Genomic DNA, 144,179 nt, shown 5'->3' on the forward strand with positions numbered 1-144,179 from the left:
CTTCAACTGACTGAAAAAGGAACTCCCTGTCAGCATCACCAATTCACCTTCTCTTGTTTTGCCCTTGACCTGAGCTGGCAACAAGAGGGAATATATGAGGATTATTTTGCAGTTTCTTACTCCCTCTCCATTATGTAAAGGTAAAACTCCCACTCATATCATCCTGGTCAGAATTGGTTCCCCAGAATGCAGGTTTCACTGCAAGGTTAAGGTACTAATATCAATATACTAATTTTTCTCATCCATCTCAGTATGAAGTTACGTGGGATATCAACTCCTCAGTGTTATTCCAAGCCATAGTATAACTTGGTGAGGAGGGAGTTAGGAGTTTGCTTGAGGGTTTTAGGTTTGCTTTAGGTCTTTTTTGGTGGGTTTTTTTGGTGGGCTGTTGTTTTTTTCACTATAGAAAACATTCTCTATTGTGAAAGGTGGAGATTGGTGACTTCTGTAATATTGTTTTAACCCAGCTAATGTAAAAACAACATTAATTCTTCATCAAATCAACAATAATTCATTTAACTCTGCTGAGATATTTGCCCAGTTTACTTACACTGGAGTGATACATTATAGTGTGATGTGATATGTAAAGAAATATTTCACATCGCTCTTTTAAATTAATTGCTTAAATTTAATAGTTTTCCATTAAGCAAAATAGGAGTTCATGACTCATTTTTTTGATATCATCCTTTAGTTTATATTTCTCCTCCTCTCCGAACATAATTAATATTAATATTTTAAATTGCTTCTAACATAGAAGACCCCTGTGTCTTTAATCATGCTCATTTCTCATCTGTTTAAAATTCTTCTCTCTTTTCTTCAGTCACAGGACATGACTGAAATTTTAATGCTGTCTGCAAAATGGTTGTGTGCCACTGCTTTATGACGTGTAATGACATTCTGCTCTCATATATTCCATTTGACTTAGTCGTCTGTTGTTATGCATCCAGAAAAGGTGTCTATATATACCCAAAATAGCACAATAAATAAAAAACTCCACCCAGAAATTGGGAAAATGTTAGTAATGAACTTTTCCAGGGGAGAAATAAAGGGCAGACGCTAACCAGTTTCCTCACCCTGAAGATGCCTGTTTGGTTCAGGATTGAGGTGCAGTGCTGAAGGAATTGCTCAGTCTGTACTAATTTTATAGAGTCATATAGATTACATTTTATCAGCCTGGCACTTTTCACAAAGACTATATACACCAATGGATTTTAAAGATACTGTTCCAATATATCGAAAGAGCACTAGCTCTCCTATCAAAGACCTTTGCCTCTGGGTCTCTAAAGAAGCTTATGACAAAACAAGCCTTTCCATGAAACATTTTACTAAATGTCTGCTTCTTTTGAGAGGAATGAATTGCTGGCTGCTGCATTAGGAATTCCACAGAGCATCACGCTGAGTAAGATCATACTTTAGGCAGGTCTATCCATTGGCAGCCAGTGGGACAAAGCTGCTCTATAAACAGCACTCCCTCTGATTTGATGCCAGCCACAGTCCTTGTATTAAAGGGGGATTTTAAGAATGAACATGTCTTTTGTCCCTAGCTGAAATCTATAGACAGCTTGTATTTTGGCATTAGAGACTGTGGAAGAGGGAAGACCCAGCACTTCACAATCCTGGAGGGACAAATGCTCAAGCTACAGACGATTCAATGAGTCCAAATTAATTTGTCCATCCCAGGAGTCTCAGAATTGCCTTGCTGTCTCTCATTCCAGGAGACATTTTGGGGTGTCTGGCAGCAGAGCAACCACTGGACATCAATCCAGTACATGCTGGGGAAACTGCAAAAGGGACGCTAGGAGAAAGATGCTCTTCTCTATGTCTGATATAGTGTCACAGAATCATTTAGATTGGAAAAGACCTCTAGGACTGAGTCCAACTGTTAACCCAGCCCTGCCAAGTCTACCACTAAACCACGTCCCCAGGTGCCACATCCACACAGATCCAGCACGTCGGCAAGGACTTTCATTTCAGGCTGATGTTCTGAAATTACAAACAAGTCAGTCTAAACCTGCTCTTTTAGATGCTTTTTGTTTCTGCTTGATTCAATTAGGAGAGCCAGATCCATAAGCTCATACAGCAACAAATCCTATTTGGTTTTACAGTCAAGGGCATTTTTTAACTTCTAAAATATGATAAAACAAATCTCCCAGTAATATCTGTTCTCTGCTAATTTCTTACCCAGATTGGAGTGATAAGAATATGCTTGTCATTAGTTTTATCTCTTTGACAAACTAATGAAACTATGGAGGCTTCAGACTTCACCTGGTATGAGATCAAAAGTATAGTTCTCCTGTGGTAGCAGTGAGTCCACCTTAAAGCAGAGTGTTTTAAAACCAATTTGTATGGAAGTAACTGCAGCAATAACTGCATAATCACAATTGTTCAATTAACAGTACAACAATTAATAGCGCTATTGATTTACTAACAAAAAATTGATACGGTTTTCTGTAATTCCAACAGAATGAGCAGTTTTTATTGGTGTGGGAACTCTTGTCTTGTTCTGAGCTAATTATCTCTGTCTTGAGACTCTCCCATCAGTCTCTTTCTGGCACTCCATTTCAGGCAATTACGATGTCTGTAGCAAAAAAACAGGCTGCCAAAAATAACAATTGAAAAAATCTACCCCTTTTAGAGAAAATTACTCAGCAAATTCTGCTCTTTTGAGCATTAAAAATCCTAATTTTTCAGAAACCACTTCTGCACAGTAACTTTAGACTACCTGACAAGAATTTTTTACAAGCTTGGTGTTTGGGAACAGCTCAAAGAATGACATTTTGTGTGACACAGCTGAATATTTTTGCATGTGATTATGGGAATTTTGTCTTATTTGTCATCTTAATTTTGACATGAGCATCAAAAGTAACAGTAAGTGCCAAAAGTAGCAGTCTCCTGTTGGACATCCATAGCTTGGCTTTCCACATCATGTGGAGGTGACTGAATCTACTATATACCAGTTTTCACAGTTACTTAACAATAAAGGATTAGAATATAGAATAGACAATGTAGAATAAAGAATATATAATTCTTTCTATGGCAAAGTTTCATTTATTGAGGCCAGCAAGACATTTAAGCAAAGGGGAAACACCAATGGCTACACTAAAGCGATGAGTAAGATACAGTTCATTGCCTGGTTCAGAAATTAAAAGTTGGTTTATTCTGGAAGTTTGCTCAAGTAAGAGCTTATATCCATATAACAGATGGATATAAGGCACATTTTAACCTGTACATCAGGGTCATTCAGGTCCACCTTGTGCTCTCTGGATTTTAAACTACTCAGCAAATCTTTTGCAATGCATAAAACCCTTGAGACATTATATAAAAACACTCATTATTTAACAATTCCTCGAAAAGAATCGCAGTCACCTGCATTATACAGCTTGTCTGCCATTTGATAGATCACATGCTAATATGAAATATATACTTGTCCATGTAATTCTGTAACTTGAGCAATGATTATGATATGCAGTGCATCTTAAATAATCTTCCATTATGTTTCGTGTGCTGTACAGATTTCAGTTGGCATTTGCAAGGCAGCCAGAAAATTACAGCAATTACTGAAAATTATTGTGATATAAAAGTAATGCTTCCCCCTCCTCCTATCAATTTGCTTTGTATTGGTATATAAAACAGACTGCTGCTTCAGCACTTAGGGAGATAAACTATATTTTTCCTTCTTAACTATGCAAAGAGAATTAATTCCACTCTAGTTTTAGTGTTTTGATAGCAGATATATAGTCAATAATAATTCTGAGCTTTTTTTAGGATTATGCTTTTTACCATATAGTCATTTACTTGACTTAGGCTAGAATTATATCTATCTATATATATAGATATATACATGTACTCACATACATTTTGATGAGTATAACAGTCAATTCTTTGTTCTTCTTCAAAAACATCATCTATTTTTAATTTCATTCCTGCTGCCTTGGTTAAGATTGAGGAGATTTTAACAAGAACTTCTTTGACCAATCTGTTTTATTACTTAATTTATCTTAATGGCAAGGACCTGTCCTACAAACTCATCTATCCATGGCTAGTTTTACATTCATGAGTGCTTTCTTCAGACCTTATGGGTATGATCATGTACATGAAGTTAAACATTCATGAGTTTATAAGAACAAGGTCTTATTTTGCCTGGGCTTTCTTAAATCCAGAGCACTAAGACTTCATTGTGTTCCTTTAAGGGCAGAAACAATTCAAAAGTGTTTGAAAAGGAGGATTACTGTTTTTCATAGCATATATAAACAAGAGTAATAATTTTTGTTGTTTGTGTTTAACTATAAAGAAGAATTTTTAATGCAAATGTCTATACTACAGCATAACAAACTTGTATTTTGTCTGTACCTCTGAGTTTAATTGAATCTGACATCGGAAATGGCAGGAATTTTAATTACTTAAAATAATATCTGTATTATGACCTAACATGCTAAATAAAAGGATGTTGTTTGATTATAATTCAATTCTACACATTTCTTTTTTTTTTTTTTTTATGCTTAGAAAAGCAAATACATTCAATTTCTTTATTGTGACATGAAGGTGTTTCATGTTAATTAATGGAAAAACAAAAAAGAAAAAAGTCTAAGCAGGAAAACTACATTAAAATCAATATAATTTCAAAATAATTTAAAAAAAAAGAAGAAGAAGAAATAATTGCTGTTTAAAATCTTACTTTGGCTCCATGTTATATCCACTGGAACAGCTACCTCAAAAGATGCACAAGAAAGTTCTCTGATGTGAAATACTGGGTGTGTTATGTCACAATATTACAAAGTCAGGGCCTTAAATATAAGCAGGACTCTTATTTATTTACCTTTTCCCTCTGTTGTGGTTTTTCTCTGTGAGCTCCCTTTATTTTATTTTTTTTTAACTCTTGAGTTTTAACTTTCAAAAAAAAAAAAAAAGGCCACCAAGAACACAAACACAGCATAGCTTATCCATGAAGATAATTAGAAAAAAACAAGCACCTCTGTTGTTTGCTTACTATCAGTAAAGGGATTGACTCTTGTCCAGCATCCTGACATGGAAAAAGGGTGCTGTGACAGCAGAAAGCAATGCCGTGAGCTGGGGGGGTTAAATGGAAGCTACAGACAAATCATATCAAACATTTCTGAACATTTTACCCTTCACTAATTCCAGCTGACTACTTTGACACAATTTGTGGCAGTAATTACAGCAGTGAGTTAGTGGCTTCCTCCCACACACATTTCAATGTTTCTAGAGATTTACTTTCCCTTTATCCTTGGCTCCTCCCACAGTATGATGCTCTTGGAGTTGAACATGTATCTTGTACAATACAGTGTCAGTTGTTGCTTGTCACGGGGAGTGGTGACCACTGTCAAGGCAATTTTTAGCACTATATTCCACTTTCTCATTGCTTCTGGAGAATGTTGGGACACCAAGTTACAGGAAGATAAAGTCTCCAGAGGAACAAGTTTAATCAGGCTCTTCTCTTTCCTTCATCCCTCCTCACCACGCAAAGAAACTTCAAACTTAGATATTGGCGCAGTTTTAAATGGCTATTTTTCCAAGAGCTCAGTGGTGTCCCAGTGGTGTCCTAGGCATTAGATGGAGCGTGTCAACCTAAAAATAGCAAAGAAATGAAACACTGCCTTTGAGAAACCACTGAAAGAAGTTAATGTAATGAAGGACTTATACCCACAGCACCTTTCCTCTCTCATGGATCATCTCTAAACTCCCCTTTTCAGTACTTCTTATTTAACATTTTGATGTTGGCTGTACTTAAGTCTGCGTGTGTTTCCTTGAGTTACCACTTGAGATGGACAGATGGACACAGAGGTGTCAATCTGGAGGGCCTGAGCAACCCTGGAGCTGAAACAGCTCCCACTCCTGTGGTGCCTCTTATTTATACAACCTCACCAGCAAAATTTACACCACCTCATGTCTTATTTGGTTAGAGAGGAGTTATGCCTGGATGGTCATCACTGAGTCTAACCAGATAAGCATATGCTGCAGAGCTGCATAGCACTATGAATTAAAAATAGACATATATTTATGCCACTTTTAGCTGCCATGGCTATTAACTGTATGATGGTTTGGGTTTTTTTAATCTTTAAGTTATGTGAATTAAAAAACAAAAAAAGAAAAAAAAGGAGAATCCAGTCACGTTACACTACAATATACATTCCTTAAATGCACATTGTGGCATATAGGCACAACCAGGCAGTGTGATGACAAAGGCTAAGCTACTACTGTCCTGCATCTGTCATTCATAAATGAAACTATCCATGCTTTTTTATCTCAATATAGGTTACTATAGTAACACAGAGCTTTTAGTTTTCTTCAGGTTTATTATGTAGAAGCCAAGGAGCATGTTCAGACACTGTGTGCATTCATAACCCCATAGAAATGTCTGTCGACTGCATTTTCCAAGGCACCTCTAATGGACTTGTTAACAGCTACCAACTGCAACCTGCACTGAACAAGCACAGGAACAAAAAGCCAACAACCCTCACAATAATAGCATACAGCCACCACCCAGGCTTGTATTCATAAGTTCGGCAAAACTAAATTTTTTTCTTTAACATGAATAAATTATATATCAAATAATTAATGTTTTATTGAATTAATTATTTAAATTGAATCATTTCTATTAAGTAAATTTAATAACAATTAAATAAAAGCTCTGGTTTCATTTTTACAGGGTAAACTCAAGGATCAAGCTCCTGCAGCCAGGACCTTTTCCTGTTTCCTTACTTGCTCTCCAATGGCAGCAATGGAGTAATCCCAAGGAGATTTGAAATATGGAACACCATCACTTTGCTACACACAGAGTTCTGACCTTGCTTCCTGTGACTTTGCTTTATAGCTCAGTGCCACAGCTTCATTGCAATAGTCCTAAACGGATTTTTGTCAAATCCCATGCAGAACTCCTCAGTCCATTGGATGCTGGGGAACCATTTGACAGAAATTATTGAATGCTCTGGAAAGACCCTTTTTCTTACAAACACATCCACCTTTTATGACTCATCTCCTTTCACGTCACTTTAAGCACCATTTAATTTTAAAACTGAAACTTTATAGGTAGCTCCAGGGCATCATAGACAAGGCAAACAGAAAGCAATAATGCTCCAAGATTCTGTTAGTTCTTACTAGGAGAGTTATGGAGACCCATCCCTAAAAATACAGGCACAATCTATTTAAAGCCTTCTTATATTTGCTCACTCTTTAGTTTCCACTATGTTGTGGCTGAGTTGAGAAGCAAGTCTTCAATCTTGTGGCTCTGTGGTTACAGAAAAAAGGCAGCCCAGGATCAAATTTAAGTTTTATACAGCTGTACAGCAACACTTTGGGCACTCTGGAATTACAGGGAAAAAAATTAACTCGACTTTGATTTCCTGCAGTGGACTGTTTTATGGTGGGGATGAAGGATAGTCCGTGGTTAAGAAACTGGCTGCACACTTACAGGATGAAAGTTCAGTTCCTGCATATTGCAAGGGGGGTTGTATTTCCATGAGCAAATTACTCAGGGTAAGGCTGTCAAGAGTAATGAATGATTTCAGCTTCCTGCAGAGGAGTTTGTTCAATTGGAGACAATTTAATGGACCTTGATTTTCTTGGAAACATGGAGAATCAGCATCCCCAAAAATAAGGTCCTTTTCTCTCCAGTTTGAGTAGTTCAGATTTCCCCCTCATATTGCTACATGGTTTCTGAAAAGCTTGGCCAATTTGTCTAGGGGTCAATTGTCTTTCTATATTGAGAGGAAATTCCTATTCTTTCCCCCATCTTTTTATCTACTTTTCATTTTTATTTTCTGTCTGCTTAGCTGCAGATCCCATTGAACATTCCAACATGTAGTGCTTGGTACTGAGCACTCAAATCCCATCTGGGGGATTTGCAATGTCACTACAGTGACACAAGTTTCTCAGTATCAAAATCATCCAGTTCGATGCTTATCTTTTTCAGAGTTCTGTGTTGAAAAATACTATACACCTGCATCCAGCTTGGGTATGGGATAGGTGGCATAAGTAAAGGAGTAAAGTGGTTTTCCAGGTTTCTTTCCTTACCCTTAGGGTTGGTGCTATTTGCTTGGGTTTGGAAAAAGGAAAAACAGCCCTATGGAGTGTTAGTCCCAACCCCAATACAGTACAGTCCTCATAGCTTGTTCCCCATAGCACACCCATGGAAAGCTCTGGTTTGGAAGACAGTTGCAGGACAAGAAGATATTTTTAATGCTCTGCTCACTGCAGTTTTCCCAGTAGGGGAATCACCTCCTGCCTGTTGCCGTCGCCATCACACAGCATCGCTGGCACTAGGAGGGAGTGCCCTGTGGCCAGATGTGGGGGCAGCTGCTGGTATCTCTGGACAGCAGCTTCTAGATAAGCCTTGTCCTTGTGAACTGCTGCCTAAAATAAATGGTGTTTCTCTGAAGACTTTTAATATTTCCAGCACAGGCTTCAGGGCTAGATGGGAAATGGCCCACACAACACTTTGCCTTGTGACCTGCCGTTCCCGTGGCAAAGGCAGAAACAAGATCTGCGGTCCCTCAAGAAGAGAGCCTACAATTTCAGGAAAGTGGGTGGGGGGAGGTCTTATGACTTACATAATCCAAGCTTTAGCAGAAATAAAGCCATTTACTTAGGGGTAATTTCTTTCAATCATTAATATCAGTTCTAATTCAGAGGAGGTAAAGACAGCAGATCTCCCTGCCTGTTTCAATTTGTTATCCATGATCTAGTCTCTTAGACTTCAGTGAAATACTCTAAACACTCCACAAGCTTTACTGCACAGAGTCAAAACCCTAAAGGTCCTCATCTACTAACTTTTGATTTCTGTTCTGAAATGCAGGGCTTTAGAGCAGCTTTGTTTAAATTATCTGAGTGTAGAGAGCACTTAAATTCAGCCTTGGACCGACCTTGTACAAACCATAATTTTTTTGGCACCAAGGCCTCAGGCTGCAGCCTGCTCCTCATTCCATCCTTCCAAATGCATCCCCTGAATGCATCCTATAGATAGTCTCAGCCAAAGACTGAAATTTCTAGCTCAAGTGCAGATGCTTGGCCAAAAATTCGTTCCCAAGTAACCAGTGCAATGGTTATTTGAGAATAAATCCTTTCTCCCAAAAGGGGTAGTAACCACACAATAATCCACAAGATAAATAATCTATGGGATAATCAAGGCCAGGTTGGATGGGGGTTTGAGCAACCTGGTCTAGTGGAAGGTTTCCCTGTCCATGGCAGGGGGTTTGGAACAAGATGGTCTTTAAGATCCACCCCCAATCCATGCCATTCTGTGATCCTACATTAAACTGGGAGCTCTTGGAGCTCTGTGGATGTATGAAAGACTTGGAAGTTTTGCCTTGAAAGCATGAGAAAAATGTGACTTTTTCATTACCACATGATCATACCATGCATGCCTGCAGACATCTGCTTGACCACATCTAACTGCTTCTTGTGAGAAAGGATGAAAATAAAACTTGTCAGCCTCAGGAAATCTTAATATTTCAATGTTTCATTTGTCCCAAAAGAGGAGGCAGCAGAAAAAATGATCTCTTTTTAATGCTGACCCCACTCAAAGGGAGTATCCAGACTCTTCCATATCATTTTTTTTTGAGAAGGAAATGGTAGTTTGACTGAAATAAAGGAAATTTCTAATGGAAATACCTTTTTCCACTAGGAAAAAAAAATCTGATGGAAAATTGCAGTCCACTAGTGTTCAAGAATTGCTTTTAATTTTTGAACTGCCTTGCACACAGTGTATCTTTATCAAAGAATCATAGAATGGTTTGGGTTGGAAGGGACCTTAAAGATCATCTCATTGCAACCCCTCTGCCACACTTTCCACTAGACCAGTTTGTTTAGAGCCCCATCCAACCTGGCCTTGAACATTTCCAGGGATGGGACACCCACAAGTTGCCTTTAGGCATTTCTGCATTCTGGAATGATTTTTCACTAATTTTTTTTTTTTCCATGAATGAGCTATTATTGTCTATTTTTTATTTATTTTTAAACACATGCTGCCAGTACTCTGATTCTTCATAGGCTTGCCCTCTAATATCCTCTTTCAGCTCTTCTGGGCTCCTGATATCATTTGGGCTCTCCTGGGAGCTTCAAAGCCCACCTAGGGAACCCTGAGCTGTACACAGAGATGAGAAACTACAATACTTGTAGGGCAAAAATGTCATGAGGGGCTCATTGAGGAAATGGCACTGTTACTCCTCGATGTGATTACGTCCTTATCCACCTTCCCCACTGTCATGGGAAGCTGTTGCCTCTCTCCCAATAGGAAGTACATAGTCATCCGTCATCCTGCAAAAAAACAGGAGGAGAAATTAGGTAAAAACAGCTTCAGCTATTAGAAACTGTATCATTGAATATAAGAAATCTTAGGGAAAGAAAAGCAATTACATCTATTTAATGAATGGGGAAAAATATCATACATTTTTGCTAACGTGCAAAACAAGGCACAGGGTACAGTTCTGTTTGTATTGTGATCTTATATCAACCTTCTATTTTAAAAATTATGTCTCTATACAGACAGATTCTCAAAGTGAGTATCTAGCATTACTCAAATCAGTGCTTTTTGACAGGGGAAGTTTTTTTTTTTTTTTTTTAACCTTGAAGAATAAAAGCTTCCTCCCAGAAACATGCAAAGCTAAAATTTTCATTTCCACTTCAGGGGTAAAAATGCTTATAATATCTCTCAGAAAAAAAAAAAAAAAAAACCAACAAAACAAAACTAAACCAAAACCACTGTTACAGAAATAGAGATGTAAAAATGAATAAAATATGTTTTGCTCCCTATTTCCTCTTCTTCTTTATATATATACCTATTCATGGATCTAAGTGATAATGAACATAACAATATAGTATAGTAATATTCATCTTACAGATTATGAGTTAGTATAAAGCCTGGTTTAGCACCTGGCACATGCTGGGGTAAGAAAAATTTGAACTACATGGTTTCTGAAAGCCTGGCTTCCAAGAACTACTGACATGGTGGCACCTTGCCAGACTGATTTACAGACAAGGCTCATTTTTATTTTTTCAGGCTGTCTCCTGCTATCACTTTGGATACCCAGATGTCATACATTTATGAGTCTTGAAGGAGCTCAGAAACAGAGATGGTGAACTGCTCACAAAGATATGCAATCTCTCATTAAAAACAACTACAGTTTCAGAGGACTGGTGGGTGACTGATGTTTAAAAAAAGAATTCAGGGGTCAGCAAAAGCGTTAGCATGGGTAACCCTTAGGGCTGCACATCTGAAAATCTGGTCAAAATGTTACTTTTAAACAGAATATTGAATTGTCTGGTATTGTAGTAGAAGTGAGTTAAACCAATGGTCTTTGCAAGGAAAAATCAGCTCACTTTTTATCAGAAGCTTTAAACTGGAAAAATCAAGTAATTCATAAAGGAGGACCTGGCTGACCCTGTCTGCACAGGTTTACCAAAAATTCCTATCCTGAAGAGTTTAAAACATAAAAAGCAAAATATTTTGATGAATCAGAAGCCCATTAAGAAACTGAGAAATGTTTTAGGTTTACTTCTTAAAGGTACTACAAGGCTCTCTGTTAGATTAAATGCTAAACATATTTACTAATCATGTGAATGGAAGGTGAGCAGCCAAGTCAGGCTGCTTGCTGATGATGGAAAGTTATTACATGAGAGGTGACAAAGTTCAGTGCCAGAGGGAAGTGTTTACTTTCCTAGCTCCAAAAGCCTCAGTTCAACAAAGACACCTGATAATCACCCTGCAGTGAGGTTAATGATGCAGAAGGATCCTTTTCCTCCTATATATGGCCATACCTATCCAAAAGTGAATTAATGTAACAAGTGGGTAAGATGAGGAAGTACACAGGGAAAAATAGTATCAGAATTCAGAGTATGGCTTCAGCTACAAAAGGTGTGTACAATACTCATTAGGACATTTTAGAAAAGATATTGCAGATTAAACATGAAAGACGTTGAGAGAAGGGCAATAAGAATGGTCAATGGGATGGAAAATCCTCTCATTTCAAATTACTTTAAAACACTGGGACTGTTTTCCTACAGAAGTTTCACAACACTGGGTACGATAATAGAAATATTTGGAGTAAAGGGTTGTAAGTGAAGAAGTATATGAGAAACTTGCACTTTTTCTATGATTATTCAATGTTAAGACAATTTATGAAAATGGAAAGCAGAAAGTTCAGATTACATAAATGAAGATATTGGAAAGTTGGATCTGGCAAGGTGGATTGATAGCAACATAAGTTAAACAAATACTGGAAATTTTACAGCAGAGCTGGTTTGGGGGTGTTTTTAAGCATAGGAAAAAATGCAGGCAACTTCAAAATTTATGACCATCTCCAAATAGTGGAATGATTAAGACAAGAACCTCCCAGACACTCATAATCCTTCTGAGATGTTTTCTACCTGTTCTCAAGTATCTGGCTGCAGTTTGATGTGCTGATTCAGCATGACAGTCTCATTGTTCCTAACTTATCTATTGCTATCAGTGAAAACAAACAAAAAACCTTCTCTCCCAAGACACTAAGTGTCAAATTAAAGCCCAACTACTATATTAAGATGACATCAGCTTTAATCAAAGGATATGGTGAGGAAACTTCTGATATACTCAACCGGTTCCTTACTCTTGATAAAGATAATTTTATAGATGTATATGTCATTTAGTTATGAGTATTTATTTTTTGTCTCTGCCAGGTGAAAATAGGATTAGAAATCAGGAGCCAACATGAAATGTTTGTGGCAGGCATCCAGATATGCACAGCATAACTGACAAGGAGAGCAGGAAATATTGCTCATTTGTTTTTCCTATGAAAGCTGGTCCTATATTTAGCTCTTGTTAGGATTTTTAGAACTGGGATGGGTGATCTCATCAAATCATTGGTTTCCTGATTGCTCTTTGGATCACCCTCACAAAGGATCGATGGATGGAAAGGTACAGCGTGCAACTCTGGAGGTATAATGTAACTTGAGGAGCAGGGTTCTTCTGGCATTCAGGCCTGAAAAAGTCCAGCATAATAAAAATAATATATGCAATGCAGGGGTATTATAAAACAAAGCCTATGCTTGGCAGTATTTTTGAACCTATTTTTCTGTTAACGCATTTAAATATCTGTCAGCTTGGGTTCTTATATACAGTGTCCCGAGGCATTAATCTCCTCAATAAAATGCTATGCATTCCCACAGAAGCCAGCAACATAAAAATAAAGGGAACCTATGCTCATATTTCACTATAAAAATGATCTTATAGAATTGCTGAGTGCAAGGTTTAAACTGTCTAAGTTTGCTGGCTAACCCCCTCTCTGGAGATAGGAGCTGTAGCCTGGATGTCCTACGAAAATAAGAGATGGCAAGAGCATGTGAGCTGAAAACATAACTAGAAGAGTTAATGCATGGGTTTCTGGAGTGTTTTTGTAGACTCTTAGCTGTTGCAACTTCCCATGTCTCTCTGCCATCAGTAAAGCCACTGTCACAGGATCTGCCCCTGTATGGTCACAAAAAGGGCTCCAGTGGTTGTACGAGCAATTTCGCCAGTACAAAAAATTGCACAAGCTCATGATGGTATGGCTGTGTGAGAAATTCAGTGTCACTGAATATCAAGGAGTCCTGGGGTCAATTGCAGAAACCTCTGTGCATGCAGCAAGTTCCCCAGACACACAGCCTGCCCCAAGGGACTTGTTACTCCCTGCACAACTCCCTTGTTTCACCCCTCACCTCACCACACCACCACCTCATTCCAATTAATACCAGCACAAAGCCCTTCCAGGCCCAGAAACACAACTGACATGGAGGGATGAAGGACCGCTCCCTGCCACCTGCCCTGGTACTGGACCACCTTCCCAAGCCATTGAGTCTTGCCCTGATACTGAGATCTGGCAGACAGAACACCTGGGTTACGTTATCATGATGAAGTGACACTGTAGGACCTGGTGTGGTAGAAGAGATCAAGAAGAAGGTGCAGAGCCCAAGGGTCCTTTATCCCTAAGGAACCCTCTTTTTCTCTTTCTGACCATGGCCCCGCTGTATCGCTTAACCGCTACCTCAGAAATCCCTTCTGGGGATTTATCTCAGACACTTCAGGGAGTAAAGAGAGGACTAGTGCTTTGCAAAGACTTTCTGATGGCTGGGGTGTGCTCCTGTTCAACACCAAGCGCAGTGAAGGCATCCTGACACGTCTGTCTGGTCCTTGATCCTTTTGAATACTGTGACAAAGAGAAGGAGTACAAATAATCATAAATTAGTCATTTCTGAGGTGGATGAACTCTTCAATACCATATATAAGACACTATAAAGCACAGCAGATTTGTTGTCCTTAATCTTATCATGCCACACAATCACATTCTTCTAGAGATACTCAGCGACCAGTAAGACATATAAAAATGGAATGAGACTATACGACCTAAACAAGACCAAAAAAATACATTTGGTTCATAATTTATATTAGATGATACACATTATGTTAGTTTTCCATCAAATAATTCATTCTTTTGCACCCTGAGAGAATGCTTGTTTATAGTAGCCTGTCTGTTCTTCCCATCTCTTTTATTGATGCAGCAGGAAACATGAGGAGATTTCCATGTGACCAATGTATTTACTGCATATGCAGTATGTGCAGGTCATACATAGTGCTGAATATATGGTAAAGTACCTTTCTGTAGAATTTAAGCAATGTGGAATTGCTTTTCAATTTCTTTTTCCTTTTTTTTTTTTGCTTCCAAATGCCTGGTGTTACTTTTCCAAGATTATTTCTGGGCACAGATAACGATGCTATAAGCATTTGAAAGCTGTCATTTCTGGTTAAATCTCCATGCTGGAAAGGATTATTGCATATCAGTATCTAGGTGGTTTTTGTCAGTATAATTCAGCTGATCAGGGACTGGATAGACTAAGTCTGCGAATTGTCATAGTCCCTGGACAAGCCACTCTGAGTTTAGAGCAGGGTGTTAACAGCTAGGGATGCTTGTTTTTAGCAGGTTTTTCCTTCCTCTATTTTCTTTCTTTCTTTATTTTTTTCCATTAGAGAACCCCTCCCAGGCCCCACTCCACAAAAAAAACCCATTACCTCCAAATTTCAGGGAGTAATTTCACAGCTATTTTCACAGTCGGTCCCCTTCTGACCAAAGGGACAAAATCATCTCAGAAGCTATCGTGTTAGCTTTGGAGGGAAAAAAGTGAAATATCTCTTGCCTCTCTCCTTCTCTCAGGAGAAATGGCAACTCATACACATCCTGTCCATCTAAGTAACAAGTCTATAAGGTGCAGGTTTGTTGGACACACAGAGTTGCCCAGCTGAGTAGTGAAGTGTGGTACTGACTGGAACCATGGGTCACATGCAATAGCAAAACCAGGATGAGTCCGTAAGGACTGTTGTCCAAGAGTGTTTCATGCCCACAGATATTTGGTGTGACACTTGTGTTTGAAGAATCAATAAACATGCATTGATTAGACTTCCCTTTTTATAAAGTCAGAATTATTAAAGCTGCTGTCATATTTTGAAGTCCAATTTTTCCTTTTAACATACCAAGACACTCATATTCCTCCACCAAGTAAAAACTGCATAATTCCCTAAATGGGTAAAAATTCCCCACAGTTATTGCTAAATTTTCTCATATAAAAAAATGAAATTATGTTTCCAAGTGCCTGGGGATTGAACACAATTTTCCAGAGTCATTCAGACAATCCCACTTTCCTATAAAGCTGTGCTTTTGAAATCAGCCACACAGCATGCTCTGCTCTGTGACAGTAGCCTGGATCTAATTATTTTCCCATTTATAAGAGGGTGTGAACCAAACCTACAATCTCTTTTATTGCACTTACACATCTAATTATATCTACAGCTTGTTATCAAAAGCACAATTAGGGGAGGTGCAGCAGGTCATGGAGCTCAGCTAGTAATTGTGGCGGGCTGGCAAACCACCTGCACTTCACTCCCAGGATGATGTGCTCACATCAGGATTGTTTTGGGAAATCCACAATGGATGGTTGCTGCTTCCACAGCAGTCTAACCTTCTGCTTGTTTTAGTCCAAGCTACCACTCTCCTTTGAAAGAGAATTAAATAACAGCTTATGGTAATAGTTACCTGCGCCATAGACCCCACAGTTTATTCATTAAAAAAAAAAATACCCAAAATCTTACTTGTTAACAAGTAGGGAGTTCTAGGAAGTTTGAAGTTAGCTACTGGGATGACTGGTCCTTCTGGAGCAAAGAAGCGGACATGATGCCTGAATGAAAATTTAGACACTTTTTAATGGGTTTCAACTCATTAATCACATGCATGTACATGAGTGTGGGGTTTCTGTCCATGAAAATGAAGTTAGGGAGCAGGATTATGCCACTGTTACTCTCTGCATGGACACTCTATACCAGTACTCCTGCTCAATCCAATGGGATTACTAGCTGAATGATGGGTTTGAGACCCAGATTTCTTTACAGTATACTTTGCAACAGGAGTTTACCCACTCATGTCACAAATCACCTGGTCTTTCCTTGCCTTTTTGCTTTGAACTGAATTCAAAGGTGCATGCAACCACACATATTTTGGCTAATTCTAAACTTTCCAGATGAGGACTCATATTTCATGTGTAAATTCAAAGCAATATGCACCTTTGATCAGTTCATTATACTAAGTAGAACAGAGAACCTCAAATGCAAACTAATTCAAGACAGCTTTAACCAACTTAATACACATATTCTTTTTTAATACTGAAACTGAGTCTACTGCTGGGCAGTCCAAGCCAGAGCTACCTCAGTTCTGTCTGTTACGTGGAAACTCCTGTCTTTACCTTGCCTAACATGATGTCTGAACATCTTTAAGCCACTGTGCAAGTCTGGATTCAGATCTGGAGATAAACATTATGGGTAGAGAGTAGCTCTGTAATTCCCCTACAATACCACCTTAGGAGTGAGAGATGTTTCAGAAGCCACCTTGTCCCTCTGAGGAAGGTTTATTAGGTTCATATTCACTACATTTGATGTTTATCCAACCTCTTCTTCAAGACATTGAGTGGTAAGAACTACAGCCCTGCTTGGTTGTCCTATTTCAGTGCTTCCAAAAGTTTACTATTGGTAAGCTTTTCCTACTATTGACTGTGACTCCTTTTTTTCCAGTTTCATCCCATTATTTCTTACCAGAGTGAATCAACCTAAAATTCTGAGATTTCTGAATTGATACCATGATTTCAAAAGTCAATAAATACTGTAACTGAGGACACCACTGTGACTTCTGTTTAAAAATACCAATTAATCCTTTGCAGTTATCTACTGAGACTGTGTATCCAATATATTTTCCTAGGAACTCCCTCTATCATCACTAAATTCTTCGTCTGATCTTGTCTCTGGGAATTTTGCATTCTTACATTATTGTATGTAAACCTAAGTCTTGCACTTACATAAGCACATGGAAATCTTTTAGTATTGCAGTTATTATTATTATTATTATTATTATTATTATTATTATTATTCACTCTTTTGCAATTAAGGGATCTTTTCCATTATAAACACATCCAGTTATACTATAATTGATTTGTTGTTCAGAGAATCGATTTGGGGTTTTTTTTCAGTTTTGGCAACTACTTTGTTTTAAAAGAATTTTCCAAGGCAGTAGAAACACATTGGAAGTACAGTGCCATGTTCAGAGGTATAGCCAAATACTGCAGCCAGTAAGTTGCTTACACATAACATACCTAACAGAGCATGTAGATGTAGCTTTTCACAGCTGACCTTGTTGGCCAGTTATAAGTGTCTGACTTAATGAACCTTTTGTTTCTGCACACAGCTGTGATTCTAATATTGATCAATGAATATCCGAAGGATGGTTTACTATATTTATTCAGAATTACAATTTTCACTGTAAGATGGGCAAAGTCACTCATAAAATGTCTCCAATCCCCAATTGGGTTGATCGAATTTCCTCCAGACTTGTTGTACGCAGAAGTTCAAGTTACGCCAAGCTTTTTAATTATTGAAATCATCTGAGTATACTTTGGAAAAATGAGATTCAAAGTGGACTTCTACTGGATAATGCTGCCAGTGTGAAGACATTGTTTCTAAATTGCATTTCTCATCAAAATATTTTTGAATAACCTCAGCTGAAAATAAACTTGCTTACCCAGACGTGAACAGCCAAATGAGCCACAAGAAGATAGATTTTTATAAAGAATGTCATTACCTAGGCCTAGTTGAAAATCCAGCTGAGATGTGTCAGCCTGCTCTGAACATAGAAGGAAACTGCTGAAGATCAGTGTGCATTCCATAAAGATGTCATGCTGCTAGGAAATTGCTTTGAAATATGTACTGAAAGGAAGAAAACTTGGAAAAAAAAAAAAAGACAAGAAAAGAAAAAAAAAACAAACTTGTAAAAAGGAAGTGCAGAGGAATAGCTGAGATTCCACCAGTCTCTAGGGAGGTGACCCATCAGATGATGACACCTCACTTCCCAGGCTCCTTCTCAGAGCAAACCCAAGGCCATGCAGAGAAGTGCCTCCAAAAATAATTGTCTACACTAAGTGAAATGCATGTCTCCTGGTCATTTCTCTTTACTGAGGGAGCTCAAACAGCTTTAGACAGGTCCTAAATGACTGGCTTAGCCGAGGGATGTGTCTTTCAAGTGGATGAAGATAAAGGGGAACAAATATCATTCTCAATGACAACCTATAAAAATGAAAAAATCTATGAGATAGGATATCTACCTGTCTATCCAAAAATATGAATCCCTATAAGTGGGGACTTTTTTTTTTTTTTTTCCTAATGCAAAAGGCATGAAAACATATTGGAAGCAGAGACCAGACTCCAGCCTTTTCCTCCTCCAGATGTGTGTGTGCCTTCAGCCTTGGTTCCCCTCATCTTCTACCCCACTAATCTCAAGTTCTTTTTCCCTACCTGAAGAATAGCTGAACAATAAAGAATGCTCCTCACCTCCTGTAGGACAGTCTAAGCTGTATCTCAGTGACCATGGCAGATACATATAATGCAAAATTATATATTTAATGCAAAATGTCCAGTGAAATGAAAATAGATTTGCCTTGGAAAGCAGAAGAAATTAGTTCATTAGCCAAAAGTAAAAGTTCTTTCTTGTAAATACAGTAAAGCATCCTCAGAGGACCTTGAGACGAAATGAATGGTCCCAGGTGCTCTTAAGAGTGTTGAGAATACTGAGAAACTTGAAAGACTTCACATTGCACAGTTGACATAAAAGAGTCCCTTTGTGCCCTCGTGCATCTGCACACAAATACACCTCACCACATTTAAGGGGATGGAAGATCCATGATGGGACTATTTGCAATATAATACTAGATTCAATAACTCAAATCTCCTTTTCCAGCTGCATACTATTTTATTCTGTGGTCCTTTCAAGCTGGAGAGGAAACTGAAGTGTGGAAATAAATTAACCCATTAACAAGTAAGAAAAGTAAAATGAAACTGCCAATTTTCCTCAATAAATTATCCCTTAAGATTTGTTTGATGATATATCATGAGTTAATTTTTAAGGTCTGTATCTTTTTTTTCTGTGGGAAGTTTATCTAAAAACAAAACACCAATAAATGTGGTGGGAAGTTCCTGAACTTCCAGAGCTACAGCAGGAAATATTTGACCTTAAGAGACCCCTAACTGTGATGTTTTCATCAGGGAGAAGTATCACTAAGCAGTGTCTACAGTAAAACTGTCTTACAACAGCAGTGTGGAATTTTAAACAAAATATGTCAGGAGTAATTAAAATCAGAAGAATGATCAAGTGTCAGTTAACGTTGCTACATAAACAGCCACTACCAAAACAAGAAGCAAAAACCCCCAAACATATAGAGACAGCAAGCATCTTGTTTAAGAAAATGTAGAAGTTTAGAGGGTTGTTTTGTGAATACATCCATCATTTATTCCACTTAAATTTAAGCTGTTAATATTCACCATTTTTTGTGTCTTTCGTGAAGTTTAATTACAATGCAGTAAATAGATGGAGATTGAGAGCATTTCTGCTGTGCAATAAAATTCAATTACTTACAGTTTTAAGAGGGATACTCAGACCTGTGGAAGGTTTGGAAGGCTATTTCCTTACTCATTTTGCCAAAAGCCTCTACTTAAGCCATGAGAGCCCAAAGTTGTTTTTCTAAAGGCTGACGATAAATAAACAAATAGTAAGTAGCATTAAATAAAGTAATCTCTTCCACTTCGAACTGCCTTGTACCTTTCAAGACCATGGCACACACCTTTATTACCTCTGGGTCAAGCCACTCTCTGAAAGAAAAAGGTCAGAAAAGTCCAGAATAGTTTGGAAGGGGCAAAAACAAATGCATTGAGATTGCTTTGGAGAAACTGCTTGACAGGGCTGGGACACCAAATTCATGTTACAGGTGCAGTTTGTGTATTACTCTCCTTTCTGTAGCTTCTGTACACCTAGGGCTGATGAGCAACTGACTGGAAATACATTTTCTCTCTTGTGATTGTCTCTGAGGTGGACCAGAGCAGACTCACAGAATGGAGCAAAACCCACATATAGTGAAGAATAGTCCCAAATTAAAAAAACAAAAACAAAAACAACCAAAAAAACCCAAACAAACAAACAAACAAAAACCAACAACAAAACAAAATATCAAAAACCAAACCAAACAAGCAAAAAAATTAGAACAGATCACTTCATCAAGTTCATATAATTAAAAGGCCACCTTCCTAACCCTGAGGTCACTAATAGCCAATAGTTGCTCAAACAACCTCACCTGGGAGCCCCACCTGCCCCTCATCCCTGAGGGTATTTTTAGCCCAGCCCTAGCCCAAGCTCTGGTTTGAGCAATGGCTGCTTCTAAGGCTCTTCTCAAATTATTACTTGATGCTCCTTGAGCAACATGCTGAACTTATTGTCTCTAGAAGCTCCTGGTTTTGCCCTCTGGATGTGAGAGCGGAACTTGCTGCTGTTGCTGTCCCTCATCTGGGTAAGTCCCAGCAGTTGAAGTTGGTGGAGGAGCTGGTGGTACCTCATGTTTTGGATCAAAGACCTACTATTCTACTAAAGCCAGTGGCAAACTGTATGTCCTGTTGCAATCCCTGTATGGTACTGAGAGGTCTTTCAGACTTCGAGGGGCAGTGCATCTCAAGTATCCTGAATTTCTTTAAACTTCTTCTGTTTGCATAAGGTCAGCTTGCAAGCCTTCACAGGGTGAAGATATAATAGAACTAAATGCTAATTAGATGGCAGAGGAGTGCTACATGCTGACTGTGAAAAGTTACTGTCTCTGAATGGGTTTAATATGGCTTTGGTTATACCATAGACAATTACAGCTTAAAGGGTACCATTACAACTCATTTTGTGAAGGTTTTATGAGGAACAAATGCCTGACTTACTAATTGTGGTGTCTGCTTAAAAAAGACCTCTTAAACAAGCTCCTATCAGACCAAAGTTTTCCTAATCTTCAAGGTGATAAATCCCACAGTCCAACTTTTCCCTTGAAATCATACAGGTCTTTCAAGGGAATAGCAACACGCCACTGCCTTCTTTGGAAAAATTACTTTTTTTTTTTAATGGCATGAGGAAGACCTTTTTGGAATCCATACATTGCTTGAACTCTGAAGTTCCCAGTAGTGACTCTTTGGATCTTGGAGTGTGCTGGAGGCAAATTCAAACCACATAAAGACTAATGTTGACAAGTACATGATCAAAATATTGTTGATATCATTACTTCTCTTACTCCAAAGCATCAAAGGAAAAGTTATTACTTTGTTGATTATTTTTAAATGCAAGACTGACTAATGAGAAAAATAATCACAACATACGAAATCGTGTTTGTTTGTGTTCTACAGGACAAAAGCCTCTTTAGATGTTTTTTCCAAGGTCAGGCTGAAGACTTTACTTTGTATGAAAGAGAGAAATAGCAACCCAAGTTCTGCAGTCTCCACTGCTTGAATTAAATCAAGATTTCACTGGAGATCTTCCAATCTTCTGTCTGGAAAATATGTAGCTTTAAGATCTTTTCATTCTGTGTGTGTTTTATTTTGTTTTCCTTTGACTTGTGTTTGCTAATGGAGAACATCTTATTGCCATAAATTGCTTTATGAAGTAATTATCTCTGGATGTCATGAACTCGTGAATCAAACCAATAATTATCTAAAACCTTATGTCGGTATAAAGCTTTGTTAGGTCTCGTTGAAAAGAACCAGGATTCAGAGGTGAATGTCATCATTTGCTTATCTGAATAAACCATAAGACACAACAAAAGAATTTGAGAGAGAAAATATCTAGATTGTGAGCGCAGATGGTTGATTAGTACAAAGACAAAAACATGCAGAAAGTGTATTGCAAATACTATTTCCTTTCAAGATGTTCCTAACACAAAACACTATCAATGGAGCATCATCAGGAACGCTTTCTGAAAAGGAGCCATGGAGATTTAGAAATTAAAATACTTTGTGGTTCTGAAAACATGAGTATTAAACCTGGAACTCTTAAAATTTTAGGATGTTTCTGTAAATAGAAGATGAACTCTTTCATGCAGAGGAGCTGACTCAGTGTTGTACAGGAGTAAGAGAGGGTGTATATGTGATAAGAAAGAGCTTTAGAATCTTGGTGGTTGTGTTACTGAATATTCTGCACTTCTTGAGGTGTGACACTTAGTCAGGTACCCATTTAACTCTCTTGGCACTGTTTGTCCTGTTGGAAGTAGACAAATGAGGAGGCCATGAATGTGACTGGGGAGCTGGAGCACCTCCCATACGAGAACAGGCTGAGAGAGCTAGGGTTGTTCAGCCTGGAGAGGAAAAGGCTTTGAGGTGAACTTAGAGCACCCTCCAGTACCTAAAGGGGCTCCAAGAGAGCTGGAAAGGGACTTTTCTCATGGGTGTGTAGTGATAGGACAAGGGGAAATGGCTTTAAGATGAAAGAGGGTAGGGTTAGATTAGAGATTAGGAAGGAATTCTTTCCTGTGAGGGTGGTGAGGCTCTTGGCACAGGTTTCTCAGAGAGGCTGTGGCTGCCCCATCCCTGGAAGTGTTCAAGGGGGCTCTGAGCACCCTGCTCTAGAGAAAGGTATCCCTGCCCATGGCAGGGGGGTAGGACTTTGAAAGTTGCTACATTGTTTGCTGCAAATGGTGAAGCACAGGGCCAAATGACTGTCTGGCATTGACCTGGATTCTCTATTAAGTGGAAGGTTAAAAGTGTGCAATTCCTGCCATGGCACTCCAGTCACGACTTGGCTCTTTCCCCATTCATTAGGAGGTGAACCAGTGAGTGTCAACTATACTTGCTTTCTTGTACACCCATACCTGTGGTAAATGATTGTATTCAACAGAGGGTAAAACTATATTAAAAAGAAATGTAACTAGTATCCCCCTCTGCATTTGTCAGGGAAAAATATCTGAGCTTATTTTGGTTGGGTGGCTCTAGGAAGAAAAGGCTGCCAAAAGAGCTTGGATTGGAGAGTGCTGAGGTTTGAAACAGGCTTTAATTCTTCTGTAAATGAATTTCCTACTCTTTGGAGTAGCTTCCAAGACGACTGCAGTTTGAGATCAATGGCTTCAGCTGGCTGCAGTTCTGATGAAATCCTGTGAGGAGTGGGAGGAATAGCCCCTATTACCTCATTCCTCACAGGTCCTGGATGGAATGACTGCAGTTTGCCTTTGCCACCAGACCTTCCCCTGGAAGATTGTCCCTTCCTGCGTGGTATGTCAGCATATGGAAAGCTGCTTCCAATTTGAATTTGAGGTAACCAAATCAAAGGAAGCTGGATGTCAACAGAGTAGTGGCTGGTAACTCCCGTGATGTAGGTGCAGATATGGGCCAGCTGTGCCTCCCACCAGGTCCCAGCCACCCAAATGTTGCCTCTGCACCCCTCTGCAGAAGGTCTGGGAAGACACCCAGCCACCACATCACCAAAAAATGCTGCAAGGGCACACGGGAAACCACAGGCTGGGGGAAACTGGGAGAGTGAGGAACGAGCACTGAGATGCCTATCTCAGTTACCTGAACCTGGAGGACCTACCAAACCAGCCTGTCTGCAGCTAATGGCATCTCTCCCTGCCTAGAATATCTCTGCTAGGAAAGAGATGACCTGATGCCTTTGGAGAACAACAGGGAAGGACTGGCTCTCCTTTGAGCATGCAGTCCAAGGGTTCATCCTTCCCAGGATCTGGCAGTGCACACAAGGGTATAAAGGAGTGCTTTGTGTCCTCCTTGTGTGCTCCCCTCACTTCTGCCACAGTCCTGCAAGCAGGGTCAGGCAAGGAGCACACCTTCTGCTGTCCTCTGAGGTGTTATTGTAGTAATTTTTGCTAATTTTCTGATTGCACAAGATGGGTTCAGGCAGCCAAAGAAGCAGAAGCAATGCCATATGACACATAATCTGTCCTCTTCAACCTGCCAGATAGGATATTTGAAAAAGTAATGTGGCTATTTTTCATGTGATTTTTTTTTTTAATCAAAAGGTAGTAATTTCAGTGAGGAATACCTCCTGTGTTCTGAATAATTGCTGAGGAGCAAATGCTCACTTAAAAAGAGCCTAATCATTGATATTTCAGCCAGGCAATTCTGAAAATGGAAGAGCACAAAGTGTCTCTCAGAAACACCAGAGCAAAGTAACTAAAAAGCAAAGGAAATTTTACCAGTTGTACTTGGGATTCTCTTGTATCTTTTAAATTCTACATAATATTTAGGAAATGTTAGATAAGACAAAAAGCCCAAATCTTTTGAAGTAAGTCAGTAATATACCTGCACCTGGTTTAATTCAAGTACAGGATGCAACTTCCATGAGTTAACCCTTCTAGGGATTGTTTGAAAATGGATTGAGAATGTGATTTGTTAGGCAGTTTGTCAATAGGATGTAAAAATACAAACCATTTAGATATTTCTTGAATATTTTTTGGTTTGCCCTCCCCCTTTTTCTTTTTTTTTGCCTCTTTTTTCTGTTGTTTAAAAAGAAACATTCAAGTATCCTCATTGCTTTTAATGTTCTCCTGCAAAGTACCACAACACAGCTTGAAACAGTTCATGTTCTTAATTTATTACCCAGGGCAAAATTCCATCTTGTAAAATAAGAACTTTTTTAAAATCCTAGGTTCAGAAACATGAACACAATTTTGTTTGACATATTGACTGACCAAAGGTGAGAAGTATATTGTAATAGATGTTTAATTTGGTCCTTTCCCATGGGCCATTCAGACAAGTACATCTGAAAATATAAATTACTTCTGTGTGCTGTCAGTGAAAAAGCCAAACTGATTAACTTGTGTTTTGTTGTGACTCTTCAAATTCTCATATTTAATATCCCCTTTCTTCATTTACTCTAAGGTCGAGGTAGGGGTAGGCCTGACAGCTCATTCTTGCAACTGCTTATATAATACTTTACTCCACTTTACTGGAACCACCTGTAGAATACAATACAATTTACTGACAGCAAGACTATTTAAATCAAACTTTAGGTACCTTAGTCACGTTTCCAGGCTTGCTTTTACAGATAGTGTAGAAAATCCATTCTCTGGTGGTTTGGGTTTTTTTTTTAATCCCAAAACACTTTTCCTGGATTACTTTTCCAGTGGGCCCTTTAGTATGCCCCAGGAAAATACAGAAGAGCTCAAATATTGGAAATACATAACTCCTAAAGAATATATGAGTGTGTAATGTTAATTAATTTCTTATGTGTTATAGGTATGTTCAGAGACACTTTTGAAAAGGGAAACTTTATCTTGGTGCAGGAACAGATGGGACAAATGGAAAGATGGAAGGGAATTTTCTGTATTCCTTGGGGATTCTTTTTATCCTGGAAAAGGGATTTGTACCATATAATAGTGTTAAAACACCTGTCCCTGCAAGCTAACTCATAAAACCCAGTCTATTAGAAATGAAGGTTGTAGACATTAAAATAAATTGAATGAAAAGGAGTTTTATAATTATTCAGTCATATGTAACAAAATTCCTCAAAAATATTATTTTGGCCCATGTTATGTGAGGGTCAAGGCAGAAAAGGGTAATTACATCTATGAATTCCTACTCATTTAGGGCTTTTCCTTGGCAGAAAGCAGTCTTTACCCATCTTTTACCCCTTAAAAACCTCAGGGTATAACCATGGTAGCAAACCCTGACTTATGACAGCTGACATATTTTAAATGATTTGGCAGCCTCATTTCACTGTTGCATTTCACATAATGTCATTAGATGATACCCTTATCAGAATTAAACTTTTGCAATTATTTTTAAAAAAATCTGCCATGTCTGATGATGGTATTTAGAAATCTAATAGTTATGAGAGGCTTAATTCAGATGCCACAGCATAGCAGGGATTCAATTCTTTGGGGGGGGGGTGGGGAAGTAATCAAAAGGTTTAAGTATGATCTTCAAGTTCTGGAAAGGCAAACATCCAAGGATATTTATCTCAGAAATCCCTTGACGAGCTAGTAAGTCACATTAACAAATTATTTCAGTGCAAATTAGTTACATTTTAATTTTTGAACTAATAGTCTTTTAAATGTTTGTATTGGCCTTCTATGGATGGTTGTTTGCTATTACAGAATTCAATGTTTCTTTAGCTTCAGGTACTTTATTTACAGTGAAACTGGGGGAGTGTGTTGTACTTTTTATTTACATTGGATTTGCTGTTTTTCTTGAACTATATTGAAGTATTAAACTCCACACTTGCTAAAGCAAGTAGCTCTGTGCTGCTTCACAGCAATCCAGTGCATCTCAGCTAATGCTCTGACCAGAGATGATAGCTTTGCATTCCAGCTCCACCCTTACGATGAAAACAGGTTTAAAACAAAAGCACTTTTTCCTAGAGAACAGAATATGTTTGTGGAAGATAGCAGGTACAATGATATCTGTGCCATCAGACAAGTAGAAATACAGATCTGAAAGACATATCACTGTAACTGAGATGTGATCTTATCTCTGGGGGATTCCTCAGTGTGGTTTACTCTCACTGTTGGTGCAGACCAAAACAACTGGGACAAATTAAATGCACGAGGTTTTGATGACTGGAAGATGGCAACTCCTTCTGAGGCTTCATTTTTCTCTCCTGCCTTCCATTCCAACTACGCATTTTGCTTCAAAGCTGCAGGAATGTTGTGACTGACTTGTTTCCAGATGTTTGATTGAAAGCCTTTTCCTCAGTAAAAAGACGACTTTATCATGTCCTAGAAGCAGTTGACTGGTTTCCCAATTATTTTTTTCCACAATTATATGGGTTATACCATGCTTTTTTGGAAAAAAAAAAAAAAGAGTCTTCTAACCTTAAATCTGTATCCAGTCAAATAACTCCTTCTTTCCAAGAACTAAATATACACTTGAGCACTGAGCAGCCAACCAGACATATGAGTCAACAAAGAAATTGTGAGCAAATATTGCCATACTGCTATCCTATGTCAGATACTACATACTATAAAACCTTAAATATAGAAGTTACCTTCTTACCTACAGATAAATAGATAGTGATTTTTTTTTTTTTCTTGGACACAGCTACTTGCATGGGACAGGACTCCTGTCAGTGAGAAACAAGTTCATTTTCCTAAAGACAGATGGATCTTTTAAGAATGTGTCTAAGCACTTTACATGCTTAGAATACTTCCTGTTCATGAATGACCATAAATTAGTGCAGAGCTAGTAAGATTTTAAATGTACATATTTTTGTAACCTTTCCTGACTGAAGGGTATGTGTGGATAAATAACTTTTATCCCTCTATCCCCTACAATCTGTTCAGAAAGCACCTAACAACTTTCATTGCATCCTAGAGGTACAGAGATAACTGTCTGAGAAAACTGATGCTGCTCAGAGGTGGAGCTGTTCTGTCACAAGACCTCAAAAGAGGTAATAAAGAGCTTTGTGTTCCAGTCATAGTGGATTTGAAATCTTGAGCACGTTGTTGTCCAACTTCTGTTGCTTTCACTGAATGTCTGTCATTCTCATTTCTGCAGCCTTAACCATCCGACTCTGATAGATTAAGGATTTGTGTATCTCACAGGATCTGTCCAGTCTCCTGCTGTCATCGCCAGAACTGTTTTGTCTTGTCTTAATCTCATCTGCTTCCCTCTCCAAAGCCTGCTTCTGTCATGGTTGGTCTCCTCAAGTCATGGACCACTGGCTACTTCTCATTGTGGTGGTGTCACATTATGCGAGGACAAGGCTCACGAAAAATACTGAAAAGAAATATAACCTGAAGAAACAGGGAGATGCAAAGCTTTGACTAGCAAACAACAAACCTTCAAGGTGTTCCCTTTCCCACTGTTTAAACGACAGGCATTTACAGATGTCACGGCCAAGAACTCTGTTGTTTCAGAGTTTAAAAATAAACGCTTTTTGTCAGCTTGCCTGGAAAGACCCAGTGATGTTTTATCACCAAGAACTCTGTTCAGATAGGATTTGATAGTGAGCATACTTTCTCATCCTCTGGCAGACTTCCATTTAAGACCACTTACCGCTAAAACGGACTAAGATCTTTGGCTAAAGTCCAGGAAGCATGTTCCTGCTCATGTTTATGGATGTAAACTGCATGAAGAGTGTCTCTGTGTGTGTTTTTAAACTGCATGAAGAGTTGGAAAAATGCTTTGGTTGTGGCTAAGCATGCAACAAGAGAATTAGTCTTTGCAGAGGAAAAAGACAGTCCTAAATTTCCCAAAGTGGTGTCTTGAATTTTACCTGAATTAGACTATTGGTCTGTTTTCCTTCCAACATCTCATTCCAGACCTGGGGAAAAAAATAAACTCATCCATATTTCTTTTAGACTTTTCTTGGATACCCTGAAGTAACTTTATTTTTTTTTTTGTTGCCTTTGGGTTCACCATAAGGAGAAGTAGTCCCACTCGGCATCTGTCAAAGCATTTTCCTCTGAGAAATCTACAGGGCTGTTACCCAAAATTCTCTTCACACATTTGCAGAGCTCTGTGCTTGTCCTTGCCTCCAAGAAATAATAATTGATTTAGAGGGCCAGCTCTACGCTCTGTGTTTAATTAAAGCTTACCCTGTCCTCCTTTTTGCTATACTGCCTTTCATATCCCAGAACTCTTTACAGAGCACGTAGTTGGTGTTGTAATTAAATTCCTCTGTTCTGGGACCTTATTTCTTACTACTAACCACTGTTTTTTCACCTTTAGAACGAAGTTTTGCTAATCCCCTCATGTCCTTTAGTATAGACTTCACATTTTCCTATAAAGGTTTCCTAACTTCTCTCCCCTGCCAGTTTTATGACTGCAAAGATCTTTGGCATATCAATAGTCTTGGTACACTGCTCTTGCTTGGACACCCTTGTAACATGTCTGCTTGTGGGTTTTAAGACCATAAAAAACAACTTTCTAAATATTCCTGTGTCTAGCATCTCCAGAACTCCTGAAAATGCTTGCCTAGATCCTTAATAGTTTCAGTATTTCTAGTCATGTTTCTTAAAGATGCCCTTGTTGTTGATGCTGCACTGCTACATCTTGCCTTACTGTAGGGTGTACCCATAGCATTTTCTACAGATAAATGTATTTATCAGCATCTATTTAACAAAAGTGTGTTGGTGTTCACTGAGTGCTGGTTGGGAAATATTTCTCAATTTCACTGAGACATGGATATGTGAAGGGGTACCCATTCCTAACCAAAGAATTGCTAGTTAATAATAATTTCTTCTTTACCAAGCAGTTTGTAAAGTTGCCCTCTTTGTGTTGTAAATAGGCCATGACAAACAAATTTGATATTAAGTGAAGTTTTAAAGGGATCTACATTTCAATGAAGACTCATAGTATTTTACAAATGAGCATATTTAATATGTGCAAATCTGAATAGATGCACATACTGAATACCAAAAGAAAAGTAATTTCAGAATCAAATTCTTAATAGGTGTCTAAGTCACCCGTGGTATCCTGTCTTGAATAACCTGGGTTCTCATTGGCAGACTGACGTGTGAGATAGATAAGCATGTGCTAAATGTCTGTATGCACACACCTTCCTCTGGCAAAAATGTACACCTACAATACATCAGTGGAAGTCTGAAACTTTGGTGAAGGTTACTTCAGGCTAATGTTGTCATTCTTGAAAATTAACTCCTCAAAGAGGGCTAAAAATGCTGACTTTATTATGAAGTCTTTACTAAAAAACAGTATTTATATTTATATATTATCAGACCCCCTCACTGAGCACAATATGTGTAGCTTAATCCATTTTTCATCCCCTTTTATCTTCATCCTCTGTAATCTGGCTTATTGCTTCAGTGTGGGGAAAAATACTGGGAGTTAGAACATTCCCTTTGCTTCACCTTCGCCTCCAAATATGGAATCCGTTTAATTCTGCAAAAAAGAGTAAAACTAATAATGGATGTAAATATTGACATGTTTGAAATGCATCAGAAATCCTTCCTCTCAAAATATCCTATAATTTTGAAAAACTAACTCTAAAAAAAATATACTGTGGGGATGACAATTTGGATTTTTCTCTCCTGACTTGCTAAATGGGAACTTTTCTAATTGCAATGAGCGTAGTTCAAATAATCTGAAAAAACAATTTGATTAAAACAAAAAATTGGTTTCATTTCACTAATTTAAATTAAGTATTTGAAGTACCAAAAGCTTAAACATGGAGAAAGACAATTTAAATTAGCATAGATGCTATTAGTAATAGAATATAAATTTGCAACTCACAGACAATGAGGATCATGCTTAATTATTAACTCAGCAGGACTTAGTCCAATGTTGAACAACATTATTTGATGTGTTTGCTCAATATACTGACAACTTCAAGGTGTGATTTGAATAAAGTGAATTGTCATAACATTTTTTAAAAGAAATGCTGTTTATAATTCTGACATAGAAGAATCTTCAGTGTCTCAGACTTTTTATATTAATGATGAGTGTTCCTCAAAAATAATGACTAAATGATTTTAAATTTTTTTTTCTGGGTAGAGTAATCCAAAAATACGTGGCAACTGTGAAGGATGATATGACTGAGATTCCAGCTTTCCTGGGATTTTGCTTCTGCAGTGACAGTAATTAATAATTATGCAGCCATTAGGATTAAATGAAAATGTCACATTGATGTTATTATTAATGAAATAGGTTTTCCTGAAGGTGACACTGTGCCTTGCTTACAAACCAGTGCGATGACAGCCATTATATATTTTTGTGGCAACTGGTGTGGTCCAAATTTTCTACGCTCCTAGGAACAGCAGCAACATGTGTTTGAGTCATCTGGCTATATAATCAGAACATGAATATAATTATATACACACACACTCTCCTCTGACTCCATACCCACAGGGGCTGCTGCTGCGCTCTCCCTGCGGCATCCAGGGCCATCTCCCTGCTCTCACTGCATGCTGCTTCCCAGGCAGGGAATGTTTTTATGCTGGTGTCTTGCCCCATTGTGGAGCTGGAAACAGTTCCAGCTCAGCCATAAGCTAAGGAAAATCTGGGTCTAGCTTCCCAAAGTACTTGTGTTGCATTTTCCTAACTCTAACTGTGCTCATTATTCCTGCTCCCTCCCACAGGCTGTGTATCAAAGCAGGCAGTGGATTCAGTGTATTTAGGAATCTGATCTCCTGAGTTGATTGCAATTCTGATATAGTTAATAATGCTCCTCAGAAAGCCAAATTACCCAACTAATTATTATACATTTCTAATGAGATAACATTGAAGCTGTCAGTCAGCAGCCAGTGATGCTGTGTTTATTAAAAATTAATGCTGTTTTTGCACTCTTCTGCTTGGCTTAAAGTGGTAGCTGGTTTAGTTTTGTTTTGTTTTAACTGCACAGCTTCTACTAATCTACTTCTCATTAAAAGCACCAAGGCAAATCCTTTCTTTCTGCTTTGGCTGGCAGTTTCAGAATTGTCTGTACATCCAGTGCAAACAAATTTTGCCTTATTAATACCAACCGCCCACCTCCTGAGCATCTGAATAATCCGCCTAATCTATGGCATTCAAAAAAATACCTATTGCCGTGGCATAATTAAATTTCCCGATTAAATATAATTTGATTTCATTTGGAGGGAATTTTCACGGTGTGGGTGGATCTCAAGGAAGGTTTAGAAAAATCACGCAAGCTACTTAACAAGCTAGTAGGGGATTTAGTGGTTGTAACCCTCTGCTGAGAATGCAAAAGACTAAAGAACATAACCAGCCCATGCACATGGTTAAGGTGTATGGCACAAACAAGTGAAAAATGTAAGTATGAAACTATTGACAAAAATATTTCTACATAAATGGGAGAATAGAGTCTTGCTTGGACAAGTGCTGTGGTCACCACCACACTCGTGCGTTGCTCATATCTGACTTTGGTTTCTGTCAATAGGATTATGAAGCTGTTGATACACATGAATGCTATTACCTCCAGTAATAAGACGCTGAATTAGTAGTAAAACACTTAATCCTCTTCCACTGAATTTAATGCTGTGAATAAAGTGCAAGAGAAAACACAGATGAGTCTAAAATTCCTTGAAACAACCATTTAACTATTGACTTTCCTTAGAAGCTGTTGTAAAGGAGAAAGCCTCTACATGGCTTTCAGTGATTTCTGAGATCTGGAACACTTGTCAAAAGAGGGAAAAGATTGTTTCTCTATTATGGCAATGACACTAATAAGTGTCTTAATATGGGGAGTTAATATAGTGGCTTCATACAGGGCCACAATTTATCATTCTTAATTAGAAAATCATTGAGTTTATTTCCTACTTTTTCTGACAAAACCTGACAGAACTTCTGATAGACCTGGCTTTAATCAGTTTGGTTTGATTTACTGTAAGGGTAATAGTGATTACCCTCTTGAAAGGGTAAGAAAAGAAAGAGTTGCTAAGAACTGCAGCAAAACACAGCAGATATGATAGTCCTAGCCACCAAATGGATTCTAAATGTTTGAGAAATACAGATTGATCTGCAAACAGTTGCAAAAGTATCTTAAAATGAGACTCTGAGCAATGAGGTTGAAAAGCTGTTGATGTCATGGATACACACTGATTTATAGTGTGTGCCTATTTGCTGCACAGGCAGCTTCCTCAGGTTTTTTTTTTCAGACCACTTTCAATCCTCTCCTTTATAGTAAGATTGTCTTTGCCATGGTGACTAATGACTTTTTCCTATGTGTGTCAAGGTTGATTTTTCTGCTGCCCTTCTGTCTCACTTCAGTGAGTCTCTAGTGAGACACTAAAGGTTCCCTCTCCTCACACTGAGAATTATTCCCTAGGCCTTAAATAATGTGTATATTGAGAGACAAAGCTCCAAGCATTTCTACCACTGACTGTGTCACCTGAAGGGTAATTTTACTTACACCAGCAAACACAAAAATCCCTTTAGACCCTTCACTTCCCCGGTAATTCACACCTGACTCCCACCCAGATAATTTAATCTGTGGAGGCTTTAGGACTCCATTTATCATCTCTCCCTCTTCTCATTTACTAGGCAGCTAAAGCTATCTCCACTTCCTTCTGCCTGGGTCCCATCACCCTCTTAATCCATTTAAATCCTTCTATTATTTTTTTTTCCTCTGTTAAATCCTCAGCTTCAAGGTCCTATATGCCACCTCTTAAAGTTTCCAAGTATATCCAGCACTGCAGTACTGGAGTGGTTTTGCCAAGACTCAGTAGAGCCAGGAAAGACAATTTATCTTTTGGCCTTTTGTCTGCTGCTTATGACTATGTAAAAAAATGGACTTTGTGCTTTTTTCCAGTCTTCCTGCAGGTTCAGGATCACAGGAATTCACCTACAAGGAAGTGAATTATGGTTGGACTCAATGATCTTAAAGGTCTTTTCCAACCCAAACAATTCAATAAATAGGTCAGACTGGTAAATCTGTTTAGTTGAATATACCATTTTCAACAATAGAGACTAGCTTGTGTTTCTTTGTTTTTCCAGGGGAACTGTATCATTAAATTAACGCTTTTTTCACTTTTAACTTCAACTCCATTTGTATTTTTTTTAGACCTTTTTTATGAGACTTGTCTTCAAGAGAAAGCAAAATGAGTCCTGCTCTCCATATAAATATCCTTTAATCCTTTTGGGCAGTGTATTCTGTAGCCATAAAACAACCTCAGAAACTATCTGCTCCATAATCCAGGCCTTTACCTCTTCTCACAGGTTCCATTTCAATTGTCTTCATCATAAGAGTGTTAACAGGATTTTATGAAGATGGTACATGCATGGAAAACAGCCTGTACCCAAACCCTTTGACCTTAAGATGTGTCCTAGATTTTGACCTCAGTTTGGATTTTTAGAGTGTGCTAATGCAACACACAAAGGGCTATTGGGTAATGCAAGTTGAATGGTAGGAGACAAGTAAACAGTGAATAAAACAGTAAGACATTCAGGAAAACATTTGCTTTCCAGGTTCCCAAGTGCAGTCCTCCATCAGGCATGAGCTTGTGTTGACCACAAGGAAGGGAAGAATGTCAAACAGAGGGATAAGATTGAAATCCTTCAAGTCACAGTCAGCCCAGAAGGAAAGTGGCTGGGCAGGATAAGAGGATGCTACAGATAAATTAAAACCACCCAAAGGTCCCTGAAGAGGGAAAACATGGCTATGTTTTCAGAAACATACAGGCATTACCTCTGGAAAAGCCTCTAACTGGGAATTTTTTGCCAATCACTTTAAAAAGAAAAGAAAAAAGGGGGAATACATGGAAGCTGTTTACTGGTATTACAGCCACTATTTAGGTTGCAGTGGCTTATGGCACACTGCATAGGCACAACAAAGAAGACTTTGCTGCCTCTGTGGATGGAAACCGGCCACATTTTTGAATTATTTTATTGTGTTGTATGAGGAAGCATAATTTGATTCTTTCCTTTTTATTGCCTTTAAAGGAATTATTTTGGATTTTTAAAATCCACTAGAATGGACAGTCTGGACAATGAAAAACAGAGTGAGTTTATTTAGGGGAAGGGATTGAAACTCTGCTTATCAAATGACACTCATGACCAAACTAAATTCACTTCCACAAGAAATGCACATGCTGTTTTTCAATCAACATTAATTTGTCTTTCTCATTTTATTTTTGAAGTCTAATGGCACATTTCTAAGAATACATTTTAGTTGCTTCTTCCAGATTCAGAAGATCTGCAATTACTCTAAGCAAACTTATCCAAAATATGCTCTAAAAATTCATCATCTCACTATGTATTTTCTCTGTGTTTAGCAATGTGTTAGAAGGGGACTAATCAAGTGGTTTCATAGAGGCAATGAAACAGATTAAAAAGTCTTTTATCTTTACCCCTGTTGATTATGATTTGTCATGAATAATTTTATTTTCTGAGTGTCTACAACAGTTTAGTGGCCTCAGCCTGTAGAAGAATATAGTTTAAATTACAAATTTTTTTTATGATTATGCTGATTATTTATTAACTTATGAGTCTCCTCATAAGAAAGGAGGATCTATATTTTCTATTTTAACCCTGCTTTATGCTAAAGAATAAAGATGGGCATGATTGCATTCCATATTATTTTCCAAAATGCTGATAACTCTGGAAGCTAAGCTTATAGATAAAAGTAAATTTGCATTTGATAAATGTAGTAGTCCTGCAGATAATGCAATGGATGGTAGAATGCTGATCTGGCTTCAGAGGGAGCTCCCTGTTCAGGTGAAGTTTGTTTAAAGGCAAAATTAAATCCTGTAATTTTCTCACTTCTAAAATGATGATTTACAGAGTACCCACAAATTCAGAAGGACTGCAGAAGGGCAACAGTAGGTGCCTCCTGACTTGGGGGATTCTGTGAAATAGGCAGCCTGCATTGCAGAAGAGCCTTTAAAATGCATGAATTCACAAACAACACAAAATTGTCTTGAGACAGGGTAAACTAGATGGAGAGAAAATGAATTACATTGGCTCTTTATAGTATACCAGTGTGACTTCTTGCATAAAACCTTTTCAGCTACTGTAGGCTTAGGGCAGAAGTTTATAAGAGCAAAAAGGTATTTTGGTTATTTATTACTTCTAGTTTAGCTGGAAGAGTTTATGCTGATTCCATAACATGTCAGTCACACTTAGCTGGTTATGGTAAGTTTATGGCTATCCTGTGTTACTGAAGTGGTATAAAACATTCTGGCAACTCTTGCTTTAGCTTGCCATTTGACCAGGCGTAAGAAAGCAGATAGGAAAGATTTATTATTGTACTGATGGAGAAATAGAAGCAAGTGAGGTGACACAAGTTGCTCAAGATCACAGATAGGGTCCAGGCAAGCATTCAGATACTGCCTGTAACACAAGCTGATGAAAACAGTGAGGTTACATGAGGAAAATATATATATGGACTTAAGCTATTCCTACACAAAATTGTCCAGAGTTTACATCTTATTCATTTCTCACATAAATATTTTGTTAGATTTTACTGAGTTTATGCAAGATCTGGTGCCAGCATAAAGTCTTCTGTTATTGTAGTTATTTTGAATATTCACATAAGAATCAGTTGCCGAAGAATATAATAATTTCTTTTATACCTGATATGAGAATGATACTTCTGGAATATACTTCTGGACCAATTCACATAAAAAAGTCACTTTCACGACTTAGTTTTCTCCTACTGCTGTGGATTTTTTTTCTTTCCACTCCATAGACATTTTCATGCCATCATTTAATGCCATTCAAATTCTTCCCTCCCCAAGGAACAGATATGTTTTTCATCCAACAGAACTAGTTATCAACTGCAGCACCTGTTTTCAGGAATATATTATACTTTAGTGTTAATTTTAGCTGACCTTATGCATTGTCAACTGTTATTAAATGGAATGGTGATGTTATACCATACCTCATATTGCACAAATACCGGTAACATGTTCTTCAATGTAGGAGGAAGCTAAAGCATATTCATGTTGCTGTGTAGACAGTGATATTCAAGATCAGAATGACACGGGCTGGACAGACTGTAGCACTCCAAAGCATTAAAATAACATGCGTTTCTTGGATGCTAAAAGCAGATGTTTTGGATTTTTTATTTTTTGTTTGTTTAGCTGTCTGAAAATTGTGATACATTTTCAAGACACCCAGCTAAACCTGCGCCCAGTAAGTATCAGAAGTTGAACATCAATTATTAATCAGAAGACTCATATCTTCCTAGTTCTGTGCAGATATATATTTGTGTCTTTATATATATATAGACAGATATATAGATATTAAAAATAAAAAAGATGCTGCAGCAAATCTTGAAAGCCAATGCCTGAGGTTTTGCTCAAGAGACATAAAAGTGTCTCCAAGCCTATTGACTAAATTTAGTGTGTAATTCCACTGCTTACCTTGGGAAGATGGTGCTCTGACATCAAGACAGAGAAAGAAAAAAGCTGCTCCAGGAGCAACTCAGAGCATTTAAACTGGTTTCCTATTTTGAATAGAGATTGGGAGAAACGTTATTTTTTGACATCATAGCAGCGATGAGCAATCGTACTAAAAGGATAACAATACCACATAGTAGTAGATATAATCACAGATATAATTACATGTGATACAAATGGTCTTTTCCAGGTAAGGGCAAACTTTTGAGTTTGTTTTCAATCTGTTTTAAAACTACAAAATGAACATCCACCAATGCTGGGTATTCAATGCACATGTGTATTTGTACAAAGATGAGGATATGTGGTTGCAAACCTCCTCCCTTCCCTTTTCTGCGGCTACAGGACAGACTCTGTGACTTGTTTATCAAGGAATAGATAATTGCCTTTTCTAACCCAAAGAACAGTAGCCATTTTTCTACTAAAATGCAACTAGAATATGTTGTGGTGGCAGTTCTGTAATGACCTAGAAATGAATGCTGTCAGCCTGGAAATGGGGACTATTTTCTTTTCAGGGAAAATGAGAATACAGCTCTTTCCTCTTGTGGCCAAGTGTTCCAGCCACCACATGATCCTATCCCAGATCTTTTGTTTAATTTTGCTTCAGCTCAATCATTCTTGCGTCCTTTGTTCACAGAGATCCAGTTTCAATAGATGGGATAGATAGCACTCCTACCCAAATTACTGGGTAATGAGAAAGGGTGAGGAAAGAGCTGAAAGGAACTATTATACTTCCTAGCTATATTCTTATGTAAAAGAACACTATTGCCTTCATTTACTGAAAATCAAAAGGATAAGGGAAGACCCTGATAAGTAAAAAAAACCCCAAAACCAGCCAGCATTATGTTCCTTTTTTAAAAAGGCAAGGAGGAGGATGCAGGGATTAGATGGTCAGCCTCACCTCAGTTCCTGAGGAGCTCATCCTCTTGGATTCCATTCTCAAGTATGTGACAAAGTGACCAGCACAAATATCTGACTCTCTAGAGGATCAGCAAATGGTGAATATGAACTAATCTGACCATAGTGAGGCCTTTGACATCCCGTGGAGCATCACCATTTAGGAGCTGAGGGATTACGGCCTGGAGCAATGGCTGACCAGGAGGATTTGAGATTGGCTGCACAGCTTGTTTCAGAGAACAATCGTGCACAATATCCACGCGGCAGCCAGTGACTGGTGGGGGTCCCAAGATTCACACCAGGAGCTGATGCTTTCCAGTGTATTCATTGCTAGCCTGGATGGTGATACAGGGTGCAGCTCGAGGGTGCCATGCCGCACAGGAGATGTCTCTGACATGGCAAACAGCACGCTCAGTCCAGAGGGAGCTTGCTGAATTTCAGAACTGGACTGGCAGCAACCTTGTGAAGCTCTACAAGGAGCGGTGTACATCTCTGTGCGATGGAAAGGGCAGCCCCAGGCATCTCCCCAGGCTGAGATCAACCAGCCCTGCTGAAAGGGACCCACAAACATGGCAGTGGATGCCAGGCTGAACACAGGCTGCCCGTGTGCAGAACTTCTAGGTGATTTTGTGGAGGTACCTTACGCTGGCAAGATGAAAGTGGATCTCACCCCAGGCAGATTTTCAGACTAAGACCAGAAACATCAGTGTCAGTAAAATGCCTTTGCCTAAATACTTCATGTGATAAGACTTCCACTGTTTGCTTGGGAAATTATAAAATTTTTTAGGTTAATGTTCTTATGTTATCCTAAGTCTGCATTATCTTTATTTACGATCAACCTCACTAATTTTACCTGTCAGAGAATGAAAGTATCTGAATTAATACATAATTATGCATGAAAATCAGCGACTTAAAAGTTACAAAAGTAGTTAAAACAACTACTATGTGTTTAAGTAGACAATCACGCCTCAGGCCCACCCTTGCAAAACATTTATTTTTGGATGTGAATCACTGCCTACCAAAAGCTTTACCAAAGACATTACAAGCTTGCAAGGATTTGCAGCTCCGCTCCCTTTCCGCGCAGAGCTGGCTCCGAACGGGCTGGGACGTGCGTGCGCCCCGACCACGGGACCCGCAGAGGCTCTGAGTCACAGAACAAAAAAGAGGTGAACTGGTAATAGTGATACAAACTACATACAAAGCCCACAGAAGTTTATATGATGGCTCAGATTTGGATGACTTTGAGTATGTGTCATGCTGCCATTCTCATTGTAATCTGTTATGTTCCCTTGTCCATCAGGATTTGTATCCAAATAACACCATATTGAAACTGTTTAAAATAATTAAAAAATATACAGTAGTCTTTCCTAACACTCTGCAAAAGATGTGGCAAATCATTTGGAAAGCATAAAAGAGCTTTGTCTAACCCACCCCCTCAGGTTCTTCAGTGTTAGTACAGACCTCATAATGCTCCAACTTTTTGTGCAGTTCTTTTACTAAAAGTTCCTTTTTTTCTCAGCCTTAACTGATATTTAAATAAGTATAAATATGTATGTAAATTCATGCATGACCCAAACCTCCCATCCTTTTAAAACCAGGTGCCTCAATGTGGCTCAGGTTGAGTAGGAAGGCTCCTCCAGCTTCAGACCACTGCACTAAAAGTAGAGAGTGGGGGATTTTTTTCAGATAGGAAATTTTGCTCTGTTTTATCTTCTTTGTGCCTCTTTTCGGTCTTATCTGTCAGTCTTGCAGCCTGCAAGGTTGCAGCCAATTAGAACATGGCTTGTTTGCTATCTGTGTCAAACTAAGTTATACAAAACCACAAAATAAGGTTTGTTTCTTATCCTGATACTGTCTCATTAACTACAGCATTGCACAATTGTATCAGAAATATCTGACCCTTAGCTATAATATTTCACTAGGATGATGTCATCTAAGCTGTCACATTAGGTACAGGAGGTACTATGCAAATAAACTTGATAACAAAATGCCTCCCTTGCTTTTGAAGGTTGACTTCAGGGTCTTAGTTTTTTGTGTACAGATGAAAGACCCCAGCCTAAGCGGCTGTGCCTCTTCATGACAATCTTAGGGTTTTAACCCTTTGGACTTGTTTTTTTAGGATTTTTTTTTTTAAGAGAATTTATCATTGAAAAAGTGTCTATATGCTTTTGCTTCCTAGTAGTCATTTAGGAGCCCCTGGTGGTCTAGGGGGTAAAGGCGCCGCGCTATCACCGCGGAGACCCGGGTTCGATTCCCGGTCAGGGCCACTCCCGGGCAGGTGGGGCTCGTTAGCCCTTAAAGGCAACCCACCTACGTCCTAAGGACCTCGCTGCCACCGTCCAAGCTCGCTTGGCCCCGGCAGATGAACCTTAGGATTAAAGGGTGGGCTCAGTTCCGCGCACACTGTGTCTCACCTAAAAAATCCAATGCGCAGGCTGGAAGGTGGAAAGACCTTCCCCGGATCTTCGCTCGCGAAGACTGGCCATTATTATTAGTCATTTAGGGTGGTCAGCGCAAGGCCACTCCCCATCTTCACCTTTAGGTTGTACAAAGAACTTTTGTGACAGGTCATACTTTGGACTCTGTGATATTTTACCTAATTATACTGTAGGCCAGCCACACTTTTTTCCTACTTCTGTTCCCTCCTCCTTCTTCCCTTTTACATTCCCAAAAGTACTTCATACTCCTCATGTAAGCTGCAGAAGAGATATCCTAAAGGGAAGCTTTGCTCAGATGCAATGCCCACAGGTTAATTTTGGGGGGGTTATTTTGTGTCCTCTGTACCATCCTGAAATCGAATTATTGTCATGTTTGGTTGCAGGATTTATGTATTAGCATGGAAAGGTAAGTATTTTCACAGTTACTATCTCTAACACCGTCATGATGTTTAAATATCTGATTTTAGCAAACCATGTTGTTACTCCACCTGCTTCAGTATATTCATACTGGATGTTGTGAAATCTGATGGTGCCTTTTCATCTAACTTGGGGTTTTTTTTGTGCCTTGGTCATCAGAAAGGCAGAAGTTTCACTTTCCCCCCAATATCATCAGGTCCTCATCTCTTTTTTTTTCTTTTTTTCCCATGGATCATCTACCATTCTAATGTTTGTGCCTAAGATCTGTTTCTTAACGTGTTGAATCTGAAATTGTTTCTTGTGGGGGTTTTATAATTTTTTTCTGTCAACCTCTGTTTTGTCTCCAGCCTGCTCCCCAGTCCAGAGCCGCAATCCAGACATTATCTATCCCTATTCCCTTATTGTTACAAAAAAAGGAAGAAAAAAAGAAAATATTTTACACTTCAAAGTCTCTTGAACTTGTATTAGCATTAGTTTTGGAAGTCTTCAGTTTAAACCAAAACAAACAAACCTAGAGATGATTATTTGCCTGAAGTGTACGGTTAAAAAAACACAAGTAAGAAAGGTTAAAAAAACCCAAAACAAAACAACCACACAACTTTTTCTTTCTACTAATCTTATTTCTGTTTCTTCCCCACTCCCAATTGCTTTGCGAATTTGTAATTCACTGCTTCCAAAGGTTCTTCAAACTTGTTCTACTGGTTTTCAGAAGCAGACAGACTTGTTTTTCTAAGCTCTTCAGCACACCAACTGAATTTATTTAATTTATCATTTTGGTCCTACAAAGAATCCCGGGACGCTCCTTGAAAGGTCCTAAATCACTCTGTTGTGTCCTATGGATATATTCAGTGTGTATTCCAGAATACTTTAATTACCTGGTATACGAAGCTGTACTAAAATGAAGGTACTATTTAGCAATCGTGAAGACCTTGATAGAACAGCTAATGGAAAAGCACGTTATCGTAAATAATGCAGCCAGCTACGAGGGGAGCAAATTTTAATGAAAATCCTTCCCTTGCTGTGTCACAAGACAAAATAAAGGGGGAGAGTTGTCACTTCGTTGTCCTGGGTGGAGGGGGCTTCACAAGGGCCTCTTTAAAGGCATCCTGGAGCAAGTTCCACCCTGATTTCTTCTATGTTAATGTTGTCCTGGAGCAAAGGTTCCACCCTGTTCTCTTCTGTATTAAGGTCCATGTTTCCAAGGGGTTGTAGGGACCCGAAACCTGTAAAGCTCTCGGGTCACTGTAACGTGCTGCAAGAGAAAGGTGTGGGATGCTCCCTCGGAGCTCTCACAAATAAAGTCTTGGAAACACAATTTTCTGGGGTCTGTGCATTCCCTGAAGGAAGGGGCGGGGGGCTGGGGCGGGGTGGGGGAAGGTCAGAATTGGTGCAACTATTTGGGGAGGCTGCGTGTCCTCTGTCTCTGTGCGGCCTGTGCTTAGTTAAAAAAAAAAAAACCTCCAGGCAGAACCTTTTTGCCCCTCAAGTTTAGCGCCGTGGAGCGGGGCCGGGACGGCGGCGCCTGAGGGCGCGGCCCCGCCCGGCGCGGGGGGCGCTGCCGCCCTGCAGGGCCGCGCCGGGAGGGCGCGGGGGGAGCGGGCGGGCGGCCCGCGGGGCCGGCACAAAGCCCGGGGCGGCGGCCACGGGGAGCCGCCCGCCTCCTCCGCCCGGCCCGCCCCGCCCCAGCTGTCCCCGCCGCCCGAGGGGAGAGGGGCGGGCCGGGGCGGGGCCGGGGCGGGCGGAGCGGGCAGCGAGGGAGGCGCCGAGCAGGGAGAGCACCGGGCGGGCTGAGGCAGCCGCGGAGCGGGGTGGCCGCGGCCCTGGCACGGCGGCGCCCGGGGGGGGCGGGAGCCCAGGGGCCGGGAGGAGGAAGAGGAGGGGCGCGGGCAGCAGGGAGAAGACAGAGGAGCCGTCTGGAGGGGCCGGCTGGAGGAGCCGAGGCGGCGGCGGAGGTGAGCGGGCGGCGGCGAGGCCCCTGCCCGGGCGGGGCTGACACCGGCCCCGGGGCTCGGGGGGTGCCCGGCGGTGTGAGCAGGGGCGGCAGCGGGGACGGGGCGTGTGGCGCCGCGCCCGGGGCGGAGGCGAGCGGCAGGGGGAAGGGCTGGGGAGGGCTTCCCAGCTGCTCGGGGGGTTTTCCCAGAGGGAGGTGGTCGCGCTGACCAAGCGGCTGCTGAGCCGCTGGTGTGTGCGGGCTCGGGGCGCGGGGCTCAGCCCGGGCCGGGATGGAGGGGCTGGCGCGGGCGGGGCGGTGGCAGCGGGTGTCACGCCGTGACCCCGGGGCTGCCGGCGCTCGGCTGCCGCGAACAAAGAAGTGTGCGGGGAGCAGCAGTGCCCTGCCGCACGGAACTCCCGAGAAACGCCCGCAGCCGGCGGCTGGGAAGCGGGGTGAGCGGAGGATTCGGTGATGGAGCCTTGTCGGGAGGAGTGTTTCTTAAGATGAAGGGGTATATATTCGGTTTTCCTCGGGGGAGAACGTGGGTTTGCGGCCGCTGTCATATCTGTTCATTGTTTATTGTTATTTTTCTCTTGCGTGTGGCTCCTCGCACCTCATAACAACGTATTTTCTTTAAAACAGCTCTTTCGGTTTCATTTAACAGTATTAGCAAAAATAAGTAATGAGAGCCCTTGACTTTACTCTTTGTTGTCTGCCTTTGCAGCTGACTGAATTATGACCTGCATGTAGGGTTAAAAGTGCTGTCTCCTTTATTTCAGAGCTCTAGGGGAAGATGTTGTCTCTTCTGACATCTTGCGATTGAGATACCTGAGAACAGGTTCAGTAACAATCCCAAGTTCCTGAAGAAGACACTTACGAATGTACTGAAATAAGAAGCTGTAAACCTCTTTATTTTCCCCTGTCGTCTATACTGTGTAAGAAACCGTAATCTGAAGCACTTCTCGGACACTCTCCCAGATGTATGAAGTCTGCAAAGCTCACTGTCCAAACTGGCTGTCTTAGTCAGTGGTACTTACCACATCTGTGGTGTGTATACAGTACTCTGAAGAAAAGTCACTTTCTTTATAAAATTCCCAGAAGGAACATTTTATTATGGACAGCTTTTTCTGGATGTATATCCAGGGAGATTAATGCCTAGAGTTAAAAGGCATTTAGTATACACTGCAAAGTTGGCTTTCCCTCAGTTTTTCCAGATGTATTATCTCCCCTGTACGCTGGGAACACGCACAGCCGCGTAAGCTACAGATGCAGCCATGGAGCTGTGTGAACTTGTGAGCCACACGAGAGGTGTTGCAGGGCGCTGGTACCAGACACGGCTTCACGATGTCAGCTGAGCTGTGATTGTGCCATGCTGATCGCAACAAAGCGCGCAAATGGAGTGACACCCTTCCTGCCAAGAGGCTGTTAAGTTTTACGAGGAAGGTTAACTGAGCTCCGCAACCTCTGTCAAGTTCTGTGCGAGATGAGCGCGTGCCTCCCCGCTCCGGGACGTTGAAGATGTGCTGCTGCTTATGACACGTCCAAGAGAGGAAGCTTTGTAAAATGGCTCAAACCAGCTTGCTGCAGGGAAAGCAGTTCTATTGTAGGGAGTGGGTTTTCCACAAGCTTCAGCACTGCCTCCAGGAGAAAGCTAACTGCGGTGGTAGCGCTGCCAACAAGCCATCTCATGTAGCGAATTCTGGGAATAATACCGGTGGTGTCTCTGGGAAAGGAGCTGCCTGGGGTGTATTGTTGGTAGGAGGGCCCGGTAGTGGGAAGACAGCCCTCTGTACTGAGTTACTGTGGCCAAGCTCACCTGCAAACCTCCAGAGAGGCTTACATCGCCAGGCTCTAGCCTTCCACTTCTGCAGGGCCCAAGACTCTGACACACTCTGTGTTGGAGGCTTTATTAGAGGTTTAGTCACCCAGATCTGCCGCAGTGGACTGATCCAGGGATATGAGGACAAACTAAGAGATCCTGCTATTCAAAGTCTCTTGCAACCCGGGGAATGTGAGAGGAACCCTGCTGAAGCATTTAAAAGGTAAAAACAAATGATAAAAAAACCCTATCACAAATAAACCACAAATAAAACAACAGATATCTGCTGTTTAGTTCTTCCTTCCAGTGAGTCTAAGATGCAGATAGTTTAAAACGTGTTTGTTTCATGGCTTGTTATCTCTGTTCAGAGCTTGCAGACCTACCATGGAAAAATCTAACTTTGTAGTTATAGCTGACATAAATAAATATTTACTTTTAAAACAAAGTTTATTATTAATAGTGAATTTATTTACATTTGTATATTAATACCTTCAGTTTTAACTAGTGTTTTGGAAAGACTTTAAAGTAATTGACTTCAGAGGGGAAAATACCTAGTCTGTGGCCTTCATGTGCCGTAAAGGTAGGGCATTTGTCCTTCACAGACCTGAAACAGACCTTACAGGACCCTTGGAAAAGCTTCCAATAACATGCTCTGTCTAAGAGGAAACTGGGCTAATGGATCTCTGGGTCTGATCCAACACATCGGTTTTATGTTTGTCTAAAAATATGTGGTAGGAAAATGTCAATTAACTCCTTATGTTACTTCTCACAATATGCACAGATTATGTCAAATCTTTATCGCCACTTATTTTATAAGTACTTCAAAGTGTTGAGCAGATCAGAAATTGAACAAGAAGGCTCACCCTGCCCCTTAGAGGGCTTGTCAGCTGTCTAAGCAGCGTGGAAAAAAATATATTTTTTAGTTAGTATTCCTTAACAAACCAAAGTCTCCTGAATGTGTTACTGATAATTTTGTTTCTGTAAGCATAAGGATGTGTATAAGGATCTATTATGTGTATATAACAGTGTATGTGCATAGAACAAAGTACAGTCTTGAGCGCAGCCTGTTCACGTGTGTCTCTGTCAGTCTTTATCCCTTGGGTTAACAGTGGAGAAAAATTCATAAAGGTTAAAGCTTGTCTTCATCAACAAAGCTTCAGTTGCCAGAATAGAACTTTTCTGGAATATTAGTTAAACAGAAATTTTTTAGTGTTATGTAGTGATGTAACTTTTTGTGGTACTTGAGGGTTTATTGGCTGATGTTGGCAGTATAAAAAAAAATCCTCCCTTCTCGTCTTTTTTTGCTTTCCTGACGCTTAAGACTGGGAAAACAAGTACTGAGGTTGAACTGTAGTGCTTGCTCTTATTGTCATGGTGGTGTAAAATAGCCTTCTAGTTCTGATGGCTCTTATGTCCTTGCCTGCTGAATAAACAGGATGCATGTCTACATTGTTCTCAGTGTAGTGTCTTAAATAGTCTAAACCAAGACTACTTCTGTATTTTTTTTTGTTTGTTGCTAAGTGAATATGCAACTTCTATCAGCTATTAAGGCTGTATTAAACCCTCTTAATTTCTAATGAGCAAAAACTGGGTGCAATTAAGTGTCTATAAATGGAATAGCAGACTGGCCATCTAGCTTTAGGCAGTCTTTTAAAATCACGAAAGTGGATTAATCTGGTGAGTAAGAGCCTGTTTATGTTTAAAAGTCTATTACAAGGAAATCTTACTAATTTAGCACAGGCAAGTGATCTCTCGGCTGGAATCCTTCCTCTGTTCTAAACATGGTTGCCTTACTCCACAGAAGAGGAGTTAGGTAAATGTCTTTAGAAAAAAATGCAACTTAGAAATAGAAAATCTGAAAGATATTTGTGAGTCAAAGTCAGCTTTTTAGACTGATTTTTATCGACACGGGATTTAACGATGGGCTCTTTGAATATTTAGGTCAGTATACAGGGTTCTTGGTTTTGTACTGGAAAAATCAAGTGTGACACAACATCCGGTAATAGTGTTTTCCTGCTCAAATTTTGCAGCGGTAATTGTGAACAGTAAACAGTAAAAATACTACTGGTGTAGTACAACAACTTCAGTTAAGGGGATTGGATTTTTTTTTGGCCCTTCGTGTATTCCCTTGCTGCCCACTTACCCAGATCTCCTGCTCTCAAAAGCAGCTGTGGTAGATGGTTTTCATTCTCATATTTCAGATTTAAGGGAGATGAGGTGTTAGAGACGAGGTGCTGTACTGGGAATATAAGTTTTCAGCACGGTGGCAGGGGACCAGGAGGTGGCTGTTGACAGCAGTACCACGAGCTTGTTCTGCTGGATGATACAATCTCTTGTCCACAAACAAGAGGAACTTGGCAACACCCTTCCCACCATCAAATGCCTCCTTCATTTGTTAACTGAGCTTTTGTTAATATATAAAGCATGCAGGAAATATTGAACAAAAATGTAAGTTAGGATGTTTTGTGGTTTCTAAGACTTGCCACTGAGCACTTTAGTCTTTCGCTCTGGTGTGTTCGTATATAGTTTATGTTAAGTGAAAGTTGTTGTAACGTGAAATGAGTTCTAGGAAGACTTAACAGTCAGCTGATTGCCTCTTGCATTGTGTAAAGGCACTGAAACGGCATAAAACTCTTGTCTCAATGCTCCATCGATTTTACCTTCTTTTAGTTTATTCAGTATAAGGGGGAAAGATTGTTCTTTAAAGGCTCTGTCAAGTTTTTGCTCTGGTTTTCACGGCTGCCCCAGACCCAGCCATGTATTCATGGCCTAAAATGGAAAGACTTCTCTTCATAAGTGCTAAACAAGATTACACCACTCTATTTTTGTGCTAATTGTCCTGGAAATAGTAAGAAAGAAAAGCTTCTTAATGTCTTGTGACATGTCAGTTTCTAAACAATATAAAGTTTGTTAGTTAAAATAGTGAAATCTTTTCCTGAAGAATGTTTTTAAAGAGATTTTTAGCAATCCTGGTGGTCATAGTGATGCATGAGCAAGCGATGACCTGGAGAGTTAAGATGTTCTCCTCCTGTTTAAATGTCTTATTTTAAGAATTTCTTATGCATTTATAAACTTAATGTGCCCTACAAATTCTTTCGGGGGCAGATCTTGCAGATTTGAAGAGCTGGAAGGGCTGAACTTTTCAAATCTATTTAACAAGTATTTGTTGCTGCACTGACAGCTGAGAGAAAGAACAGCTACTTAGGGTGCTGCTTCTGGGGCACTTCTTTTCTCAGGCACACAGTACTGGAGCAGAAAGGAGTCCTAAAAATTAAGGGAGGATGCTGAAGCCTCACATTCGAATTTGAGGTGAAAGTGGAGCAGAAGGGAAACCAAAGACTGTTACAAACTTCTAAAGTTAAAAAGAAATGATGTGTTAAATGGAGAGAATTTAATTCAAAAGGTCTGTTAGGTTCTTTTACCCTATTCACATAGAAAAATTAATAAACCAAATTTTGCAATACTATCTCTAGGGTTGTTTTGGTTTTGCTGCAGCAAGTTTATACTTCGATGATTGGTGGGAACGCAGGGAATACCAGTTATCCAAGGCCATGAGGACGTGAGGAATTCTGATATAAACCATGGATAATACTGAAATTTGTGTAAACTAGGCTGTAGAAAGGCATTTCCCTTATGTTCCTGGTTTATGTTTTTCAGACAGAGGAGATGACATTAAACACCTTCAAACAGTAGGGAAAGGCATAGAATTCCCATGTGTTGTGCTGCAGTTCTGATTATTGATGGAAGGCAGAGCTTGGCTGATTCCCAGCCCAGAAAGTGGCTTTTACTGAAAGTGTGGGCATAGTTTACCCTGCAGAGCTAGTTTGTTTTGCAGGCATTGCTCTTGAGTTTGAAAGATATCCATGACAAGAGCTCCTGGGTCAGTTCAGAGAATGTAGAGATGGAATATGTCTGCTAAATAACATGTTTTTAAACTTGCACTAAACTTGCCTTTAGTATGTGTTGATCTACTACAAACTTAAAGCAAAATTTGAGTTTTGCCTGGGTGTGTTGCTGAAATAAATAAATCAACAAAAAATGGTGAATTTCCACATCTCCCAGCCAGGTTGGTGCAGGTGGAGCAGCTTTGCTCTCACTCTCAGGTGAAGTTTCTTTCCATCTTCTGCATGTCTTTTCAGGAAACTTCAGATCTTGTGAGAGTTTTCACATACCTTCATCTCAGATACTGAATTTGGTTCAGTGATTTTCTAGTGTTTTTTTTGCTTGTGAAGTATCCTAACATTTTGTTACTAAAGTGTTTCTAATACAATTATTTTCATGGAAGAGGCTCTGATCAAAGTGATTTTTATTGGAGGAAAAATGAAGCTGGGAATTCAAATTTCCACTTTTTTGCATTCCCTTGCAAGTAGATGTCCCTGATCAGGAGAGACTCAAGTCACAAAAAATTTAAAAGAAATAAACCCACAAAACAAAGAGCTGTGGAACAAATCTGTGATTACATAAGAACTTCATAGAAGTTTTCTCAACTGATGGATCATCCTCTTTACCAAAAATGAATATAGGGAAGCTATGCCTCAGATCTGAAATATCCTTTTTTTTTAAATTATTTTTCTTTCAGAGAAGACACCAGGTTTTGTGCATGCTGATGCAAAATTCAGTGTAAGACTTTTCTTCTATTTCCAACTCCTGACCTCTCCTGCTCATATTTGGAAAGGGAAGCCCCAGAGAGTTAACCGTGCTGGGCAAGGTGACAGGAGGCATCCACACCAAAACTTTCAATTAATGGGAGTAAAGGATTTTTTGGTGTTGCAGTTTCCTCACGCTTTAGTGCTCTGTGAAGCTGAACTAAGTGTCTGTGGTGTAGCTCCTGTGTCTGCGTGGACAACAGATTTGCCTTGTAGCGGAACGTGACCAATAACATCAAGCGATACAGAGAGCAAAACAGCTGTATAGTTCTCTAGAACGTACAAGTATCTGCAGACTAGACTGTAGAAAGTGTGAGAGGTCATGTAAGGTTTTCTGCTGACTGCAAGTTTGAAGCAGGGGTTTATGTTGATTAAATTTGAAAGGCTTGTATGAGTCACTCGTTTGGACGGCGTTAAAGTGCAACAACTCTTGTGCCAATAGCTGTTATCTTATGTAAAGTTACTTCTGCCTGTTTGGTGTTTTGTCTTTGGCAATATGATTGAAACCTCATGAACAGCAGAATTCAGAGTAAAAACCTGTGAGTGTCAGCCAGTGCTAACAAGCATTTCCTCCCTTCCAGCCTTTCACCTGTATTGGCTTTCCATGCTACTGAGTTTTTTTTTTCCTTCCTTGTTTCCCCCAAGCATCATGTATCATCAGAAAGCTGCACATTGTAGGTGATGGAGCTTTTACTCTTCTCTAAATGATATGAGGAAACAAGTTTTAGTTCAAGTTCTGGATTGTTTGTGTGACAATGTAGAAAAACACAGGTTTGTACACTAAATTGTTATGTGACTTGTCCCAGGACTTTCAATCTGCAATATTGAAATGCCATTTTTCTTGCTGTTTATTAAGTGTAGATGAAGGAACAGGTTTAGACATTGAGTTGTATACGATAACAGATGAAGTGTGAAGAAGCTGTTCTTTTTTAGAACTCCTTGTACCGGCTTTGAAGTCAGTAATATAATTAAAATGATAATGGATTGTGTGGGCTTTATTGAACAATTAACTAGTGAGCTTTTTGCTGTTTTGGAGTGGCTTATTCTTAATTGCAAAACCTTCAGTGTGTTTTGGAGTAAATTTGAGATGACTTAGAGTATCCTGACTTTAATGGGGTTTTGATATTTTGCCTTACAAACTTTTTCTTTGCTAGGGAATTAACCACCATATGTGTTTCTGCTGCTGTTTGAAGCACCCAGGTTCTGACACCACTGAAAAGATAACAGTGAGAGGCAGCATGTTGGACATAGTTAGAGATTCCTGAGCTTGAGACACTGGAAACTTCAAAGCTGTTGAGATTTCTCTCAGTTTACTCTGTAAGACATTAGTAATTCAGTAGTAATCTTTTATAGGTAATAAACGTCTCCGTTTTTCTCACCCAGGTCTCAGACTGTCTGGAATAGATCTTCATCTTTTCTCTAACCTCCTTTCTTTTGGAAAGGGCTGCTACAGAGCCTTTCCCTCTGCTTCCACAGCTCCAGTGCAGTCTTGGTACTTGTAGCTTTGCAATGGTTACAGGGAAGGTGTGAATATGGATCGTCAGAGTCTCCTCATGTTGTAGAGCTCCAAATAGTAGAAACACAGCCAAGGACTAACTGTATCCCACGTCATACAAAGATCTGAATGCATAATGAGTTAGTTTACAAGACCCTTTAAAGAAGAAAGTTGTTAAACCTCCAGTGTGTTTAGTCATTTACCACGTGTAAAGTTCAAATGTGCAAGTGACTGATTTGAACCTTGAAAAGGTTGGAAGGGGACCTCAGAAAAATCAAGTCCAGCATCTCCTTCCCCAGGCAGGAGAAACTCAGTCTTGTTTTGAGAGATGCTCAAAACCTCTGCTCTTATGCTTCACAGTTCTTATAGAAAAAAAAAAATCTATATGTCTAACCTGAGTTGTTTTTTCCTGCTATAATCTAAACTTGTTAGTACTAACGGTGCTCTGCAGAGACATGGAGAATAGAGTCTTTCTTTCCTTTTTGGGACAGCCTTTTACATGTTTTAATATGGCTTTATTCTCTTTCATCTCATCTTGAAATTAAATAATTCCAACTTGTTGCGTTCCTCGGAGGTCACACCTAAAAATGTGATGTAAAAAAATCCCTTAGCTAAAATAATGTTTTCCATGTTTAAACAGAAGCAATGTTTTAGATGTGTAAATAGGCAACATTCTACTTCTGTACTTACCCAGAATTTTTTCTATTCCTACATCTGTCATTTATGCTTGACTAGAGTTCTGAAGCTATTTGGATCCTAGCTCAGAGGAGCTTGATCTGGTACAAGATAGAATTCTCCTTTTAGTAGGATTCATAACCGTTTTCAGTTAAAAACGATCTCATTTCAGTTAAAAACAAGTTGTTTTATTTGTTTATGATTTATTTTGTACTCAAAAATGGTAGAGGCAGGTCACCAACTGAAAATTATATCAATTCATAGGGGAGACAAAAAACTATTTCTGCAAGAGCATACAAAAGGGGTTAAAAAGAATCTGCCAACTCAACCTGTATTTCAAGCTCAATGGAAGTGAAGTTGCAGAAGGTAAATTCAGTCTTACGAGAGTATCTTGACTCTCCTGGAGCTTCTGATTCCGAGTATTTACATGTAATGTGTAACTGGGGCTTTAGACTTTCAACTGAGCTGGGTTTCATAGAAAACTCTGTGTTCTGGTGTTCTCCAGACTATTAGAAAGTTGAGCATTGCCTGGAGCTTAAGTACTTTGTGGCATGTTTCTCTTTAGGCTTTTCCCTTAAATCTGTGGAGTTAACGGGTCACATAGCAGCAGTTAGTGTTTCTGCAAGAGCAAGTTGTATGTTCCTCTTTCATTGTATGGAAGCACAGCCTACAGACTGAACATAATACCATTTAAGGTTTTAACCTTTTCAGATTAAATTACCATAAGAAAGTTTCCCTAAGGCATTTTAATAATGACAACTTACATAGGCCTTTTTGTCTTCTACTTCTATAGGCATTAACATTTTGCCTTTAATCAATGTGGCTCAGGCTTAAACCTTACAGGTTTTCCTATAAGCTGTTTAGTTAGATGGACCTTCGTAGCAATTCTTACTTGTTAATTATTTCCCTTCCCTTCAGTTTTCTATGCACATGTTCATAGCTTGTGCAAGGGTTTAAGTTTCTTTTCCTTTCTTCTTTTTCAGTGAAAAAAATGAAAAGGATTTGGCAGATTGTGAAGTAGAAAGGACTTAGTGTGTCTTATATACTGGGAGAAGATAGTATTGAAATACTGCCTCCTGAAAGTGTTAGTGAAGCAGTGGCTTGAAGAGGTTTCAGTTTCTTCTGTGTGATGATGTTTGCAATACACTGGTAATGTTGAGAAATCTTCTGTCTTTGTTTAGGGGCAGGAATGTTTTGAACAGTTAATGCAAAGACGCTTCATGATTGAAGAATTACTGCTCAAAAACAAATAATCAGGGAAAAAAAGGCAAGAAAATAATTCTGTTGACACAAGGGTTGAGTTGTATGTAGGTGTTCAAAGGTATTGCAGAGGAGGTGCTGCAAAGAGTGGATGTGGGTAGGTTCTTGGCATGCTGATGACATCAAAGTGTGATGAGAGCATGAAAGAAGAACTGAAAATGAGATAATGAGAAGGCAGCAACTGGGGACATTTACATAACTGATGAAGTTAAAGGGGCAAACCAATTGCAGTCAAGGCCTTCTATGCTGCATGTTTGCAGATGCCTTCACACAAAGAGAGGACCATAAAGTCTTGTAGATAGGTCATCAGACTTCCTGGCTCAGTTGTGGATGCCGTTGTTTAAATTGAGGAAGAATGGGAATAAAGGATCATATGTGAGTGGATCATATGGACCATAAACAGTGTCTTTTCCTTGGGTTTTTTTCTTTACCATCTATATCTAATCATCAGTGAAACTGATGATGGTGTGAGGAAGGGGAGATGGGCATCTGGCTGCACAGATGCAAGATGGTGTGCTGACAGATCCATAGTATCTTAGTACCCAAGAGAAGGAAGGGGGCATGGTGGCATGGCATGTCATGGAGTTGTCCTCCAAGAAACAGAAAACTTTACAAGTTCTAGGTTGGTTAAGGAAAATACCAGCAGTATAGAGGTAACATTAACAGGAAGGTAGGAATTAATCTCATGAGGAAAAATGGTTAAGAATGGGATTACAGCATGATTTCCGTCTTAGAGCAGTTAATTAACAAGTCTCGGTTTTAACTACATTGGCTCTTCTACAGCGATAGTGAACAATGATATAATCACTAAGCTGTCTATCCCTTTTTTACATTTTCCTGGAGTACGTTGGAAAAAAGCTCTGTTAATAGGTGAAGAGCATCTCATCCGTCAGAAGAGAAATTGTGCCCTGTCTGATTTTGGATTACCCTAAATTAGCAAAGGAGTCCCAACTCTGCCATCGTAACAGATGGAAATTTCATTGGTCAACAGCACAACACCACAAATCATTCTATGTTTCCATACCTTTTTTCTTTGGTACTTTTGTCTATTTTAGAGTATGATAAAGTTGCCATCCACAGTAAACATTTTGTGTATAAATTGTTGGGGGGGAAGGGAGAGAGATGTAGTTTCTATCACTTGTTCAAGTGTAGTTAAGGCTAAAACCAGATCCTACTAAACATGAAGCTCTAGAATCAGTTCCAAAGCTAAATGCATCACTGCTGTAAGATAATAGAATCAGATTCACGTGGTGCTAACCTAACAGTGTTTTTTGAAAGTAAACTGTGGAGAAGATGCAGAAAGGATCAATTGGAAATTTACAGTCAAAACAGAGAAATTATATCAGTTTGGGGGTGGGGGGAACAAACCACAGGATGACAAATATGGCCCCAGAGTGATGCAAGAGGAACATATGCTGTGGATTCTGCTTTGGGGAGTATGGGAGAATAATTTTGAGTGGGACACAGGAGAGCTTCTCCATCTGTTGCCTCTTCAACTAAGACAGTGCAGTTAAAGGTTAGGATAGTCCTTTTTACTTGACAAGATGGAAAAAGATACACGGTAACACAAACATAGTAGGGAAACTGCCTTAAGTGCTTGACTAGGAAGGTAAAATCTTAACAACTTTTCATCTGGTATTTGTGGAGAGCATTTTCTGGAGATGAGGTTGGGCAGTATAATCCTGCAATCAGTTCAAGAGTTGAAGTGTGGGGTGCTTTATGATGATGTGCAGGAAATGAGTTAGGCAGGTATAGAGCAATTCGATTAGGGATTGATCAAGATTTCAAAATTCCTACTGTTGTTTAACCTGGTTCCTCCAGGCAGGCAATTCAGGAACCCCCTATTATGAGCGAACAACTACCGCAGCACCTCTTCTTCCTGCTTCCCCATCAGTAGTGTTGGGTTTTATTCCATTTGGAATCAAATGCATAGGAAAGATCTAATTTGAGAATTGTCAGACTGAACCACAGCAATAATGATGACTTCTGCATGGTGTACATTAATCTACTGTATTCTGTTATATGGTCATGGAATAAGAGACCATAGGTCTGGCTGGACAGTAAATACCATATAGCTGACAAAAATGTATTCAGTGCAGTTTTCTACCTGTCTCATCTGGGTGGGGTTTTTTTGATTCCTTTTGTGGTTAGCATTTCTCTCATGTCAGCAAATACAATCATGTACTTGGACAGCAGTATCTGTTCCTTGTTGTGTTTAAGTGCTGCATAAATCGAGACAGAGAAAAGAAATGGATTTTTGTCTAGCTCCAAAATGTAGGATAATACCTGCAAATTCAAATGCCTGTAAAGCTACAAGAATTTCAATTCAGTTGTGTACTAATGTGTTCAGATAACAATGCTCACAGAAGCAGCTATATTTTTGTTTAACAAAGAAATACTATTTTTACGACTAAGGAATCAGGTAATTAATAAGGAAAGCTGAAAATAATATGTGTATATATATTTCACATGGCTCTACCTTTGGTTTCATAAATGATTTAACGCTAACTTTGTAATTTTAATACATTCTGTTGCATATATAAACTTGTTGGTTTTCTTATTGTGGCACATGTTGCTTTTCAACCACATATTTTTGAATATTACAAAGTTAGTAACCTAACTTTACATGTATGGAAAACAAGGTGCAGTATAGGCAATTCTCCCATTTCTACTAATAATAGTTTTCAGTGAGTCTGATTGGATGCTTTCATCTCATGCATTTGATGTAATGGGTACTTTCTCTGAAATTTTTTTTTTTTTTTAAGGAAAGAGGTGGATTTGTGGAAACCAGTAGTGAAAACTTAAGTGATGCTGAATAGAAAGAAAAGCACTGATTTTGACCCTATTAAAAGAGCTTTGAAGCAACACCTGGTGGATGGCAAGTTCGAGGTGTAAATATAAATACCAGCAACTTAAACAAACAGCTCAGAAACTGGGGGTGGAGGAGGAGGGGAAAGAGAGTTAGTCATATAGGTCATGGGATGGACAAAGAGGAAGATAAATGAGTGAGTAATCAAATGCCTTAGGTGTTTTCATACTAATGGAAAAAAGGTAAGGAGTGAACAAGCAGAACTGGAAATATTAGTATGCAGTCCAGATTGAGTTAAATGTTCTAAAAGATCTGTCAGGATATCTTGTATAACTGGTATGGTTAAAAAAAGTAGTTTGTTTTGTACATAATGTGCTTGCTTGTATTCTAGAATAAGCTAAAGAAGTTAAAGCCACTGAAAAATCTGTGATTTAAAAAATATATATAAAAATGTATAAGACACATATACCATATGTGGTGATAGTTTTACATGTGGGATTTCTACTTCATTTTTTGTTAAGTGTTATCTTTCATGGACTGTGAATAAAACTGTCCACCAACTACCTGTCAGACCATCTTGTGTACCTAAAAGTTTACCTACTTTCTCCAAGTGTAGCTGTTGGTAACTGAGAGAAATTCCCTCACCTCTAAACCATATCTTTCCTAAAATACAAGTGTTTTATTCCATCAAATCAGCAAGCTCAAGTAAACTAAGCTGCTTTAAGATGTCAAATGAAATTATCCAAGGCATAGAATTTGGATGATAATGTCTACCTCGTTTAAAAATTTGAATAACAAAACAAACATGAGAGAAACATCAGCTGGGAAAGCAAGATGTAAGCAGGAGTCCGCCAGTGACCATACTACTGATGTCAAAGAGGAGAAAATAGCTAGTGGGAAGACATAAATTTGCTTCAGTCAGATTGGAAAAAGTCAACTGAGAAAATGTAAGAAATGTTTTGGAGACAGTGACTGAAATGATCTTAAATGTGTTGGCTTAATGGTTGGACTCAATCTTAAAGGTTTTTTCCAACCTGAGTGATTCTGTGATTCTTTTTTTAGAAGGGGAGGAGAAGGCCGAACTAAAATCAGTGGGCCTGGAGGTACTGGTGACCTCAGATAATTTGTGGGTAAGATCTCATGAAGACTAGTATAATGAAAGGAATTAACTGAAATGAACGCTGAGGTCTCAAAGGAGTGTATTAAATGTCCAGTTCAGTGAAACTGAGCTCCTCTTCGTTCATGTGTGAAACACGAGCAGCAAGAACTGCAGAAAGCGAGTAGAGCAGCTACTAAATGTGAAAGTGAGAGAGTCATGTAAAAAATGAGGGCAAGACTGAAAGTTCAGGGTGCATTCATCATGTTTCCTGTGAGATGTGTTTTGTTTGGTAATAAGAAATAGCTCCATACATGCTTTAGCAGAAAGAAGACGATGTCCACCAAGTGTTGGTCTGCTATTCCTTGGGGAGGAAAAACTGGTAGCAGTGGGAAAGCTAAAATGTTCAGTGCTTGTGTATATTGCCCTTTCTTAAAAAACAGTCGTTATGCAGTCAGCTAACATAATTAAAACTAGCTAGAAAGAGGGAAGATTAAAGAAAAACATAGCCCAGCCAAAAAACCCAAACCAAACAAACAGAAACCCCATAGAATAGGTGAGATGTTTTCAAACTGTTACTGATTGTCTTCAAAGGACAGGTTATCTTTATCAGGATGGCTGAAAATTCAGACTTGAAAGAAAAAGTTGTATATTTAGTGTCTTGCTTTAAAAAGGGACAAAAAAGGCGGGGCACTAGAAGCCTGTCAATTGAAATGAAAAATTCCAGGACAAATAATCAGACAAACTATTTGCAAGCAGCTGGGAGATAACAGAGAGTTGAAAAACAACTCCCAGGGTATGACATGGCTTGGTTTTGATAAAGTTAATCTAACTTGTTTGTAAGAGTCACGGTATTTGTGGATAAGGGATAACCATAAATGTCATCTTGACTCCAAGAAGGCTTTGCTGACATGAGACTCGTGCAAACAGGCTGTGTGCGAGCTAGAACTATATTTGGCTATGTGCATTAAGAGATGAGTAAGTGAACTTAGAGTAATTATCCTAATTCACTTCCAAACTGAAACAGCACTGTTGGTTTCATAGAGATCTGTCTTTTCTCAGCCTGTTCCTTAAAGCCATCAGCTGACTGAGTGGATTGAAATGGTTATAAATTTTGGGTACTACTGGCTTCCTTGAAATGACCCTTGTGTTATCCGTGGGACAAGTTATAGGGCAAGAAGTACAAGGTTTGAATTGCAGAAAAACAGATAAAATTGGGAAACTTCCCAATTATAAGAATATTGAAGCACTGGAATGGATTGCTTAGGGAGACAGCATTGATCAGTGGAAGTCTTTAGGAATCCTGGATTTGTATCTCTCAGGGATGACAGATGTAGAGATGATCCAGCTGTTGGCGGGGAAGTGGACTAGGTGAGCTCTCCATCACTATAAAACAGACTTGTGAGAGTTTGTGTAGAATACATTGCTTTTTTTATATTATATGTTTGGCAAAAATGTTTGCATTGTCTCCTATACTCTCCTCCTCTTCGCCTTTGGGGACACAGATTTCTGTATGTCAGACTTGGAGTAGTTTAGAACATATTGTATATGTTAGCACAGATGGCAAGTATATTCCATTTAAAATGTAGTCAGTCAACCTGCTCATGGTAGCAGTTGTGAATGGTTCTCAGCCACAGTTGTCTGTCCTTTATAATAGCAGAGTTGTTTGCAAACTGTTCTGGGCAGGCCAACTATTACACCAAAATATTTGCTCTTAAGGCTTCTGTTTTCTGAGGTTTCAAGTAAGTCCCGCCAGCAGATCTGCAGGCAGTGCTTTATAGACAGAAATCACCTATGTATTTGTACAAGACAGCAGGAGGTCTCTAATCAGTACACAGGGTCCAGTATGGCCTGTTTCTGTGTGACCAGTGGCTCTGGTTGGACGATAAACTCTGCTTTTGTCTGGCCTGATGCCCTGGAGGTGGCTTTTGTGCTCTCCTGGTGGGGCTACAAGTCTGCCTTACAATTGCAGATAAAATCCAGGTTGCTACAAGACATTGCAAAATCAGGTATTGAGTTGCACAAGACTTGCCTGCTGTTTCTAATTCACCGCTTCTGAAAAGGCCAGACCCTTGATTTACATCTGTGTGCTTCACCTCGAGCTTTCCCAATAGGTGATTCTCAGGGTGGGCTTTTCTTTTCTTTCTGCTTTCTGCCTCATCCTTCATAAGATTAAGCATGGTTGGGTAGAATTGGTAGAGCCAGTTTGTTGTCCTGTGCAACCTGCAAATAAATAGTTTGCTAAAAGCAATAATCTACGTTACGCTGTAGCCCACGAGTGTGTCTTAATTTCAATATTGCACTTTGTTAGAAAGCCATAATCAGTTGCAGTACACTTTATCATGTTGAAAAATTACAGAACAGGCCCCTCAATAACCTGATCAGATCTGTTGGTGTGTACACAGGTGTGCAAACTGGGTCACTTCATTTTTGCCCTATGTTCTATTTTGCAGCTTTTCGAAGTGTAAAATGGCTCTGTGCTTCACAGCCCTTGTATTTCTTAAATATTCCCAGTTAGTTAAGGATCCTGTGTGTGTGTTTTTCAGGATTTTATTACCAATCTGAGCAGCTGGGCGATTAGTAAGAAGCAAAGGCCTGTGATACACATGTATATAGTGCCGAGAATTGGAGTGATACTGTACAGAAAACAGCTATTGGACTTGATAATTAGTTTCCCTTTTAATCATTAGCCAGAATGTGTTATAAGGCAGGTAAACAAACTGTTTACTCTAAGTCATCCAGAAGACGTAAATGCCTTGTCATAGGACAAAATAAAACTCACTCCTCTACAAACAGTGCTGTAAGCAATTTGTAAAGATGCTCTGGTTTTACTTTCTGTGTGAATACAGCCGCTGAAAGAGGGTAATATTTCATAGCTGAATAGCAGGAATTGTCAATTTTATTAGAAGTTAAATTCACCTTTTCCTCTTTTACTGCGACCTGTGCCCCGTATGCAGTTTGGAAAACAAAAGAGAAAAATGCAGCTATTGGTCTAAGTCTGTCTTTGCTGAAGCCTCTACAGTCTTTAACAGCTTTATCTTCGCTGGCTCCATGCTTTTAAATGCAAATTTGGAATTGGGGGTGGTGCGGACAGACAGCTTTAATGGATTATACTCCCTGCTAACTAGCCCCTGGATTATTACAATATACAAATGAACGTGTGTTTGTAAACTCATGAAGAGCAAGGTGGAGTATTTGCTGTCACTTGTGAGAGTTTTGCAAGTACGGGTGATTTTAAAAGAATCTGGCTTTTTCCATTTTGGTTTTCTATTCTTAGGCATTTTAAAGTTTCTAAATTTATTCCTCCACGAGCAGTTGAAGTCGAGAAAACCCTATTGTGTTTAGATTTGTGCCCCTGGGCACCTCTGTCCTCAGGTATCCTGTAATGGCCTGAGCTCCCCTCTGTAGAGCCTGTATGATAATTGCTTTCCCTTTCCCTGTTATGCAGCACCGCCAGCTCTTAAACTGCCCTAGAGAGCCTTCTCCTTCCCTGCCTGTCCCCCAGCGGTGGGCTGGGGAAGCCTCTGCTACACCCGATTTAGAGCTGGAAGAAGCAGCATCGGGTTTCCTCTTAGCGGTTAGGATCTTTGTTAGGTCTCAGTGTGTGATTTTTAGGCAAAAATCCCTCTGCTTCTTATGTTGCTGGCAGAAATTACTGCAACATTATGTAAATATAGTTGGCTTATTTACAGTCTCACGATGTGCTTCGTTTTCTCTTATTTTCCGATACAGTGTAAGGGGAAATAAGTGTCTTAAAAATTACATGGTAAAGGGCTGTGATACATCATGTTGTAAAGCACTTATAAGAATAAGAAGGAAGATGCTTGTTTCCTTTTCTGAAGATTGAGACAATTGTCCATTTTTTTTATATGCTAGAGGTAGTTAAACTCTTTATGTATAAATATGTATGCACACAAAGATACCCATCCAATATATATAGGCATATTCCTGCATTTAACCTTCAGTAATTCTTCAGATCAAATGTGCACATGAGCAGTTTCCTTGTAAACACTACGAGGTATCTACATCTCATAGGGAGGACAGCCCTTTGTTGTCTGTGTCACATGAGGTGAATGTTTTATGAGGGGTTTTTGGCAAATTTTTGCAAATATAATAATCAGGTAAAACCCACTGTAACTTTGATTGCTGATAGCAGTGGGTCAGCTCCATCATGTTGCTGGTAATCACCAAATGCAGGTATTACAAATACATTTTTTTTCAGCATATGTTACCAGTCCTAAAGGAATTGCTTCAGTGTCAAGGAATTAGAGTCGTCGTGGGGTTTGCAGATGTTTTCTATTATTCCGTGTGATCACCTGCTACTGTTTCTTGTGAGTCAGAATAGTGGTGTTAATATTAACTTAACTGTAAATGTTACATGCGAACTGTCTCACCTGAATACTGCTTTCCTTTTTGAAGTGCCAATAGTCTTTGGGTGAGATGATGTTCTGGGGGCATCTTGGCAGGGAGGTGCTGGTGTACTCAAAGAGAATGCTGATTTTAAACATTTTAGAACTCCCCGAAACAGAAAGAAGTGGATGAGCTGAAGTCAAAGCTTAAGGACAGCCTCAGCCTTACCTGACAGCAGTAAAACTACTTGGAGCATTTAGCACCATTTTTAAAAATCAGTTTGGGATGTTTAACTTGCTTTTCCTGTGCTCATGTCCTGTAGTGGTGTCTTTTAATATGCAGCATTTCCAACTAGAGATGCAAAATCAGAGTCACATTCTGCCTTTGGGGAGAGTGCAGGGGTGTGCCCACTTCCAGAATTAATCCTGAAGCTGCTTCCCTAGCTGTAGCTTACAGAGATTATTTCCTCTGAAGAAAAATGTTTGGAAGCAACTCATAGTTTAAAATGAGGAGGAAAGTTAACTCCTTACTAATTACAGAAGGAAGAGGGGAAAAGAGGGTATTACGAATATGACAAATAGCTGGTGAATTTCCTCAAGGAATCTGGTGTAGAAGCATTTGTGAAAAAGCAGGAGACTGCGTGTGGAATAATGATGTTGTCTGCTTCCTTACAAACTTTCTGTGGAAAGAGCAGAGTTTGTAAACTCCCAGTGCAGACCTCTGGAATGGTGGTTCTTGGCATTGGCAGCTCTTAAGTGGAATACAGGTGCTGAACTATAACCTAGTGGCGAGAAGGTGACTCAAAAGGCGGTTTGTTAAAGCATTGTTACACTGATTAGAAAAAGAAACGTAAGAGCTCAGGAGTAACAGTTAATCAGATTTCCAAATAAGTAATTTCCATCATGAAATTTGAAGAATTTAACATTTTGCTAAAAGTAGCAGCACTTGGGAGTTTGACAAATTGGGGATTGATTGTGTTTTTTTTTTTTTTTTTTTTTGCCCTTGCTACTTGTTGCCTGCTTAGGAGATAAGTTTTGTACACTTGTTCTGTGTGCTTGTCAGCAGTTAATGCCAGCAGCTGGGTAGAGAAAAGGAAGCCCTTTTAGGGATAAGCTACGTTCACCCTCTGCCAACCATCAGACAGTTTAAGTGGGGACATAACCAAATTTCCTATACACCAGAGACAGTCAAATATAAGGAACACATTCATGAGAAACTAGGATTTATAATTTCTTTTGCTCCTAGAGCCACTCATTAATTGCTATTTGGCATGTATGTGTTTGCTTTTTTTTTTTTTTTTTTTGTCTTTTTAAAGCAAGTATGTGCATTCCATTGTGACTCTTTTCAGCCTTTGTGGACAACACTGCTATCTTTCTACTTTGTTCTGTTGTGTCTTTGTGTTTGTGTGGATCCAATCTAAAAATCTCAAGGACAATCATAAGCAGAACTTCAGCATAGCCTGTGTATATTCCTTCCATGTGTGGAAAATCATGTTTGCATGGGTTCAGTCAACTCAGTAGCAATCCTGAAGAATTCTGTGGGATGGCTCATTGTTCTGAGGAATTCTTATTTGCTGCAGAGCATGTAAAACATCTTTGCTCTGCATAAGTAAGTCATTATATTGCCATTAAAATGAATTCCATCATTTTAAATACCTAATTGTGTTGTTTTCTCTGGAGATTTTGTATTTTTACTGACTAGTTAATTTTGTTGTTTTTAACGATAACCACTTTTATATCTGTATTGAATATAAAAGTTATAAAGATGTTACCCTTTCAGAAGGTAAAGAAAATCAACTTCTAATCCTTTGAGAGGCACTCTGCACGTTAAGCAATCTGTTACAACAATCTGTGGATGAATCACCCTTGAGGGAAGTACTTTAAGACATTGTTAATTCCGTGTTGATTTATTTTATTTTCCTATGTAAGCAAGAAATAGTAGGGGAGTAGAATTACTGAGTCAGGTTACAGGGCTAAACAAAGAATCATAGAATTCTTTAGGTTTGGAAAAGACCTTTGAGATCACCGAGTCCATCTGTTAGCTCAGCACTGCCAAGTCCATCACTAAACCATGTCTTGGGAGAAGAGACTGACTGAGGGTGCCCTCCTCGGTGCCCTTGTCCAGATCATCAGTGAAGATACTAAACAAGACTGGCCCCAGTACTGAGCCTGGGGGAACACCATTTATACCTGCCCACCACCTGGATTTAACTCCATCCACCACAGCTCTTTGGACTTGACCATCCAGCCAGTTGCTCCAGGAGAATGATGTGGGAAACAGGGACAGAGGCTTTACTGAAGTCTGGGTAAACAACATCCACAGCCTTTCCTTCATCCTCCAAGCGGGTCACCCTGTCACAGGAGATCAGGTTGGTCAAGCAGGACCTGCCTTTCATAACCTTGGGCTGTCGGGTCTGATCTCCTGGCTGTCACATAATGTGACTCCTGGCAAATTAGCACAGCACTTAACTGAAAAGTTTCACTATTGTGTTACTTGGCATCCACGCTGAACTCGTGATAGAAAGTGTCTAGGAAGAACAAAAGTTCATCCAACAGTTTCAAAGAGCACTTAAAGAGAAAGCCCAATCAATGTCTTGTCAATGCCACACTTTTATTAATATTGCTGTAAGCTGGGAGAAGTCATTGTGCCTCATTTATGTGAATGTGTGTGTATATATATATATTTTCCTAGTGGAATTTAAATGATATTAAGATTCAGAAATATATTATGAAATGAAAAAAAGCAGAGCAGAGGGAGACATGGGTCTGTGCAACAGCATTTTATGGAGCACCATCAATATCCTAAGACTCTTCTGCCTGGAAAGAAATGGCTCAGAGAGGCTGTGGCACAAATGTCATAGAGAGGGGGAATGTGACATTACTGCTCACTGCCCCTTTTAGTACAGAAGCTGAAGGATAGCAAATGAAACGAGGACTTTTTGGGCTTTAAACTACAAAAGGGAGTGTTACTTGGTGCAGTGTGTAGCTAAGCTGCAGGATGTTGTGGGTGCTGGAGTCTTAAACCAGTTCATAGAAGACTTGGACAAACCTGTGGAAGTGTGGTCAGTTAAGGGATGTTAAATGCAAAAACTGAATCTCTGGCTCAGAAAGTCCCTGGATGCACTGATTGCTGAGAGTGCTGGGAAAATGTGGTTTAGTGCTTGCTCAGTGCTTACATTATTCCTTAGAAATCTGCTTCCAGCCTTCTTTAGAGGCAGGGTGAGCCTTTTGATTTGAACCTTGACATCCCACTGCTATGGAGTGCAGGAATTAAGCAGAGTGATTTGGGACTCTTTCCCAAACATCACAGTTACCTTTTCTCAGTGGTTTTTACTGACACAAGAATATTTTTAGATGCTCCTAAGATACTTTATAGGCATTTTGTGAGGCTCACACAGATTTTTTAAGTGAGTTTTTAAGATACCCTTTCTTCATATCTCGTAGTAACATTCATTCTGGAAAAGTAATTTTATAGAGAGAACTATGTGAGAAGAAAATTAATTTTGATAGAAAAAGAAATGTTGCAGGGAAAATGGCTTGACATAAATAGCTGAGAGGGCAAGGCAAATTGTGGTGGGGGAAGGGGTGGAAAATGTGGTCATTTCCAACCGCCTCCTTTCATTGTGGGATTGGCATCACTTAGGAAAGTAATTTTAACCTTATGGCTACTTTAATTTCCTGTTCTGTAAATCGGTAGCTGCTTAACTTCCCAGCTTAGTGAACAGTGATTTAAGTTGTACTTCAGGCATCTTCTGAAATAATACCTATCTGGGGAAATACCAAAGAATTCTCAGTAGTCTTTTGCTTCTGAAAAAAAAAAAAAAAAAAAAAAGAGGAGGGAAGGATGCAATAGGATTTTAAAATCCATCTAATAGTGAGTGCTTTCAGAACACAAGAATTTTGTACTTCCTTTTCATATCTTTGAGGAAATTTCTGTCTAGTCTGCTGTGCTGTTACTGTCAGATGTGAAAGGTGCACCCCTGTTTCCATTTGGCATTTTCTCAGTCAGAAACCAGAAAATAACAAAGCTTTCCTAACAGGGCTTAGGAATCCTTTCTGAGTGGGTTGTGTTCTTCCATTAACAGGCAAGATTTTGCCTATATACCCGTTTGAATGCTTGGTAGGTGACAATGTGTTTACCGAAGTCTTCTGAAGATAAGTTTATTCAGTGAAACAAATGAAAAAAGATTCTTAGGAACTTGAGTAAAACAAAAAATACAATGTGTGTGCCTTCTGGACACGTGCACACAGCGAATCTACACGGGAGAGTAAACTGTTAGATATGTGTTTTTGTCACCTCATTTCATTTTCCAGATCTCTGTACTATAAAGTCAAAGTTTGCTTGCCAAATGTATTTAAAGATAATTTAGTCAGTGAAACTTAACAGGCCTAAATCACTATGAATTTTCCCCGAAAATAGTAGTGTAGCGTGGAAATACTGAATAGATGCATGATGGTTATGTAGTAGCTATTTAAAGATACATGTAAATGCAGAGTTAGGTATATTTTTAAGAAACACTCTTAAGGAGGGCAACAGTGGATGCAAATCTGAAATTTTTAGCCACACAGTCAGATGTGGTGTTAGAGCTCCAAGCATCCCAAGGATGCAGATAATCCTTTTTCAGTAATAAATAAAAGCTAATACATCAAAGTCACTACCAAATGCCTCAGTCTGCAACTAATTTGCATTTTTTTTGTGAAGGTATGGCAGAAATTCTATTCTTTGTAAACCTGTTGTTCATTCAGACTTGAACTTTTTGACTTTAATATTTTATGTGTTTTGTAGACTTTTGTTTCCTGACCAGCTGTTGTTCCCTATTATTTTGTGATAAGCAATAACAACAGCTGTGGCAGACACAACAGCAGTGAAGTTATTAACTATAGGCCAAGTAGCTTCTTTCGTAGTGAAGCAACATTTTTTCCAGTCTTCTGATTAGCCTTGAACATAGCTTTAAAGTATTGTTGTAAATTACAAGTTTGTGAAAGAATAGTGTTGCCTAAACAACAATTACATCACTACCTGTTCAAAGTGTTTCTCTTAGTTCGGTCTACTTCACTGTATTCCATGGTAACTATTGAATTTTGCATTTTAAGTTGATCATCTCTTCATCTGGAACAACTATGTTGCTAAATGTATTTAAAAATACTGATTTTTGTTTGCTGTTTCTCACAGGTGCATTCTGCTCCCTCTCCTGGGAATGAAGCCCCCTCAGCAGAGCCTCTTCATTCTCGTGGATTCGGTTGATGAGGGCTGTAACGTTTCCGAGGGTGAACAGACTTCCACAAGTTTATCTGGAACAATTGCAGAGATTTTAGCAAGCCACTTTGAGTTCTTCCCTCCCTGGCTGCTCCTCCTGTGCTCTGCCCGCAAGCAGAGTAAAGCTGTTACAAAAATGTTTACAGGTGAGCACAGAGCATAGGAAGGGTTTGGTACCGTAGCAAGGACGTTGTATTTACCAGGCCCTGGGTGATGGCTGCATGCTTAGTTCTAAAAGATGACAAAAACAATGATAATTCTGAAAAAACACGCATCCCAGTTTAGCAAGGACTACAGATAATTTAGCTCCCAAATATTTATGTGAGTTCAAGCTATGTCTTTGCAATGCACCTGCCGAGAATAGGGCTGCTTTGAGTTTTCCTCTTGCTTTGCTCATTTTATAAGGCTTTGAAACAGGGAAGGTGATGTGTAAGTACAGAAGTATTTGCAGAAAGTGAGTAAGAAGGTGGAATTGGAGAGAGGAATAATGTAGATGTGGATTCTTGGAGCATGCATTTGGCAGAAGTTGCACAGTAAAAAAATTCTTTACAGCTTCTTCATCCAGGCTTTACTGTGTCATGAGAACGTTTCTTCACTGTAATGACATTGTTACTGGAAGTTCTCTGAAATTTAATAAAAGGCAATATCTAGACTGGATTCCAAGCCTATGTATAAAGCCTGTGTGTGCTAAGGACACAATTAGGACAAAAATGTGATTATAGAACTTAGACCCATAGGCTTGCTCATTTGACAGTGGCAAAAGGTCAATGGGATAATTGCATTTTGGAATGAAGTACTGTATTAATCAGTGGCAGACATGAAGACTGGTATTTGGGAGTATGTGAGAACTAAAAGAAACTTTGGGGTAGCTTCACAGGGCTCCTTTGGACATTCATATGAGAATAGTTTTGTCAGAGTTTGGCTGATTAGATATGTTGTCGTTGCCAAAAAAACAGACAAAACTTTCTTCACAGCAGTTTTATTTCCTTTCCACTGAATCATAGTGTTTCAGACTAGTCCTAAAAAATTGCTGTTGTTTTCTAAGTGTATTTCCAGATGGAATTCCTGACAGGAAAAATCAGCAGAACTAATGGATATGCCTTTAAAGTAAATTTAATTTCAGTGAGTTAATGTCTCATTTCCACAGAGCATGAGTTGATGAATAGCATGAAGGAAGTTGATGTATGATACTGTAATCCCATCTTCACTGTGAAAAGGTGTAGCAAAGAAAGAATTGGATGCAAATTGAGAAGGAATTTTAGGGTCTATTCGGAGGAAGTGGTGGTTTAGCCACTATGAAAGAAAAATAGGACAATGTGATGGCTACCCCTTTAATACACTGTTGGATAATTTTCCTGTTAATAGCCAGTACTCGAGTTTGCAGAAGGTACAGTGAGGGCATGAGGAGCATTGCTGAAGCTCCTGGTAACTTCAGAAACGTTGCAACTTTGTGGTGTAAAACTGGAGACAACGTGGATTTCTTCTCTGGTTCTAGCCTGAAAAGGATTCACTGACATTAAAGTTTCTGCTGGGGCAAACTCTTCTCCTCCTTTGTGGTATTTGAATGTTTACTTTTAGCTGAGCCAATTTTTAAAGCTATTTATATTTAGTTGGTGGGCAGGCAGAATTGGAGATGAACAATAAGTATTTGAAACAAAAACAAAATCAGCTTCACGGTAACTTAGTAAGATAGATTGGAATCCTTTTAGGATTGTTTTAGGAAAATGTGCCCCATTTAGCTTTTTCTGCTAAAAAAGGTTTTGGAGTATAATATGAAATATATATTAAGCAATATTAACCTGATTACAGTAGGATTATATCTGTTTTCACTTAAAATTTTCATGCAGTGAAAACTTCCTCCGGATCTCTCTGACAAATAGGTTTAGCTCTCATTTTAGCAAAGAGTTATTGATGACAGGAAGCAGGATTGCTGCAGTGGCCTTGTTCTGTGATGCTCTTTTTTGGGTGTCCAGTACCGATGAGAGTTCTGCAAGAATATTCTGAACCAAAAATAGCGATGATGTGGAAGAGAGAGTCCAGCCTTTCTCATCCACTGTCATCCTAAGGGTGAATAATCCCTAACAGTCTAAGAATGAGAAAAGGAGGAGGGTAGTTTAGTCTGGTCCTCTTTATTCTTTCACTTCTGTTGGTGACTTATTTATGAAAATTGAATAGTTGTGCTGAATCTGCTGCAGCTTGTGCTCAGGACCCTTCTGTATTCCCAGATTCTGTAGTAGCACAATGTGCTACAGAATTTTTTCCCCTAACAGAGATTCTCAGCTTTCATTCATTTAAAAAATAAAAAAAGAGGACTTGTGACTGCTAGAGACAGCCTCAAAAATATGAACCAAATGTAAAATGATGCCTGCATTGAGTCTGTGGTCACCCTCCACAGAGAGCAAAAAGCCAGCCAACTGAGTAAAAAAGGAGGGGAACAGATAATGGATGGCCTTCTCTTACATGTGCACTGTGCCTCCCACATCATACCTGTTTGGTTTTCCTAATTACTTTTCCCCCAAATTTAACAATTCTGTCTTGCACCCATAGTTATCCACAGTGTCTTCCACATCATCATTTGTTATCATTTGGCTACAAGCATGGATAGTCAAACAGCTGCATTAAACACAGTCCTTCTGACCTGAAAGTGGCACAGAACATCCATTTAGTTTTTTTTAAGCATCAGCTAATGAGCTAATTAAAATGCTTCTCCTAAAATGAGACTAAATCTTGAAGGCATAGGAGTCATTCTTAACAAAACCAATTTCCTTTCTTAAATGTCCATCATTGTAGTTGAAAAACTCGAGGCATTTTAAAATCAGGCAATTTGATTTAGATAAGTGTGAGTGAACAGCAGATAAATTCTCATTAACAGCACAAAGTTAAATAGACAAAAGTGCATATGTGCAAATACTCTATTTATTGGTTCAAAGAGGCTTTTTTTCAATAGGCATTAACTTAATTTCTTCTTTTTTTTGCCTCACACGTAAATCAAGTATCTGTGGCATCTGGCTTGATTATACCCCTCAATTAAACACTGACATTCTTCCAAAGAATTCCTTCTCGTGCATGAGGCATGAATGCACCAGTGAGGTACAACCCCTGCAGATGTCACATCTCAGGCATCCATAGTTTTCATTAAGTTAATGTTAAATATCAGAAAGATACTGGAAACTCCAATAAAAAGAATCAGAAGTGGAGGTGAAAGGGTTTGGTTTAGACTCAGAGGTAACTTTAAGTTCCATTCACCCACTTGTCCATAGGCAAAACCAGACAATGTCATTCATTTCTCGCTCTTCCTTTTTTTCTGCCATTGAGTTCCAGCCAGATATTTTTAAGAGCTGATATTTATTCAAATGTATTATTAGAAATCTTGGGAGCATGTCTTTCTCATATCTCTGCTATTTACTGGTTCTGGTCTGAATAGATGTGGAGGGTTGATTTTTCTTTTACTGTTTCGGGAAGCTAAAATATAAGCAATGCTTTAGAGAAATACAGTAAAAAAATCACAACCCAGCTTCTCTGCACCCAAAAAAGCTCACTGTTTGGCAATTAAAGCTACTCAGGAAGTCATATTGCTGAATCCCCAAATCAAAGCAGTTGCCTGATTTGGAGCTGAGCCTTTCTGATTAGCTGCCGGTCCAGAAAATAAATGGCATGAGGACACTTCAGGAGATACTGCTTCCAGAATGAAGAATCTAAGTTGTCCTCTAATTTTTCATTGTAATTTGGAATTTATTGGGATGACCTCATGTTACTTTGAAGACTTTATGGGAGTTGGATTTTGACTATAGAAGATAAATTTTATATATTTCTGTAGTTGTAAAATTTACTTTTAAAATACTAAAGCTTTGAAAAACTTTATTTGTTGTTTTGGTTTGGGTTTTGGAAAGGAAAAATATTTAAAAGGCTTGGGAAATCAACAGAGAGTTTTTAATTATTTGTTTCCTTTCTTGCCATTACCAGTTTGAAAGCACTGCTAAGGAATTTCATGTTTCGTAGTAAAAAAGCTGTGTGTGAATTTGGAACTTAATCGCCTTGTAATTAAAGAGGGAAGACTAAATTGTTTTAAATGAACTGTTACCTGTAAATCTAATTAAATAAACTTCTGTGCAATGACACGGACCAGTGAGAGCAGCAGATTTCAGCCTCAGTGTCTTGTAGCACCTGCAGTAGATGCAGTGAAATTTGTAATGCACAATATACTGCAAATGCACTAAAAGCCAAATGTGCTGCCTGAGTTAGCAGGTGCATTTTACCCTGCTGGATAAGTGATTCTTTTTGAGCAGGTGTGCATAAATGACCGAAAAAATACCTGATTTATTATATGTCAGATCAGCAGTGTAAATTAGTAATGCCAAATCATGGTCATGTTTGTAATCATTTAGATTACTCTGAAGTTAACAATTCAGTTAAATACATTAAAATGTGTTTAAAACTTTTGTAATTTACTTATGTAAATTTCATCTAAAGATATGGAAGTAGAAGGATATTTTTAAGCATTTACTGGAACTTGCTAGTTAATAGTTTACTTCTTATTATTAATATTTGAGAAAGTTGACATACTATAAATGTATTTATAGCCAAGGTACTATTTTTTACCCTGCTTTGAATGACCCTAGATTTTGCCAAGAAATACATTTGGAACTGATTTGTTTACAGAACTGCCAGAAATGTAATAGATCAGGACAATCCATATTGGAACCCTTGTTGGGTTGAAAGTGATGTGTTGTATGAAAAATTTTAACAATGCGAAAAGCAGGGTCGTGGGACTGCAAGTTCTGTCTACTGCAACTCCTGTTTTGCTGAGCTTAAGTAGTTCATGGGAATGCTTCTGAAACAAAATGAGCTTTCTCTTAATGTTTTGGTGCTTCTTGTCCATGAAAGTGACTTATTGTATGGGGCAGGGTTGAAAAGCAAGTTTGCAGGATCTTTGTTTGGAAATGTAAAATGACCTCAGTTAGATAGATATTTGGGGCAAAAAACCCAAGGCTTTGTTTTCCTTCTTCAAGCTAGCAACAAGAATTTAAGACTTCAAAGAAGTATAGTTCTATCTGTGAGGCCTTTTTTGAATTATTTGCTTTTTATAATATGGCATGGTGCAGTGGTCAAAATTAACAACCTATTTCTGTCCAAAAGTCTGTTACAATGGCAGTTTGTTAATCCCAACCCTTAAAGAGCATTTCATCCCTGGTATGTGTGAAGGTCTGTGTGAGCGTACTGTGCTTCTTGGTATCCAGACTTATTTTGAGATAGAAAATATAGGATCTCATTTACAAGGAATGTATGGAAATATTGCAGAAAAAAAAAACACAAACAAACAATTTTTAACTTCCATGAACGTGCAGCCACTCAAATAATTTTAAAACCGTTCTGAAGTCTTCTGAAATTTATTTAGCTGTCTGAAGTGCTTTGATATTTGGGATGTCTCAGGTAAGTACAGATCAGGGTGATGTTTTTAGCCCTAATATGGAACAAACTAATCAGAGGATCCTAGATTGGTTTGGAAGAGACCTTAAAGATCCTCTAGTTCCAACCCCCCCACCACTGTCAGGGACCCCTTCCACTAGACCAGGTTGCTCAGGGCCTCGTCCAGCCTTTCCTTAAACACTTCCAGGTATGGAGCATCCACAATTTCTCTGGGCAATTATACAACCTTATTTAAAGGGGAAAAACCCCCAAACCCTTCCTTTTTTACTTGTTTTATTTGGAGGGCTTGAGTTTTTATATAACTTCCAAAAATATTTTGGTCATTTTCCCACCCATTTTGGGAAGCAAAATGAAAATTGGGTTTTCAAAGAACATTAGCAAGATAAGAAAGAGTCTTTTGCTGTTGAAGCACATGTACAGGGACTGAGGCACTTCAACAGTTACCACTCTGCAAGTTTTCCTGGGAAGGCTGAGAGTCAGGGGAGGTGAAGTGTAGTCATTAGTCAGGCAACACTGAACATCAGCTGAAATCTCAGGATTGCTGTTGTGTGAGTCCATCAGGGGTTTTCTCGTTGTGGTGAAATGAAACTACTGAAAAAACACTTGAGTAATGTGAAAATGCAAATAGCTTACGTTGCAGGTATATCGTGGAAGGAAGGATGTGGGCAAGGGATTAGTGTGAGGGGTTGTGGATTTTGTGAGCAGGGTCACTTGTTACTAAACACATAGAGGATGAGTTTGCAGAGCTCTCTGCCTGTCCTCATTCAGCCCAGTGGCAAGTTCAAATCAGTACTGGCAGAAGCAGAGCAGTTCAAAGGAAGGTGAGTGAACAGGGTTGTGTGTTTGCACACAAACAGAGCAAAACAGAGCTGTTCCCTGTGCACATGAGCCAAGCAAAGGGACACTTGTCTCTGTGTCTGCACGTGACTGTGAATCCATGCACCAAGCAATGCCCTGTTTTTAATGTTATTTTTTCACTTGTGTGTCTTCTGAAGGATCCTGACCTAGAAAACTGCCTTTCACTTCAAGTGGAAGCTTGGGATCTGCAGAGTTGCAGGGCACTGTCTGTTCTTACTCAGCAAAGTTTTTTATTTGGGTTATGTGCAAGAGTTAAGGGCTTTGCAAAGTTACATACAGAATATTTTAATAAAATACATAGTAAATAGATGAATTATGCCATTCTGCAGGTCAAGTTAGGACATTACGTGAATTTGTAGCAAATGATGGTGGATAAAGATGGTTCTTTTGAAAGCCAAAAGGAAAAAACTAAAAAAAGAGCCTCTGGAACAAATATCCCCCTCCCAAAATAATTATTTTCTTTCTCCTGGCCTTCTTATTCAAAAATCTTCAAGTAGGCAATCTTATTTGTGAAGTCTTAGCCTCTGAACTAACTGTGCAAATCCTCTCCAGTGGAGAGAAGCATGATTTTGCTTTAGGTATTCTAACCCTATTTGGATTGTAGTGCTTCCATAATTAATAAGGGAAGCAGAAATATTTTAGTAACACTTCCATAGCTTCCCTCTCATTTCTGATCTGTTGTGTTTGTACAATGCTCATGTAGACTAAACAATTAACAGAGTGAGCTTAATGGGACATTCAGAACTTCTGCTGAAGCCACTGGGAAACAAAAAACACAACTCTGTTGTCAGCCTGAATTTGCTGTCAGAACAAACTCCCAGACTGAGCAGTTTGATCCACAGAGTGTTCAAATACAATAAAACCATACATTTAGAAGCAGCGTTCTTCAGAGGCTCACTTAAAATTATTTGTTCCATGGAGACAGAGCCAAAATTGAATTGAATACATTGATCTATGGTTGCTTTTCCTTCAGTATAATTTAGAAGATCAGTAACTGCTTTGATTTGAAAAGCAAAGTAGGGTTTTTTTCCCTGACTAGCTGAGCTGCCTGTAAGGAAATGTGTGCAGTGTGCTGCTCTGGAGGATTGGAACTGTAGCCTGTCCCTAGAGGAATGAGGTGCAGTTCTGGCCTGAAACACAGTTGACGAAGCTGCTGTGCCTGTGACCTCTGTGGTTTTCCCCTGGCTTTGGAAAAAGCAGCGTTCAAACACTATAATGTGTCCCTGTAGGGTAGGTCTTCATCAGATGCTTTCCTTGGCCCTACCAAAACAAATGTTTGAAGTGGCAGAGATAGCTGTGTACCCATAAAATTATGTCTCTATTCCACCTCATTCCTGAGTGTCTTATGGCTGCTGAGGTGGCTGTAGGGAATTCTTTGCACGTGCTGCTAAGAATAGTGTCCTTTACTTTGAGAGGGGAGGGAACGGGCATGGTCTGCACGCATGAAATAATTTCCCTTTTTCCTTTGAAGAGTAAACAAGTTGGAAAAACAATGAGATCATACAACTATGAGAAAACCTGTTTCCTTATGCAGTGAGTCACCTACCAAAGAACCAGGGTGTTTATCTAAAACTCAGTCCTCACTTGAAAAAAGTAGGTAATTTTTGGTGCACAGAGATCTAAGGATATTTAAAAGTATTTTGGAGTGTCTCTTCTGTATCATAAAAGCTTTTAAAAGAAACTGTGGTGTTCAAGTTAGTGTTTTATATACATTTCATCATGCATACAAAGCAGGTATGAATAACCTCTTCTGTAATTAAATTAATATAATAATTGTCTTAATATAAATAACTGAAAATTATTTGGAATTCCAATGTTAACCACATCGGAGAAGGGATTATTCCTTTAATAGTATAATAATACTTAATAATTTTATTTTTGGTTGTAGTTCTGATGGTTTTGCTTAGGTATTTAGTATTGTCCAAGGTAGGCACACAGTGCCCAATTCAAAGTGATTTTCAGTATTTTCTGTGTTAATAGCACATATTTCTTCTTACAGTAGATGATGATCAAAATGCATCTATTATCAAATTTTTCTGCTGTTTATTACTATTTTACATTCACAGTGTTTACAAGGAAGAATACTGTATTGTGGGTGTTCCCCACCCAGTCTTTTAATTACTTTTTTTTTAACACCAAGTTAAGCAGAACTTAATCAGAAGTAATTATAACTTTCTTCCCTCCTAATAGGTTTTCGAAAAATCAGTCTGGATGACCTTCGAAAGGCTTATATTGTAAAAGATGTGCAGCAATATATTCTGCATCGTTTGGACCAGGAAGAAGCCCTGAGACAACATCTCACAAAAGAAACAGCAGAGATGCTGAATCAGCTTCACATCAAAAGCAGCGGTTGCTTTTTGTATCTGGAACGTGTCCTAGATGGAGTTGTGGAGAATTTTATTATGCTGCGAGAGATCCGTGATATTCCAGGAACATTGAACGGCCTATACCTTTGGCTCTGCCAGAGACTTTTTGTGAGAAAACAGTTTGCGAAGGTCCAGCCTATTCTTAATGTAATCCTTGCAGCCTGCAGACCCTTAACCACCACGGAGTTGTATCATGCGGTGTGGACCAAAAACATGACGCTGACGATGGAAGACTTCCAACGCAAATTGGATGTCCTGTCAAAAGTCCTTATCGATGGCCTTGGAAATACAAAAATCTTGTTCCATTACAGTTTTGCAGAATGGTTGCTGGATGTAAAGCACTGTACACAGAAATACTTGTGTAACGCAGCAGAGGGACACAGGATGCTGGCAATGAGCTACACCTGCCGAGCGAAGGATTTAACACCGTTAGAAGCTCAAGAGTTTGCATTGCATCTAATTAATTCAAATTTACAGTTAGAGACCTCAGAGCTGGCCTTGTGGATGATATGGAACGGCACGCCTGTCAAAGACTCCCTGTCAACCTTGATTCCTAAAGAACAAGAAGTGTTACAGCTGCTGGTAAAAGCTGGTGCTCACGTCAACAGCGAAGATGACCGCACGTCTTGCATCGTCCGGCAGGCTCTGGAGAGAGAGGACTCCATTCGCACCTTGTTAGACAACGGAGCATCAGTAAACCAGTGCGATTCCAATGGGAGAACGCTCTTGGCCAACGCAGCGTACAGCGGCAACCTCGATGTCGTCAACCTGCTGGTCTCGAGGGGAGCAGATTTAGAGATAGAAGATGCTCATGGGCAAACAGCACTTACCTTGGCTTCTCGTCAGGGGCACACCAAGGTTGTCAATTGCCTGATCGGATGCGGGGCCAACGTCAATCACACGGATCACGACGGCTGGACGGCGCTGCGTTCTGCGGCGTGGGGAGGGCACACCGAGGTGGTGTCTGCTCTCCTTTATGCAGGAGTCAAAGTGGACTGCGCAGACGCTGACAGTCGAACGGCGCTGAGGGCAGCGGCATGGGGGGGACACGAAGATATCGTGCTGAATCTGCTTCAACACGGCGCTGAAGTTAATAAAGCTGACAACGAGGGCAGAACGGCGCTGATTGCGGCCGCCTACATGGGGCACAAAGAGATCGTGGAGCACCTGCTGGATCACGGCGCAGAGGTGAACCACGAGGACGTGGACGGAAGGACGGCGCTGTCTGTCGCCGCGCTCTGTGTGCCGGCCAGCAAGGGACACGCCTCGGTGGTCAGCCTGCTCATCGACCGCGGGGCCGAGGTTGACCACTGTGACAAAGATGGCATGACCCCGCTGCTGGTGGCTGCTTATGAAGGACACGTGGACGTTGTCGATCTGCTTCTAGAAGGAGGAGCTGATGTTGATCACACGGACAACAACGGCCGTACGCCGCTTCTGGCGGCAGCCTCCATGGGCCACGCTTCAGTTGTAAATACTCTCTTGTTTTGGGGTGCAGCTGTCGATAGCATTGATAGTGAAGGTAGAACAGTTCTGAGCATAGCGTCTGCACAGGGCAATGTTGAAGTAGTACGGACTCTGCTGGACAGGGGGCTAGATGAAAATCATAGAGACGATGCAGGCTGGACACCTTTGCATATGGCAGCTTTTGAAGGTCACAGGTTGATATGTGAAGCTCTTATAGAACAAGGTGCTAGAACAAATGAAATCGATAATGATGGACGTATACCTTTCATATTAGCTGCACAAGAGGGTCACTATGATTGTGTGCAGATGTTACTGGAAAATAAATCCAACATTGATCAGAGAGGCTATGATGGGAGAAATGCCCTCCGGGTTGCTGCCTTAGAAGGTCACAGAGATATAGTTGAACTACTGCTCAGCCATGGAGCAGATGTGAACTACAAAGATGCTGATGGCCGGCCAACACTTTATATCTTAGCGTTAGAAAACCAGCTTACAATGGCTGAGTATTTTTTAGAAAACGGTGCAAACGTAGAAGCAAGTGATGCTGAAGGAAGAACAGCACTCCATGTTTCCTGCTGGCAGGGCCATTTGGAGATGGTACAGGTGCTGATAACGTACCACGCTGATGTGAACGCTGCAGATAACGAGAAGAGGTCTGCTTTGCAGTCTGCTGCATGGCAAGGTCACGTGAAGGTAGTGCAGCTTCTCATTGAGCATGGAGCTCTGGTTGATCATACGTGTAATCAAGGTGCTACTGGACTCTGCATTGCAGCCCAAGAAGGGCATATTGACGTTGTCCAGATATTACTGGAGCATGGTGCTGATCCAAATCATGCCGACCAATTTGGGCGCACAGCTATGCGTGTTGCAGCTAAAAATGGACACTCTCAGATTATTAAATTACTGGAAAAATATGGTGCATCGACTCTGAATGGTTGCACTCCCTCTCCAGTCCACACAATGGAGCAAAAACCCTTACAGTCAGTCTCTTCTAAAATGCAGTCCTTAACAATGAAGTCCAATAGTTCAGGGAGTACTGGTGGAGATATGCAGCCCAGTATGCGGGGATTATCTAATGGGCCTGCACACGCCTTCAGTTCTCCTTCTGAGTCCCCTGATTCTACAGTTGACCGTCAGAAGTCATCTTTATCAAATAATTCCCTGAAAAGTTCCAAAAATTCTTCTCTCCGCACCACGTCCTCGACGGCAACTGCTCAGACAGTGCCCATTGACAGTTTCCACAGCCTGTCGTTCACGGAGCAAATACAGCAGCATTCCCTGCCACGCAGCAGAAGCAGGCAGTCCATTGTTTCTCCTTCTTCCACAACTCATTCCCTGAGTCAAAATCATAATTCGCCAAGTAGTGAGTTTGAGTGGAGCCAAGTAAAACCTAGTTTGAAATCAACAAAGGGTAACAAGGGGGGGAAAACGGACAACTCCAGCAAGTCTGGGTCAGCTGGAAAGAAAATAAAGCAGAGTAGTTCCTCCCAACCCAAAGTGTTAGAGTATGAAATGACTCAGTTTGATAAGCGAGTACCTATTGCCAAATCTGGCACAAGCATGCCCCTGAAATCAATGCCGGTAGAGCCACAGTGCAAAATTTTGGTCCCGCCAGCTCAGCAAGAAGTGGGTCGATCTCAGCAGCAGTTCCTGATTCACCAACAAAGTGGAGAGCAGAAGAAGAGGAATGGGATTATGACGAATCCAAACTACCATCTCCAGAGCAATCAGGTTTTCCTCGGCAGGGTTTCTGTCCCACGAACGGTGCAGGATAGAGGGCATCAGGATGTACTGGAAGGTTATCCTTCTGCAGAAACGGAACTCAGCCTTAAGCAAGCCTTAAAACTTCAGATTGAAGGTAGCGACCCAAGTTTCAACTACAAGAAGGAAACACCGTTGTAAAAGGTAACTTACCCAGTCACAAAGGAACCAAATGCCTGTATTTCATCACGTGCATTTAAAACATACTAAAATAACATTTTATTATCATTTCTATTCATAATTACTTTCATAATGAAAACCACAAATGTTAAAATCTTAAACTGGCAAGTATTTGTTTTGCTGTCACTTAAAAACATCAGCTTTAGAGGAATTGGATCACTGTCATGTTTTCTGTTGAATTCAGATTGCTCAAATTGTGTCCCCCTGGCTTTGATACATGAATAAATAAAAGAGCAAGTTTCACCTAGCATTGAGTTTTGAATTTTCAAACATAAGGATAGGTGGGAATTCTAATATGTGGTATTTTCAAATACAGTCGTCATTTCGTTATTTACAAAAATGCTTTTCAGTAGGCTTCTGAAGGTTCTTATGAGTTACAGGCAGGCACTCTTCTGAATGTGGATTTCAAGGGTGAAATCATGGTAGCACAATTATCTAGAAATTAAAAAGTAAAAATGCTATTCTAAAGCCTTGATTTTATGTTTCTGTTACTGTAAAGGTAACACTCCTATAAAAGAGGTGGCTTTTCTCAGAGAAAGATTAGAAATTATGGTACCAATTTTCAGACCATTCTGTAGCCCTTAATCAGTGGAGGTAATTTAGATTTCTCACTTTCTCTCCCATACTGAATTTTAAGCTGAAAAAGTAATTATAAGTAGCTTTTTTAGACCTGAATTGTCAGTCAGCTAAAATAGTTCTATTTTTCTCCCTCTTCCTATTGAGTTTAATCCTTTTTAGGGTATTTGGAATGTGTTAATAATTAATATATTTTCTATTTGAATTTCAGAGAAGCAGCATCTGTATGAAATTTATGCCCTTATTGCTTATTCGCTTGTTTCTGAAAACATTTTTTTTTTGTAAATGCAGCATTTTGGACATTTCAAACTGCTGCTCCTTAGAACAAGAATGTTCTTGCCAGCTGACTCAGTTCTGCTGCAGGTCATCACAGACTGCGAGTTTCTAGGGCAGTTGCAGGTGGTGCAGAATCCACAAATGGGAAGTTTTCAGCTGTCAAAAACACACAGATGGGAGTTTTCCCAAAATGTCCTGGAAAATTATTTCACTTTAATGGAAGAAGTGTAAATGTAGCTGAGGTCCCTTGTGAATTGCAGAGCGTTAGAATATTCTTCAGGACCTTGAGTTGGGGTTGGCATTTTGGTTAAATTAAAACATTTGAAACAGTAAAGTGTTTCAAAAAGGTACATGCACATTTGTAAAATGTAAATATTAGCAAAGGATCAGATGAGCTGTAGGGCAGGAAGAAGGGACGAGGCAGCACAGCAGGAACAGGCATAGAAAGGAATCATCAGCTAAGAGAGAATGGGCCCTAAATCTTCTTAAAAGTTAGAAGGATTTCAGATTCCCACAGTTGTACATCGTGCCCAGACAGGATTTAAATTGTAATTTTTTCCTGCCTCCATAAAACATTAAAACATATAATTAAGAATTGTATTTCCTAACTCTTATGTACCAGCACCTGACATCCATTACTTGCTTTCATCTTATATTTACTGCAAATCCATTGTTTAGTTCTGACCTGAGATGTGTTGACCTACCTGACCTGTCATCAAAAGACTAGTTTTGATGATTTTTTTTCCATCTTTGTTGATCTTAAAATATAAACAGCACATTAAAAAAAAAAATCTGAACAATCTACATATAATTTTAAAATTGGGCTTTGCATTATCTGGAAAAAATAGTATATTACTGAATATTCAGGAGTTTTCTCTGTGAATTTCTTGGTTAAGAATAGCATTTAGCAAATGGCTAAACAAAGGAGTACGAATAACCTAATAGTTCCTTTTTCTCTTAACCGTTTTTCATTGCTTCATTGTAAAGATGGAAGTTTAAAACAATTTAGTGCGGATTATGGATTGCTTGGCAGAGGCGATAATTTACCTCCTCTTTTGCCAAGTCTCAAGCACAGAAACTGTAATTTCCCTGACCGGTGAATAAATTAGTCACCTGTGGAGAATCCCATCAGAAATACTCAACGGGAGCACCAGAGGAATGGTTTTTCTTCCCTGGCTGCTGCTTTCGAGTGCTATTCAGGAAGCTCTCCTGCTGTGGGGACCTTGTAGTTGCTTTGGATGGTAGAGAGCACAGGGAATCAATCATGGGATTTGGGTTAGGCAGGAAGTACTTTCCATCATCAAGTTGTTGTTGTGCGCTTTGAACTTTAATTAGAGATGGTATAGCTCCCTTTCTGGCAATATTGTTTGTACTACGGACTATTACAAAACTCAGTGTTTTTGTTTTGTCCTTCCAGGCCGATTCCATGATGCTGTGAACAGAAGCCCTTCTGCTCCAAATGATTTATCAGCTGGCTGGGATGAAAGCATATAATGCTTGTTTAGTCCACCTAGAAATTCAAGAATGTGATTACTACAGTACAGTTACCTTAATTACTGTAACGTGCCTACATTTTCAGGCTGCCTTCTCAGTATAACCCTCTGTGCTTCGAAATTTTATTTTGTGTACTTTGTATTTAATACACAGAATGAGCACTTTTTTTAATTGCAGAAAGATATATGCTGTATTTCCCTGACCACAGCTGAAAATGGTAAGAACCAGGAATTCTGATTTCCTATTCCAGATCGCTTGGTAGAGGTGCATGTGCCACAGTGAACTGTGTATGGAGAGGCAGTGCTTTTTGTATTTATTTTTCTGTAATAAGCAAAGAAAATAAGCAAAGAGTTTGTCACATTTGCATCGTTGTCCTGTATGGTCAGTTCCCTTTGTACTTCAAAAAGTTCTCTCCAGAATTACAAGTCTTGTAACAGTATTTTATAAATACTGTACTTGTGTGTTCTGTCTGTGTAATAGCTGTTCAGTGGTAGCAAAGGAGTCGGACTGCGACCATCTGCAGTGTCTTTGGGGTTTTTGAGAGGCGAAAATCCACTCTCTGGTACTACAGCACCAAATCTGGATGGCAGACTGGGACCACTGAAACCAATAGGTGAATTTTCTCTTGGACACTTGGTCTTCAATAGCCTCCGTTATTGTTATGGTAATGAGGTAACTAATATGGGTATGTCTGAGGTGCTAAAAGGTCTGATCCTGCTTTCATGTGTACCTTTATACATTAGAAACAGCTCGCTCTTTATTCCAAGGACTGTATTGAGAATGTCAGTAAAACCAACCGTGGAGAATACAGACACTTTGTTAAGGAGGCTGAGGGAATATACAGCCAGAGTACAGTGGAAAAGCACATGGTCAGTGACAGCGTTGCCTGGGGAGTACAGAGATTACTGAGTTAGCCCTGTCCTGAGACAATAGCTCTTTAAAGCACAAACTTGTATGAATGTGATTGCTGCTTCAGGTGGCTTAGGTAGAGCCAGTGTGAGTGTACCTGTACCTGGAGCTTGGTTAATCAGCAGTCTGGATAGTCTACAGGTAATGGAAAGCTGGTTTCCCACTCTTACAGCAGAAGAATTTTACGTACATGACAGAGAGCAAAGTCAAGGTCATTGCTGTGAAAGTGAACAGTGTGAAATTTTTCCTTTGAATGTGCACATCTTACTTGCACAGTTCTGCAAGTGATAAAGTGAAACTAGTGGGTTATTTTCTCCTACAAATGCAAGCTATATTCTATTATTCACCATTACACAGCATTGCTCTTTAGAAAATAAGCCTATTTTTGTATGCAAGTATTTCTTCTAAAGGCTTAGGTTTCATCTTTTTCATACTCTAATTCTGATCATTCCAGAAATAAGATGATAGAAAGCCAAGGTTATTTTTCATAGATGATTAATTAGATCCTTAAACTTCGATAAATGGCCCCTGGATGTAGATGTAGTGCATATTCTGAGGCACTAAAGGGCTTCATGTCTGGTTATTATGATCCAACAGTCATCAGAACGTGTTTTTTTTTAAATCTTGCACCTCCATTCTTATTTGCTTGTTACTAAATGTAAAAAGAATCTTTTATAGTCAGGCATTGAGCATATAGTAAAATTAGATGTTAGAAGTTAACACACGGCAATACTGATTATTCTGAATGTTTCATGTATTGAATTTCTTGTCCCCGTGGGACAATTATAAAACAAACATAACAGGAGTCTGGCAGAATGGCTTTAAGAGGCTCAGTAAAGAGAAAGTACCAAAATGTTTTCAGCAAACTTGTTCTGAACCTCAAGTGTAGTAGTACATTTGCAATACTGTGCAAGAATACGACTTTTCTTAGTTATTAGGTGTATGTTTTGTTCTGTAGAAAAGGGATCCCTGAATGCCAGCATTTTTCTACTGACCTTGACTGTCATTGGGATTGTATTTATTTAATTTTATTGTGTTGTTATTAATTGCACCTTGTGGACAGAGGACATGAAAATATGGCCAGTTTCACAAGGGGCCGCAATATATAGATAGATAGTCTGGTGGGTTTTTTGTGAATAATATTTACATTTGAAGCAGTCGCTGGTGAAACCCTCCATCCAAATCAGCAGAAAGTAGACCTGTTGAAAATGTTTTTGGAATGACAATTCTTCCACACTTCGAATACCCTTTTGGAACAGAGCATGGATTGCTTTAAATCATCCACTTTCTCAGAGGGTCTGTGTAATTCCATGTTGCTGTTGCGTGTGATTTTTAGCACCACCGTTTGTGAGGGTTTTGTGTGCCAAGCAAAGTTGCTGTTCCCCACGTTGTTCCCTCTGCTCTTCCCGTTCGTGTCCGTGCAATGGAGTGGAGTCGAGCGGAGGTGCAGAGCGGTGACTCCGCACGGTTTCTTTTGCCAATGTAACAGTTCTCACAGCCTAAAAGAAAACCTGAATAAAACACGAATCCTCTTTTTCTCCATCCCATTTCGCCGGTCCTTCCAAGGTCATCTCCACGAGACGTCTGAAATTCTTGATGGGAGAAGTAGGGAAAAAGACTGTTTTGTGGACATGGGTGTCAATACTGCGTGCATGTGGAGCAACACGCCAGAAGAGAAATGCATTAAGAGATACAGAGGCACAGTTGATGCATTTTTGTCTTCTCTGTGATCAGTATTGAAAGCGTTACCATTTCTTTAAAATTAAAAAGGTATTTTCCCTCCTCAGTTACTCTGCTATGCAAATGTCTGTTATGCTTAATACTCCTCATCTGAACTCCTCAGTTAACTTGGTTTGCAGATAGACTGTTTTTTCCTGGAGTGGGTTGTAAATAGCCTCTAATGTACATTGAGTGAATTTCACATTGTAAAATTTTTATTTTATTCCTTGTATTATATTAAGCGAAAATCCCTGTGTATATTAAAGTGCATAATAAATATATTTGCTTTTCAGCAGACATCTGTTTTAATTTTTCTACCTCATTTCCTGGGACATTTCAGGAAAAGGTTATTGAACTTGATTAATGTTTGAGTAGTACTAAATGAAACATAATGTATGTGTCCAGTAAGCAGTCCAGGCTAGCAAACCTCAGACCTCAATGTTAATTCCTATGACCCTGAGCATCTGCAGGAGAATATTTGCTGTGTGTTCTTCGGTTTAAAGTGACCATTATATACTGTAAAGACCAGGAGGGCCAATAAATTTACTATTTCAGTTGCTGTAAGTCCTTTACCACTTCAAATGGATTTTGTTAATGATCACCTTGATCAGTGTTTCCCTGTAGTATTTTCAGTTCAAACGAAAGCTCTCCTACTAATGGTGGCTACTTGATTTTCATGAATTTGTTATTAGAAAAGGTAGGAGAGAAAAGTTTTCTGGTCATTGCAATAATCCCCTTTGCCCTTGTGATCTTGTCTCACTTCCACTTTGGATTATAGGGGCACTGTGATTTCTCTGCAGAGAGTTGTTGAGTGTGAAGGAAGAGTTTGGCTGTGCCTTCTGCAAATGATGGTTCAGGTTTACTTCCAGGAATTTTCATTCACACAGGTTTCAGTGGTCGGTGGGCATGGGTTAACTACTTTCTGAGATTAGGAGAATGACAAAATTGTCATCAATTGTTGACTTGTTTTCTGTGTATTCCTGTTGTTTCTCACAGCAATTATTGACCCTCCTTTGTTAAGTTTTCTGTATCTGAAATAACAAAGTATGAGAAGCATTAATTCAGTGGCTATTTTTCATTGAGGCAAAGAATCATTTTCACTGAATTAATCTTTGAGTAAGTTATATTACGTTTCAGAGGCAGACATTTTCTTCAGATAATCACTGTAATAATATTTAAATAAAACTATCTAACACCTGTTTCAAATCTCTTATTCTGTGGAGTGTACACAATCACACTGAATAGCACTTCACATCTTCTGTGAGATCCTTACAACAGTTTGACTTGTGCATTACCAGGTAATACCACAATGTATTTTTCAAAAGAAAGCTGAGACTGGTTGGCACAGTGAACTAAGGCTTTTCAGTTGGAGGCCCTTGGAGAGACAGCAACAACAATTTGGCATTGATCTAAATCCTAATCTTTTTGTGTTACAAAGAGTCACAGGAATAGGGCGTGGGACTGAGAAATCTACCTGGCACATCATTTTATTAAAGAAGTCTCCAAATGTATGTAGTAAGTAATATAAACAGATTGAACTTTAGGAATAAATCTAATTTGCTGGTGTCCCAGAAATACCTACTGTTCTCACTTCTGTTCTTGCAATTTTATATTAGACCTGTGAAAGCACAGAACTACAATTACAGGTGGTGTTTAAGCTGGAGAAAAACAGCTTCTGTTGGATTCCTGTGACAAAATTGTGCATCTTCGGGAATGTGGTTGGTGTTCAGTCATTTTTTTCAAATGGATTAAGAACACAAGGATTTTGTGGTTTAGTTTGGGACCTTTTCCCTTCTCTGTGCCTCATTAATTCATCTTGTACTCCCCAGCCTGTTCTATAGTTGCCTCTTGGGGCTTGCTCTGGTGTTTGCACAGGGGATTGGCAGCACTATGGTAGCTTTCAGCTGTTAGTCTTGTGTATCCTTGAAAAAACGGGAGATGGGGAGGAGGCAGCAGGGAACAGCTGTGCTAGATAGAGCTAATCAGAAAAATAATTGCTACTTCTTTGAATCTGGAAGGTTTAAAGCAGTTACCTCTGGTTTAAGGGGGTTTTCTTCCATTGAAGCACTAATTCATGCTTTATGTCTGAGCTGCGAACAGCTGGATGGCAGGAGGGTGTTGGATCTCCCGGCAGGTGCCCCTGCAACACTGGGTGTTTTATTTGGAACTGCCAGAGAGAGCAGGAAGCTTTTAAAGAACCCTTTGCAAGATGTTTGGTGCCTTTCTCCAAGGAGCATGCCAGCACAGGAACCTCCTGGTTCCTGGTGGCATTACAGTTTTCTTGGTGAAGTTGATACTCTCAAAATAACAAGATTCTGGAGAGGAGAGTTTGGGAGATAAAACAGAATAAGCTGTTGGCATTTGGTTGTTGGGTTCAGGGTTTTTTTTTATTTTCCCCTATAACTTCTTTGATGTAACTTATTTTCGGTCTCATTCTCCTACGGGAAAAAGAGAAAGGTAAGTAATAAAATTCTTTCCAAGTTAAGGCTGTGAGCACAGCTTTTATCTACTTGTTATGTCTTGGTGAACATTAGGCAACCTCACAGAGAAACTATTTAAAATTCAAAGCTTTATTTATAAATGACAGAGTGACAGAGTGGACCTTTATTATTATTTATTCTGTTGTCTTCCATTATACTGGCTCTTCAGTTTATCTTTGTATTTTCCCCAAGAATAAAACATTCCAGTTTTATGAGTTACCTTGCTGTTTTTCCTTACTGCTCTTACAGAAGATGTTGCTTTCTGCCGGTAAATCCCAAAACATTTTACAGAAAAGGGGAATATTGAGGTAAAGATACATTTGCCCTGTCAGTGGCTCAACAGGCTAAAAACAACATCAGGAAAAGCCCCTGGGTGTCTCCCAGCACTAGGCAATTCTGCCGCCTTGAATAACCTGTTGTCTGGCATTAACGCTTCTGCTTTTTTTCAGTTGCTTTTTTTAGTTGCTTTTTCTCCATTTGCAGTGTAACTCGCTGGAGGCTGTCCATGCAGCTGGGTGCCTCCAGTTCCAGCTCTTGGCTGGCTGTTTGAGCTGTGTCAGAGAGGAGTCAGCTCCAGTTTGGAGGCTCCTCGGCGAGCGGATTCCTTCAGGGTTGGGCTGAGGATCACCTCGCTGCATCCGGCCTCTGCTGAGCAGCGTGGCACGTGGGACAGCTTGCCAAGCTCTCTGCGTAGTTGTGCTCGTTTTTGCTGCTGCAATCAAAGGTTTCAAAAGCACTCTTGAAAAAAATAAGAGGAGGAAAAAAAATAGGCTTGTCCAGGAGCCCGGTTGACAGGTGAGAACTTTGTGAGAAGCAATAGTGAGCACCCATCTAGCCTTTGTGTCCTGGTGCCAGTTTTCTCCTAATGTAATACTCTGAAGTGAATGGAAGATAAAGCAACATTAATGTTTCTGTCTCTGCTAACATTTAATGTCTCCCTTGTGCCTTGGTTATCTGTCAGCCTTTTGACAAATTAATGGAGTTGCCTGTTTCTGAAGGCTGTCATTTGATGGTATTCATGGTATGGAGAGACAAGATCCTTTTACAGGCACAGTGTTTGAAGGAGAGAGTTTTTTCAGAAGCTAAATGGGATGAAGTTCTGTTTTTATCCTTCCAGTTGTGCTTTTCTGGAAGGCAGGAACAAAAAGCACCAGAACCAGCTCTGTACAAGGTTTAGTTGTGTGAGAAAACAGAAGTCTTCAAAATGCAACTCACTGTTTGCCTCATCTGAAAATGTTATTGCTGAAACAAATCTTGAGATGATTAGAGGGTGCATAATTAAGAGTCCTCAGGAGATGTTCAGTGCAGACCAGGAATGAAGCAGAAGCACATTTGCTCTGACTGTGTTGCAATGTGTTTGTCCTGGTAACACCATAGTTAATTCACTCTACTTGTCGTCTGCTGAGACTTCCCACCAGAGGATTGGATGTAGTTGTTTTTTAAATGCTTTTGCTAATTACTCTTTTAACGTGAAATTAATGAACAGAATTATTCAGGGACATTCTTATTTACATGGGGCTGAGACTCCCTGCTTGAGCAGGTACCTCAATTTCCATGGCAGTACTTGAACAGTGTAGTTCCCTTCACCCAAGGAAAGGTAGCAAAATCTGTGCCTAATTTGATATTAAAGTGCTTTTTGGCTCACACTGCTGGCTCATTTACATGAAGCCTGTTTCTATAAAGGCTGAGTCTTTCCCCTTTGCCAAGATGGGATGTTGGATTTAAGAACAGCTATTTCAGCCTCATCAGAAATTCATCCAACCCAGCAACCTGTCATTAGCAATGACCAATATCAGATGTGAATAGAAAAGTATCCTATTTATTCAGGGTAAATTTTCAATGATTTTTCCTCTAAATGCTCTCCAGCTGTTTGTGGTTCAGGGATTTCCAAACCCAGAGACAGTGTCTTTATCATCAATATTTTCTCTGTTCAACAATACTAACTAAATCAGCCAGGAACAAATGGCTGAGATGGAAAAACCACATTGTAATTTATAAATAGTATTTAATATTTTTTCTTGAAGGGTAAGACTGCTGGACAATCAGCCACTGAACACAAGTTTTAAGCCCTAAGTAGATTTATAGGAGAGCTCTAAATGTCAAAAAAATTTGTTCTGGAATAAATGTGGAGCAGTTGGTATTAGCATTGTACAGTGCAGAAAGTAAAGATATTATTTGAGACAAAAGAACTTCCTCACATCTGCTGAAAACCTGTTTTGCAGAGAACAAGAAAAAGCATTGCTCTGCCCCAGATCCATATAGGAGAGTTCGTAGGTCTTTTTGCATAGAGAGAAGACAGTCCCAAGAGCATCAGAGTTGTTCTTTCCTTATTAACAACATGAACAAACTTGAATATTGATTCACTGTCTCTCCATCTAGTATTCAAAGCCATCAGGTGCTGGTAATAAGGAATGCATACTCTCAAAAATGAGTGTTTTCCAAATTAAAAGCGGGCACAAAGGGGAGCGCAGGTGCAAGGGCATATTTCCATCGCGCTTCTCGGCAGTGCCGCTGTTCAACACGGCAGGAACTGGGTGAAAAGGAAAATTAATCTACCAGATGTGCTCCCTCCTGCATTTCCTAAGCTCCCAGTTTGCCAAGCCGTATTGCCAGGATCAAGCATTTACCCTGCAGAACTAATGACTTGTGTTTATCTTTTCAATCTGTTTTCATTTAACTCTGGGATTTTCGCAGATCACGTGGACAGTGACTAGAAGTTGCCAAGCAGTGTCAAGCTGCTTTAAACTTGATATTCCCCACACTCCTAATCTACTCCTTTAGAAATAAAACAGGTTTCCACAACTTAGATAACACCATGGTCAAAGTATTCCTTGGCTCCTTCAGCGTTCCTGCTCTGGCAGGATCTCTGGGTTGTGGGCACTGTGCCTCAAATGGCAAACCCACTCTCAATTAAATCTCTGTTCTCGTTTAAGTGTCCTAATTAGGGGGTGAGGTGGTGCTAAGCATGGAGATGGACAAACAGAGGGGGGGATGTGAAAGAGAGGCTTGATCTGTAGGTGGATGTTTGTTACTGCCCAGGGAAAAGTGTGGAATACCTTGTTTGAACATCTGACTCCACAGCGGGCAGTAGCAGTGAGTGAGTGGGGCGCAGACTGACCGGAGTGAGAGCTGCCCTTTCATAACAAATGTGAGATGAGAGTGGGAATCAAAGCCTTCAAAAACACGTGAGTGGCTCATTTTTAACATGTCAGAGGAGGTTGGCATAGCAAAAGCCATGCCAGAAAAATTCTCCTTGAACGTTAACTCAGGATAGATATGACACAGGATGTGAGGTATGGGAGTTTTACCTTGTGTGAGGAGAGAATCCAAGAGATTGCTGAGGCTGACAGAAGAGGTCCTGAAAAGGAAGGTCTGAGTTGAAGACTAAATAAGTGACATAATATGTTCATCTTCCTTCTAACGTAGTCTGGGCTATGCCCTCCTTGGGAAGGGCTGGTCTGAGGGCATTGTTTGGATATCAGGGTGCTGCCATAGCCTTAGGGTGGAAAGCAGGCTAGCACAGTGTGACCACTCCCTTCAGAGGACGACTTTAATCCGTGCATTCATTAGTTTGAAATTACATGAGGCTATTTAAGTGCGTTTCTTCTGTTTTGGAGATGGTTTGCCTAAGTCTGTTGTGCAATTAAGACCAGCAATAGCTTGTTTTGGGTAGCACTGCTGGGACTGCTGGAGCAAAGTAGCCTTCCCAGAGCTAACTCCCAACCCACCCCCCAGGACTGATGGCTGCAGGCAGGGTTGGCTCCCTGGGAATGAGTTCAGGGCTATTCAAAGAGTTTGAATCTCTTTCTAAATATGAAATGCAGCCAGCTTATGACACAGTTCATTCTCTGTTAGTTAAGATTAATAAGGGAGTCTCCAGGTACACTCCCTCAGACATTAGTACTGCGGGATGTGCGTGGGAATGCCATATGCAAACATCCACATACAGGCCAGCAAGTTTATTAACCCCAGGGCAACCTTGGCTTTTCCTGACCTGTGCTGGCTCCTACAGGGTGAATTAATGCAGACTCTGAGCAGGGAGGAGAAGACAGCTGAGGCCAGGGCTGCTCCTGAGCTCACGTGTCATACTCAGAGACAGGACCAAGTGGAGAGACCCCACGTGTCTCAGCCCATCCCCAGGGCCCTTCCACTCCAGCTCAGCATGGTAGCTGTGCAAAGCTGTTTGGGTGCCTCTGTGCTGTCCTTTGCAGCTCTCTGTGCCACAGGTGAGAAGCTCCCACAAGTGCTGTGGGGCAGGTAGGAAGGCAGCAGCAGGGTGGGCCAGGGCTAGCAAACCCATGGGGCCCCGGGTGTTTCTCTATATTCCACTGCCTTGCACTCCCTCTCCTGGAAACAAGAGAACCAGCCTGCCCACTGTTGGATGGAGGTGCCTCTGGGCGATCATCCCAAGCTGTCCTTTGAAGCAGTGGAGACCTGTTGGTGCAGCTGAGTGCCTGGGCCAACATGCCCCATCTCATCTGCACCAGCCCTGCTGCTGCCAGCCCGGTTTATGTGACCAAGTGGGAGCTGGCAGACCTGGCTGTGTTGATCTGGGGGTGGTGGAGCAGGACTGGGGGCCTGCAGTGGTCCCATCACTGGTGAGCCCCTCTCAGACCCTGGTGACCTGACCTGGTGAAGATCTCTTGCCTCCATCTCCTGTAGGCTTTGCAGTGTGTCTTTTTTTTTTTCCTCAGTGGCACCCACGTTTTTGTGGCTCAGAAGCAAAATGAGTTTCTAGCAGGAGGTGTGTGCTATGATTAGCACAGTGCCCATCTCCACTTTCTATCTGAGGTAGCTTCTTGGCAAAACTTCCCTCTAGTATTAGGTTGTTTAGGAGAAACCAGAAAAACATATCTGCTCATTTTCCACAACCACTTGAATCCCCAAATACCTGTTCGGACTGAAGTTTACTGCAAAGTAGGAATCAGTTTACCTTAAGGTAATCCAAACAGAGCATGATGGAATACTGCTTCACAAACTGTTGCTAGCTTGGCTGGCAGTGGGTGACAGATCTTTATAAACGTGAAACAGGCTGACTAAAAAGGAAAATTACTTCACATAGAAAGAATCTCCATATTGCTTTTAAAAATTAAATAAAATAAAATGAAAGAAGCAAACCCTGAGCCCCTTTCCTCCCACCAGACTGCAGCATCTCAGAAAGAACAATGCAATATCATGTGGAAAAATGCAGGCATAACTCCCAAATGTTTTCCCTATCTGTTTTTATTGCTGCAATAGCATCTTATGAAACATTACTGTAAAAAGACTCAAAACATGAGTCTGAAAAGACACAGAAAACAATAAAGTTAAGCCTATATAAATGACTCTGTCACTGTCCTTCAGTATTCCATTGTTCAGTGTGGAGATGCAGAATGAATGTCATTCATTTATCACTTATTGATGGAATTGCTTTATTACTAGGCATTAATATAGGAGTTCTGTAACTGAAATTCCACTGAAAGAATGGTATTTTATTGCTGAGTTCAAAACCCATGAAAAAATACTTCGAGATCAGATTTAATCTGTGACAAATCACAATGGAATACTCTTTGGTCAGTGCTTGGCATTAGCCAGATGCAGTGGGATTCAGGATTTTCCATTGTACCAGAAAATGACTCACATATTCCTTTTTCATCCTAAGGGACAAATGAAAAACTGACTGCAGGCTCTCTTGCCACTATCCTTTCCTGCTCTTGGACCCATCCTGTGCTCAAGCTGGGTTTAAGGAGAATAAAAGATGCTTATGTTTAAGAGATTAAATATGCTCTGACTGTTATGAGCTAGTCCCTAGCTGTGGCACTGTGCTGAATTTGTGCTGTATCCCATTCCCAAGGCATGATAACAGTCTTCTTCCCATCCCATTTTAAGGTTGGTTTGCTTCCACTGGCTTTGCAACTTTCTTAATTACATGGCTGGCAAATTGCTGCTGCTTTAATATATATTAATATGTCTATGTGTATACTCTCTTTGCATGGATCCTACATCTAATTGAAGTTTGGCCCCATGAAATGATGTTTCTAGTAGAGTATTTTTGATCACTATAGATGCTGATGGGACTCAGAGCCTGCTATATCTGCAGGCATTACAGACCCAGAGAAATTGTCTTCAGGCTCGTGCCAACAAATGATGATTAATTTCTTTGTTGTGATGCAAGCTGGTTTCTGAACATGTTCCCTATTAGCTCTGTGATCATCCAGTGCAGTCATTGGCACGCTCTGCAGGACACATCCATCCTCCTTTTTGCAGACCTGACTGCCAAATGTGGGACCAAGCTCACTGCAAACCTCTGTGAGGTTTTCTTCCCTCTGTCTTTACCTCCAAACTAGGAAACACTTCTTTTTTACTGCTCTGATGAGCCATTTGGGACAAGCAGATATGAGTGTCCTGGTCTCTTTCTTATACATTGTAGGTATATATATTTTAATGTATATTACTATATATATATGTGGAAATACTGACAATTCATCCAAATTGAAACTGTTCAATGGAAAGAAGATTCAGAGAAAGGTGCTCCAATTTTACTTTTCTGCAAAGTTTGAAATCATTGAAGCATTTTCTTTTGCAATTTTGTTACTTCCATTTTTTTAAAGTAAAACTTACAGAAGTCAAAGGCAGGTGTAAAAGTGTAGGGCTTAAGATGAGCAGTCAGCATTTTTTTAGCTGATTTGATGCAGTTTCCTCCCCTTTAGATTTCTGGGTCGGGGTAGCTTTCAGATGTTGAGTCCGAAGTCTTCAAACATCAAAAGTTTAGTCTTTAATTTTCCTGCCTTTTCGCCATCCAGACTTCTCAAATCTGTCATGTGCCACGTTTTCCACAGTGTAGGGTTTTGCCTCCTTTAGCTTGTTTTATTTGATCAAATCACTCGGAAGTATGAGCAGGCACATTCCAATCTCTCGTTGCTCTGCTCTCTGGATTTCCTCTGGCTGCTGTCCATTATGGAGATGGAAAGAGGCACAGGCACGACTTGGCTTTGTGGGGAGCGGTGGTGAGGCTTCAGAAGCAAGTGAGACAGCACCAAAGGGCGTGGGGGAGGAAACTCATTTCCTCCTCTTGCATATTTTTCCCTTGATTTAATCATTCCAAGCACCCTATAGATCTAAAGTCCGAGCACGGGCATCTTATCTGCTCAGGTATAAAGTTTCAGAGCTTCTGCTCAGAATAAGCAAACTGAAGCATGTGTACTTTTCCAGAATGTATTAGTCCATATTTTTTGAGCATTTCCTATCCTCCTTGGTCAGACTGAGGGGAGTCAGGTACATGGCCATAAAAATACATAAGCCTGGAACCTGGAGTGTCCAAAGGCAGAGAGTATAATGACTCATGCTTTGTCCAGGGACAAAGGAGCATGGAGAGGTCATATATATAAGGAAGAAGTTTTTTAAGGTGAGAATGGTGAAACACTGGCACAGGTGGCCCAGATAGGTGGTGAATGCCTCATCCATGGAACCACTCGAGGCCAGGTTAGCTGGGGCCCTGAGAAACCTGATGTAATTGAAGATGTCCCTGCTCATTGCAAGGGGTTTCGTCCCTTCCAATCCAAGCCATTTTGTGATTCTCTCATCTCAGATTGCCCAGAAAACCTATATGTGTTATAATCCTCAAGTATAACCAAATTTTCCTTTACAGCACCATACACCTGGAGTAGCTTCACTGAAGTTAAGATTGATTCAGTTAAAACCACCATTTAAAATCAGTGGTGAGGAAAAGAAAGGTAATCTCTGTTTCTAGGAAAATGTTATTGTGAACTCTGCTGACTTAACAATAATAGAAATAATACCTTTGTTCCTCCATAAGAATGGATAATTATGTTTGTTTTAGTGACAGTAATCTGTTTGGAGCTGACTGCAGAAGATCAAATAACAGCTGTGTGATCTCACTCTCCATGATTCAGGAGTTACATTCTTTTGTCCTAAAGACTCCACCAAAGCCAACCTCCAAACAGTTAACATAGCTGGTAGAAGATCCTACAAGTTTGGAGTCTAAGGTAGCTTTAATCTGACTGGAAGTCATGTTGTACAGAGTCTCTAGTGCTGTTATTTACTGTACTACAATCATTTTTTGTCTCTTACTTGGAGCCACGACTCTGCCTTAAGTCATATCACCTAATGCTGTGATCAGATTTCACAGGTTCAGCAGAGTTGCACCAGATCTGGGTGTGATGGGAGTCCTCAAAAATACATCTAGTGCTGCAGGCAAAGGTGTCTGAGTCTCAGCTGGATGGTTGTGCTACTTCTCGGAGGTCTCTCAAGATGAATGGAAAATTATTTTTGGCACACAGCACAACTGCAATAAGAAGGAAGAAGGGTACAGGGAATGCTCCCCCTCTCTTCTGTCTCTTTAATCCCATTTTACCTTTGTCCTCCTGTCCTCTCTGTGGTGGGGAGGTTATCCTCCTGTTCTCCCTAGCAGTGATCAGGCATGTCTCTACCTCCCTGCTTGGTGCTTCTTCATTCCTCACCACCAGCTTTCTGACAGAGACACAAATTTCACTACCAAAGCAAACCTAGTTGCTAATGACATTATTCTTGTTATTATTTTTATTATTATTATTATTACTACTACTACTGTAATTATTATTGTCATTTTAGTTAAGAACACAAAAGTGTGTTACTTCCTAGCTTAAGGTATTCAGAGACTCCTTGAGTGCTTAAGACCAACAGAAAATGATAGTTCACATCCTTCTACATCCTTGTTTTATTAAAGAAAGTGTTAAACTTAATTATGTAGACCCCTGGGCAATTACTGGCTCCATTCAGACACAATGAGTGTTAATGAGAATTATGCTCTTTTTTTTCTAATTCAGCATAAACCAAGGCCTATTGCCTCCAGCTCTCTACTGCGTAAACCCCGGGATGTATTTTTATATCTTTCTTTTTGGTTTAGCATTGTCTTGCAGAGATAGTTTGACAATAACCTTTAATTTGGGGAGACGCTGCTGCAGCCTGTAATTAAGGCAGCCAATTGGGTTTTGGTATTTTTTTAAAAAGCAATCAACCATCAGTGGAGTCTTTTTAAAGACCAGGAGACCTCCTCCTTCTTAAGTTGTCTAGAGGATGTGTAGAGCTTTTTTCCTTGAGAAAATACTGTCCCTTTCAAATACATTAAGTATATCAAGGTATTCTATAGATTATCTTCTTGAAGGCAACTTCTGAAGTCTTTGCTGATGTAACAAAAACAAAAATGGGAAGTGTTTTGATTATAGCTGGGCTCAAATTGCATTTTGAAAGGGAAAAAGTCTTTTGATTATTTCTTAAATAATTGCATGTAATATTACAAGCTCCTTTGTGATGTTTAGATAGAAATAGTTTATATATAAATAGAGACATTTAATGTAAGAGTAACCTGATATTGTGTTTTGAACAGTGTGATACTTCAAGCTCTACTATAGGATCAAAGGGTTCTCATCTCAGTAGATGGCTGTTTAAAAACAATTTTAATGATAATTGAAGGCCTAATTAGTTAGTTTGTAATACTTAACCAATATCTTTACCACTTCAAGACTTGCTAGGAAAGAAGGACCATACCTCTGACAATTTAAGCTAAAGAAACTCATAAAATATGAATTTAAATGAGCTGTTTAAAACCAGAAAGGAAATATTCTCTTACTGGAAAAGAATTCCTTTAAAAATGAACTAAATTAGAAAGTACTTTCAGCTTTCAAGAGGTTCTGGGAGTGGCAGTAATTGCATCAATGGATTTCCACATGAACCACAGCTGAGGGCAGTACTGTGGCGCTTGTTTTACAGAGAGGAAAGTCAAAGTGCAGAGGAGGGGCTGCCACTGAAAGCATCCTGTCCAGTTGTTAAGGTAAGAACCAATGGCCAAGTTCTGACTGAGTCTATACAAAGCAAAGGATACCAGTTTGATATCTCCATCTATTTTGCATTCTTTGGCTTGTTACATCAGTGAGGATTATCAGTTGTTCTGGCACAGAGCAAGAGATTTCACAGCAATCTAATAAAGGGGGTTACAGCTGCTGTTGTTAGGATGGTTTCTGGGTGGAGAACAAGGAAAGATGTGCGATTTATGGTGTGGAAACCAATATCCAGGCAAGATTTTCAGTTTTATTTTATCTATGCTGCTCAACAACGTTGCAATCTCTGTTGCTGCCATTGTGCATACAGTATTCCTTGAGTGGAAAGAGATAATATCCCATGCTTTCTCCAAAACAAGCTCTTCCTTCTAGTGAAAATATTTACTTGTGCAAAAACATACGCTTTTTTCTGAAAACATTTTTATTTGTAGGGTTATAAAATAGAATCATAGAACCATTTGGGTTTGAAGGTACCTTAAAGATCCTCTAGTTTCAACCCCTGTGCCATGGGCAGGGAGTGTGATCTACATCATAATAAGTACCAGATGAAAAAATAAAAAATTCATGAATATGCTTCAAGAGGGTTTTCTGGCCTGCTAGAAAACAGGTTTAAAGCCTTAAAGCTTCAGCTATCTTCAGGATTATACAAGTTGAATATCTCTGAGGAGACTTCTGGTCAGTGGCTTAATGGTCACAGAGCACTGTGTCAGGGCTTATGAACTCCCACGTGTGTTGTGCTAAATTGCCTGTGACTTGGTTTAGCAGAGGAAAAAAGCTCTGACATTGCACCAACTTCCTTTGACATAGGCATAACAGTTTGTGCCAGATAGCTGAGAGCCATCCTGCAGGAAAAAGAGAAAATAGGGTGGTTTAGATGGGATAGCAAAACACTGAAGAAAATTAGGCACAGCAATTATGATATATGTATTTTTAATTAAATTTCATAGGTTTTAAATGTCATTCAAAGAGAGGAGAATTCCCAAGGCTGGCAATCATTTTGCACAACTTATAATGTCTGTAGAGAGCTACTACCTTTCATCAAGGCACTGGGGGGAAAAAAAAATAAATCCTTGAGCATAATATGGAAGATTTATAGCACTGGAAAAGTTTGCAAGAATGACAATGTTGATATCCAAACTTCAATTTTGGCAGTGTTTGCTGTTCATTTCATCTTTTTACTTTAATCTCAGCAAATGAAATTGACTTAAAACATCTGATTTTTGTTACTCTCCAAGCTAATTCTAGGGCCAAAAATCTCTGTGATGAATATGCCTGAAGGATCATAGAAATTGCTGTGTTTGGTGTTTGCATTAGTGCAGGGTGTGCTTTGTACTATATATGCAAAAGTGCTACTGCTTTATCATTGTATGGGATCTTTTGCTATAATATTTTCCTAGTGTTTCTGTTTATATTTAATTTCTCCTTAAGATCTGTAGAATACAACTTTCCAATGGCAATATTTAGTCATCCTGGTAAAGAAAAGCCCAAGGACATATTTCTAGTAAGCATGATCTCTGAAAAGAAAGGGACAGCAGATAAAGTACCCCCACAGAAACAAGTCCTCTAGAAGATTCTGCTATTGAAAATAAACAATTATCTAATCACTCCCATCCTGGTTTGAAACATACAATTAACTGTCATCTTCCCTTCTCTTAAAAGGGAACAAATGCTGAATGGATTCAATTAGAAAATTATTAAATAGAATATTGCTGGAGTTCAGTGCAAGGAGGAACGTGAAGGATTCAGATAGTTCTTCTCAGTACTAAGACAATCACATCCATTGTATCTTCTAACTTGCTCAAAGCAAGAGCTTTAGCAATCCAGGCAGGCAAAACATGAATCAGGAAAACTGTTGTGTAAATAAGCTGGTAGACAAAGCCAATGTGAATACATTTAAAATAATAAAGGTAGGAATGACTCCTGATCACCTCTGAACTTGAGTTTTCCTTTAACATGGCCAGGAAAAACTACCTGAGCAAGTTCCATGATGTCTTTAGCAATAGTCATTAGACAGCATTGTTTATATCCCTATGAATGGAATTAGAAGAGCATTGTGGGAAGGCTGCAATAATTTTTAAAAGCTAATAATATATATGGTATATAACGATTTGTTAAATTTATGTAAGGAATCATTATATACCTAACAAGTATATAACTTAGCTGTAGCAAGACTGAGCTTAATGGAAAATCTATTAAAGTAAGAATGTGAAATCTTCCAGAAAGTAATGCTATCGTGTGCAATAAAGAGCACAGAGCCTTTAGCTGCTAATCTCTTCCCTGGCTTCCTCATATCTGAAGCAGATCTTTTGTTAAGTGAATTATTGAAATTAAATGATAAGCAAAAGAGAACTGGAGGAGAAAATATTCTTTATAAGTTATTTAGATATATGTGATATACAAAAAGATGGAAAAACTGGAGCAATTATAATTCAATACACTTTGCAAAGCAGTTGCAGCTGTAGTAAGATTATGGAGGTAAAGCTAGTTAAAATGCCAGCTACACAGCTCACTTCCATAAATGAGCAATCCCAGCACTGGGGTTTTGTGCACAGCAAATCCATATCTGTAATCTGGAGTCAACGATGTTGGCTATAAGAGTATTTTTTCCACAATCACAGTTATTTTTTCCAGCACATGAGCCCTGAATCTGGTTCCAATTTTCCTGGCTGTGTGCATCAAGTATTATTCCTGACAAATATTGTCTCTCTGAATGGTTTGGGATTGCCATGTGTTGGCAGGACCCCTGTGGTCTTTGATTGCAGAAGCTCCATCCTAGGCCCAGTGGAGTATAACACTTGGCACTGTACAGCCTCCTTGGAAAATGCCAATTATATCTGTGCAAACAGTACAGATACGGAGCTTTACACACAGATATGTGCATATATCCATGGTTTTAGGTCTATGCAGTACACAGTAAGAAAAGGAACTGAGAAAGAATTGGAAAACTCAAACTCTCCTCCAAACTCAGGGATGCAACAGCCTGGCAGTGCTGTGCATTATGGTGAGAAATGTGGGATTTCTGCTGGCATTATGATGGTTTATTCTGCTGGCATTATGTTAGAGGCAGGAAAAAAACCTGCCTCTAGCTTTTAAGATGGGCCTGTATTAACCCTAAACTTCAAAGAATTTATTTCTAAGTTGGTAAACAAGAGTTTACTGGGTTAGGTCAGGGGATTTCTGTAAATACCATACCATGCTGGTACAATGTTAGCTGTTCTGCTGTGAGTTTAAAACCAGTTTTGCCCTGCTGTAATTTCTATTTCTTCTTTGCTGGAAACTAGAATTTTTTCTTACTGTAATACAGTGAGTGTCTTAAGAGAGGTAGAGGAATATTAGCAGGAATGCAGTTTTATGACAGCTGTAAAAATAGTTGATTCCATATACCTTTGTGCCTTGCAAAGCATTAGTAACTGGATCTTGGCTGCAGCATGTAATTACATTGCTTGATGCATTGTTGGGCATTAGTAGGATTCCTTCCATCTGTCTAATATTTCCAATCCAGGAATACTATCATATTTTATTACAGCCATTTAAAAATTCCTGTTCCTTTTCCAGGCTCACTCTGGGTGTGATGATACAGAATTGCACCCAAAATATCTTAAGGGAAAACTAAGCATTATGAAGCAGACAAAGATGGTACTTTTTATTACCAATGTTTCAAATTTATGCTTTTGTTGGTGTAAAATAGTTTTGGGTTTATTAAACACGCCCAATACTTTTATTATTATTTTTATTTTTGGAGAATCAGCAGTCAAATACAAAAATGCTTTTCAGGGACCAAGGGCTTAGCAAAGTAAAAAATTAATGAGTCCATGCTCTCTCACATTAATTATCTGTTAAATTAACTCACTCTATAGGCAAATAACTTAAAATCAGATCTGAAGTGGCGTCGATTGTATATAAGTATGAATTAATTTAACAAAAGAAAACAAAAACCCGGTTCCAGATCTCTCACCCTGCCTCATCCTTTGTTCCTCCTGGAGCAGCTGGAGGTGCCACATGTACATGAGATAAAAAGGAAACATCCAGCCTTTGCTGTTGGTGTTTCAGGGAAAACACAGAGCGGGCTGGCCTTTGGGGCTGAAAGGCTCTGTGCTGTTCCCCCTACAGCAGTGCTTCCCGTGGAGGTGGCTCTAACTCCTCCTCTGCAGGTGGCTCCAAACCTTCTCTCTGCCACTCACCCTGGCCCTGTGCCACTGGCAGCAGGGGCAAACATGCAGGGCACTTGGGTGTTTGCTTGCTGCCAGCCTTGGGAAAGCGTGGGAGCTTCTGAGCAGGGGATGCCAGGGCTGGCTGTGTGCCCTCGGTGAGCTGGCAGTGTCCCCTTCCCTCCCCGCTCATCTGTCACCAGTGCCATAAAGGTAGCAGTGCTGCCCTGATAGCAACTGGCAGGAGTTTGGGCAGAGCTACAAATGGCTTCAGATGGTTTTGTAAAAAATTGAACTCCTTTTTTTTTTTTTCAAATATTTGAGTTTTAAGTGTAATTATCCGATATAAAAAGAGAAATTCCAGTGCCTGTCGGCATCTCTGTTGCTCTGTAGGAGATATGACTCTTTAAAGAAACACATTTAGGCTCTTTAACTTTTCTTTTTTTGGGATAAACCATTTTAAAATTTACACATGATATCCCATTACTGATTAATTTCAGGGTCAAATTTCTGTTTTCATAGTACACACTCTCACTTTTAAAGTTATAGCCCAGTTGAGAGAAACAAACTAAATACATTCCCTCTGCATTTCTGCCCTGCCCAACAAAAAATGACAGCTATCCAGAAACTGAAAGAACAGAGAGAGTAGTAAATTCACTAACCACAATAGGCTGAAAAAATCCTCAAGAAATTGCAATATAAAATCTGCTTGTGGTCTGCAGTTAGTTTGCATTTAGTGGAATGATTTCATTACCATATTGAAGTAGCATCTTTCTGCCCCAAACCAGGGAAGTTTGCAGCAAGAACTATCTGTTGCTATCTTTATGCACAGAAAAATCTGGCAGAAGAGAATGTTGGATGTGTATTGTGGTTCAGGGAGATGGAGGTGCTAAATTTCCTGCACAACAACTTTTTTATGAGCACCCATCTTGATTGTAGAAGTAACATTGTGTTGCTCCATTGAAATCTGAGCAGGAATACCATTTCCTGCCCTTCTCCTCAGTACTTTTCCTATTGTTTCAGCTGTCTCCCGTGTCTTGCTTTGAATCGTTGATTATAAATGACCTAAATTCTCGAATTACCATTTCTATATTTTCTTCAGGAAGCTTCTGTCAGATTCCAGGACAGAATATTTTAGGATGAAGAGCTTAAAATAGACACATATGATTTTGATAAATAAAAGAGAAACACTGCAGTCTGTAAAGCCGTCTGAATATAAAAGTGGTTTGCCTTTTGCCCACTCTAATTAGACTATCAAAAATAGAAATATTGAGCAAGGCATATCCAATTAAGTTTGCCATTCACCAAGCTTAAGGCTTTCTTACAGTGACTTCTACCATAATGATAAGGAGATGGAAAAAGAAAGCAGTCATTAGCAACGCTCAGGGATTTTGGTTTTCTTGATGTGAACCACGGCTGTGGGAGATCTGGGAGGTGGCAGCATTCAGTGGCTTTTTCTTAGACAGTTCTCCTTCTAGTGAAGAGTATAATGATGGTCTTCTAGTGGAATCAAAGTATGTTGATGCTACTACTGAAACAGTTTTGCAGACTTGAGAAATCAGCACCCTCACATTCACTAGGTTGTGTATTATTATGGGGTTGGAAAGGACCACTTAATTCTGATGGTTCCCAAATAGGAAGGGTCTGGGGTCTTGAAACAGCTCAAAAGCCTTCTACATCATGCTCCTGGGCTTGGGTGTTGTACTTTTTAATTTTTCTATGGTATTTCTTCAAGATGATGAAGGATTGCTTGGAGATGGGGCTCCATAGCCATCCTCTCATTCCTGTAAGATCTCTTTTCTCGGTGCGTGCTGTGGAGCTCACTCAGCACCACTTTAAGTGAGCAAGTGTCACTTTCTGAATAGTGCTGGCTCATGCCAGAAAGCTGTCATTCACTGCAGCAGCGATGGCTCACTGAACAGTATAGCTTTTATAGTCAGCATCTTTGAAGGAAAACAACCAGTGCGATCTGTGCGCGAGTGAATGAAATGTTGTCGCCTGCAAGACAGGCTGAGAATCGTTTTCTAGTAAGTGTCAGGAAATTCTGGAAGACAACACATCGCTGAGAGATTAATTATCAGACAGAGAAGGAGAAAAGAAAAGGAATTGTGAGACCAGTGTGCACTTGTTCTGGTAAAAACTTACCTGAAGTAACCTTGATAAGCTCTAAGACTAAACAATTTATCAGTGCTCATTTGCCAAAGGAAATCGGTGAATTGGTAAATTATTGGGGTAATTTCTATTCACAAAAGTAGCTCACCAGTTCACAAAGAAGAATGTATCATACTAAAAACTGGCTCACATTTCCAACTGTGGATTAATAACAACTGAGTGCATGCTGGGACATAATTTAGATTCCAGCCATGAAGTCTCTGAATTGTGAGCTGGAAACTACAGTTAATGTATTTCATAAATACAGCTATTGTTTTTGCTGGCATCGTGTTGCACATAGCAGTTAGAAGAACACTCCGTAGCATTTAGCAAACTTAAAGGCCAGGGAGCAGTATGAAAATCACCTTTGCATCATTTGGGGGGTTGAAAAGTTGTTCTGAATTGAGCAAAAATACACAGATCAAACTGCTAAAATGGAAAGTGTGTGTCAATAGGTTTGAAGCTTTCCCTAATCTGAAGATTTTATTTATAAGGGCATATTTTATTTTAAAAAATTATTCTTAAGGTTGTATATTTATATAAATATTAGGCTGTAGTACCACACCTCCACACACACAAAGAAACATTTGCAGATGTTGAATATTTGGAGTCAAGAACAAACTGAAAAGGAATCAGAACGTATCACTGAAGGGAGGGGTTGCTGAACCCAGCCAACTTATTTCCCTCCTCCAGTGACAATATCATGCACCTCCTTACCAAACCACAGCTTTTAGAAATTAAATAAATTTATGTTAGTATGGTTAGGATTTTTAGATTTGGAATCAAAATCGCTCCCACTGAGATTTGTAGCAAATTTCAGTTTAAACACCTTAAGCTCTCTTTTAAATGTAGCTTTTGTAGGTGTAATTCTCTGTTAAGACTCATGCAATTTCATTTTAGGTATGAGACATATGTGAGGACTTAGATAAACAAGTGCTCTTCCTTTGTAAGAAGAAGATTCTTTAAGTATATTTTTCTTACATTTTAAATCACACAAAATAACAAGGAGGATTGAAATTCACTTTTTTCACAGCAAGATTTTCTATGGTTAAGCTTTTACATATTTATGCGAATCTAAAATGAGGTTTAAAAATTTATGTTTTGGTTTTCATCCATATTCTAAAGCTGATGAAGGAGCTTAGGAGTGAATCTGATGTGTTTAATTCGGGGAAAACAGAGGCAAGGAGGAGCAGCAGTTCTGTTCCCTGAGTAGAGATTAACCAAAGATTAGCTGAGTAGGTGTTGTCCATCCTACTTGAAAAGTTTCTATTGATTTCTGAGGGAGCTCATGCTGAGTTTTTCCCGAAGGAAAACAACACATGTTACAGGAATAGTGCCTTGATGCCCATGAAGAATATTAGGAGCTTAGTGGCTCAAATAAAAGAGAGGAGCTTTGAGCAGGCACACTGTGAGCCCAGATTCACACAGCATTTGTGTTGCTGGAACCAGTTGTTTTACCAAGAAACTTTGACCGAAACTGGTTCAACCCAAACAGAAAGGGGAGTCATTAAATTCACATGGTCTATAAGTCAGGCTCAGGGATGCAACACAACTTGTAGCAGGAACACATACAGATCCCCACTCCTGGAGTAGGTCAGTTCCTATTTATGGCCTGCATATGGAAAAGTCGGATATCCAAGAAGTAAACTGAGACAAGACTAAGCAGTGAACCAGGAGTATCTTAAGTAGTATCAGGAAAGACCAAGAGTACAGTTTTTGCCTGCAGTCCATCTTTCAAAGACAGTTGGAAACCTAATTCTGGGCTAAAGAGGTACATTTAAACCCCGAAATGAAACTACAGCTGTGACTCTTTCTCTCAGTTAATCACTGCGATGGAGATGGTCTTTCTCAGCATCCATATCAATATTCTAGGAGGGAGGTGTAGCCTGTTCAGCAGGGTGCTCACTAGGCTTGTGACAGGTCCTGGCAAAATTTCTCCTTGGTTGTGACACATAAGCCTATTTTCCAAGAAATATGTCCCATTCTGGTGCTCCACACTGCTGATTTATCCTGGTGGAGCTCTTCTCCTCTACAAAAAGGCGTTAAAGAAAGAGATTGGATGTGAGGTGAATACCTCATGAAATTCATTTTAATACATACAAATGTAGTAAATCAGAATTTTTAACACTTGTTTTGTGAAATTCTGGTGACAACGCAGTTGTCAGTCATTTCTTTATAGGAAATGAAGAATCTGTCACCAGAAAAGGGTGAATGGGTTGGAATCAATCCAATTGAATCCCATGTGCAGATGCATGGACCACCTTGTGCTTTCAGCTCGTCATATAGCAGATGCCAAAGTACCTTTGTGCAGAGGCCCACATAGTTTTCTACATGCTCTTGTAGATGTTCAGGAGGGTTTTCTCTTGGTTTTAGATGCTGACTGTAAAGAACACAAAAGCAAAATATTTGTGTATCCATTTGGGTATTCAACATGAGCAAATGCAATCTTCTGTGACCATTCCAAAACTGTTAAACTTCCTTAGTTTGCCAAGGGGATTCCTGGCAAAAGTCAGAGATGTAACCTAAAGCAAGTTAGTTATTTATGCTTGAATGCTCAAATGAACAACTGATAAACACATCTGGATGTATTTATTTTTCAGTAACCACTGATTTGTTCAACAATATTTGTTGCATTCTTGTTTATTGGGGTTCCTAATCAAATTCAAATCATTGAGGCATGAGAGTAAGGTACACAAGTATAAACTTTACAGCCTGTGAAAAGCCACACTTAATTTACCAATCTTCCTAACTGCTGTGTCCAGGGCAGAATTATTGGAGCAGTCCATCCACTGCTTAGGAATTTCTCAAGAACACTTTCAGATTTGTATACCTCTGTTTTAGTTAAAAATCGGAGTATTAACTTACTCAGTGGGAGTATCCATTTCCAGATAATTTACAAGTGGAATGGCATCATCATGAACAGATCTATATGAAACATGGGAAACATTCAGAGAAGACATCTGGAATTAACAGTCAATACACCATTGGGAATCCAACCACTTCAGTTCAAATCTATGGAGTTTAAAGTCTTTTGTAAATGCTATAATATTTCTGATGAGGCACACTCCTCCCATAGGATGTAGTGGCAGGAGGGTTCCCTTCCTGCTCCCTCTATTCCCTTATTATCAGGGAGAAGGCTACCTCTGTACATGCTCTTCCCATCTGTCCTCCAGACCATATACATGCACTTCATCCACAAGAAATGATTCATGTAGCCGAGTTCTTGCAGCCCATGAAATCATGGGACTGAGTTTTCTGGTGTGTTCTTGTTTAGTCTTGTTTACTAAACACATCATCACACCAGGCTATGGCTTAAACATTGATTCTTCATGGTCCAGAGAGCACTCTCAGCTCTGCTGTGACATTTGGACAAAGCCAGAGTGGTTGAAATTTATGGAGTTGGACTGCAAATCTGTGATTGATCAAATAGCATCAATCTAACAGAGTGCAGGGGGAGAACGAAGGACACGTAATAAATAATAGAGACATTGCCTGTATTGTAGAACATGCTGGGAATTGAGTTGTAAGTGTAAATCCCCTTCTCCCTCTGTATGAAACTCCAAAAGCAATCAGTAATTGGAATTATCTGATAAATGTTATTAAAGTGAAGAAATGCTTCAGCTTTTAATGCCAAATTCTCCCAGAGCACATTCTCAATGGGCTTACTCAGCCCTAGAGAGGTCAATAACCTTTACTGCAATCCACTGGAGAAATAGAAATGTCAGAACTATAAAGTAGTCTGTATCAATTTCAAGCCCTTCCAAACAACCAGTTTGACCTATGGATCTAAATACTGGAAATAAATAGGAGTCTTGAGCCATGGAGATGCCAACCACCTCCCTGCTGCTTAGACTGCAATAAAAATGAGTGTTTTGGTAAGGATCCCAGTTATCACTCAGTAGTGATGAGTGACCATTTTTCATTATTATTGCTTTTTAAACATTGCAGGACTGCTGTGCTGTCCTCAGAGTCAGTGGCACATAAGTCATTTGTCTGGCTTTTTAATAAACATCTTTTTTTTTTGGAGCAAGACACAACGGTCATCTTTGTTAGGGTTTCCTGGCATTCTAATGTCATCTCCATGGATATTGCAGTCTGTTCCTGCAGAAACAAAACAAATATAAAACCAACCAGCCCCTTCAGAACTAGGAGTGGGATGGAAAGTCCTTGAGAGCTTTCATCCCTCTCTGTTCATGTTTTTCACCTGCAGCTCAGCTTTGGTAAGAGCTCAGAAGACGTTAATGTTTGCTTCCTCAGGTGGTGATGTCTTCCTGATGTAGAGCAAGGCTTCTGCACTTTCCAGGATGGGAAAACTAGGACATTCTTCCTCATGATCACTGATGTATTTCCAACAGCCAGAGGGACTTAAAGGGGGTGCCTCAGGAAAAAGAGCTTAGGTTTATTGCAGTTACATTATGATATACATGTTAACTTGTCTTTAGGGTTTAAATGAGTGTGATTCTCTTGCCCTAAAAATGCACATATTTTTCAGAGTGTGGGATGGTGGGAGAAACACTGTTTGAGATGGTGCAAGAGAGGAGACTGCTTTCTCATAAGTTGCCAGCTTAAGCAAATAGTGAGAGTGCCAGACAACGAAACCTGTAAAAACAGTTTTGTTTCACTGCTTTTTAATCCCTACTAGCCAGGAAATATTGAGAGAGTCCGGTAGTAAGAGCTGTGTTACACTGTGGAAATATGCTGTTATGACTTAGAGTTCCTGTCAGAGAAACTCAAGTGTTTTCTGAGGTCACAAGGTGAGAAATTTTAGAAAGTGAGAAACTCTCTTATTTATGCAAGGATATGGGCTCACATTAAATGTTTTCATCTGATAACAAGTATTATTAAATAGCTGGGTTTGGAAACCTCAGCATATTCTTTTTGTATTAAAGGGCAAAAATGCACACTGAGAAACTTAAGCAGACTGTTTAATCACTGAGCATGTGTGAATTTATGTCATCTTTGCTTATATCAGAAGTTATAGAGGACAGAGGTAACAGCAACAGAGTGTCTGGACTGAGCAATCTCAAAATATAATGCAGCCAACAGTGTGCCTTGAGAGCTGTAAATAACCTCCTACATGCATATACAGAGGAGAAACCAAACACAATTTATCACATGAAAATTCTTAGTTTTACTCTATCATCAGCTTTGATCACTTCATCACAAAGACCCTGCAGTTTTTTGCCTAAAGCAGAAAATCAGACGTGATGCTAAACTCCGTTTCCAAGATTCAGTTGGATCCTAAAGGAGGTCTAAAGTGGGTTTTTTGTTTTGGTGTGTTGGGGGATTTTTATTTATGTTAATTTTTATGATACACCACTTGGCAGCTGCCTCAGAGCTGGGCGTACCAGAGTACCTTGGAGCTGTGCTGGCAGATTCAGGAAGGAACAGGAATAGACCAAGTAGCTTAAGGCAGCTGGAAGGTTACGTACTTCAAGGAAAGGGGAATCTCTAAAAAAAAAAGTCAGAAAGAGGGCTGGGCCCCAGATTATCTTGAGAGTCATTAAAAAACAATAGTTCATAGGACTTAAAGGTAACTTCTTGGCAGTGGATTGAAATGTGCCTGAGAAAGAGGTCCAAGACAATCCACATGTTTTCAGATGGAGAAACTAGGATGGTGAGTGGCAGGGAGGTTGCGCCATCCATGGGCAGTCACAGTGCCTGTGCAGTCTCACAGGACCTCACTCACTGCCATTACAAATGCTGCACTTAACTTTCAGGGCAGCATCTCACTCAAGAGACAGGTAAGGGGGGCTCAGGGCCGATATAATACAAGCACTGCCGAGCTTAGAGGAGAATTAATGATTGTATGTTAATTGCTACTCTGGCAAAAGTTTAATCTTGAGCTCTCCTGCAACTCCCACCACTGCTCTGAGCACGCTTTCTCTGCCCCCTCATGTCATGTCTATGCTGAACTCTTGAGCTCCGCTTTGTACGTTGCAGTAGTTGATTCTAAGACTCCCATCCATCTCCTAGGAATGCCATTGCTCATCCCTATCTCCTCAGTTGGCAAACTATGAGGTTACTGTGAAAGCTGCTGTATTTTCAGTGCCCCTCAAGCTCTGTATCAGCTTGGCAGCTTTCCATGATATCCATCAAGATCTAACGTAAGGCGGATGTGTGACGGTGGTTTTAGCCCTGGCTAAAACCCGTCAGCCAGTCCAATGCACACAGCTCTGCCTCCCAAGCATTCCCTCTCTCACTGGATCCTCTTCCAGGGAGGAGAAATTGAAGGCAGGGGGGTTGGAATTAGATGATGTTTAAGGTCCCTTCCAACCCAAGCCATTCTATGGTGATTCTATGATTTTTTGCTTTGTCTCTGGTACTAGAGGAAAGATTCCCTTTGAAAGGCAATGTCAGCAGGCACAGACTGTGCCTTTGCTCCTGGAGGAGAGAGAAGCAGAAAAGACACAGAGCAGTTCTTTCCATGCGTGCTGATCAAACAGAAATACTGTCAATCTAACCTCCAATTCTCTGAAGAAATAAAAAACTTGCTATAAAGGGATGGCTTAAAAGCAGTTTAGGACAGAGGAAGGTTAGTAATAGGGTAAAAATAACGGGATGAGTTAGCACTACCTGACACCCTTTCCTCAGCTATAATTTCTGCCTCCCAGTGCAAATACATCTAAGAGCTTAGAGCTGGTCAATTATTGCAAAAGCAGTATTCCTGATCCCTCATCTCAGCCCAAAGAGTGGTTCAGCTCCATCACATGCCTGCTCTATAGTGAGGAACTCCTACACCATCAGCTTTTTGGAAGAAAAATAACTGGCAGTAGTGCCACACACTATTTGTTGAGCTATTACTATGAATTCAGCCAGGAAGCACAAAAAAATACTGAATAACCAGAGCGTCCACGTGGCATGAAGGGAGAATAACTGGAGCAAACATCTTGGGAACAGACTATGCACTGAAATAATGTTTTCCTATGCTGTGCAGCAAGGGTTTGCAAATAACAAACAGATTTTCTCTGAACTGAGCAGCCTGAAATTACTTTCTGATGCAGAAATAGCACACATATTTCAGATAATTTATTTGCAAGAAATTAACTAATAATTCTACTTCTTTACAGTTAAGGAATAGCAGGCCCCTAGTGTGATACGGAGTGGTGATCTAATCAATTTCAGATTATTGTTTCAGATATTACTATTTATATTGTACTTATTATAACCAGGATGTGGTTATATCATTATAAGTTTGAAGCTGATAGACAGAAGATTGGGAAGATACAGGTCTGAAGTAATTTGTCAGTCTGGAGAAAACTGTCCTTCTTCCCATCAGCCATCTAAAAAAAATACTGTATTTTACTGTCAGAATTAAATCTGCTTTCTGCTTTGGCTAGACAAGTACTTTTGTCAAGGGGAAAACTGAGCAGCACTGAGCAAACAGGGCCGTTTGTTGCTCAATTTCTCAGTACACTGGTGATTCCACCCACATCTGCTCAGATGGGTCTGAACAGGATCCAGGCTCCACTGAAGAACCAGAGCCGGCAGGAGATTTTAGATCAGGCTTCATGTATAGCTGGTTCCCAAGACAGAAAGAGCATTTTTGACCTGTGCTCTTAAAGGTGTTAATGTGATGTAATTGCAGCTGCCCTGAGACAGAGTTTAAGAAGGTGAAAAAAAAACAAACCCTGTTCAGTGGCTCAATTCCAAACTGAACTGGAGAAACATGGGGTTATATTAAGATATGAAGATTTCACAGTGAATCTGCTCTGCTAAATTGAAACCAGCTGCAGGACCTTGTGAAAATCACTGGTTAATTTAATTGATAAAAATTTGAGTGTTCCCATTGTATTGTTTAAAGATTATTGACATTTTTTGAGAGATCCTCATTTCTACCACACTTAGTTATCCCCATTAACATGTTTTAATGGAGCATGTCTTAGCTATGTACTCATAGATCAGTGATGAACTGATTTAGTGATGACTCTGACAAAATGGCAGCATTCCTGGAACTCAAATGACTTCTGGATTTGTTTTTTTTTTCCCCAAAAAACTTCATAACAAAACTGCCTTACAGTCTATAGTCTCAATATAGTTAAAATGGACATCTGAGGCTTCAGAGCAGAAGTGAATTTGGACTGGTCTGCAGCTGAGCTTTGAATTTGGCCAATTAGTCTCTCAAGCAGAATTCAAAGTTTACAGAACAGTCTGGAAATTATCAAAGCAATAGCAAGCAAATGTGCTGTATTTTTAGGACTGGACAAAACACACTTAGGTTTCATTTTCATTTTAAAAAGTCCCCATATTTTCATTAAAAAATAAAAATAAACATGGAGAATTAATTAACTTTTTTTTTTTATGTCACTGTTAGAACACTATGTTTCTTAATCATTCCAGCATTAAGAATGCTGCTTCTTTGAGACTGGCAGGAAGCATATTGTGTTAAACTTTTCCCTTTGCAGTGCCTGGACTCTGGCAGGTTTCACACTGTGGCTTTCCCTCCATGGTGCAGCTTTTGGGATGTGCCTTCCACGGGACAAGGCAGAAATGCAGAACAAATCTTCTGAATGGAAAAACTGGGCAGACAAGTCTGACATTTCTGTGGTTTTTATTACCTGTTAGTCAAAACAAATAAGCAAACCCCAACCACATTAGGGAGGGAGAGAGAATAATTTATGCAGAAGTTTTCAGTCTTCCAGCACTTTTAATTACCCAGGTTTGGTTCTTCACTTCTCATTTCCCTAGACTGAAAAAGCACATGTTAATGGTCTCTACTAAAGGCAAATATAAAACCTTCTAATCGTTTTGCATTTGTTGTAACAACATCAATTATTTATGGTTGCTATTCCTTAGTGTAGAAATAAGGAAACCTTTCATTATGCTTTTGTATCAATCCCCTTATGATGCATGTTTCAGTACACCCTTGCAGCCAGTGGAACGCTTTAACACTCAGTTCTTACATCTTGGTTGTACTGATCTGAAGGCTGCACTCCTGGAAGTAAGTGGATCCCTTGTTTTTGGGGGAGGGAACGTTGCCAGTCGATTAATAAGGGACTGACTGTAATACCGCAGCAATGTTAATTTTTTTCAGATGCTCAGAGTCAACATTTGAAAGGCAAACACTGCAATACACAACCTGCAGCTCAGAAAAACATGTTCATGGCAAATATCCTGCTAACCCATACCAAATTATACCCAATAAATACTCTCACTTTGTGATCTTAGGATATAGCTTAAGACCTCAGAAATTCTGTTTTACTATGGGAAATGCCCAATGTTTTCACACAGGAAAACCAAATTAGACACAGTGCCATTTAATACATGGGGTCATTCAGATATGGGAGGTGTCCTTTTGCTTTCTGAGAGCAGAGAAGAACAAAAGCATTCTGTATTTATTTACATGTTCTGCATTTATTTACAGTTCCTTATATTTTTCATTTCTAGTTTGTTTCTACCTGTCTAGCTCTGTAATGTCCTTCAAATACACTCATCTGGGTGTTCCTCTGAAAAATAAATGAGGGCAGGACTTCAAAACTTTATGCAAAAAAAAAATTATAATATGTACAAGCAGAAAATAACAAAGGGGTTTCTGTGATGTAGAAAATTTGGCATTTCCTAGATAACCTGGCAAGTAGGCTAATTTTATAAAATTATATAAAGGCAGAAATTAGTTAAGATGATGGAACAATCACAGTGGAGGTAAAATAGGCTCCTGCCCCCACCACCTACTGTGCTCAAATCAGGATCAGGCATGATGAAAATGGGTATATGAGAAGGAAATGTTGTAGATTTGCACCAAAAAAAAAAAAAAAAGGAAAGAAAATAAAAAGAATAACCTGCTGCTGAGCTGATGAGGAAGTGTGAGGGTGATGGAGGAGGATTAGTGATGAGATGGCAGGGCTCCAGTGTCACCGAGCAGGAATAACTCCTCCCTGTCAGCTGTCCCCGGCAGTTGATCCTTGCCTTGGGTCAGCCTGTCAGTCCCACCCGCAGTGGTGGGGATGTGTGGTCAGGTTCATGTGGATGTCCAGGGCCACTGTCACCGGTGCAGAGAGAGGGAATGGAAATTTCATGTGTTTCTGGTGTGTCAGTAACAGAACTGCATCACCATGGCAAATAACATAAACCTTTCTCCAGATGTGTCAGGTTCAGTGGCTCACCCTGGCCAAGTTTAGAGCCTTTTGCAGCTGAAGAAACGCCACGTAAAGCCAATGCCACACACAGCAGCTGCCCACGGAGAAGATGCCTACAGGCTCCATCCAGGGCCTCCCGACCCCCCAGGTGGGACAGCACAAGGGCAGCTCCAGGCAGCTTTCCATAGAGACAGCAGGAAGCTCTTTCCAGGCACTGGGACCAGGAGTCCAGGCTCCACCAGGCTCCACCTGGTGTGGTCTCCACCCCTTCTAAGAAATGGCCACAGTAAGGATGGCAGGGAATAGAGAAATAGTGGCTTTGCTGCTAATTCCCAAGCTTATTTCCCATTTCTTCCTTGATTTTCCCAGTAAAATCGCCTTTCAGTTGCACTAAAGATTTGCTGTTTGTGCAGGGAAAGCAGTTCCACCTTGGAGACGGGATAATTCATTTTCCCAGACTCTGGGAGCTCCATTTGTTGTTTGTTCTGGCTTCAGAAGGAACCTGACCCGTCTGCTGCTTTGCTGAGCAGAGAGGATAATTTCTTCTGAAAACTGCCCTTATCATGAAACCCGCCTCGAATGTTGATCCAATCTGTGTCAGGCAATTCTTATAGTGCAGAAGCAAAACTGGAAAATTATCTGCACGGCACCATCATTTGGAGAAACTGCCATGACCTTCTTTTTGCAGAAATATTTATTCTGCTGGACAAGTATTTTATGTTATTGCCCACCATGTACTCCAGTTCTTGTATAAATCATACGGATAATGCATTTTCACTTTGCCAGAATATTATCACTGCATCCGTCAGCTTTAATTTCTGTGGTAATTATTTTTCAACCCAAAGTACTTTTAATTAGATTTAGATTAATTTAGATAGTATAAACAAGTCCTAAATACATGAGACAGCTGCTCTGTCTCATATGATAAGCAAATTAAAGAGGTCATGTTTTCATTCGTCATAGCCCAGGATCAGGTGGCAGGGATAGATTGCAAAGGTAAGATGGTTTCTCCCCTGGCAGATGCTGGCAGTGCCTTTGAACATGAAAGGATGCCATTAAACTGCTGAACCCTAGTGACAGGATGGAGTTCCTTTGCACAGCAGAGCTGTCCTCCAGTGATGCTGGCAGCAGAAAACCTGTGTGCCACCAAGAATGATGTTTCTGAGCCTTCCTGATCAGTACAGAGGTGGTAGCTGAGCATAATGCACTGGAGGCAATTTCTTGATGGGCTACCTTATGGGGAGTAGGGCTGGTCTGGGGGAAAAGGCACGGGGAAGGCAAATTACAGATGATGTAATAACCTATTGATGAAAGCAATGACATTCTTATGGGCCTAGAAATCAGGATGTAGGTCCTCATCCCCAGTTTGATTTGTACACAGCCTTGGAGAGGTTTCCACCTGGGGCTTTGGTTTGGTCCCATATGCAGATCTGCCTCCAAATGTCACTCTTAAGCTGGATATACTGGTGTGCAGCCCATTTCTCCAGGTTACACAAGTAGCTTCAGTTTGAATGGTTCCTAGTATTTGCATCTTCATTCTGATTCTAAAAAGATGACTGGGAATGTTTTTTCATATTCAGTTTTCACCAACAAAATTGACTGATTTGTTTTCATCATTTAGAACTAGAATGTTGAAGGCTCCAATACTGCCTCTACTACTAAAGCTGGAATGTAGCTCTACCTTTTTTCCTATTGCTTCTGACAAAGAGTAGATCTCATTAACCTGGCTGTGAGCTTCAGATTTCTGAAAAGCAGGTACAGCTGACTCCTTCAGTGCCAGGAAAAGCTATTGTGTAATTAAGTCTCACTCTGTTGGTGCATATTCATGTAATGAATCTGTGGTTATCATGGATGGGCATGTGCTGTCTTGCATTTCTTGCATGGCTCTAGGTATTTGAAGTCTCCATTTTGTGGTTTCTTTTACTTTAAAAAAAGGCCCCCAAAACTTCCTTCCTTCCTTGCCACACATTATGCCTAATTTAAAAGAGTTTTCTTTGTTAGATGCTGAAGACACTAAAATGAGAAAAAAAAAAACGCTAAAAGAAATAAATTACACATTTAATTCTCCATGCAATAAAGTTGTAGCTGTTTCCTGAGAACTGCATTTTCTCTTCTGGTGAAAAGAACTCCCAAGAAAGTTTGTGTGTAGATTTAAATTTACTTCCTTTATTATTATATAAAACACTTCTAAAAATAAGGACAGTAGTTATGACTGCACAGCATCTTTTTCTAGATTATTTCAGTATTTCCTTCTTTAGGATTTAGAGGCAAATTTCATTCCTGTAATAATACAACCTTCTGAAAACACTGGCAGCAGCAAACTTTAGAAATGTACAAAAACTGTGTCTTCGTATTGTGGATGGTGTAGAAGGTGATAAGAAGCTTAGTGGGTAAAATAGCTTGGGGGAAAGGAGGATTAACCTCTCTTTCTGAGAGTGGAACAGATACCAAGAAATTATATTTTGCCTGAATTGCATTCCTAGTTTGAATGCATTCAGATTTGGGGGAGGATGTGTGGGAAGGAACTGTAGTTCTTGAATTCGCACTCTGGCTGTATAGGCAGAGACTCAGTAGCTGATATGAAGCTCTTTTGCTGAAGTAATGTGTTTTTCTTATAAGGAAGGTAATTAATTTTAAAAAAAGAAAAAAAAAAGTTAAGAAAGACATCTCCATTTCTGGCAGCTTTTCCTTCCTGATCTGCCCCATCTTTCCTTGGGCTGTTCCTCAGAATCAGCTCTCAGCAGGGCTGCCGGCCTGGGTGAATCTACCAGTGAATGTCCCAGGCAGCCACAGCTGACTCCCAGCTGTTGATCTTGGGTGGGACCAAGAAACACAATCCTCTTTTGGGGGGTGGACTTTTGAGTCTGACCATTTTGATGCTGTTCCAATCCAAACCTAAACCCAAGCATTTTGGAATTCTCCATGAAAGGGAGCAGTGCCTTAGGGGAAGGGGGACTTGCGGGCTGTCCTGGAGCTGTAGGTCTTTAAAGTATATAAGTATCCAAAGGAATGGTCTAAAAAGGATGGAGCCAGGCTCTTCTTGGTGGTGCTAAACATCAGGACAAGAGGTAACAGGCAGAAACATGCACAGGAAGCTCCACCTGAACATGAGGAAGAACTTCTGCCTCTCCAGGGACACTGCCATAGGTTTAAGATCTGTGTCCCAGCATGGTTTCCTCATCCTCACAGAAAACTGAGAGATGTAGCTAATGGGGAAATTAGGCATTTAAACGTCACTGCTTCATCTAGTGTAAAAGTTGGGCTGACAGTGTCTGAGAGACAGGTCTTGGCATTCAACCACAAACCTCAGTATTGTTGGCATGCCTTGCCCTGCTTCGAGATGGTCAGCATTCTCCTTTTGCTTCTGCTCAGGGTTTTTTATCCCACCCATGGCACAACTCCGGTTGCCCTCCTAAATGTTTTAGAAAACATCACTTCAAATAAAATCTCCAAGGCTTAATTTGGACAAGAATATTTAAACTTTTCCATAGACATGAAGTCATCCATTGGCACTAATCCGTGTTTATAGAAATAAAATCTGCTGGTTATTATTTGCTTTTCTGCTGGTTAAGCTCCTTTAACCCATGCTGTCTTCCACACCAACCTCCATTCAGAGATAGCTTAACAGGTGGTGAACTTGTAGATAGGTTGGTATTCCAGTAGTTGAACAAGTTCAATGATACTTATTGTGCTGGCTTTTAGATTATTCATGTCTGGATATGCCTGAATTGCTCTCCTGTGGAAATCCCTTTCCTCAGCTCCTCAATTTAAGGAGAGAAATGGCTGAAATTTAAGACAAATATTACAGAATTATTGTGGTAAACAAAGTTCGGGTTCATAATCGTTTATTTTATTAAGAAAATTATTTGGAAGTGGTATTTAATTAGTCAGTAAAGGGGATTATACCTTCTTCTCCTCTCACCCTCTGGTAAAAGTTGTATTTCAGAGGTCTGAGCAGAGGCAATGATGGAGGAACTCTGGATCAATAGTTAAGTATGGAAAATATTTGCAAGATATATGTAAGAGCTGGCAATCAGACTCTATTGGTTTGTGATACATAAACACAAAAACTGGTGAACAATTAAAATTACAGTGCAAGTGATTCTGCATTTTTCACCCACTTGTAGAGTTCTAGATATTTGTGACAATGAAATTGGGAAGGGTAATTAAAAAAAATTAAAAAGTGTTATTGAAAGATGATCAAAAGCTAATATTCCAAAGTGCTGTACCAAAAGAAGAGGGTAGTCATGAAAACTAATCCCTCAGAAAAAAAAAAAAAAATTCATTGCATACAAAGGCTGATCTTGAAGAAGTGTCTTAAGTTGCATATTATTTCTGTCACTTTCAGGAACATCAAAATCATCTTTTTTTTTTTTTTTTAAGCAATGTCCAAAGGAGAGTGAAAGGACTTCATTGTTAATGTTTGTGGTGTAAATGTTTCTAAGCATTAAATGGCAGCCTGTGTTGTTTATATTGGATTTAGATCCAAAGCAGCTCTTGAAGCTGTTTTGTCAGGTGTTAAACTTCACAGAAAGACACCACTTTACTGACTATTGTAATTGTACCATAAATTATCAGATTATAAGGAAAGGACAATACCCCATTATAGTAAAGAGCTATAATGCATAGGAATCTTCTACAGTTACCAATGACAGTCACAAAATAAAAGTCTGAGTATTTTTATGTTTTCTGGCCCTGGAATGTGAGTTTACCTAATATGTATTTTCTGCCTTGTGAGTTGTGTAAGTACTTACAGTCAAATACTCTGAGGCAAAAAACTTGACGTGATTCAAGACCTTGGAGGTCAAAGGAAAAGCCATCATTTTCCTTCTATTTACCACTAGGTTCTGTGGATATCTGTAGATATTCATAGATGTAGGGGAGTGTAAGATTTTTGCGCTATAAAGTTCAGAGTTTATAGTTGCACTATAAACTTTTGCGCTGTGAAATCCAGAGTGGTTGTTTACTTTCAGATGTAAATCAGAAGGCATAAACAGACAGTAGGACCGCAATTTCTGACTGACAGATCTAGCATGAGACCAAGAACCCAGCCTGGGTACGTCAAAGCAGGTGAAAACTTTTGGTTCATGTTTCGCTGCAGTTTATTTGGAAACTGCAAATGAATTGGTTAACAGCAGATGCAGGTAGTTATGAGTGGGCAAAGGGCCCTGACTCCTGAAATATAGAAAAACTCGTAGAAAATACTGTTCCACATTTTGAAGAAATCATCCTGTAGCCCTCAGTTACTTTTTGTTTTAATCAGGTTTATATCCCTAACCCTTAAAGGCGAATAAAATTAAGCAAATGGGAATGTTTGTCATTTTCATCTGCAGTTGATACACGGTACTTTTGGTTATGTTGGCCTACAAATCTCAGTCATGACTTACATTCCTAGCATCATACAAGACACTCTTTGGATGATTGCATTTTTACTGGCTCAAAGTGCATGGATATTTTGAAGTGGCAGCATCCAGCTGCAATCTGTGTAACCAGCCAGCAGTACATATCCCAAAGGAATGATGTCCAGAATGAAAATATATTGCTTTAAATAATAAATAATATTACTGAGCTTTCCACATGTCATTCTAATCTCCTGGGGAACTTTAAATTTAGCTTTACATTCAACCTACTCAGCACTATTGGCCTTGCTTACCCCAGACTTAGGTGACAGAATTTTGGATCTCTAAAATATATTTTTGTAGCACTGGTTTTTCCTTTTTCTGCACCAGGTATGGTACAGGTTTAGACTGCACAAGCCTGTAGAGAAATAAGGACATTTTTGGGGTTTTTTTATTGCCAAAGGTTGTAGTGTTATTGTTCTTAGCTCCAGAGTACTGAATTGCTAAAAATGGGAGGAACCTGTACTTTTATCTTCAGGCAAAGAGAAGTTACCTGAGTCTGACTAACAAAATGCATAGTTCTGATAGTTGTTCCCTCACCACTACTGAGCTGTAGTCATCCTTGTTTACAAGATGGTGGGGTTTTTTCCCAGGATTTCACAAGGTTTTGATTGTCTGACATGGAGCAATTTCAGGGGCTCCTCTTCTCATTCTCACCAGGAGCTGAAACTCCCGGGTTTTCCTGGCCAAATGGAAATTCTGCATTTTGAGCAGACTCACTCCACTGTAGCAGGGCTTTATTTGTCAGCTCTAAATCATGTATTGCTGTTTCCAGAGAGCACAAGCATGAATAACTGGCTGGATATCCCAAGTGTGCCACCTTCCATTGATACCTAAAGCACGTGGGAGTGATAATGGTCTGTTGCTGACCCACTCAGTGAAAACCTGCGTAGGTGATGCTGCTCTGCATCTGTTTGCAAACAAACAAAGAGCCAGCAGCAGACATGCCCACTAGGCAAGCTACAGCCTGAGAATTGTGTGGCATTGTTATGTATGCGTGGGCAGCGAAGATGTTTGTGGTGGAATGGTGGCCCCATTGAAGTGAGCGGCAGCTTTCCCGCTGCCTTTAGTTTGGCCAAACACTGGTCTTTCTGTTGGTTTTGCCCACCACACCTGACTGAGTTCAACGGAGACTAAACAGCATAAAATTCAGCACCATGTCGTGGCGCTGCAAAACGAGCTCTGAAATCAGCTGACCTATACAGGGTCTGCAGCAGTTTTCACTCGGCTTTGTTTCCACCAAAATACGTGGAGATTATCTGTAAGTTCTCTTCAGGTATTCACAGTCGTCTTGTGAAGTAGTTCTCTGAGTAAGAAGTTCAAATGATGGAATTGTGTTACCAGGCTGGATAAAGTCCAGTAACATGGCAAAACTCATAGACTTCCAGAGCAAGATGAGATACAAATGCATGATGAGCTAAGACACATTTTAAAAGCCTCTCTCTTTCATGTGTGTTTCCCACAGAACATGATTGATAGAAAGAGGAAAGCCTAATTTTCTGTATTAAGCATCAACATCCGTGTATTATGTGAAGGCAGAATCTGGCTCCTTGTTTTTGTGTTGATCTGAATGTGCTGGGACTCTGCAGGGTTCAGTTCCAGGCAAGGAAACACTCTCACATGAAGTCTATGAATTATTATGACTACATAACTGTGGAATATTTAAAATCCTGGGTATTTCTGTGCTTTTAAAAATATTGCAGGGTTTCCAGCAGTGTATAGGACTGGGTGAATCCATGTGGAGAGGGCATATAATTAATCTCTGGGAAGAAGGCTATGTAATTATAATTCTTAAAACCATTCAGTAATGCTGTCCCTACCATGACATATCCATCTCAGATTGTAAGATATATAACTGTGCCTTATCATCAAAATCTATTTCAACTGGTATGGCTTAGATCATCCTGTTTTCCCATTTGTCTCTGGTATTTCCTGGTCTTTAAATCTCCAGACCACCTGGGGCTCTTAACCCCCTTTAATAAATAGGTCCATCACATTTTCCCCGTGTTCAAAAATGTCACAGCTGCTTCCAATATGCTATGCAGGGATCATAAAAATAAGTACAGTATAAAACATTATTATAGCCCTATTTCTAGTTTCTCCAGCACAGCTCAGTTCAAGACATTAGCCATTCTGCAAACTCTGTGCTGTGATTATTCCTTCTAATCACTCTTGTTTTAAGAAATCCTGATCAGATGTTGGTACCTTAGTGCCTTGGAGTAGCTGTTTAATAACATCAGACAAATCTATATGTTTTAAAAAGGCATCCCAGTGACAGGACAAGGGGGAATGGCTTTAAACTGACAGAGGCTAGGTTTAGATTAGATATTAGAAAGAAATTCTTTACTGTGAGGGTGATGGGGCAGTGAAACAGGTTTCCTGGAGAAGCCATGGGTGCCCCAACCCTGAAAGTGTTCAAGTGGATTGGAGCAATGTGGTTTGGTGCAACCTATACCAGTGGAAGGTGTCCCTGCTAGGAAGCTTTAGATGATCTCTAAGATCCCTTCCGACCCTAATCATTCTTTGATTCTGTGATTCTATCCTCAGAGTTTTCCACACCACAAAGCAGCTGCTGCTGCTTCAGCCTAGAAGGAAGACAGAGAGCAGTGTCTGTGCATGGTCAGTGACAGCGGGTCACCGGCTGCTCCTGCACTTTCGGTGGCCGTAGGCTCTGTCTCTCGTGCCTGATTGTCTCTCTCCCACGAATGGGTCTGGACCGAGAGGAGCCGTGGCTTTCAAACAGTTATTCCTTTGAAATACTGCCTGAACCCTTGCTGCATGTGTGACCCGAGTTAACAGAGTAGCTGTCAAATACTGATGCATGTTGTTTGGGTTTGCTATTACTAATCCTGTCATTCTTCTCACATGGGCAGAGGTGATATAAATGCCTCTGCAGAGCCCAGGGTTTTATTCAAACACATTTCAGGCTGTTTTCAGGAATTAACAGAATCTGCTGGAGTTCAGCAGCCACACTTACAGGGATCAGGATTTTACGCAGCATAATTTTACTGTACATTATTTAGAAATTGCAAGCAGGTTGCACACAAGAAGTAAACAGTTACTAGGTTCCTAATTTGTATTTAACCTGCATTATGAGCAGACATCTGCACATCATTACACAGAAACCAGTGCATCATGTATTGGATATAGTAAATGTATTTGCATCCTTAATTTGTTATGTTTTATTTTCTTTGGGTTTTATAATCACTTCAAAGGTGCCAATACGTGCAAGTGAACATTGTGAAATGAATGTGCAAATGAACTGATATTTCCTTCTCCTGGGGAACAAGGATGTATATGGGATTTAGGAATGAAAAAGTGCAACAATAGCACTTTCTTGGCTCCCTTTAAGGTCCCTTTCAACCCAAACCATTTCCACCCTGACATGTGCTGTTGTCCAAGCAGTTTGGAAGTTTTAGAAAGGAAATGTTTCCAAGAAAGAGATGGATTCCTTCTCTCATTGTGAAGGCACGAACTACATGCAAAATCCCTATTAATAACAAGTTACTGACGGCCTTTTCTGCTGAGGTAAACTTTGAAGTACATACTTCTGCAGATAATTCCATCTTCTTTTCACAGGCCTTTTTTTCTTTCTTGCTACATTTGCTGTTTTTCAGTACCATTAGTGATTAAATAACCCTCTCAACCAACCTTGCAGAGGCATCACATGAGAATGAGATACAAAAGGTCCTATTTTCACCTAAATATAGTTTAATCACAGGCATAATGGAAAACAAAGGCTGAAAATTATATTTTATCTCCTATAGATTATTTTCTTTTCAGCTTTGCTTGTATATGTGGCAAACTGCTAAAATCTTTGGAAAAGCTGGAAATCTGTTCTTAATCCAGTCTGTTTAGGCTTGAGTATTCCTGCAAAGGCAGATCATAACAAATGGATAACAAAATGATCCTCCCTTAGAAGTCCTTCTGAAAGTTTACCTAGAGAATGACAGGGATTTCAGACTAACATCATCATCTTTAACTAAACCTCCAGCATTATTGTAATGTTTCTCTTTCCTTCACACAGCTAAAAGGCACTGATTACAGATCTACTCATCAGTCAGGTAGTCCGACAAGATCTCCAGTAAGAAGATAAAATTAGATCCTTGAGCTAGAATAAAAGTTACAAGTCTGGCTACCAAAATGATGACTGATAAATTGACAAATAGGTGAAGTATTTTAAGAAATTTTAGGAACCACAGAGCCAGACAGAAGTTAATGGAATTATTTTAGACATAGGGAGCATCCGCAGTCCTAGTTTGGCCCAAGATTTTCTTTTTTTTTTTTTTTAAATAAGATTTCCATGCTTTGTCTGAAGTTTGTTTGCAGGATATGTGCTAAATACACATTCAGTAATGAAGGGTCATCTTCTGTTCTATTTTCTGGTTTACTCTTGGTTTCTAGACTTGTGTTAAGGCTGTCTATAAACCCCTCAGTAGATTATATTATCAAACATCCTGAACGGTCCATAGTCTCTCAGAGTTAAAACGGCATCAAATTATTTCCACCCATATCTCCATTTTCCAGAGCACATTTTCACCGTTCAGCAGGAGGAGTGCAGCTCATGAGCTAATTGCAACGACCTGATGCATCCAGCAAACCTGGCCCCTTTCCATGGGCATGAATCATTCACAGCTAGGCCTGGATCTCTGTGAATGTGACTTATTTTTAGCAAGCTCCTTGTCAGGGAAGCGTTGACTTCTCTGCTGTGTCCCTTGGGTTCTCCTGCTCTCAAGTGCCAGCAAAGCTCCAGTGCCACCAGCCATGGTGCCTTTCCAATTAGCAAAGGTAACGTGATGAGCAACCACTCAGGGTGTCCAATGCCAAGAAATACTAAACCAAATCATCTGTGAAATCTGAAAGAGACTTGTTGTTGCTGTTAAGCCCAGGGAGCCCTGGGTTGTCGGGAGTCCCTCTCCATCGCTAGGAATAAAATTTCCTCTCACTTCCAAAAATGGTAGCGAAGCTGGAAAAGGGGACAGGTTTGTCCTGATGTGATGATAAAAGTGAGGGGTTTGCTCTGTTTGCACATCATGCTTCTATTCTCAAAATGGCTGTTTTATGGCCAGCGGTAAGGAAATTAAACGGGATTTGGATTTGCCCTTCAGGTTATAAACAGCTCCATTATTTACAATGCACTTTGCACTTGACTCTGTTGTAGCAGGATTGTTAACAGCAGCTAAATTAAAGTCCTCTAAAGATTTCCATTAGCCCAGGCAAGAGAGATTCATAAGTATGTGTGTATATAATCCTTGACTTACGTGAAATAATCAAACAGTTATTTGTTGTAATTTTTTCCACATTCATTTTTAGATACATCAGAAAGAAGCTCAAACTTTTAAGTGCAAGTCAAGCTTTTGGCTCTAGTTGTCTACCTTTTTTTTCCTTTTTTGGCTGTTCTTTTGAGATTGAGAATTTTAAGAAATCTCTGGTTTGAGGCTTAAGCTTTGAACAGCCACAATTATATGCAGATTTGCAGATGGCTCAGTACAGATCAGTGGCTCAGAGCACTGGGAGAAGCTCACTAGCTCCTGCCTCCTCATGCAAGAGTCTCTGGTTGATGAACTGAGTCTAAAGGGTCCCTTTCTATGACTTTCTGTTGTCCTGGGTTTTTCTTTGGGAAAGAAGAATATTTTTACCTTGGCTTTCTGTTGAATCAGGAAAGTGAACATTTTTAGAGGCCATGGCTTTTTCTCTGGTGGTGTGCTTTTTTCTCTTAAAAAAACAAAACAAAACAAAAAACAATGGCAACAAAACTTAAAATCATTCTGAAGATTGATACATTTTTAATGGTGGAGGTGCCAGTCAAGACCCTGGACCCATAACCATCCTTTATGGCTTGCAACCCTATGCCTAAATTTTCTCTAATGTGCCTGCTATTTAGTAATATCCCATTTTAAACTCAGCTGAACATTCACACACCCTGATGGGTGATATCAGTCTACTGATTCAATGTTAGAATGTCTTCCACAATATTTTGCCATCCATTAACTACAGAACTGCTGTGTGGCCCAAGATACTTGAATGAGACATTGGTGATGGATGTATGGTTGTTTGGTTTTTTTTTAATAGATTACATTACCCCAGTATTGTTGTTGTAGTATCAGACACTCTTCAGGTTCCATTAACATTATGTGGCTACAAAATGTGATATCCAATTACTTCCCCACTACAGGTCTCCCAGGTTTACCAGTAAGTCTCACCTTTCTTGCAGCCAAAAGGTTTATTGTAAGATTCCTTTTTCAAAAGCTTAACTTAAGTAACAAACGAATTATGGATTGAAATTGATATGTCACTGGAATGTGTATTTTTGACAAAATCAGGTTAGTCCAGGGGAGTTTATTAGGTGTATTATCTGTGGTGCCCCTTCTCGGAGTAGCAACGTGGAATGGGACTAGAATTCCTGAAACACTGATAGAAATTGTACATGGAGGAAATGCTGCATTTCCTTTGTTCTTTACATGTTCTATAAATATTTCATTTGTTTGTTAAAGCCCTGTTATTTCTGGAAGTCTGCCTACTCTCTTGTTTAATTTTTCCCGAATCCTTCAAGGCTGTAGATAGCTTGGGATACACAGAGGCTTAACATTCCTTATTTATGCTCAGTTAATAGGCACCACATGAAGATTAGGAATGTAAACGGGTTGTGAGGAACGGAGAGGGAAATTTTTAGCATGTCTAAAAAAGGAACTAGACTTAGACCTCTATTACTCATGCTTGTGACTTTCCACCCTTCTCACAGAAAAAAAAGGATGAGAAAGGTCATCAGAGCATCCTAAACTTTATCAGATATTGGAATGGTCCTGCTAACTGTCATTTATCACAGCCAGCGTCTGTCCCCAGCTTGTCTTGGTCATAACCAGCTTCTTCCCCTTGGCAGAAAGAATTGCTGAATATAAAAAGCTCCTTCTTTTACTTCTGCAAGTAAATTTAATCTTTTTCTTGCCCCAATACTCCTATCACGCCTCAAAAAAAAAAATGAACAACTGGAATATTCTGTCTATGGCAGTCTGTGCAACAGAAGTGCTTTCTAAATATCAGAGATATATAAAACTTTGTGTCTGTAAATATACTTAGATCACAGAGTGAAAAAATTGAAGTGCTTTCAACAATGATTCAGAGCTTATACCATCCATTTAGAAAGATAGGTCAACTGATGAGAATTTGTTTGAATCAACAAACCTAAAATTGTTGAAGATGAGTTTTAGTGCATTCATGATGTATAAACCACTCTTTAAAGCAGAGTGTAGTTCCTTAGGACCTGGGTTTCTTAGGTGCTGATGAAAATTTTATTCATTATGTTTCTATTTTTCACGTGCTTTCCCACTATTTGTTTGTTTAAATATACATATTTGAAAGTCAGTGAAAAAACGAATCATGGATAACAGTACTTTTGATCTTTCAAATACAGCAATAATGCTGTTTTGAAAGAAGTCATCCCAAAAAAAGCACTTCTCTTGAGCAGCCCCTTTTTACCTCAGGGCCTCATATCTTTGCCTGGAAATTCAGCAGTGATGCTGGTTTGGTAATGTCTATTGGGAGTCACTAGAAAAACACAGAAAACCTGGGCATGAATAGATTTTCCAGTGCAACTGGAAAAAGAATGATTTCACCTTCTGCTGTGCAAAGAGGTGAAGTAGCTTAAATGTGTCCTGAAGTCTCAGAATCATAGGGCTTCAGGATATGTTTTCCTTGATTATTGGCATCTTTGGGCTAATAATGTCGTGTTTCATGTGACAATAGATATAGGTAGGGTGAGATTTTGATGGCACTACACATCCTGGAAAACACTTTTCTACATCAGGAATTTCACTAACGGCAATGAAATTCCTCACGACTTAAACTGCTGAGCAGTGATATAGGGCTGCCAGAGCGTGGTTTCTTGTGTTTTGAACTCCTCCTCCTCCTACCAGGTAGTTAGGAAAGGTCAGGTGTATATTGAGAAAACAGGAGGCTGGTTGGTCTAGCAAATCCCAAGGCGCTTTTTTTCCATTTCCAAGAAATAGAGCCAGCATCCCATGCACACCCCAGAAAAATAAAAGTCCCTGAGAACAGAGACCAGAACCTTCTGATCTCCCCGTGGATTCAACATTTTTATTTGTAGTGATGATATCTCTAAGAAAGTGAGGCAGTGGCTGATTCACAAACCATAATGGGAGTTTCAAGGGTATTTGCTCAAGTGAGTGAGATCCTGAGATCATGACTACAAATCTTGGCAATTGCTCAATTACTTTTATTGCCAGTTTTAAAGCTCATCTGCTCTACTTCCCACGTGAAAAACAAAGCCCACACAGGTTCCTTGTGCTGCATTAGCATTCTCCCACTTGAAGCTCCAGCTTCATATGGGGTCCCACACATCAAGATAGAAACCCCAAAGAAAAATCAGCATTCTCTCTTTTTCTAAGGCAAACAAAAGCTAACTATATATATATATATACATACAGTGATTGAAACTGGTTTTTAAAAAAGGTTTTTAAACAATTAAAAGCTCTGACTCCTTCAGCAATGCCAAATAAAACTATTCAAAGTAGACATCTTTCAGAATCAACAAGAGCTTTTACTGCCAGCAGAGGTGGAGGAAGATCAAGCCGTAAAAGAAGGAAAACATTTCCTTGCACTAAGATTTGTTGGCAGTCACAGTGCTGGAGTAAGGGCCTGTTTGCCTCCTGTCACAGGTAAATGAGACTGACATTTCGGGTGTCAACACTGCCAACACAGCTGTAACCTTCCATAACTACTGCAGAACATCCCACACAAGTGTAGGCCCTTCAAACCTAATCCCCTAGGGAATTTCCTTGAATAAATTGTCTACTTACAGTAGCTCTGGGGTTTTGTGTCATTCCCATGGGTTGTCTTCATGGGGGTGAATCTCATGTTTTCACAGTTCTTCATTCATATTCTCTTAATGTATCTTGGTCTAAGGATACCACTTTTTTTTTTTTTTTAATAATATTTTTAAGGGATTGAATCAAGAATTGCTTGACTTTAATAGTCATTTTTTCATTCACTTTTAGAGAGACTTTCCATCAAGTTCAAAACACTCTAGTCAATGCTCTCTAAGTGCACTCACTTTTCAAAAAAGAGTGATTGAAATATAAATATTTTTTTTTAAATTACTCACCTTGAAAGGCTGAAAGAATGACATCATTTCAAGCTCTGCCTACTCTTTTTAATTTCTACTGGGCTTTCAGGCTGAGTTGGGAAATCTGAGGCAAATTTCTTTCCTGCAAAATCTTAGGCCTTTGCAATTATTTGTATCAGTGTTTGATCTGTGAAATCTTGATTTGGACTTCCTGGCAGATTTGTACTGAACAGCATCTCTAATCCCTTTTAGGACACGTTTCACAGACCAAAATAAAGCAATTTTTTTAACATAGGCAAAATTTTAAAAAGGGCTTTACCCAAAAGATTTTCCCCTAACCCAATCCTCTTTAAAACACGAAACCCAACACCAAGTAGACACTAATTCCAATTTGTAACAAAACCAGGGAAAAGGGGGAGTGCCAGTGGTTATGCATAATTCTCTGTATGAGCCAGACAACTTAATAACACCACTTATTAGAGAAGCCTTAAAGGTAATCCCATTAAAGCCATTCAGCAGAACACTGATATTTTTCTGAAATCTGCTTGGAAGCAGACAGGATTACTCAAATGAAATGTGAGCAGCTTTCCAGTAAACCTCATCCCCCCCACCTCTTCCTCCTGAAGGCTGTAGACCCTGGTGCTCCAACATTCTCTCTCTTGATGGATGAGGCAAAATTACAACTTGGGAACAGGGAGTGATGGAGAACTGGAGGTACATTCTTCTACAGCTCTTCTCGTCATGGCAAGACATGAGACCTTGATGACGCTGCCACAGCTTTCTTTCCTAGCTCTGTATAGGGGTAATTTGGGTAAACTGGTCACACTGTGGCAGATATAGTTTTGGTTTTGAAGTATATGAGTACAGCAACAAATAAATGTTAGGGAGACCACCACTTATTATCCAAATCGCCTTGCAAGGGACATTTTTGCCCCTTATTTTCTTTATGTTTAACTCCACCTGCCTTCCCATCCAAGGAAATGCTACAGCTTGAACATGTGAATTGTCCTGATGATCCCACCCTAGGTGTTGTTAGTTGGTGGTGAATCCTCACTGCTGAGAACAAGCAGTGGTGGTTTGACAGAGGTACAGAGAAATTTGGAATGACAGGAAGCTACGGTCTTGTTTGAACCTGAGAAAGGGTGAATTTCTGTTTACAAGCACCTTATCTAAACAGTACTTAAGGAAGGAAACCTTGTGAACTCTTGTTAAAAACTTATAGCTATAATTTAGAAACTCCTTTCATCTAGCATGAAGGGGTTTTTGCCTCGAAGAAACAAGGATGCTGTGTTCTCGTTTGCATGGGTTGTGCCAGCAAAATAGGGATACTTTTGGCAATGTTCTTAGTTCTACTCTTTTTAGTCTGTATTGCTCTTGAATTTCCAGAAGTCTCGAGGATGCACACATAAATTTTCCTTGAAAATCATTAGCTTTTACTGCCTTTTATGCAAGCAATGTCTACTTTATTTGGCTTTAACAATAGGAGGAGATAACTGTAGATTGTGTAAACATTCTGCAAGTAGTTTAATCCAAACCTACAAGGATATCTAGTTTCCCTAAAGGTGTCCATAATTACACAGCAAAGCTCTGAAGAATGTACTTCATCATTTTAGAAACTGGGCTGGAACACTACATGACTGATTTAGGTTTGGAAAATGGAATGTCACGGATGCAGAGGATTCTTTTTTAAGTCAATGCCTACTTTGGTTTGGGGTACAGCACTGGTATGACAGCTGGGAGGAAGTTTGTGCAGTGGTGAAAACACGAGTTAAGTGACTCCTTCTAGATATTATTAAGCTATCCCTGCCATCTCTGCAAGGCTCTGGAAGGGGAATTTTTACCTGGCATTTGGCTAGATGCTGGGACTTGTTTTTTCCATAATTAAAAGCAACTCTCTGCTTCTGAGGGCTGGTGGCTGGATAGCTTTCTTTTCATGGCCTTGCTGAAAGTTGGCAAGGTACTGGGAAGACTGGAAAATTTTGCTAAGCCTTCACAGAATGGCTTCTCTACTGCCTAAGACAGATGGGAAGCTGCTCATGTAGTAGTCCATGATTAAAAAATAAGGAAGAAATGCTGCTGTATTTCCAAGTGGTACCTTTTAGTCAGGGGGTTAAGTGCTTTAAAAATCACTTTTTCAGTGTGGTTTTTTTTGACTGACTGGATTTTCCCCACTTGGACTTGTTCTGACACCAATGCCACTGTTTCTGGTGTCTTAATAGGTGCTTTATAAAATAGCCAAAACACAAGACACTCAGAGCTTCTTTTAATGTTGTATTAGCAGCTCAGTTTTGATGATTTAGAAGAGAGGAATGTGTTGATAATTTCCCATCTTTTTTGCATGCAGGACTTTCCATGCCCTCCTGCTAATTCTGACCTGCACTCTGGTTCTGCCCTGGGTATTTGGGTAACCTGAGACCATGTTTTCTGGTCTATACCTCTTTCTCCTGCTTGCTGTTTCTTCCTTGATTGAACTTTGATTTCATTTTGGCCTGAGGGAATTGAAGTCAAGGCAAGGAACAAAAGTTAGCTTTGCAAATATTATGGTGAACAGAAAGGAAGGAGTGTGTTACTTGTCTTGAAAATAAATCCACTGTCTCCATCTACATGCTCTGCCTGGCTAATGACAACAGGGTTCCTCTGTTGAGTCCATCCACACTGATCATCTGTGCCATACTGGAAATATTCCCATTTTGGTGGCTTTAATTTAATTCCAGCTTTTCATTTCATTGTAGACCATTTCTTTTCCTCTCAGCACAAGAACTTTACTTCTAATTTGCCCTTGGGAGCTGTCGGTGTTTATTTGTACTTATGGCAACTTTTCCTTTACAGTGAGCATTTCAGTCTGCCTCAGTTCAGCTGTCAGATTTCTTACAGCTGGAAGTCAAATGATTCTATCTCATTGTTTCTCTAAGTATGCAGAAAGATGTGCATTTCAAGTGAAACTGAGTCTTGGCACTGATTGGTACTTGATTCAAAACCAGGTTGGATGGGTCGCAGAACACCAGCTCTAGTGGGAGGGGTCTCTGCCCACAGAAGAGGGTGTTGGAGCCAGGTGGTCTCTAAGGTCCCTTCCAATTCTATTATTCTTCCTATTCTATTATTCTATCACTCTCTGAAGAAGTCACCTCTCTCCAGAGGTGTAACTGGCCCCAGATTCAGCACTGAAGAATTAGGTCTTGGTTTGTTATGCTTTCAAAAAGAGAAAAATAAGAAAACATACCTGGCTTTTAGAAGGCTACAACATTCCTAAAAAGACTGGAAAGGACTTTATGAATATGTAGTGAAACCTTATATCTTGATGCTGCCCTTCCAGGTACATCAAGAGAAGAACACAAAAAGTGTCAGTGCACTGTTCTTCTCTTCTCTTTGCTTCCAAAACAGGATGGGCAGAGTTGTGGAGAGCCTAATGAAGTCAGATAAGAGCTCACCACTTGAAAGCTCTGTGAAATACTTCCAGCAAGAACAAGGATACTAAAAAAGCCAGCTACATAGTATGAGCTGCTGGCCAGATGGCAGAGGGCTTCTATAGGGCAGGAAGAGATGTAAGCTTCATCAGCTAAATTAAACTTCACTTACAGAAGGGGGCAATGAGGTTGTCCCTTCTTTTGTCACACTGTTCCTATTAGCTAACTGCCAAGCAGCTGGATGACCTGGAAGCAAATGCTCCTTGTCAAACAAATTAATTTCTAAATTATTGTTCTCCGAAGCAAAGCAAGAATGTACCAGGGTTTCTGGGAAAGTTCATTTTGTGCACTTGTCACACATGGTTCCTTTCATAAACATAACAGACTAAGTGCTTTGGAATATTTTTCTTTCCATCATATTGTGCACTTCTGACTAGAGGTGATTTAATAATGTATTTCAAATTGCTTATTAGAAAATGATTGCTTTATTTCATATCATCCAGAATAACGTATTTTTAAATAATTATTCAAATTGTTGTTCAGGTGATCCTCTGAATAGTTTTAGTGAAAAATTCTTGGTCTAAAGCTTACTTGGAAAGAGGTTTGTCACGAAAGAGGTTTGTCACGAAAGATGTTTGTCACAAAAGAGGTAAAACCACTGAAGAGCATTTTGATATTCAAGATTGTAGGCTGGTTTGGAGTGGATGAACAGGTCTCTTATTCTCTTCCACGCCTTGACTGGCTGTTAACCAGTCTGCTATTGGTTTTCTAATGTAAACACACTCGTGTTTTACAACATTCACTTTGTAAGTATTCCCCACAAGTCATTGAAAATGTGCTATTTCTATAAACATCCCTGCTACTAAATTCATTTGAAGTGATATTCACTGGTAAATAAATGTAGACCATGCAAGGAGACATGAAAGAAAAATCCCTTGGGGAAGGAGTGGGGGTAAATTGCAGAGATAACATATCTTTTGGAAGCTTTTATATAAATAGACCTACAGATTTCCACATATTTAGTCATTGGAGAAGATTAAAACGTTTGATGTGCAGTTACCATTTCACATGAAAGCGAAAGGTAGTTTTTCAATTGCATTTGGTCCTTATAATTCAAGTGCTGACAATAGCTGGAAACCTAATTTAATGAACGTTTTATAAGACCTTCAAGTGCTCTGTGGAAATTCCCCCCTCCCTCTGTCTGGCTGTGCATTCCCTCTTGCTGCAGTTTCATGTCCGTGGGCCCATTCCTAGCAAGCCCTTCACATGCCAGTGGCTCTCCTCTCCCCTGTTTACTCTCTGGAGCTGCTCCCATCAGCACGGGCACTTGACATGCCTACAGCTGCTCTGTGCTTCTCAGCCCTGTCAGGGTATTTGTTTAATCAACACAATTACTTGTGGCTTGGACAGCCCAACAAGGTGAACAGGCTGCCAGCCTCAGGGCTTGGCTCCTTGTCATCCTGTCCCTGAGGACGTGCCCCTGGCATAGCAGGAATATCAGTTCCTTTCCAAGTGTTTGCAGGGTCCCACTCAAAGGCCAGCTACAGGTCTGTGCTCCCCACACCCACCCTGTCACTCCCCTGACAGATCCAGCTGCCTTTTGCCCCTGTTTCATCTGGCCCTGTTTCACTCCCTGTTTCCACAAGATAGGCAGCAGCCTTCAGGAGGGCAGATACCCTCTGCATCATTCTCTGTAATATCCTGATTTTTGATGTTAGCAGATTTTGCTTTGTCTTGGAAAGGGGAGCCATAAGGTCCCAGTGAACTGTCACCAATCAGTATCTGTCCAATCATAGAAGCACAGAATGGTTTGGATTGGAAAGGACCTTAAAGATCCTTTTGTTCCAACCTCTTGCCTTGGGCAGGGGCACCTTCCACAAGACCAGGTTGCTCCAAGCCTCATCCAACCTGGCTTTGAACACTTTCAAGGATGGGAAATCCACAGCTTCTCTGGGCAACTTGTTCCACTGTCTCACCACCCTCACAGTACAGAATTTTATTCCTAATATCTAACCTAAGCCCACACTCTTTCAGTTTAAAGCATTTTCCTCTTATCCCTCAAGTGCAAAGACTCATGATGGGAGGTTGGAAAGGGAGGTGGTGGCAGATCATGAAAGCCATGGATCACTTTCCCTGCTGTTGGCCAGCAACTTTCCCTCAGGGAATTGCTTGCTTAGCCCTCTTCTTCCCTGGACTCAGAGGGACACAAAGAGGCAAAACTGTGGGTGTAGCAAATAGGTTCCTAGGGAGCAAATTGCTTTGCAAATTCCTCAGTGTTGCTATCCCATCAGGATCAACCAAGACATTCCCAACCCCAAGAGCAGTAGGAGTTTGGCTGTTTTCAGTAAGCAGTCTACTTTCAAGGGGATAGGGAGAAGCTTCAGGAAAAAATTTTCATTTGTTAGGGATTCTCTGCAGCACAAGCCTCTGAGCAGCTCACTTCCCCAAGGCTGAAATCAGGCGAGTGCATTAGGAAAAGGGCAGGAAAGCCAGGAAGCTGGTGAGAGGGTCAGGAGGAAAGGGAGGCTGTTGGTTTCCTGGATGACCTTAGAACAATGTGATTGCTTATATTAATTTGAGCCTTTGCCAAAGAAACAGTTGTGGCAGTCCACAAAGGCTGCATGATATTGCAGAGAGGATGATTTAATGAGAATAACAACTTTTCCGGTGATAGCAGTCAGAAAATGTACCCCACCTCCACCACAAGACAAAAATCCACTTTGGGGTTTTTCCATTTCGGCAGGACAAGTATGATATAGGGAAAGCAGTAGGCCTTTAGCTAAAAAGAAAAAAAAAATTTAAAAAATAGTATTAAAGTAGTTCTTTAAATGAAAAAGAGAAGGGATGCTTTGCCTGCTTCCTCACACCACAGTTATCAGCTGTGCTGGACCAGAGCTGAGCACGGGGTGAGGGCACAGCTTTGCCACCATGTCAGAGGGTCATCTCACATATCCTCTCCCTCTCCCAGCTGAAGGACTGGTGCCATAAATGCAATTAACGAGGACTTTTTTAAAATCTGGAGAGAAAAAAATGTAGAAAAAGTCACCCTGTGAATATTTCACAAAAGCTTCCTGGCGCAAGCGCATAAATTAAAAGACCAGAAGTTTTTCACGTCTTTGCACTTTTAACGAGTGTAAGATCCAGGACCCTGAGTGCAGATTTTACAGGGAGATTTTGTTAATTCCTTGCAGTAATTTCAGTAGCAATTTCTTATTTCAGATACAGAAGGAAGAGGAAAGGATTTTAAGTTCAGTGACTGCTTTCCAGTGCATTACAACATCTCTCTTTTTTAGAGTGCTTTTCTCTTTTTTAATGCACTATCCCTGTTCCTGGGTCTCAGGTTTCCTTCTTTTGTTCTCTTACTTACTCCACCCCTACCTTCAAAAATAATGTGCTAATGATGTGTTTCTGTGAACCAATGTGCTCTGTTAAAGTGATATGAAACATGGAGAACAGACAGCACACTGTGCACTGTGTGATAACTGATGGTCATCTGGGGCGTGGTAGTGAGGTTGTGTACAGGGTGTTTCTAAGTTTAGCTCCATAGCTAAACTCAGTGGCATCTCTTCACTCAACTTAAAGGGGAATATGGACTTGAGCCTGATAAAGTCATTCCAGATTTTTCAGCATCTATTTTATGAAAATGCTTTACTTTCCTTAATGCAGAGAATTGGTTAGTATGCCTGTTTGGTTCAGTAACACCAGCCTTTTTCACCTTTATTTAATCTTGTGTCTTCCCACTTCCTCTGCTGCCCCACCAACCCATCTTGTTTCGAGATTAAAAGAGGGTATGAGTCAAGAAAACTCACAGCTGTGGTGCCAGTAGCTGTTTGTCCACAAACACTTTTCAAAGATAGACCCCATGTTAAGACTGGATGGGACTTGGAGCAAACTGGTCTAGTGAAAGGCATCCCTGCCCATGGCAGGAGGGTAGGAACTAGATGACATTTAAGGTCCCTTCCAATCAAAACCACCCTGTGATTCTGTGAATGCAAAAGTTTCATGTTTTCCCTGGCAGATCTTTGTTTCATTTCAAGTCCAGCAAAGGCACTAGATCTACATGAAAGCACTGCCCAAGCCAGTTGTCAAGCTTAATTCCTTTTTTTTTTAAGTTTTAGCGTTGCCAAATACATGCAGCTATGTACGCCTTCTTTTTATAAAATCATTTCTAAAGTTATTTTAAACAGCTGAAAGTACTTTGCTTTTTCTTCCAAGAATATCACACTAGTCAGAGATCAAGCACAGACATTTTCAGCTGAAAAGACAAATATTTGGGAAAAGAAGCCTACATTTGGCAAGGGGGTCACTGATCCTTACGGTCTCAGTACTTGATGACACTGCACTACAGTAACTCAAAATTGGCCCTTAGAAAAGAAAAGCAGAGATCCTGATGTACTGTTATGTGTCATCCCCCCCTCCTCATGTTCTGCAGGCTCCTTGGTTTGTTGAGGAGCAAACTGAGCAGTGGAGGTTTTCTCCCAGAGCTTTAATTCCAGCGATGCCAAGCTGTGCTTTCAAAGGAGTAAACATCAGTTGGTTCCTAAGGAGAACTGCAGGCACTCGGCAGTTCTGGCTGTTGGCTCACTTTAAAGGCTTAAATATAGTTTTAGTTTATGCTTCTGGATGTGAAGCTTTTGATTGCTATTAAAAAAAAAGCAAAGAATACATAAATAAATATATAAACAAACAGCCTCAAAGTAGGTAGGCTCCCAGGTCTGTTCACATTGGCCAAAACAGATGTTTTATCCAGCTTGGTAAATAATATTTAAACCACAGACCCTGCAAATAGCTTTTCATGCTGGTGGTTCCTCTTGTGCTGGGTCAGAGTGGGAGCCCCAATCTCAGGCTAGGGGTGACTCAAACTGGGGTGGTGCTGGCTGCCCACCAAACGCTGCATCTCTGCTCCACTATGTGAGCTGGTAGAGAGGACTTCCAGCAGCAGTCATCAACTGGGGTTAATTAGCCTGTCAACTTAATTTCTGGCCAGCTAGTCAAGCCACTGCCTTTTCCACTGGTTGGCCTGTACCCTCTGTGAGTGTAGCAGGCGATGCTTGGTGAAAATTTGGTCTTTTTTTTTCTCCATTGTTACATTTTGCCTAATTAAACATCAGCAGCAAAGTAGGACTGGGGGTCAAACTGGTGTTTTTTTCTGAATAGAGGAATAATGACACCTGACAGAGGTGTCATTTTGGAAAGATGTTTTCTCATGGATGTTTTTCTTACATTCCTTCTGGAAGCCCAGGAGGGAAAATCTAGCTCCTGATGGCTCTTCATGGTCGATCCCTTCCCCATATCCTTGAAGAATTTTGGCATAAGCGTGCTTGTGTGTGTGTGTGTGTGTTCTGTGGCCAGCCCCAGAAATCAGGCAGCTGCTCGGCTCCCACTGCAGCCTCTCTGTAGGTCACCAGCTTTTAGGAATCTGGCAGCTACTTCACATCCCACAGACTTCTATCCCATTTGGTTGAAACTGGGCAAGAGTGCATTATTATGGAGGCAGCGATAAGCAGACAGACAGACAGACAGAACGGTCTCATATGCTGTGTTTCCTTTGGAAACTGGGCTAAAAATAACACAGTGATGAATAGACCTTAACTGGGAGACATGTCACAGGAGAAAGCTGGTGGAGGGTGGAACAACTGTGACTGTCCCATTGTTATTTCACATGTCTGAATATCAGCAGCAGCCCCTTAGAATATTTCTAGCGATTTGCTCACTTGTAACAGAGCCTACAGATGTACCTCCTTATCCCGAGCTGACTGTTCTCAGTGAAAATTAACATCCTGGTAATTTTAAACCCTGGAAAACCCTGAGGATTCCAGCTGGGCTCGGATGCTGTCCAACAGTATCTTAATCTTTTTTTATATATTTCCTCCTTGCGACTATACCAAAGATAATAATTATATGTTCTATTCAAATAAACATTAGGTATTGCTCTCGGTGCTCCTGACTGCTATCAAAGCATTCATGTGAGTTCATGATCTCTGGGCTTCCTAGAAGAAGAGGTATTCAAGAGGTCTAACAGCAAGAAGGCAGAGGAGAAACTAAAACACACAATATTGCAAGGGAAATTGGCAGCATAAATGATTCTATGAAAAAAAATTAGGGGCAGAGATCACAAAAGAATATTTTTTTTCTCTATAGCTTAGCAGAAAATTTTGGAAAGAAAGTGAATGTAGATTGAAATGAAACAGCAAACAAAACTCTGCCCAAACCATTCTGTCATTTCAAGGCAGCCTGAAATGTTCTAGCTTCCTTTTTGGGTTATTCAGTCCTCTTGTTTAAATTTGAAAGAAAACAAAAGGTTGTTTATATATATATATATATATTTATTTTTTTTTTTTAATCTCAAGATTGTAATTCTCTTTGCAAGCCTTTCCTCCTTCCATATTGAGGACCTTTTAATAGTAATCAAAACGGTTTCCCAGACTTTAAATTTGAAAAAATTTGATGGTACAAAAGAAGCTCTACATCCTCAGAGTCCTCTAGGATTTTGCAAATGTACATAAACTTTGAGTTGCCTAATAGACTAACATGAAATCTAGTCTAATTTAGTTTGATTTTTAATTCAGTATGTATACAGTAGCAAAGTGTCAGAGATGGGATTCCCAAACAGAAGAATGTGTTTACAGTCACATAGGAATTCCTAAAACAAGAATTAGTAATTACCTCCTATCAGACAAATTAATTGCACTGGAATAAGACAGAGTCATCACACCAGTGTGTGATGAAAAAGAGCAAGTGGGATGGTGGCATATTACGAAGGAGTGGTTTATCCCTGAAATTTAAGTTCCTGATGAAATTTTCAACAATAGGAAGAGACTGATTTTTGGAACAGTCAATATGTCCATTAGCCTTGGCTAATGGTGCTTAAACTGCAAAACGAACAAGAGTGGCAATGAGTTTTGTAGTAAATGTTTCTAGAACACAGTTACCTCTTTCAGGCAGCTGACAGAGGAGCCACAAAGCTGTGGTTGCTCAGTGTCACCGCTTGGCAGCGAGGAAGGACCACGGGGCAGCTGGGCCAGCTGGGGTCAGCCCAAAGCACAAAGGCTCACGCACACCCCCCACTCTGCAGTAGCTGGAAAAGTGGAGATGGTTTTGCACAGATGTAGATCATAGCAGAGCTCAGTGTCCCTGGCCAAATCTAAAACTTGCAGATATTCCTCGAGCGTGTGGTTTCTGTATCAGTGAGAACACATTAATTCAACATTTGGACTTTTATGGGTCTCAGTTACTTCTGCTCCATTGTTCAAACGGGAGTAGGTGGGAGATGGAACCAAATACACCTCCAACAAAATCTATTCACACTGATGATTTGCACTTCCATGGATCCCATCCAGAGGCTGAAAAAGATTTGAAGATTCAGGAGAGCTAAGCTCCACAGCCCTTTCCTGACTGAAACAAATTACACTGACTGCATTTGACAAAAGGAGAATATAAGATCCCATACAACGACAGACATTAGCAGAACTAAGCCTGCTTATTGTTTGTTGATGATATATTCAGAATGTACAACTTTGTGGACTGGGCTACAGGCATAAATAGGAAACCTGTCCCCAGAAAGCTGTTCTCTTCTCCTCTGCCCCTGCACCTCTGTCAGTCAGCCCAAGTCCATCACCAGTGCTCCTCCTGGAGTCTCAGGCACAAAAGAAGGCAACTAACTCCATAACATTCCATCTGTGCTGGAAGCATCTTGAGAGGCATCTTTCTGAGAGTTTGAAAGGGACCTGGCAGGGTGGTGTTCTAAATCTAAAATCTAAATATAAATCTAAACCTAATTAATTCAAAGTGGGAGGGAGGTACCTGACTTCATTTTGCTTCCCAGAAAAGGGAAGTAAAAGAGCCTTAGTTGTGGACTCTTGTTTGCATTACCTATTAATATTTCTAGGGTCTGGACAATCCATGTAAACTGAGCACACTGAGATAGAAATGAAGGCTTTTGGACATGCTGGTTCTTTAAATATGCAGCTGGGAGATGACATTCCCTTGGGCAAGATCATCATCCTGGGAATCCTGAAGGTGCTGGGTTTGAGCAGTGTACATAATGCACTCATTACTGGCTCTAATATTTACAACCACATAGAACCATACATGACTGGCTCCCACACAAACATATTTTGAAAATCCCCTCTTGTTGCCTCCTGATTTGGGTTCGTTTTCCCAAGGAGAGCTCCCTCTCTTCCCATGCATGCAGCTATTCCCTATAGGAGTGTTTGTGTGTTCTGCCCAGCTGTATGTGCTTGAATACGTTGCCAGACAGAGCCATTCCAATGAAATCATTGGACTGTTATTTGGAAGGCTGAAATTTCACCCACTTCATAATTTATTTTACTCTCTCCAGAGCCAGTCCATCACTTACCCACTGGAATGTGTTGCCAGCTGTCACAGCACACTAATACTCGTTGGCTAGAAAAGTTCAAAGTCTGGTAAGCTGTCCCAGTGGGGAGGGGGAAAAAGTTGGCTGATGGGTTTGGTGTTTCCTCACAACAACCTACTCGCTTGCTTACCAGGCGTGCACAAATTCCTGTTTCCCATACACTGCAACAGCCAAACAAGAGCATCTCTGCCAGACAGCACCCAGGACTCTCTCACAGGACTTGACATCTGTGGGAATGGGAGCAACTTCCAGTTTTCGTGTCTCTGTGCTGATGTGGGTGTTATTCATCCATTAAATATAATATCACATCTCATCTGGAGAGAGACTTTGTCTGAATCAGTGGGGAATCACAAATGGGAAAGACAAAGAAAGAAACTGTCCCTAAGTCAGCCAGAAGGGTATTTTTGGTTGTGGGCACCGTAGTTTTCCTATCAGCTAAAGCTCTGCTTGTCCCTTTGGACTGTTTCTTCCGTTTTAGATGTTGTACTCACCATCCTTGTTTTACAGAGGAGCATTTCTCATCATACTCTTCTTGATAGTTTGCAGGGATTGTCGTGATGATGGTGGTAGCGAGGCTTTTGTCTCTGTGCATGTATTTTCCTCTCAGTGTCACGGGAACATGGTTTATGAGCAACAGAAGGATTTGGAAATGAATGCCACTAATGTGACGGAATGCAGAGTTTGTAGCAAAGTTATTTATTGCAAAGCCAAGAGGAACATGAAGGGCTTTTCTTGTAGCCCTTATGTCTGCAGGGAAGGGCAGGCTTTGGAACTTTTGTGGAACCCATTGTTACCTTTGAACTGGAACTGGTGAGAAGGAGGATAAGAAGGAGGGGAGAGGAGAAGGTTTTGGAGAAGGGGCTGTGTCCTTTCAGGAGCTGGAGCCCTGGGTGTGCCAACTATTTCAGGCACACTGGTAGACCTGTTTAAATCCAGTCCTGTTGTTCATCCTTCATTCTCCTGCTGCTCCAGAGAGATTTGGTCAAAATCAGGCATTCCTGCTGTAACCCCAGAGCTTTGATCTTACCTCAACTGTATTTTCATGAGGAGGTTGATAGGAAACTGTTGGCCTTCATTTGTGATTTTCAGAAGATTAATGGTAACTGGTCACCACCTCATTTATTTGCAATTGTAGCATAAAGGGAGCACTGGTTTCATCAAAGGAACTGGCAGCAGGTTATATGTTACACATAATCTCCACCAGCTGCAAATGCAGCTATCTGATATCTTATACTTCAGTTACGCGATGATATCTGTCTTCTTCCTTTACTGTTTTTCTTAGATATTAATATTTCTAAATACTTTTCTCAAAAAAAAAAAAAAAAAGTAGAGAAAATGAACCCATTTCCTCCCCCCTTGCCATTTCCATCTCGGTGTATGAGGGCCTGTTCTTTTCCCCTTTGACCATCACTTTCTGTTTCCTTTGTGCAATCCTCCCACTCAATGCCTTTTGCAATTTGATAAAATACTCATTTCCAGGCTGCAGTCTTCTAAGTGCCGTTCTTTAGTGGTTAAACATAAATCTCTGAGCTTGCTTTGCTCTTTTTCTATGAAATGTGAAATACACCAGTCTCCTACTCTTGTCTGAGCCATCAAAGGGTGTCATCACAACATCAAAACATTACATCAGTTGGCTGAATTTCTTCATCTTTTATTAATTTCAATATATTTGCTTTCCTTTTCATATGTTGTCAAAAGCTGTGTTTACCTTTTTGTCACTTTAAAGTGGTACACAGTGCTTTTAGTTTGGGGAGGAAGGAAGGAAGAAGGAGGAGGAGGAAGGAAGCATCCTTTCCTCTCAAAAGAGGTGCCATGTTATTTCCGAAATATTCTGAAGTATTTCTGTTATTTCTGGAGGTATTTCTGAAAGCCTGATTCCATTTCTGAAAGCCAGAGTATTTAATGGCTGGGCTAAGGCAGGTGGAGGCTCATCACAGTGATGGGACTCTTTCAGGGGCTGTTTTGCAAAGTGGTGTCTATTTTTATTATCACTGCACATCTGTGTTCTTGTGGGCTTGTTATTCACTAGCAGGAGGGAAGTAAAGAAAGGACCAGCGGATGGATACAGGTTCATCCTGGCAGGAGAGGGAATGCATGTCAATGGGGCCAGGCAGCACTGGCTGAGCAGGCTGTGCAGTTTTGTTCCCTTTACAATTGTCCTTGGTGAAAAATGTTTCTTTTGCTTATTTTGAAGAGAGTTTAATTCTCTCTCTGCAAGCTATGAATATCTCTAGTCCATTTAAAGACACCTCAGTGAAATGCATGGTTTTGACTTGGTTGTACCTTGGCCACTGAAGGACACAGGACAGAGATGATGGATGTAGTGCTTGTTCAGAGGCTCCAAAGCCATTCCTGCCATGTTGACAGGAGAAAGTGGAGGTTGTAGACACTGATCATTTCATCTCCTTCTTAGTGCCCATCCTATGTTTTAAACACTGGCAAATCCACAGCAGAGCAGAAAAAAAAAAACACACCAGAGAGAAAGATTCCTGTATATCCCAAGAATTTCAGATGCAAAATCTGCAGTAGAATTTTCTTGGATGGGTCCTACCAGCCAGTCCCTTCTCAGGTGTAGCAATCCTGCAAAAACCATGTGGTTTTAAGTCTCTGACAGTGGCTGCTGAGACTCCTTGAGACTCTTCCATCTTCAGCATACCATGCCTACCTTTAAAAAACCCCAAGCAGAGTGAACCCACGAGCAGATGAAGCACAGAGCTGAGTATGTCATGTTCTCCACCCAAAAAACCCATGTTGAGAAAAAGAGAGAACACCTTCAGATCAGCTAGTTATTTAATTTTATTCATTTCAACAACTTTTGCTAAAGACTGTGGAATTGCTCACTGTGCAAACAGGCTGTGGATGAAGACGGGACAACTCTTTGTTTGGGCATGACAATCCAAACTGTTGTATCTGCTCTGACAGTATGAATTTGTACTGTTGTGTTTACTGAAATATCGCACGCCCATTGGACTGGATGCAAAATAGTGTTTTTCCAAATATTTGACAAATGCCATAATTTATTTTTACATGCCCCAGAAGTCATAATTACATTCCAGTCCTACAGAAGAATACTCTCTATATCCTTTTGACTCTCCCAAACATAATCTGTTCAGTATCAGGCTTTTAATTCTGCGCTGGGAGATAGCCATTTGGCTGATACAGCCCTGAGAATGTCTGGATAAATGTCTGGATAATTTCAGCTTGAAATTGCTCTGAAAGCTATTTGCAGCCCAGTCAGAGAGATTTCAGCCTGCGCTCAAATACTCTGGACCCTCAGAACACAATCAGAGCAAATGGGCCCCAGTGTCTGACAGAGCTATTAAGTCACAGGGCAGCGGTCATGTGGATGGTCTTTTTGTGGAAATTGGAGAACTGTGGTATGTTTAATGCTACACCAGAGCTATACCATCAGGGAGGGCTTCAGCTGCCCTTTTTCCTGCCTCCTAAGTGTCTGTCAGAGAACAGTGTCAGGAATTTATTAGTTAAGGCAAAACTTAGATATTTAATATAAAGCACACCTATCACTTCTCTCTTTCTCACATCTTCCACAAAAGGCTCACTTACAATTTGAACATTTACCTTAGATGGGACACTTCTCGAAGGATGAATACCACAAGGATGTTGGATGTTGTCTGTGCTTTTTTCTTTTTTTTTCCTTTCAATTTTGGGATGAAGCCTTAGGTACACATGGTATTTCAGACCTCATTGATTAGCAGCTGGCAAACAATTAGCTATGTGACAATGAATGGCTAATCAATCAGCACCACTGAAGGAAATGTGTCTCATCTTCTAGCTGTAAAATGTCATTTCTTTCGATATTTACATATCAGCTTTTAAAACTCATGCACAGCCACGGTCTTGGTAAAGCTTTCCCAGTGGATTTTTTCCTTAGCTCCTGGGTTCGAGTGGGGGAATTTGCTATTCAGGTGCTTTTACCATACTGTCATGGTCATTTAGGAAGTTCATCTGCAAAAGGTGGAGTGCCTGCTCCCATCTGCATCAGTCAATGTCTGGTCTGAGGGCTGGGCTTGGATTCCCTCTAGAGGAAAAATTTCCCCAGCTGCCCAGATCAGCTCCTATCCCAGCCTTGTGGTTGTGGTTCTCCCTGTTCCACCTAGGAGAGAGAGTGCTTGGTAAGCTTGTGGATTGAAGATTGCTTTTCTTTTTTAAATTTTCACACAGCCCCAGCACAGTCCTATGAGAACTCCTCAATCCCCCATCCCTGCTTTCAGAAGAGGCGATGGTAATGATCAGTTGAGGACTTTTGGTTATTATAATGAATTCTTAGTGCATGCGGAGGTATTCTGCTGACTTTCTCTTCTTCACTTCCTATTGATTGGAACTGGCATATAATTTAGTTTAGAGTGTAGTTTTCATTTCTTCTTGGTTGGAAAGAATTTGAAGGAAACAGAAGAAAGTGAGAGAGGAGCGTTAATTAAAGAGACAATGGAAAGAAGGATACAACAGGGAAAAGGACCTGCAAGTAATCTTACATATTTTACACACAGTGAATGATTCCCTCAGGAATCAGTTAGGAGCTCATGAATAATAAGGTTTTAGTCATTTACATATCTCCTGTATGGACTATTGACATAATTTGTCACTGCAGTTTTCCCTTCTCTCCTAACGTATTTTGCAATTGATGGTGTATGTTGTACCTGGTTGCAATTACTTGATTTCCATGTTGCATTAGGCAATATGAATATTCCCTTGGTTGTGCCTAGTGCTGGTGTATAAGTTGTTAAGTGTTGGTATTTCTAAGAGAATTTGTGAATCTCTGTAGATTTTTTTTTTTTCAACAGCATCTTTTGGTCAAGAACTGAAAAGAGGGAGGATGTGGGAGTATTAAGCTAATCACAGAATGAAACTATTCATAATTGTTAAAACCTTACCAGTGCCACAGCTTGCTTCTATTATCTGCACAACATGAAGTTCACTTCAGTGACTTACCTCAGAAAGAACATAAAAGATAATATTAAGGGAGAGGGAGAACTGTTTTATTCAAGATGATGAGATGGAACAAAAATATAGAGAATATAAGATCAGAAATGTTCAAAAGCATGTTTTAAAAAAACAGTCTGTTGAAAATTAATTCCAGCTCAGTAGGGTTTATACATATCCAAGAAAAAGAACAATAAAAGAGGATGAAAAATATGTCCCTGCACACTTCCTTCCCTTTGCCTTCTAAAGGAGGGAGGTAGAGAGAGCAGAGAGTGAGGAGGAAGGAAACCTGAAGCGGAAACTTGACATTTTTTCGTTTCCAGACTCAAACAAACTTCTAAGTGGTTGCTTTGTTTTTTTCTTCTTTTTAATACTTGTGACTACTATGTTTTATTTTACATCACAATGCTCATTTGAAGTAAAATCTTGACAGAGAACTTGGAATGGGAAAATTTACAAACACCTTTAATACATTCTGTGCATTTTTTTGAATGCATTGTGACTTGAAAATCTCCACATTTGATACTGCTCAGTGTTGTGCTCCTGTTAAAAAACTTTCCCTTAATTATGCACAATAGTGGCAGTGAATGGAGCTTGAGCTCCTGCAGAGCCCTTCCTGTGTCACCAGTGCTCTGACCAAGAGGAGTCCAGACAACTTTGGGGGAAATGTGTACATTATTATGTTTCATTATTTGGGTTCTGCAATGAGAGCTGGTAATTACCACCCCATTCTCTCAGAGATTAATATAAATGCTTAACTCTGCCCTGTGAGTAATCCCATTAGTGCCATGTTGTTCTGCTGCATGGAGGAAACCTTCCAAGAAAGGCTGACTCGGTGTGAGTGCAGAAATGGAAACGTTATTTCAAAAGGAATTATGCCAGCATTAAAGAAAATTGCAGTGAAAGAATACCAGGGAAAAATTCCTGCAGAACTTGAACCATTAGAATGACAGTTCATTCCCGTTGATTAGGTGGGCTCCAATTTATCCAAGGAATGTCACAAACAGTGTGATGCTTGAAGAGCTAAGGTTTA

General features: G+C 39.9%; 1 protein-coding gene across 1 annotated transcript; it reads left to right on the plus strand.

Annotated features, from left to right (window-relative positions):
• Positions 1-42,754: 42,754 nt before the first annotated feature.
• ANKRD50 (ankyrin repeat domain containing 50) lies at positions 42,755-83,570 on the plus strand. The gene is made up of 5 exons (XM_050320692.1): positions 42,755-42,853; positions 43,614-44,876; positions 66,157-66,386; positions 74,716-78,263; positions 80,569-83,570. Exons 2-4 carry the CDS (start codon positions 44,398-44,400, stop codon positions 78,258-78,260), a joined length of 4,254 nt encoding a protein of 1,417 aa, XP_050176649.1. The 5' UTR covers positions 42,755-42,853; positions 43,614-44,397; the 3' UTR covers positions 78,261-78,263; positions 80,569-83,570.
• Positions 83,571-144,179: the final 60,609 nt, after the last annotated feature.

Source organism: Myiozetetes cayanensis, unplaced genomic scaffold (genome assembly GCF_022539395.1).
Source record: "Myiozetetes cayanensis isolate MyiCay16 unplaced genomic scaffold, myiCay2020 scf24, whole genome shotgun sequence".
NCBI classification, from domain to species: Eukaryota; Metazoa; Chordata; class Aves; order Passeriformes; family Tyrannidae; genus Myiozetetes; species Myiozetetes cayanensis.

Coding starts and splice junctions, on each gene's coding strand:
- ANKRD50 (XM_050320692.1), top strand. CDS start 44,398: ATGGCTCAAACCAGCTTGCTGCAGGGAAAGCAGTTCTATTGTAGGGAG. Junction 44,877..66,156: donor CCTGCTGAAGCATTTAAAAG/GTAAAAACAAAT, acceptor TGTTTCTCACAG/GTGCATTCTGCTCCCTCTCC. Junction 66,387..74,715: donor TGTTACAAAAATGTTTACAG/GTGAGCACAGAG, acceptor CCCTCCTAATAG/GTTTTCGAAAAATCAGTCTG.